The sequence below is a fragment of the Thamnophis elegans genome, chromosome 2 (assembly GCF_009769535.1).
Source record: "Thamnophis elegans isolate rThaEle1 chromosome 2, rThaEle1.pri, whole genome shotgun sequence".
NCBI classification, from domain to species: Eukaryota; Metazoa; Chordata; class Lepidosauria; order Squamata; family Colubridae; genus Thamnophis; species Thamnophis elegans.
Window position 1 is genome coordinate 83,390,834 of NC_045542.1, and position 119,009 is coordinate 83,509,842.

At 39.1% G+C, this 119,009-nt stretch overlaps 1 protein-coding gene across 7 annotated transcripts; it reads left to right on the top strand.

Moving 5' to 3' along the window:
* The first annotated feature begins 16,684 nt into the window (after positions 1-16,684).
* Positions 16,685-113,530, top strand: ACSL6 (acyl-CoA synthetase long chain family member 6). Of its 7 annotated transcripts, XM_032210020.1 has the most exons (22): positions 16,685-16,870; positions 75,519-75,739; positions 79,183-79,297; positions 80,229-80,293; positions 86,781-86,882; positions 86,969-87,068; positions 88,326-88,504; positions 89,083-89,115; positions 91,002-91,053; positions 93,223-93,296; positions 95,408-95,485; positions 95,547-95,624; positions 96,945-97,079; positions 99,877-100,011; positions 101,184-101,279; positions 102,183-102,255; positions 102,793-102,881; positions 105,177-105,293; positions 106,020-106,163; positions 106,661-106,762; positions 110,147-110,218; positions 111,905-113,530. In XM_032210020.1, exons 1-22 carry the CDS (start codon positions 16,798-16,800, stop codon positions 112,043-112,045), a joined length of 2,274 nt encoding a protein of 757 aa, XP_032065911.1. In that variant the 5' UTR covers positions 16,685-16,797; the 3' UTR covers positions 112,046-113,530. The 7 variants fall into 7 exon arrangements, with proteins under 7 accessions (XP_032065911.1, XP_032065905.1, XP_032065904.1 ...); XM_032210014.1 differs by lacking the exon at positions 95,408-95,485 and having other exon boundaries at positions 16,686-16,870; XM_032210013.1 differs by lacking the exon at positions 95,547-95,624 and having other exon boundaries at positions 16,688-16,870.
* The last annotated feature ends 5,479 nt before the right edge of the window (positions 113,531-119,009 follow it).

A 119,009-nucleotide genomic window follows, 5' to 3' on the forward strand; every position in this document is an offset into this window, starting at 1 on the left:
TCTGCCTCACCTTGTTTGCAGAATCTTATGCACGGTCTGGATGGCAGCCTCCATTTGTATCGTTCCCACCTTTTCCTAGCACTTCCACCACTTTTCTTATCGTTTCCCATCCATTAGGGAGGAAAAGATGTATTTCCGGTGCAGTGGGGTTTTTTTTGCCTCTTGTCTGAAAGTTCAGTGTCCCAGAAGTAGACGATCCCTCTTCTGCTCAAAGGGGAAAGTTCACCTGAATTGCCCTCACATAAGCAGGTTAATCTCACCTTCTCATAAAGGAAAATATACAGGAAAGCTCTACACTCAAAGCTCAGCAAGGACAACTTCTCTGAGGCATCTGAACACATGCCCACTACAGGACATGATCTTGACAGGTTTCTCTGAAATTATACTCTCAATGGGCAACCAGGGCCATGCCCTTATTTGCTCTGGATCATCTATGACTTATATCCCTTGGAGGTTTTCAATGACTTCATGCCCAGTGTGGCTTTTCTCAAAACTGAAGCTGTATTAAACCTAACTAAACCTAGTTTACAGCATTGCATTCACTGCAACTTCCTATCCCTTTCTATCCTTGCAAACACATCCTCCGGTTCTTCGCTTTTTGTACTTTAAACTAAGGTGACCAGATTTTCAGATTGGAAAAGAGGGACGCCCTTGACCGGGGGGGGGGGGGGGGGGGGGCTTGATTAAAAAAAATTTTTTTTGTCAAAAGGTCACCCCAGGACACTGAAACCAGCATAAATACGAATCTGTTGCCAAACAAAATTTTGATCACGTGACCATGAGGATGTTGCAACGGTTGCTAAGTGTGAAAAATGGTCATCAGTCACTTTTTTCAATGCCATTGTAACTTTGGTCACTAAATGTTTTCCCCCTCCTCGAGACTCTTCACTTCTTCCTTCATTCATCTTGCTTATCTACCTTCACCTTATCTGTCTTCTGCTCTTTCCCTCTCTTCCTTCCTTTCTCCTTCCATCCTCTCTTCTTTCCTCACTCACTCCCTTCCTCCTTTTTTCTCTTCCTTCCTCCTTCCATTCTTTCAGCTTCATTTCTTTTGCCTATCTACCTTCTCTGTCTTTCTGCTCTTTCCATTTCTTCGCTTCTGTTCCTTCCTCCTTCCCTCCTTTCCTATTTCTTCCTTCTTCCTTCCTTCTGCCTATCTACCTTCACCTTCTCTGTCTTTCTGCTCTTTCCCTGTCTTCCCCTTTCCTCCCTCCCTCCCTTCTTTCCTTTCTAGTTCCATCTTTTCTTCTTTCCTCTCTCCCTCTTTTTCTTTTTTCCTTCCTTCCTCCTTCCTCTTGCCTATCAACTTTTTTTATTTATTTTTGTTACATAGACGACACATACCCACAACAATAAAAACAAAACAAAACAAAAAGAAAAAAACCCATCATCACATATAGCATGTCATTTGGTTACAAGTGTTTTAACATTTATCATTCTTATACATTTATTATTTCATTTAATAGGTTATAATATACAGTTTGGGTTGCTTTGTTTACCATCCCTTCCTCCTGTTATAACACCACCTTATTTTCCCTTTCTTTTCTCCCTTCCTCCCTTCTCTACTTTCTTCCTTCCTGCTCTCCTTTCCCTTCCTTCTTCCCTTACCTTTCTCCTACTCCTGCTCTTCCTCTTCCCCTTTCTACCCTCTCTCCCCCTCTTTCTCTCCTTTCCATCCTCCTCTCCTTACCTCTTTCTTCTTTCCATCTTCCTTTCATTCTCTCCTCCTTTCTCCCTTTCTCCCAACTCCCTTTCTGGGAGTTGAAGTCCACACACTTTCAAGTCTCCAAGGTGGAGAAAGACTGATCTATCTAATTAATATAATTATTTCTCCCTCTCTTTTTCACTCTCTCTCCAGCGCACACACGCAAATGCATAGGGCAGCCCACCTCACACACAGGTAACTCCGGGCGGCTTACGGGAAGAGGACAGCCAACCACTCAACCACGCGGGGGGGGGGCAGGATTTCGCCAAGAAAAGTTAACTTTCCTGCGAAAGGGGCCGGCAGCCTCTCAGCTGTTCCCGGCCGGGGAGACCTCCCCCCACTTCCACTCCTGCGACCCTCCTCCCGCCTCCTCGGAGCTTCAAGCAAGCTAACTGGGAAGGCCGGGGAAGAAGAAAAAGTGGCGGCGCGGGGGCGTGGCGGAAGCCCGGCTACCGTTTCTCTTGCTGAGGGCGGAAGGGGAGGAGGAGGAGAAGAAAGTTAAAGTGGTGACCCGATCCCTTCAGCAGCCGAGGCGGTAAACGTGCATTTTGACAGGGCTTCCACAGCGCTGTGCAAGCCCTGCCAAAGTGTCCGTTTCCCGGGCGGGCTGCCGTTTCTCTTGCTGAGGGCGGGAGGAGGAGGAGAAGAAAGTTAAAGTGGCGGCCCGATCCCTTCAGCAGCCGAGGCTAATTCTCTGCACGAACGAAAGCGTGGGGGCAGCGGCAGCCGCCCGCACAGAACTTCCACGCGCTTCAGGGGCTTCTGCTGGGCGGCGGGAGCCCCGGAAGCGAGAGGAAGTTCTCTGCAGGCGGCTGCCGCTGCCCCCACGCTCTCAGAGGCGGCGATCCCATTCACGAAGAGGCAGGAGGAGAGGTGGGGCCAGCGGCAGCCGCCCGCACAGAACTTCCACGCGCTTCAGGGGCTTCTGCCGGGTGGCGGGACCCCCGGAAGTGAGAGGAAGTTCTCTGCGGGCGGCTGCCGCTGCCCCCACCCTCTCCTCCTGTCGCGGCGAGCGGAAAATTCTCTGATTAGAATTAGATTAGATTACTCACCAACAAGCGCAGCTGCAACCCCAAAAGACGAAAGGAAAATGGAGACTCGCGCAGGCGTCCTCAGGCTAAGGAGTCCAGCCAATCAGTGAGCTGGTTGGGATGGAAAATTTTCCATCCCAGCCAGCTCACTGATTGGCTGGAGTCCTGGCCAATTAAATCAGTGAGCGGCAGGCTGGGCTGGCTTAAATTTGTAGGTAGCAGATAGAACAGAATGATGAGCCAGCCCAGCAAGCTAGCAGCTGATGGGCGGGAGCTGCGAGCGCCAAAAAAAGCGTGCTTTTTAAAAAAGCGTGCGGGATGCGGGAAAATGCATTAAAAAGCGGGGGTGTCCCGCCAAAAGCGGGACGTCTGGTCACCTTACTTTAAACCTTCCTCTCCTTTCTCTTTTTTCTTCCCATCATTATCATGCTGCCATTGAAGTTTATGTACTCATTTATATAATTTAAAACTTACCTTTTCTCTTCTTTTTAATCAGTTGTTGGAGCTGCCTAAGGTCATTATATGTGATAGGTAGCCATGTAAGTTTTTAAATAAGTAAATTATTTATTCTTTGTTGATTGTTGTTCAATTAATATGCTATTAATGTGTATTAATATGACTTTTTTCATCAAAAAGAACAATTACACTTATGTCAGCTGATAGAAAATAAAATGTGGGAGAAATTAATTAAATTCATAAGTAATAAAACAAACATTACAAACATTAAAGGCATATTATTACTCATTTTAACCATATTTGCCATTAACTTTCACCTGACATGGAATAAAGTAGGGTGGAAATCTAAACAGGCATTTATTTAATTTATATGCCACCCATCTCACCAAGTGGAGTTCTTCAACAATTCAATAATATTTTGTATTTAATCTTGTTTTGCTTGATTGTAAGCCACCTAGAGTTTCCATTTGGAGTGTAGAATAGGGGACAAATAGCAAGTTAACAGTGATGGAATGTGTTTTTCATTTATGAAATAAAGAATGAATATTGTCCCACATGTCCCACTTTGACCAACAGAATCAAAACGTTATTTTTTAAAGTAAAATGACAATTAAATACTAAATATACCCCCCCCAATGCTCAGAGAAAACAACAGCATTTAATTAATAAGGGCTTAGTAGCTAACGTCCCCTAAGGCAGCAGTCCTCAACCAGCAGGCGGGAAGAGGGGAACTGTTCATGCAAGCAGTGGACCATTGTGTGTGTGTGTATGGCAGACCGCCACTTGTGCAAGTCGAGCTTGTGTGCCGGCCCACTGCTCATGTGAGTCAAGTTATGTGTGCATGCAGTCTGTTGCTCACGTGGCCCCTTCCCAACTGGCCATGGCCCAGTAGTGTGCCATGGTCCAGGGGTTGGGAACCCTTGCCCTAAGGACCTTGAAAGGTTCAGCCTATATTCTACTTTATGGCAACTGTTACAAGGTTATTCATTTAGAATATGTCATTCATTTCTAACAAAATATCAAGGGGAGCTTGATGTCCTTTATGTTACTTTTATTTGATCAACAACCATATTTGAAATATGCAAAATATCCATGGATATCACGCTCAATAGAGTGAGATTCAACAGAAGAATCACTAATTTCAGTTCACAGGTTATATTGTTATTTTTCATTTATTAATTTATATTGACAGTATCCAAAATAAAAATTGATTTTGATAATTCAGGACCATTATAATCAAAGCACTTATTAGTAGTAGCTTATTCCCACTCATTGTGGATGACATCATAGCCTAAGGATATGGAAAATGACCAAATAATTCTTTCAATTAGATGACCTCTTTCCTGGGTCTCATACTTGCGTTGTGGGGGAAAAAAGGCCTTTAAATTGGATTGGGATTGCAGTACTGACTATTGGGAGAAATGTCACTATTTCTCCCTCCCATACTTTTTTTTTTTACCGTAATTCATATGCCGCCTGCTCAGAGATTCTCTGATTGGGTCATATTCAATCCAGATAAATTATGTGGCGCACAGTGTTTGAAGAGAAACATGATCTTAATAATATTTTCTTCTTAAGTTATTCTTCAATTTAAGAAAAACAAAGGTCACTTTCTGTATTTTTTTTTATTGGAAAAAAGACAGATTCCCATACTTTTTTGTTTGTTTTTAATAATCATTGGTGTCAATTACTTTTAATATGAAAAATATCATATGGAAGGGAAGTATTAAAATCATCTGGGTTGCATTCTCAGCAGCGGCATCATTTTTTGTTCATTTTTTAAATCCCAGAAATCTATGCAAAAACATATTTCGTTATTTTATCAAACAATGAAACCAAATAAAGATTGAACAAGAACTTAACCAAATAAATGAAATATGCTGGGAACTGAAACAGTTTGGGCCCAAGACAGAAAACATCATCAAGTTGGGACAGGATGGGCCAAGTTTAAGCAAGAAAAAAATGACTCATGTAAGACACAATGTAGAAACAAGAGTGGAAAGAAAGGTGACTTGCCTTGCATTTATTATCTACCATCAGATTCTCTACTTCAAATTCATTTCTCAGCCAGAACAAAAAATTCCCCAATGAAAATTAGGGGAATACAAATTAGAGTCACAGACTTTAGAAGTGGGGGACGGGAAGATCAACAATAGTTCCATGATGTAATGCTACGTGAGAATGACCTTGGCAGAGAGGGTAAAGATACAAGGCCAGGGGAATGGCCTGATAAAAGGCAACAGTCTGAAGATAGAATGTGGAAGGGGCACAAGATTCAAAAGAGACCCTCACTGGACTGTAAAGGGACCTGAGAAGGATTTTGTTAAATATAACCTTATAAGCAGTAGTGGGTTGCCATTTTTTTTCTAATGGTTTGGGCGCGCTCCTATTCATGCAACACTTCTGCGCAGGCACAGAAGCATCCAGGCAGGTGGGCGAGTCTCCCATCGCAGCTACTACTGGTTTGCCCAATCCAGGCCAAACCGGGAGCAACCCACCTCTGCTTATAAGCAAAAAGAATTAGCTTATCTGGCCATGTTTCTTGTCTGGTCTACCTCATGAGGATAATACATGATGACTAAGCAACTCCTGGAAAGGTACCCCACAGGAATGGAAAAACATTGGAAATAAAGTGGTAGATGTAAGTAAAATCCTAGTGCTCCATGGAATGCAGTTTGGAAAACTCTATTGGTAGAGCATACCTGGGCTTTCCCATTTTATGCTGTGAACTTTTTACCAATTTTGTGTCTCCCACAGCAGAATACCGTAGAAGAGGAAAAAAACCTTGATCCTATTATGTTGACAGTTGGCTCTTCCTCCTGTGGAATTTCTTAACACCTGCTCCACATCTTCTCTTCACATATTCTGGAAGCTATTAAAATTGTCCCCCCCCCCCAAAGCTTAGGGAAACTGAGCAGAAATGGATATTATCTGAAATCAATGGTAGCATTACCATGATTGTTATCATTAACATTAATATGAACACTTTTGTTCCATTGTTAACTTGTATTTGAAGCCGGAGAAAAGTCCTTGTAATAAATAAACACATAACTGAATGAATACACTCTATCTGGGCCACCTGGATGTTCAGCCTTTGGGACTGCTGAGTGGCCACTAAAGATGGGAGAGGAATGGCAACAAATTGTTAGAGGAAAGAATTCCATATCTGTTACCAAAGGTGAAGCTATCAACCTTTGAATCAGGAACAAGTTCTCCACCTTGAGCATTTAAAAAAAAATGGAACAAATAGCCAGTCATTTAATTGAATATCATTTTCAAATTCTCAGACAATAAGCACATGCATCTTACCTGTGGCAGAACATTATTATTTGTTCTTAAAATCCCATTCTAATTTTCACTAAAGGGCTGATGTTGCTATAAAACCATACTTACTCTAACTTGTCCCATGTCATTCGGACAATTCTATTCTTACCCCCCAGATCATTTTACAGCATTAATTCAGGTCTCATTCTGATTACCACAATTGCAGTGCTGATTTTAAACAGCAAGTGTCACTCTCCACAAATGGAACAGACCCAGGCATGATAACAGCTAAACATAATTCTTTTGTGAAATGTCACTATAATCGTGGAATTACAGCTATGTATGCATGTTTTCATTTATTCATCATATTTATGTACCATCAGAATACAAAGATGTCAATGGAAATTGATAGCCATACACTTGCCGGAATTTTATAACTTAGGTTTCTATCTCATCAATCAGATCAAGATTATAACTAGTCCACCAAGCTTGGACATCTTTGGATACCACTGGATGGCAGTAGAGCATTAATGCCTTCTATATCTGGTTGCCTGCTTAGTTTTTCTGTTTTTGCAGTCCCGGTAGGGAAGCTCTGATACTAGTCTCACATCCATTGCTTTCTTCTGAGAAGCAGAATGGAATCCTCTAGTAAAAAAACTATGCTTTTTAGTTTTCCACTTCAGTGAAATACCAGTACAAACAGAAGTGTTAGCCACCAAGCACTACTAGAAAAGGAACTAAAGAAACTTTCAAGCCAAATACTCAATTAGCTCAGAAATTATGCAAATTGATGGAGACTTAATCCAAGCCATGCACATTTGCATACTTTATAAGAAGCTGGCCGCCTTGGAGTAAAACTTAGGCTAAGTGGATTTGACATCTTTTGAGCAGGAGCCATTGGACAAAGTTTATAGCAAACGCAATCCTGTTTTATATTTGTTCTTTCAAATTCACTTAAAATTACTGTTCCGGTTGCTAAAAGAAGCAGCAGAAGGTAGGTGCTTTTTGGGAATGGAAATAACTAGTCTATATTAAAATATGGAAAATATGTCAAAATATGATTATTTCTAAAGAAATTTTAACTAACTTAACTAAACTTAATGAACAAAATTTTTAGTTCATTAGGGTATATTAAGGACTAAAAAATATCAAGAAATAAAAAGATTGAAAAAAATGTGAATTCATACATTCCATACAGAAAAAAAGAACCCTCCCCACACACATGAACACTTAGAATAGGCACAATGATATAATGTCCTTAATACATTTGCAATAGAAAGAAAATAGGGATAATAAGTCCAATATCATCAATATTTTAAAGCTATTACATTTATAGCATCTTTGCATCTCGGAGATGAGCAGATAAAAATATGAGCTATAAATAAATAAATTTATTAGGATTATTCTTTTGGACTGTCATAATGTGCAGCGATTAAAGTACAGGGGAAGACTTTAAAACAAAAACTTCAAATTGAATTCATAGATACAATTATTGGACATGATTCTGTGAAAACATTTAAGATATTTATGCTCATGTTAGCCATTTTGTTTATGTCCCACTGTAAAATTACCTTTACAAGATCTCCCTGGAGATTTGTAAGGCTTCCATTTTGCCTTCAAGCTAGTCTCAAAACCTTGGTTTTTTCCTCAGAGGTTTGGAGTTTGGTCAGCCTCCTTTAGCTTGTGAACGATAAGAGAATGATTTTTCAATATTCCCTTGAAGTGAGTGTGTTTTTTTCTTATATAATGGTGGCTTTTTCTTGTTGTTTTTTTAATCTTGTGAACCTGCCCAGAGTCATTTTGGAGTTGGGTGGCCTAGAAACTTGACAAATAACTGGTTATTTATTTTTAGGCCTTGAAAAAGAATGTACACTTGCAGACTGCCACATTTATTTAAATAATTTATATGACCACCCATATCTCAACAGTGGCTGCCAACTTTTGAACAAAGTCAAAAGCTTTGCAATGCATGCCTTTTAAAATATCTGATTGATTGCTTTGGTGGTTTTTAATGAAGCTTCTTTTCATCCATTATTTATTTTAAGAATGGTTGGTTTTAATGCAATAGTTTTATTTAAAGTTGTTTTTTGAAAACATCATAAGATGATGATAATGATGTTGATTAGTCTTATACAATTACTGTATATAGAGACTGGGTTAATTCTTCTGGGCCTGTTTGCTATTGATAAACCAGCTCTGAATAAGTGATTTGGACCTTAAAATATAGTAAGAAAGAATCGGGTTGACAGATGACTCCTACATCCCTCATTAAACATATTTCTTCCTACACCTATGTGTTATACTGTTATTTTGTTATTGTTTGCAGATTTGGGGAGTATTCCTCCACAAAGTCTAATTGCTGAGGGAAAAAACAGGAGAAACGAAGTGAGAACACTGAACATCAGAGAAAAGAAAAAAAAGCAGGAGAAAGGCTGTAACTGAGGGCAAACAGGCTCATCTACTCATCATTGACCCATCTCTTTCCCTTCTGGATTTTGGTTAGGATCCTGCCCTCAGCCTTGGTCTATGGACTCCAAAGGATAATCCACAAGAGAATAAAGCATTATAATGGTAATCCATCTTTTTTTTCGAAACCAGTTTTCATTTTTATAAAGGAATCACCATTCATTCTTCTGGCAACCACAAACCCCCTTTTCTTCATTGAATAATTCCCAAAGGTGTGAATCCATTTGGAGAGATAATTTGCGAAGTGACCGAAGACCCCATGAGCCTACTTTTGAAGAATCAAGGCCCTGTGTCCTCACAAGTCTTGATGCTGTTGCTTATAAGGCCACCTCAGTTCAGAAAAATTCCAGAAGCAATTCCAGGAAAAGTGACATGAGAAAGGCCCTCATAGGGACATTGAGATGTTGGTGGCAGGAGAGCTGAAATTGTTTTGTGAGCTGCTCTCTGAATGGTTCACACAGCCATAACAGTGGTAAGAGGAAAGTAATGGTGATGACGTATGTTTTTCTAACAGTTCAATGTCTTCCTGATTTTCCCCCAATAATGTCTATTTTCATTTATGAAATTGATAATATACAAGCACACAAACAGGAGGTTCAGGCATTCAAAACCTGGAATACTTGCTATATAAGCATTGCAATGCTGTGCCCTATCAATAATAAAGCTGGCTTTTACATGAGTCATAACCCTGCAAGATTTTTGCTTTTTACCATGCTGGGTGGGAAGAATGTGGGAAGTATCCTTGAATGCTCCTGTGTTTAGCATCCAAATACTGAATGGGGATTGATTCATGTTATTCATTGGCATATAATACTTAAATCATTTAACCCACTAAAACAATGTATAAACCCTACATCTTTCTATAGTTTAGCATTCACAAATATAATTAAGATCATCAATTCTCTTCCAGCACCAAGGACAGAGTTTCAAGAGCAGTTGAATTTTCAATTCTTCAATATAATATGCATTTGCTGAGTGTTGAACATGAAATAACAAATTGTAGAAGTTAGATATGTTCCTTCTGCTTTGATTCTAGTTTTCTTTAACATTATCTATATGTCTGTCTGTCTGTCTGTCCGTCCATCTGTCCATCCGTCCGTCCATCCATCCATCCATCACAGAATCAAGTGATGTTTTCAAGTAAAATATAATATAATTTCCCCCAAACAGTGTTGTCATTTTATTTTCTGAATATTTTATTAAAATAATTTATAAGATGACTCACTCTCTATTTGTGATTTTGGACAGAATACGCTAATTAAAAACAAATAAAAAATAAGTACAATTCAAAACCAATGTAACAAAACACGACCAACACATAGCAGAGGCTGAATGCTACAAGTATTGTCACAGCAGCATAATTTTATCTACCATCTTGATCCATGAGCTTGATGTATTGAACTGGCAAATACACAAAAGAAAATCCAGATTTGAAGGAAAGAAACAAGGCTCAATGAAGGAAAACAACAAAGCCCAAAAATAGTAGTTAAGGAGAATTAACACACACAAACACACACACACGTATGTATGTATTTATGTATGTATGTATGTATGTATCCAAGTGATTTAAACTTACTAGAGATAATCAGCCAATATAGCAGACAGAGGAGTAAGATAAGAGGGTTAAGAATGGTGAAATACAAATGAAATATAATAGAAGGGGAAACAATATAAGGTGAGCGATATCGATTGGCAATTGCTATTAGAAAAAACAGGAAGCTCCTGTTCATATTGTATTGTGCAAATGTGGTGTACGTCTAAGTTTTGTGTGTGTGTATTTTACACATTTATAAATAAAATTAAAAATTAAAAAAAATATCCAGATTTTCACTGTTCTATAAAAGGGCAACTGATTCTTGCAGGTGTCCTCATTCCAAACGACAAGCACAGCAACAGAGAACACACATCTCCTAGAACCCATTACAGCATTCCATTATAGGATGAGCAGAATAATAGGAAATATGCAGTTATACAAATACTGTAATCTGGAATGTGTCATGTTGGTGATAATAAATCCTTGAATTGAATACAGAGGCTTATTGGGGGCCAGTGCAACTCACAGAGTAGTGGTATGTCATGGAAATATTAAGGTGCACCTATTACTTATCCACGTTGTTGCATTCTGAACCAATATAGCTTCTGGTTGGTCTTCATGGGCAATCCCAGATGAATAAACATGAACAGGGTTTCCTGATCCAGAAATATGTTTCATGCTATCTGTCTAAAACTATTTTTTCTCTAGATAAGAGATACAGTATGGGTTGGAATTATTTCATCATAACATACAAATATCACATCATCTTCCTTCTCCTTTTCCCTTTGTAAAGCAGAGGAACAAACAGAATCGTATCTCGTTTTTAACAGTATATTATATATCCTACTTTTCCTCACACTACCACGAAAAGGGTGATCAAATCATAAGTAAAATGGATTTAGCTCCCTTGGAAGAAATAGTGTGACTATGATTAGAATTCATAGTAAAATTTGACATGAATTTTGTGCAATATGTTAACAGTTTACATTTTACCACTTCACAGTACAGGACAGAATCTTCTCAAACAAGATTTTCTAAAAGTACTTACTCCCCACTCCCAGTATTGAGAAGCATTAAGCATGATATTTCTTACTTGTTCTGTGTGTAAGATCTACTTAACCTCAAGAGCAACAAAATTGTTTGCTTCCGTGGTTCAAATAATAATGCTGCTTCCCATCCCTGGAGGCTGTGAGCATTTTTCTTTTCCATTCACAACACTAACAACACCTTTGAACCTTTCTTGTGGATGAACCTTCCTTGCTATTTGTGGATGTATAGTTTTTCACTAAACAGGACTGGGAAACAGAAAAAATCAACATGGGGTCAATATAGACTATATTTTCAAAGATGAGAAAATATGCTTTTACCATAAGTTTTTATTATGTTTTTACTGTAATCATTGTCTTTATATATTTTCATTTCATATAACGTTTAATAAACTCAATAAAGTTTAATAAACTCAAGGAGTTATACCCGATTTAGCTTGTATTTTCCAATTTTATCCCTATAGCAATCTTGGAAGAGAGGTGAATGGGATGGAATCACTCACTGTGTTTCATGGATGAATGAGGATTTTCAATCTGGATTTTATATACCTTAATAGTTAATTTGATCAGTTGCTTAATTTATATCCTGCCTTTCCTCTCAGATGTTCTAGGTAGCCGACATACAGCACTCTTCTCCTTTCTCCACAAAAAACAAACAAACAAACAATCCACTGTGAGGTAAATTAAGCAAAGAGATTCTGACTTATCAAAATCAATCTAGGAATTGGCTGACGCTAGATTTGAAAAACAGATTTCCCCTGTCTTAGTCCAATACTAAATAACTGATTCTTATCATATTATCCAATCACTATTCCATAATTTAAAATTGACATTCAATTAAAGCTGAATTTAATCAAGAAAGAAAGAACTTACAAGAATAACAGGGGGGGGGAGGTATCCCAACATGAAAAAGGTGGATTTTAATAAAACAATAACGCTGTGGTTGTTGATTCTGTCTTCAAGCTCAGTGTTGGTACATAAAGCATAATCAGAAATAAATGCTTCATGAGAAAGAGGCAACGAAGCAGGAATTGACATCGTCCATCGCTGTTGCTCTGATTATTTGAGTAGGGGTACTCTGTTCTCTTCTCGTTTCCTTTTTTTTCTACGTATTTTTTGATAGACTGTAGGCCTGAGGACAGGGACTTTCTGTATTTATTCCTAGGCAAGCAGTTCTGAAAGTAGGTTAAGAATGGAGCGTTAACAATATTAACTACAACAACCATTCTACTTTTTTTTTAATGCAAACATTCTAAACTGCCCACTGCCATCATGGTGGCAGCCTAAGGTTTTCTACTTAGAGGCTAGAACATTCTGGCTATCATAAAGATTCTCTTCTTCTTTCAGTAAATGGAGTAATGTGAAGACTGGTACACACACCCCATTTTGAGACTGAACTTTTAATGACTCCATGGTCTAGGTATATAGTAAGAATCAAAAGTGAGCAGCCACATTGTTTGAATGGTGGCTGTACAGTGGGTGAGAAAATACCTTGGAGGAATTGGCATGTCTATTGTCCCATAACTGATAGAACAGCTCAAGAAGTAATAAAAGCCTAACAAACATTAGAAATACAGCAGGAGTAGGAGTGAAGAACAGGAGAACCTTTGACCAATCTCTTCTCCTCTCCCACCTCATCTCAGAAGCCTGGTAGGGGGGCTATGAGTAACTTGGGATCTGCTTTGTGCTGTTAAGTGGCAGATCTGCCTATAATATCATTATCTATGGTTTGATCTTGGATATCGGAGCCGGTTTGGTCTAGAAGCTAAGGCGCCAAGCTAAAAACCAGGAGACTGGTAAGTTCTAGTTCTACCTTAGGCATGAAAGCCAGCTGGGTGACTTTGGGCCAGTCATTCTTTCTCAGCCGAACCCATCTCACAAGGTTGCTGTGTGGAGAAAACTGAAAAGGGAAAAAGTATTACCCGTATATACTCGAGTATAGGCCGATCCGAATATAAGCCTAGGCACCTAATTTTACCACAAAAACCTGGAAAAGTTATTGACTCGAGTATAAGCCTAGGGTGGGAAATGCAGCAGCTACCGGTAAATTTCAAAAATAAAAATAGATACCAATAATGTTTTTGAATATTTATTTCAAAGAAAAACAGTAAACTAGCGGTGTATTCAATGAAATACTTCACTCACCTCATGATGCTGATGTCCCGCTGTGATGATGATGTCCCGGGCAGCCGCGGGAGCGATGTCCTATGACACACGGCACAGTGATTCCTATCATTGGATCACTGTACCAGAGGAGGTGGGACATCGCTATGTGGCTGCTTGCCATAACAAGGAGGAGGTGGGACATCGTTGCAGAGCGGCAGGAGGGGGAGGAAGGGGAATCGTAAGACAGCCCTGCATTACATTAGAACGTGAGGAGGGGGGATGGTGCGGTGCGCGCTGCGCGGCAAACTGACACAGAGGGAGGGGAAACTCACAGGGGCGCCGGGCCATTCACGAGCGTCACCCAGCGGCATGGCCCCACCCCTTTTTCTCCATTTCGGGCAAATTTTTCACTGACTCGAGTATAAGCCGAGGCGGCTTTTTTCAGCCCAAAAAGTGGGCTGAAAAACTCAGCTTATACTTGAGTATATACGGTATGTATGTTCATTGACTTGGAATTGTTTGTAAAAATAATACAAATTGAAGAAAGCTAAATAAAAGATGTTGCAGCAGTCAAAATACCAAGGGGTATGGAAGTTGCAGTGACAACTGTTTATGGAATCACTCTGTGGGAGATACATAAATGGATGTGAGATGCTCTTTGTGCGGTTAGGAACAAGTTAGGGATACTGTTGCTGGTTACCCTGCTGCACAGCTTTATCCCTATCCAAGTTACCTATCCTATCACAACATATCTGAATACCTATATTAGGGAAACTGAGCCAGAGGTTTGTCAGTTGGGCCATTGCAATGAATTCACTAAATATTTGGAGGATGTAATCAGTCACATTCCCTCAGAGTTGGATGCTGCCTGGGCAAACCCAGCAGAGCTGATAGAGGCTTCATCTTTATCTGGAATCAGTTTGAGACTGTGAAACTTGAGGCAGTTCACATGCCTTAAACTTTCTGACACTGAGCATCTCTGGTATAGAACATGCTTGGTAAAAAATGACAGTAGGTAGTCCTCAACTTACGATCACAATGGAGTCCAAAATTTATGTTACTAAGTGAGACAGTTGTTAATTGAATTTTGTCTCATTTTATGACCTTTCTTGCCAATTTTGTTAAGTGAATCACTGCAATTAGTAAAACAGTTGTTAAGTGAATCTGGCTTCCCCATTGACTTTGCTTGTCAAGTCACAAAGGGTGATCACATGATCCCAGAACACTGCAACCATCATAAGTAAGCGTCAGTTGCCAAACGTCTGAATTTTGTTCATGTACCAACAGGGATGGTGCCATAAGTGTGAAAATCGGTTATAAGTCAGTGTTTTCATTGTCACTGTAACTGTTTTAAGTTGTAAGTTCAGGACTACCTGTGTTGGCTACCTCGCTAGGGGATAATGGAAGTGAAGGCTTTGTAATATGCATATCCCTGTTTTGATAATAATCTCACAATTTCTCTATTATACGTAAGGAATTTTTGATTTCTGCAGAGTTTTTAAAAGTACAAATATCTGGACCGGAAACCTATTTTACACTTATCTGTGTCCTCCACCCTCTTTTAGGAATGATAGCCAATGGTGTACAGATAGAGGAACCAGGTTAGAAATTGTGTGACTGTGAGTTGCGGTCTTGCCTTAGGTATAAAGACATCTGGGTAACCTTGGGCCAGTTAGTCTGTCTCAGCCCTAAGAATCAGTCAATTGCAAACTAGTTTCAAAAATATTGCCAAAAAAACCCAGCAGGGACTTGTCCAAGCGTCACCAGAAGTCAAAACTGACTTGAAGGTAGAAAAAAATAATATAGAAACTGAGTGTAATCAGATGAAAAGAGGTAGGTGGTCTGCTCCTGTTCAATTCATATTATAAAAAAGATGTAGAGACTCTAGAACATGGTTGTCAAACTCCTGGCCCGTGTTATGCATTGGCCATGCCCATGTCCAGTTTAGCGAAGTGGGACAAAGTCCTGATATGTTACGTGCCGCATCTGTGGTGAAATGAGTTTGACACCTGGTCTAGAAAGAGTTCAGAAAACAACAACAACAAAGATGATTAAGGGGCTGGAGACTAAAACATATGAACAATTGCAGGAAGGACAATTGCAGGGTGACATGATAGTAGTGTTTTAATATTTGAGGGTCTGCCACAAAGAAGATAGTTGGTGTTTTTTTCCCCAAAGAACCAGAACAGAAGACAAGAAACAATGGATGGAAGCTAATCAAGGGGAGAAGCAACCTAGTAACAAAAGAGAAATTTCCTAATAATGAGAATAATTAACCTTTCAGAAATTGTGGGTGTTCCATCACCAGAGGCTTTTAAGAATAGGCTGGACAGCCCCCTTGTCTGGAATGTTACAGGGTCTCCTGCTTGAGCAGGGGGTTGGACTAGAAGACCTCTAGGGTCCCTACCATCTCTGTTACTCAATCCAATTACTTCACCAAGGAGATGCCATCAATGATCTAAGAATTTCACGATACTTTTTTATTTTTTATAAAAGCCCTGGCTCTTTGGGGTGAAACTGTCAATTTACACCATGTCTCCCCTTCCCCCAACTATTTCAAAAATCGCCCAGTGGCTTCAGTATAGACAAGAGGTAGAGCGGGATTGTGACTATAGCAATACACGAACCTCACTTGTCAAATCAACCGCGGAGCCGGATTGGCTGAATAACGGGGCTGAACAAAGGTTTTTCAGGCGAGAGGCTGCAATCCGATGCATACCGGAGGACACCTCCGATCTTCGCTGCGCGGCGGACGAAGTCTTTCTGCTCGACAACGGGCTTTTTTTCCCCAGCCGGTACCGGTACCGGTTTTCAGCTGGGCCACGCCTTCTCCGCCCGCTAGGGTCGAGGCGGGCTCGCGAGGAGGGGGTTGCTGCGCCGCGCCGGGAGATCGGCAGGTAGGTGGGCTGCGTGGGTTGGCCAGGCACGCGCCGCCGCCGCCACCACCTTTGTGGCGTCGCCTTCTCTCCTGAGGCCGGGCGCGAGAGCCGGGGACGAGGGGCGGGGCTAAAAAAATAATAACCTTCGCCACCGCGGGAACGCAGCGGCAGGCGAGCTTGCGCCTGGCAGCCGGGCGAGCGCCGCCGCTGTCACTGCAGCGAGTTTGCTGCAGTTTCTCTCTCTCTCTCTCTCTCCCCCCGCCTCCCTCTCCTCCTCCTCCTCGAGCTGCCTTCGCGCCTCAAGCCGCCCATGCTGCAGCCCGCTCCAGTAGGCATGCTCACCCTTTTGCTTATCTCTGGAGGCTCCATCTGGCTTTTCTTGGGTAAGTCTCAGCCCCTTCGCCTGAGGCGCCTATGCCGCAGTCCGAGGGCTTATATAAAGGGGCTTTCCCCCCTCCCCCAAATTATAAGAAAATGAGGTGAGGTATCTCTGCCGGTTGGTCACGGCACAAATCCACCCCCACCCCCATCCATCCCGGCTGCAGCTGCTGTACGTTTCGCTGCTTTTAGGGGTCACCTCTTCGTCCTCTTCTCGTGGGGACGAGCTTAGCAGCGGTGGCGGCTTAGCTGCGGTTCCCGAAGAAGCAGGACAAAAGGCGGCGGGGGGTGTTGGTTGGGTAGCTGGGGGGTGGTGTTGGACTATGACGGATGCGCTGTTGGGATGGACACTTTTTACAATCTTGGGGTCTCTGGATAAAATGCTGAGCCGGGGAATTGGCCGAAGCGTGTCAATAAATCACACCGTTTTTCACACGGTATACGATTCAGGAGACCGGCCAACACGCCTGAGTTATTGTGCAGTCCGGCTTCGGTCTCCCTTCTGTGGTGTTAAAAAGTAGGGCGAGATGCGGATGGATGGGCGCATGCGCTCCGGGAATCCGCTTTTTACGGCGGTATTGCACGTAGGGATGACGCTCGGCGATTTAGGATGGGATCAAAGGGAAAGGATTAGGCGGGGATCCGGAGGAACGGCGGTCCTCTTCGCGGCTTGCCGAATTCGCTTCTAAGTAGCGTGGTCGCAAACTATTCGAAAGGCGACTTTTAGGAGGTTAGGACAGTGAAAGGGAGGCCGGCCTCAATGAGTTAACTACGGGTCGGTTGTAATTTGCAAGCGACCCGCACGTTTTTTTACATCAGTGACATTCTATGCGCGCGTTTTATATTCCTGGACATTTGTAAGACACCCACTTGTTTACGACTAAAATTGTTTTGAGAAGCATTATTCATAATAATGAATAACTACTAATTATTATAATAATTCATAATAATAGTTCCTATGGCTGGGAACGATTCTTGGTCTAAAGTATATAAGTAGCTTCTGAGGGGTACGAGACCGTTTTGTAATTCTGGGGACGCCTGTTCTCACCCAGTTTTACCATTTCCTAGTTGTGATCATAAATTCTTGTCTTGCAGTTTTATTTGGAGTGGGATGCACTGTACAATTGGGCATCAAATCAATATGTATTCTAGGACTGAAGCAAAATAAAAAAATGGGGGGATAAGCCATGATTTATTTCTACAGTCTTGGATGTCATGTCCGTCGTTTTGGCAGATAGCTATGATTCTCCTAGTATTTGAAAGTGTAGGCATAAATAGTCTGGGAGGGGGGAGTGTTGGGGGTTTTTTATGCATTTCGGCAGCATGCTGGTGGGAAGAGCTTTTACAACTGGTCCTGACAACTCAAACCCTCTATTTTAGCAACTATATCTCCAGCAACAGAAAAATTATGTCGCACTTTCTGCAGAAGTCTTTCACTTAACTTCCCATTTCTGGTCACATCAGCTGTAACTGAAGGACCCAAGTGGAACCTCAAGCCAATAATGCAAGGCAGGTCACTTTAGGAAAGGTAATTTTACTGCGAATAGTGATACTGAGTAAAAAGTGAGTGCTTCTGGAAAGAAAAATACTTCCAAGGAATATTGGTGTTTCAGAATAAAAATTCTTTGATATTAACTTCTTTAATTGGGAACTCGCGGTGGGACTATGACTTAAGGCAAGATAATTCAGATCAAATTCTTATATTTGAGGTGGGGAAAATGTGTGGTATATTGGTTGAATATTTATACAGTTGGCTTTGTGCTAAGCTGATGTCAGTGCCCTAATATCTTATGGTTTTAGGCATGCGCAGGTGCTCATCCAGAAGACTATCCAATTCTCCTAAAACAACCTCAGTTTGCTCAGTCATCCTATGACACAGTAACTTCTGGAGCAGCCTAGTCCAGTTTCTGAATTTTGCAGGGATGGAAACAAATTGTTATATCTTATAATGAACCATAAAGGATGTCATGGGTGAGCTTTGTTTAACATACCTATTTACCCATTGTAGTGGCGTTAATTGTTTAACGGAGCCTCAGATTTTGGAAGGATTTTATCAATTGCTGCTGATGTTTATGCATTATTTAAATGGTTGTTAAATGCAGATTTGTCTTGTTTGTCTGAGGTTTTTAAACAGTGTTAGGGTTATTATTTAAGAAAATACAAAATAAATATACTAATGCATGAATTGAATGAGTACCAGAACATTTGTTGTTGTGACTGTGGAATCATCAGAAGGCAGAAGTTGGTTTTTTTCTGTTTTTGCGCACTGTGTTACTGCTTGGATTCCCCTCTGCCCCACCCAACCTGGTTCTGCAGCCAGAGGCAGCAGTCTGTCAGCAAGCTGCTTTCATCCACCCTATTTTAAAAAATCTCAGAAATGTCCTTAAGGAAGCATAGGCAAGCCACTCAGTGCGTCTGGTAGCTCATGCAAGTTGTGGCTGACAAATTGCGGAAGCCTTGAATAGTTTGCCCCAGGTCACTGTGTGTAGATCCCTATAATAAGAATATACTATAAACTGTACTTGTTTTGGAAATTCAAAATACTTTTCTCACATAGATATATGCTTCAGGATATGTGCTACAATGTGAAGCTATTAAACTCTTGTATGTATAAGCTCCATCCATAAAAGTAGGGGAAATAAAAGAGCTCCTCAATTCATTAGATCAAAATTGATTAAGTCAAATTAAATCATGCTCACTTGCTACATAAAATAAACACAAAACAATAAAATTCAGTAGAAAATTAGGAATAAGATAATTGTGCCAGAGTAATATTTTCTCAGAAAAATGCTCAGGAAAGGTAACTTTTCTCCCTTATTTCTTTCCAGGGACTATATTTGATTCACCAAAGTGGTTAACCACATCCAGTGAAAATTAGCTTCATATTTTAAAAAAAGTGGACCGACTCTTTCAATGCCCTAATGTTGTGTCAATGTTTTAACAGTCACTTGGAGGTTCAGCAAGTTGGAAAGGGACAGGGAAACACCTGAAATGGTGGTGCCAAATTGTGCTATTGCAACTCAGGACACTACAGGATTGCAAACAATCAGCTTGAGCTAGTTCATAGTTTTGGTCTAGGGCTGTTGTGAAAAAAATTGTGGAGACACTTAGGATGGCATGATAAGTTTGGGGACCTCTGACCTAAAACAATATCATCAAAACATCTAGCGTGCTGTACCACCCCATGTTTCTCATTATTTTTAATTTTGCCTATAACTGTAACAAAGCTGATAAAAATTATTTTATGGTAAAGAATGCTGATAATCATGATTTTTCTTTCTCCTTATGTTTATTTTATTTATAAGATTCTTATTCACCTTTAAAAAAATAAGTAACTCAAGGTAGAAAACATATTTCCTTTCCCCTCCTATTTTCCCCACAACAAAATCCCTGTGAGTTGTGTTAAGTTGAAAGAGAGTGACTGACCCAAAGTCACCCATCTAGCTTTCATGTCTAAGGTGAGACTAGAACTCCCTGTCTCCAGGTTTCTATACTAGCACTTCTCCACTAGACCAAACGGGCTGTCTTAATCATTTATCTGGCCCTGGATAACAAGTGGTTTGTTGGATTCTGATTTAAATTGGATCATGGGATTTAGTCAGAGGACTAAAAACTTTAATCACTTAAAAATAATTAGACTCATCCTCTGAGGGTAGGAACACCTAGTGTTATAGCCCACATTTATGTATTCAATTTAAGTAATCTTGATTTACTTTGCTTGATTTCTCATCCTTTGTAGTGAAAAAGAATTTTAAACATGGTTTTATGGTATTTTTTTATCATATATTAGACAAAATTAGACAGAGTTTGGCTCTGACAGCAATCCCATGGTAAATTCCATTAAGCTCAATGGGCTATATTTTTAATAAACATATAGGACTTCTTATATTATTTGTCCTGTACTCTTATATGTTATTACATTTCAACTTTACTGCCACTTTTGTTATATTTAATACGTTTGATACTTAGTTTTTAATAGACATAATAGGAGTAGACTGAGTTTATGGATTACCAGGATAGCACTATGCCATCCATCTGCACTAATCTCATGTGGAAACTATAAATATATTGAAATATATTCAATCACACTTACATAAATTATGACAGGCTACATCACACTCTAGGAATTCTACCAGACTCATATCCCCAAGTTTCAAAGGACACATTAATGCAAAAATACCATTCTCATAGCCTCACCCTTCTGTGTCTTTATTTGCTCTTTATCTGCATCTAGACTAATGGTTCTTAAACTGTTTATCCCAGTTTACCTGATGTTAAATAATATTGTGCTCACTCTCTCAAAACCTAAGATTTTGTTGCTTTATATTAGCATCTCAGCAGTAGTGGTTCCAAACTAGATTCTTAACTCACAAACAAACAGTTACAAATTGCTCCATTAATGCCAGGATATGTCCAAATTACCCCCTTTGTAAGAACCACCAATCTAGACCCTCCTAAATTTTTGACATCTAAGCAAGTTCACGCATTATCTCCCTAATATTGAGACCAAATCCCATATTATATACTGTATATACTCGAGTATAAGCCTAGTTTTTCAGCCCACTTTTTGGGCTGAAAAAAGCCGCCTCGGCTTATACTCGAGTCAGTGAAAAATTTGCCCGAAATGGAGGAGAAAAAGGGGCGGGGCCATGCCGCTGGGTGACACTCGTGAATGGCCCAGTGCCCCTGTGAGTTTCCCCTCCCTCTGTGTCAGTTTGCCGCGCAGCGCGCACCGCACCATCCCCCCTCCTCACGTTCTAATGTAATGCAGGGCTGTCTTACGATTCCCCTTCCTCCCCCTCCTACCGCTCTGCAACGATGTCCCACCTCCTCCTTGTTATGGCAAGCAGCCACATAGCGATGTCCCACCTCCTCTGGTACAGTGATCCAATGATAGGAATCACTGTGCCGTGTGTCATAGGAGGCGGGACATCGCTCCCGCGGCTGCCCGGGACATCATCATCACAGCGGGACATCAGCATCATGAGGTGAGTGAAGTATTTCATTGAATACACCGCTAGTTTACTGTTTTTCTTTGAAATAAATATTCAAAAACATTATTGGTATCTATTTTTATTTTTGAAATTTACCGGTAGCTGCTGCATTTCCCACCCTAGGCTTATACTCGAGTCAATAACTTTTCCAGTTTTTTGTGGTAAAATTAGGTGCCTCGGCTTATATTCGGGTCGGCCTATACTCGAGTATATACGGTAAGATCTTTCCTTATGGTTCTGGGCAGATGTTTTGAAAGATGAGACAAAAGTCAAACATTAAAAAAACACATAGAAGAGTTCATACAAGATTTTTCTCTCGCTCCCATTCCTGCATATTTCAAAAGATTGAGAGGCAACCTCAAAAAGAATGCCATGGTCAATAGCAAGAAAACTTCTTGAGATATTTAGGAGAATTATAGAATTATTTCTGTAGATTGTTTCCTAAGCAACTTGCAGATGATCAAGACCACAGAGCAGACTGATAAAGTACAAATTGGAATTCTCTACTTCAAAGTCTTAAAGTTATGTTGATTCTTTCAAAATGGAAACAGATACAGTATATTTCACTTTCCATCAAATTAAAAATACAGCCTTTATTTTCTATCAGATGTCTTAAGTATTTACAGCCCAAGTCTTGTCTCTTACTGTTATCATACTATCTTTGAGATGAAGGTATTCTGTTTGCAGAATAAATATAAAAATGTACAGGTAAAACTATTCTTGTTTTATAATAAGTGATAGAAGAAAGATAGCAAAATAATGCCACGTGGCATCACCTAGCTGACCTTGGCTGACCTTGATAAAAGCTAAGCAGGATCAGCTCTGCTTAATGCTTGTATATGGGATCATTTAGGAATATTAGAGCTGTTGGATAGACTGGAAGATAGCGAGCTGGAGACAGTAGCAAATCACTTCAACTACATGTGAGGAAGCCTCCATGGTGCAATAACCAGAAGTCAAGCTTGACTAAAAATGACTTTATCTTTTCATTTTGGACAATTGAAGATTTAATTTCCTGTTCTAAAAACAATTTTATTAAAGGTAATAATTGCAATAGTAAAAACTAATGCCAACTAAGGAAAGAGTAGAAAAAAGTATTAAGTACAGTACAAAGAAAAAGAAAAAAATAAGGCAAGGAAGGAATGAAAGAAGGATATAGTAAAGAAAAAAATGTAGAAAGGAGTTACTTTCAACCTTCATCACAACAAGTATAAACAGTTTTAGCAACATTTTATCTCCTCTTAATTTATAATTAATGATTTTTTTTTTACATGTTCCATCTTTTGTCTGTAAACAAATCCATAAAGCATTGTCATTTCAGTCATGGATTCTGCAAATTCTTAATGGACTTCAATAAAAGTCCATTAAGGATTGACTGAAATAACAACATATGCATTTTAGCCTTGATCAAATAAATACACTTTATATTCCTTCCCATTACTTTTACAATCTTAATCTATAGCCATTAAAGCAATGTCATAGAACTTAATTTCATTTCTTTTTACCCCTTCTCGCAGGATTTATCCAAATTTTTAACTAACTTTTTTTGTAAATCCAATAGAAGAGAATTATCCCCTCTCTTGGTTTATTATTTGTAATTCCTTTTTGATTTTTAAAGCAACAATCAATTTCTATGTCCAACGAAACATCTTTTTCCATGTCATTCTTGTAGCATATCATTTATAGATCCACTTTCAGTGTCAACTCTGTCTTTTCAGATAAAACTTGTAGCTCTTTTGCTATTCTTCCCTAATATTTTTTATTATTAACGTTGTTGATATTAACTTCTGATTCCATTTTCCAAAATATCTTTCAGTATTTCCAATGTCATAATTATTTTCTGCATGCAACATATATGAATAATTTTTACCCCAATGTTACTCCTTGTGATATGGATTCCCCACCCCCTGAAAATAAGTTGCTGCTAACTATTTTAGGTGGATCTAAGGATGTATCTGTATCTATTTGCATGCAGAAATGGCTTTATACTTAGTTATAGCTAAGGAAATTGTTAGGTTCTCATTACCTGACTCCTTATTTACCAAGCTGTAGCTTTTTGAAGTATGGTATGTAGAATCTACTGTCTCACCTCGCATTAGTTTGTTTACATTTTAAACTACTCATCTGACACCATGGGATGACATCAGTATGCAAATGTTACATAACTTTCATACCATCTATCCCTGTGATCCGAGAGATGCTGTGACTACCCTTTCCCAATACCTGGAGTCTGGATGGGAGGTTTCAGATGAATCCTGGCAAGACAGAGTGACTGGATACAGGGACCCCAGGATCCAGTTGTTTTATCATTTTAGATCTGAATGGGGTTGCATTACCCCAGACAGACGTGGTTCACAACCCGGGGTTCTCCTGGACTTGCGATTTCTGCTGGAAGAGCAGGTGGCAGTTGTGACTACTACTACATTTGTGTCAGAAGCACCTACCCTCCATCACATTCTCTAAATGGTAGTTTACAGGAAAAGAAACAAATAATAGGGAACAATTAAAAAATAGGTGCCCTCATTGATGGATAGTTTTAGATAAGATTGCATTTCAATGTTCATTGACAAAGAAAGTACCATATTAATCTATTACCATAAAACTCTTGGTTCACTTTACTATAGCTAGAATGGCATAATTTTTGGTAATTTTTTCCCAATAAATGTACTCCATGATAAATGGAGCTATTTAATTTCTCAGTATCTATTCTAGATCAGTGCTGAGTTTCCTGAGCAGGGAATATATTAACAATAACAATAGTTGAGGAAGGAAAATGTTGTAATTTTAATTTCAGTTTTATCTTTGCCATAAGTAAGATAACACCTTTCTTCATGCATATATTTATATTCTTTATCTCTCTCACCTACAAATTCATACGTAACCAAACACATTTCCCCTTTCAATTAGATCAACACAATTTAGAAGTCTATGTAAAAATAATGTTATCTGGAAGCTATGGATTTGGGTTGTTTTTTTTTAAAAAAAGGCCAATATTTATAGTATTGAAGGAGAAATTGCTCTATAGTAGTGAAAAATGAAGCATTAGGAAAAAGTTGTGTGGGAATGGGGGTTATCAGGATGACAATCATTTCATAGGCAGAGATTACAAGTTGCCTTATTATTTCGCCATTGTAACATGTTAAAAATCATTGTGCCTGTGAAGACCCTCTGATCTGATGCCCAAAACATTTTTTGCCTAAAGCTTCTTAGCTTTACTGACTTCTACAAGTTGATCTGAACTATCGTAATTTCAGGGAAAAGAGGAATGAACAGTTACTTAGTTTAGACAGGCAATCATTTAATTGTTCAGGTGAATTTTAGAAATCTGAATTATGAAAGCACCCTGAGATTAATCTGAACTTTTTTCAGAGTGATTTCTTCGCACTGGTAAGAAAATTTTAATAGTCTCTGCTTTTGTAGCTAGCATTTCTGGTCTCTGGTTCCCATTATTGGAGTATGTTCTGTTTCGTTTCAGAACTACAGCATTCAAAATGAGGCACAGGGGAAAAATTTGCAAGCAACTGCGTGTTTAAGCAATACATAGGTGTGCCTTGGAAATAAATGCTATTCTAGCTGCACTAGAATTCTAGCAGGAAATAAAAATACCCCAGAAATATTTTATTCAGATTAACCAAAATGGCACTAAACAGAGTACAAACTTAAGAGTTTTACAGAATATTTAATTTAGAATAATGTTGCAGAAAGCAGGGAGTGAAGAATAGTAACATAGTCCTTGACATAAAACCACAACTGAGCCAAAAAATTCCATTGCTAAGCAAGGCAGTTGTTAAGTGAGTTTTGCCCCATTTTATTACCATTTTTGCCACAGTTGTTAAGTGAATCATAAAGTCATTAATATGACTTCCCTCATTGACTTTGCTTGTCAGAAGCCATCTGGAATGGTTACAAATGGTGATCACATGACTCCAGGACACTGCAACCATCATAAATGTATGCCAGTTGCCAAGTTTCCAATTTTGATCATGCAGCTATGGAGATGCTGCAATGGTCATAAGTGTGAAAAACAGTCATAAATCACTTTTTAGTGCTATTGTAACTTTAACAGAATAATAGAGATGGAAGGGACTTTGGAGGTCTTCTATCCAACCTCCTGCTCAAGCAGGAGACCCTATACTATTCCAGACAAGTAACAAGTCTATTCTTAAAAGCTTCCAGTGATGAAGCACTCACAACTTCTGAAAGCAAGCGGTTCCACTAGTTTATTGATCTCACTGTCAGGAAATTTCTCCTTAGATCTAGCTGCTTCTTTCTTTTGATTTGTTTCCATCCATCATTTCTTTGTTGCCTTTTGGTGCTTTGGAAAATAGAATTTAGAATAGAATAGAGCTGGAGGGAAACTGGGAGGTCTTCAAGCCTCCTGCTCAAGCAAGAGAACTTACATTATTTCAGATAAGTGATTGTCTAGTCTCTTCTTAAAAACTTCTAGTGATGAGTCCATGATTTCTGAAGGCAAGTTGTTCCACTGGTTAATTGTCCTCACTGTTAGGAGGCTTCTCCTTAATTGCAGGTTGCTTCTATCTTTGATTAGTTTCCAATTGTTTCTTGTCCTGCCTTCTGGTGCTTTGGAGAATAATTTGACTGCCTCTTCTTTGTGTAATGGGTGCGCATCTGTTTCATGGGGTAAGGATTCTAATTGTTTTTATGATTAAAAATTAGGGGGAACCACCAAAAACAGTTGTTTTTTTAGGGAATAAAGCTCAGCTGTAGAATCTGTTTTCATCTCCAAAAAGCTGGAATTTGTAGCATAAGAAAACAATAGTTATAGATGTAGCATGCAGCTATAGATCCTGCATATACCGATAGGAAGTATGTTAGTTTGTAGTAGGAATGAATTTAAGGGATTTTATGTGAATTGGGGAAAAGGTTGGGTAAGATTATAATTGAGTTTATATTCCTTGAACTGAAATAAAATATTCTTTATAATAACAAGGGTTCCCTTGAGACCATTCTGCATCTTGACTTGGTGAAGGGATCCAACTGTATTTTGCTCTCCAGCAAAGTTGCAGGAGATTGACTTGAAAGACAAACAGCTTTCAGAGATGTTTGAAAATTGCTACTGATTTTCTCTTTGCATTCCTGTTTAGTTTCTGAGCAACTCTAAACTTTTCTCCAGAATATAGCTGTGAATGTCACTTTTAGACAAACTGCAAGTTCTCGAATCTGCTTTTCTTCTGACCCTCAAGACATTTGCTTTGTTTGCTGGGTTTTAGGAAATAGCAATAGCAATAGCAATAGCAGTGGACTTATATACCGCTTCATAGGCCTTTCAGGCCTCTCTAAGCGGTTTACAGAGAGTCAGCATATTGCCCCCAACAATCTGGGTCCTCATTTTACCCACCTCGGAAGGATGGAAGGCTGAGTCAACCCTGAGCCGGTGAGATTTGAACCGCTGACCTGCTGATCTAGCAGTAGCCTGCAGGAAAGGGATTCATTTATTTGGATATGCTTGCTGAATTGTATGTTTGTCCTTTCTTCCTTGACATTTGCTGCAGCAGGACTTGAATAATAAAAATAGAGACTTGGAGACGGATGATAGAAGTGAATTAAGTGACTATCCACTTAATAGTGCTGCTTGAACTGATGCCAAAAACAGAGGAATTCAGTTACACAGCAAGAGGAATAATAATATTGGAGCTATTATTAGTTCACGATGAAAAAAGTTGATAGAGTGGAGACTTTCCTAATCTACTGCAGTATTATTGAATGTTTGTAGGCAAGCTGTGGTGAAGTGCTGAAGGAATGGCATTAACAGCCAAATAAACAAAACTGTGGCTTTTACAGCAGGTGGGACTATCTTCCTGACCTTAACTGAACTTTGAAAGCTGAGTAGGGTGAGATGTAGAGAGGACTTGGATAGGAGACCATCAGGAATTATCAGGCATGCAGGCTAGATTTAGAAGTTAAAAGAAAAATAAATTAATGAAGAAGGCAATGGCCAACTACTTCCATATTGATGACAGAAAAATTAGTCTAGTTCCATGTGGAATTACCTGTTGTATATGTTTGACTTGGAATAGATATTAATTTTAGCTGGAGAAAATTATACTGAGTGTTTTGAATGTTAACTGCACATTTTAAACCCTCAAGGTGACTTCTTCAGGGACAGTTAAGAGCTTTGCTCAAGTACAGTACTTCTGATTCTCTGAGAAACACTTCAGATTCTGGAAAACTAAAAATAAATAGATCCCTTTTAGCATTCTGATTAACCTTATCATGATATCATTACATTATGGACTTTAATGGGCTGGGAGAATAACCTTGAGAGACATGAGGAAGAGCCGCAGCCTAGACATGTCCTTGTATGCCAACATGATTATGGTTGCTTGTATGACTCTTCTCCAAGAATACCATGTGTCACATCTGCCCTTGACTGGGATCCTTGGGAAAGAAAAAGCCTCGACTCCATTTGTGTGAAAGGTATGCTTTTACTAAAGACCAAGTAGAGCAAAGCCAAAACTTATAGAGTGGTAGTGTAATGAGAAATCAGTAAATTTGTCACAAGGTTGAGAGAAGATAACTCACCATCCTGCCCAATACACAGGTTTCTATCATACCTCCAGCATTGTGTGATCTCAGGGAAAAATATATATTCAGTTTAGAATAGGATTCCATTTTTAGGAGTTGGGTTTTGAAATAATAGAAAATATTTGTAGCTCCAGCAGCAAGATTTTCTTGTCTTATTCTTCTTAGTTTATAAATGTCTTGTGTGCCAGTGTGGTCAATTGGTCGCTTGATTGGCTGTTCATTTGGAACTATATTTAAATCATGAGCAGCTGATTTGTTCTCTTGTTGATTGGATGTTTGAATGGACTGGTTTTATGTGTGTGTGTGTGTGTTGCATTTGTGCTGATAAATAAATAAAGGGAGACTAGTATAGATCTATTTCAAGCTGTTTAGCTCTCATCAGCACAAATGCAGCACAAAAATGGTTTTCTGCCTGGAAGACTCCTAGGGTGGAGCTGAAAGGCAAAAGGGAAGCAGTATGCTCCCTCCCATATTTGGGCACACTGGGTTCTTTGACATAACACTTAATCATTTCCCTGGCTCAGCTGATAAAGGAAGAAGAGAGCTTGTGGCTTAGAGGCTAATACAACTGCCCAACATGTAAAATAGCCCATGTAAAACATACCCAGTAAGGGTATGGCTAGTTGATGAGAGTTAAATAGCTTGAAATAGATCTATACTAATCTCCCTTTATTTATTTAGCAGCACAAATGCAACAACAACAACAACAACAACAACACACACACACACACACACACACACATATAATTAGATGCAGTATGGTAGAAAGAATCTGCCTTAACCTAACAGGCAGTAAAAAGAGATGGTGGGAAAACCTCTTGCAAGGGTGTGCACAATAATTTGTTTAGCATTTATTGAATAAAATCACTGGAATTTGTTGACAGTTGGACACTGGCCTTGTGGAAGGTCTTGAAAAGATACCTGGAGAGGAGTTTTGCACAGTTATCTGAGAATAGTTTGAACTTTTTGAACCTGAGAAAGTGAACTTGGCACTTAGACTATGAACTCAGCCACCTGTTAGATCCATGCTCCTGCTGGCTTGTTAACTTAGACCAAGGGGTTGTTAATGGGTTTTGATAGTTATGAATTCTTCTTTTAATTAGTTTCAGGGCGTTGCCCCTTCACCTATTAAAGATGCCATGACTCACCTCTTCTTTAAGAAGTCGACATTGGACCCCACTATTTGGGGTATTTTTGTGTAGTAACTAACCTCAGACTAACCTTTTGTGGGAAGGTGCTTGAAAAGATGGTTGTACATCAGTTTAAGAGGACCTTGGATGAAGCAGATTGTCTGGATTTGTTTTAGTCAGGATTCAGACCCAGCATTGGCTGTGCTTTCAAATGATCCCTGGCAAGGGTGAGATGGGGGTTGTGCATCCATCCTTGCCCTATTTGATCTCTCTACAGCTTTCAACTACATCAATCATGGTATCCCAGATCAGCCTAAAGGATTGCAGGTGGGCAGCACTGTGTTGTGCTGGTTCGCCTGCTTTCTCTGGGATTGATTGCAGTTGATTGTAATTGGGGAGAGATCTAATCCTCATTCCCTATTATGTGGGATGCAGGATTTGGTGCTCTCTCTCTACTCCTATTCAACATCTACACAATGCTGCTAGCTAGGTGAGCTCATCGGTCTCAGGGATGATGACCCAATTTTTTATATGTACTCCAGCAAATTAAGTAATGCCATGAACATCTTAACCTGATGCATGGCGTTTGTAAGAGGCTGGACGGACAACAAGACATTTCGGCTGTACCCTGGCAAGACTGAATGGCTTTGGGTTTTGAGCCCTGCTGAATCTAGGACTATGCCAACTTTGGTTGCATTGCTCCATACAGATCCAATGCTAAATATGAGGATCCTCCTGAACTCATAAGTCCTGTTGGAAGAGCAGGTAGCAGTGATGGTTAGGAAGGCCTTTGAACAATTTTGCTCATTCCTGGATTTGGGGGCTATGCTGACAGTCACCCATGCCCTATCTCCTCCCAATGGGATGGGATTACTGTAATGGGCTCTACATAGGACTGCCCCTAAAGAGTATCCAAAGGCTTGAGCTGCTGCAGAATGCAACTGGCAGTTATGTGCCCTTAGACCAGCATATGCTACATATTTTGCTCTGTGAACCACATTGATTGCCAGTGTGTTTCTTGGTCCAATTCAAGGTTAGGGTTTTCATCTTTAAAGGCCCTCATGACATGAGGCTGGGTTGTTTGAGGGACCACCTCTTCCCATTACATCTGCTAGTCCCATCAGATCTAACAGAACAGGCATGCTGCTAATCAAAGACTTTTTAGGGAACTACATTTGGTGGGTCCCAGGAGGCATCCTTCTTCCATGGTACCCACCTTATGGAACATTCTCTCTCATGAAGTCAGGTTATCTCGATCTTCTGGCAGTCCGTCAGGACCTCGGTTTGCCATCAGGCCTGGGGATCCCAGAGGACCACTGAGAGCCTGAAATGGCTCTATTATTGCTGTTAATAAATATTTTCTCCTATGCCTTTTTTCTTTGTTTTATATCTTCATTGTTCACTGTTTACACTTTATAGTTTGTATGTGTGTCACTTTTGGTAATATTGGCCCTATATACATTATGATAAATAAATAAAATGAGAAACCTATTAAACTAATTTTATAGGATGGGATGAATAAAGCTGATTATATTTAAGTGCTTGGTAGACATATGGTTCAATGATGAATGCAACGTCCATAAACACCTGAAAAAAAATTAACAATGAAATTTGCCATTACAGGAACTGAATTATGAAAGAAATGTAAATCTTTCCTTTATAGTCTGCACCTGGTTCTGCTATACCTCTTTTCAATTTGTGCTGATTGCTTCTCCCAATAAATACATGAGATAGCTCATACATCTTTTCTTCTTGCTTTCCATCTTTTTTTTTAATTTCATGACAGGAAACTTTATGCCCATCTTCTAACATGCAGGACCAAAAGCTTTTCTATTTATATAAATTAGAAATGATATAACTCAGGTTTCTAATAACAAAATATGTTCATATTCCCTTTGCTAGAACATGCATAATTTTACTTGTCCCTTGAAAAAATAGTGATGATTTGGGGAGAGTATAAAAATGATGAGAAATACTTCTTCCCCTGTTGTTGTTGTTGTTGTTCAGGAGCAAGGCATTTGGTTACACAGCCTTGTCTGGTTGAAGAAGTGGCACCTTCTATAACTGAATCTCCAGTTTGAGAATAGAGTTGCAAGCTGAACAGTCACGTACAGAGAATCAACTATTCTAGTCAAACAATTCGTATTCAAGTATAGAATAATTCCATGTTGATTTTCACATGGGTTGGAAGCAGGGGTGGGATTCACTTATCTTCCCTACCGGTTTGCAAATGTGAGCACACGTGCCTCATCTGCGCATGTGCACTACCTTCTATGCATGCGCAGTGCTTGGGCATTACATCGGGATGGGTGGGCGGAGCCTCCTACAGCTGCTGCTACTGGTTCGCCTCAACCAGAGAGAACCAGCTGAATACCACTTTTGGTTGGAAAGTATGATTAATCTAGCTCAGTATTCATAGTCTATAACTTTTTCTTGGGGAAAGGGCTATAGATTCTTTTCTTAGTGGCTCTCAGTAAGAGTATAAATAGACCTTCTATGAAAATAGGTAGAGCCAGGTTAAAGATGGGGGCAAAACTTAGTCAAACATGACATTTTAGTTTGATATAAATTCAGTTCATTAGCATTGACATGATTTATCCCCCCCCCCCATTTGCTTAATAATTTCTTCCTCCTATGAAATTTAAAATTTACAGTCGGCTGAACGTTTTTGGAGAGACGATGGTGGGGGGAGGCTTCCCAGATTTGGTGGGGAGAGTCACACACAGTACTTCTTGGCAGTGGCTTTCCCGGTTTTTGTATGCCAGTTTATAGCAGTTTATAGCAGTTACACATTCGGGGATAAGCATAAAATCTCTTTTGCATCTTTATAAGTACTGGAGTGTATAAAACAATTGACCTTTTCTCTGCTTGTTGAGAAAAGGAGCATATGCTGAAGATTTTTGAACAAGTTGAGTTCACACATACACAACACGCATACACACAGAGGCACCACTCAAAACCAGAGGCCTCCAGATTGAATGAACTAAAATAACCTCTTCACTGTACTTGGGTGTAAGGCTTAAGTCCTAATTTTATTTTGTTCTGAATGGATTTTTTGTGCATTGGCCACAGCTTTATTCTGGCAGGATTTTTCAGCCAACTATCTGAATATTTTTTTAAAATCCTTTCAGTTCACTGGCTGCTGAGGATGGTATGATTCTCTAATCTGCCACCACCAATTCAGGCTTGTGTTTCTTTCAAAGAAGTCATTTGCATATTCTCTGTTCTCCCTATTTGCTCAAATTTATATGAGAAGGCAAAGTTCTAAGCCAGTGAGGCTGAAGAATTAGGTGTCTGGAAACTTAGCTGAGTTTTAATAATTGTTAGAGTGCTGAGGTACCAATAAAATTCCTACTCTCTCTCTCAATAAAATAGTTTGGGGGAAAATGTTCATGGGAGGATGGGAAGTAGATTTTTGTTTTGTTAATTAACTGGCCATTAGATTTGCATGAACTAAAATGCTCTAAACACCTAAGATTTTGGTCTGGTTATTGCTTGTCCAAAATGTTCCATAGCAATCAGAGGAGTCACAACTGCTTTATTAGAGCAAAATGATTGTAAATCAACTTTCTTTAAACTTATTGAAAGAGGCAATGTAGGAAATGAAAGCCAGCATTATGTTGCTGAAAATAGGAGAAGGAGGAAGTATTATATATGTTCACTGCCTTGAATTACTTGTAAGTAATTAGAAGAGTGGTAAAAAAAAAGAAAATCTGGAAGATGTTAATTTGAAGATAGCTGATTTATATAATTAATTCAGGGTTAATAATGGTCACTACCCCTTATTAAATATTTGTACAGATAGTCCTGAATTTACAACCACATTTGGGATAAGAAAATTTATGGTGTGGTGATTAAGTGAGGCATCACATCACTGCACTCAGTTTTATGATCTATTTTGCTGTAGTTGTTAAATCAATCACTATGTCATTAAGTGACACATCCTGATCATGGTTTATAACATTCCCTGTTGGAATCCCACATGATTCCAGGACTCTACAACCATTGCAAATCAAGCTGGTTACCATCACTTGACCATGAGGATGTTGCGACAGTCATATGTGCAAGGACCAGACATAAGTGACTTTCAATAGTTTTTCAACAAATGGTCATGTCGAGGATACATGTACAGTAAGTGATAGCACCCGATGACTTTGAGTGATTTTGAGAAAACTAAGTAGTTCTCCATAGTGGTGGAGGTAGCATCTAGGATGGGTTGACCTTCATCCACTCATTGCAAGGACTGAGTCTGGAAGAGTTGTTAAGCCACACCCTTGTCACTAGGCAGACCCAGCTTCCGACTCAGCTCCTCAATGAGGATGGATGCGTCTTAGTTCTCTCCCGGTCTACAGAAAAAATTGTCTTTGAATTTGAATTGTGATTAAATCGATTTCATCTTAATTGGATTGGATTGGACTTCTGCTTAACTGTGGCCCTGGCTGGCTAACGTCCCTCGCAGGGACAGCGTATCCAGCGGGTGTACACCTGTAAGCCCTTTCAGGGCACAAAGCTACTTGTCTTGCCACCTTGGAGCCTGTTGCCGCCACACCTTCTTTCATCTCCTGCCTTGCCGGTCTCTGCTATTCGCTTCTACAGGCTTCCGCACGATCTCCCTTCGGGCTAACACTCCGCCACTCCTGTAAGCAGTCGAGCGGCGAACTGTGGTAGTGCAGGCAGCTAACTTTCAATTCTAAGCCTTTTTAGCTGCTGCAGAGCGACCCGAATTGCCAAACACCATCGGAGACCCTGTTGCAGTTACAGCGAGAGGATCCTTTCAAGAATGAGCCGCCTGTCATCGCACGGGCTCCAGGACTGTTTAAAAAGGCGTGAATCGCCATTTTAAAGCCGCACCTGTCACCTTTCAAAAATGGCGGCCGCCATAGCTCCCGAGGCACCTCAAGCCGCAGTAGAGCCTTCCAGGGAGGCACATAGCGCCCAGCTATGTGAAAGGGCTTCTGCACCACAATCCCCACCTCAGACTTCCACATCTGCCAGCTCCGGAACTGGCAAGGCTCACAAGAAGTCATTAAAAGCCTCTGTCAAATCCATCAAAGCTAAGAGGTCTTCTAAGACTGCTTCACATTATAAAAAACAAAAAGGCAAAGCTTTAGAACGTATTTACAAAAAGGCTGCTAGTAAGAAGGTGGCTTCCTCCCATTCCTTGGACCAGCCACAGCAGTCTCAGGCCCAATTGTCCTTGCTGCTTTCTCCTGGGAATAGGCAGGATAGGGAATCCTCCCTTAACCCCTTGTTTCCCATAGATGTCTCAGGGATCTGGGGACCGGTTCAAGAATCTCAAGCCTTATTGCCACCCAGGGATGATATGCTCCCACCCACTGTGCAGCACAAGGAGGCAATTCCATCAAATTCAACAACAATCCACTCTGATCAACCAGCCCTGTGCATGGCAAATTTCCAAGACATCATTGCCAGTGCTGTATCACGGGATTGTAGCAACGGGATGCCCAGCCCCCGAAGCAATTGGCTGGCATGTCCTCTGTGCCTCTGAAGCCCATCTCAACTGCAGACCCTTCTGTCCCTGAGGAGGAAGACCAGGACCATTCCTCTGAATCGGAGGAGGGTGAAATCAAGGAGGCCGAGCTATCTGAGGATGAGGGCAGGGAGCCTGACCAAAAGGCTTCTTCCGGACTCTTTCCTCTAGCTCTGTTCCAGTCATTGCTCTATAAGGCTAAAACAGCCTCAAAGATTGGAACTCAGCTGGTGGCTACCACATCTCGACCAGTGGCAGTTTCTGCAGAAACCTTGTTTTCAGAACAGGCCCAACCATCCAAAACTATGCCGATGCCCAAAATATTTGTTGATCTAGTTCAGTGCCAGTGGGCATCTCCTACCTCTGGCCCAAGCCCCTTGGCTTCTGATAAGAAGTACTTCAATGTGGGCAATGAGCTGGCACAGTTTCTGTCTGTTCCAGCCATAGATGCCCCGGTGATCGCCCTTTATACATCAGCCAATATGCCAGGGGCTCCAGAGGATGTCCTGAAGCCAGAAGAAAAGAAGGCAAATCTCACGTTGCAGCGGAGTCACCAGGCAGCGGCTTGGGTGGTCCACACCTTGATTACAGCTTTGTTCTTCACCGTTCCTGTCTCCTCTGGCTTCAAGACCTGCAACAGCACATTCCCATTGCTGATGTATGGGCGCACCAGGACATTGCCAAATTGGTGGTGGCTGTCCAATTCACATCGGACGCCACAGTTTCATCGGCCAGGTTCGCCTCCAGAGCCATGGCATCATTGGTGGCATCCCGTAGGCTGTTGTGGCTCTGGCAGTGGCAGGCTGATGCGTGCCACAAATGGTGTTTGGCCTCTGCCACCTTCAAGGGCAGTTCTCTCTTTGGAGATGCCTTGGAGCCCTTTCTGGTGGAGAACAAGGAGAAGAGAAAGGTCCTCCCAACAGCGCCCAAGAAAGGTTTTAACCGCCTGGCTCCTTACCCCAGATGTCCTTGCTTTTGTGGGCAGGACTTTGGGTTGTCCTTTCAAAACCAGGATTATGGTTCATCCTTTCGGGGGGTGGACTATGGGGCACATGGGTATAGGCAGCAGGGTGGTTATACCCCCAGACAGAGAGGCCAATCAGACTGTTACCAAAGACCGTGTCCCTTAGATCAGCAGGAAGTGCCCTTCTCAATCACCATCTCTGTGGGACGGTTTAGGTTCAAATGGACCATCCAGCGATAGAAATGTCGACTGTGATCTCGGAGCACCAAGATTGCACGTCGTGCCATCACGACGTCAGCTCTCTTCCCTTTGCAGACCATTTTGGGTGGCATTAGATATGCCTATTTCTTAATTTCAAATGATTTAATGGAGGCCTCCATATTCCCATTTTACCCCAACACAGGCAGTTTCTTTGTTTTTCCTATCTAGGCCATCACTTCCAATACACATCTTTACCCTTTGGGCTCTCCTCGGCACATAGGTTATTTACTAAGGTGTTAGCAGCCTTGATCGCTGACCTGCGAGAGGTGCAAGTTAGATTACAGGCCTATTTAGATCACATACTCATCCAATCCTCGTCACTGAGTCAGGCACAAAGGGAGCTTGCCACCACCATGGAAGCCCTTCAGAATCATGGTTTTTCGATCAACATTCCTAAGAATCAACTTCACCCAACCACCAGGTTGGTACACCTTGGGACGTTGATCGACACCCTTGATTGCAAGGTTTTCTTTTCACAGGAATGACAGGAGTCCCTCAGGACATTAGTGGGCCAGGTAGCCAGGGAATGCAGGGGTTCTTTGGCATCTCTATCAAAACTGCTAGGTACCATGGTGCCAACCATTGGGATTGTACCTTGGGTTCGGTTGCATTCCAGAAAACTCCAATGGTTTCTCTTGCCATTTCAGAGGAGACTCTTAAGCTGTTCCTTAGCCAAGGTCCGCATTCCGGCGGAGGTATCTTGTTCCCTCCTATAGTGGATATTCTGGGCAATCACCAGGGGTCAACAATTCAAGGAGCAGAACACGCTAACTGTCACCACGGACGCCAGCCTGTTCGGTTGGGAGGCCCACCTCCAGGCGCAAATAAGAACATGCGGGCAAGCATGTTCTTGTTCTAACAATGTGTCAGCCAAGATGCACATAAACCGACGGGGGGGACCAGATTGGACAAAGCCAGGAAGCTAGGAATCTGGGCCGAGAGGCAACTACGCTCTCTAACTGCGGAACACATCTCGGGGGTGGCGAATGTACAGGCGGATTGGCTCAGCCGTGAGGTTGTGGACAAAGCCGAATAGCGCCTGCACCCATTGATCTTCCAGGACATTGTGGACCAATTCGACATGCTGGTGATCGATCTCTTCGCCACCCTCCACAACACCCAGCTCCCACAGTTCTACTCTTGGTTCCCAGCACAGCGGTCAGAAGGGGTGGATGCCCTATGATGCAAATGGCCGTCCGGCCTCCTCTATGCCTTACCCCCACTTCCTCTTCTGGCACGAGTCATCCAGAAGATGAACTATAAGTTGGATTCCTTTGCATCCGCGAACGCAGCCTTCGGCCGCAGAGTGCTCCAATCTATCGTTAGAGCTGAGGCATCATCAAACCAGTCATAATTCCCTCCCAGGGGACACCTCCAGCTTTGGTACGTCCCATCCTGGATACTACCTCCATCACTATGGAGAAAGGGCGTTGGTTCTTACCTGAGACGCCTGTTCTCATAGGGTGGAGGAAGCATCCAGCCCCTCTCAGAATAGACTGGTTCTCTCTCTTTTTTCCTGGTAATTTTTTTCTTTGATGCCTGTTTGAATTATGTGACTGACTTCTCCATTAGAAACCACTACAGGAATATTTTTTTTCTGACACAATTGACTGGACTTTTACTATTCATTATCCTTGAGGAAGATGACGCATCGAGTCTGGATTTCCTTCGTCAAAAGCTGGGTCTGCCTAGCGACAAGGGCGTGGCTTAACAACTCTTCCAGACTCAGTCCTTGTAATGAGTGGATGAAGGTCAACCCATCCTGGATGCTACCTCCACCCTATGAGAACAGGCGTCTCAGGTAAGAACCAACGCCCTATTTGAATTTGGTTAGTGTTTGAATATGTTAGAATATCACCAGAATATGTTTCTAGGAACACAACCTAGAATGGGAAAAGAAACAGGTAATGGGAAATCACTTCCATTTTGTTGATAAGAGAACAACATGTATGTTAATCTCACCTGGAGAGGGATTTTGCTTTTATTATTAAATAGCTTATTAAATAGCTAGATTAGAAGCTTCTAAAATCATAAACAAGTAGAAGTCATTGCATTTAGAGTGTGATACATCTCTGTTTTGATATTGCTTCTGATAAGTTATCCTCCTGTTGAGAGGCTTCAATAAATAAAATTTATTTTTCCAATTCTCTGTAATTTCAAATACACAGTGGCACAGCTGATCAAACACGGGTTGCAACTTTATGATCCCACCAGAACACTTGGGAAGGTTGGTTTAAATTCTGATTTGCTAGAGCATTGGGCTTGCTTGGGCAAAGCCATACCATCTCTTCTAAAGAAATGACTTTCTCTAGCTTCCACATTCTATAAAATAAGGTAGTGGTCAGAAGTGAAAGTGATCAGTCACTAACCATCCTCTCAAAAAGAAAAAGGACGATTTAATCCATCATGGGTTAAATTTTTAAATGTCTACTAAATTATCAGGGTACAGGTTAAAAAACTAACTGAAGTACCTTAGGTCTTGTGTGTAAACGTAATACCTTCCTTCTACTTATTAAAATAGCTTTCCTCTAAACCCCTCCCCACCGATTTTTATATAAACTTGAAAAGGTTCAACTGTTTTAACAGCTAAATTAACTGTGACTAGTAGACTCTTTTAAAACCTCTATTTCTAAAAAAAAGATGTCTGAAGCATTTGTTCCAAATAATTTTTTGAAACATAGAGAGCCCTACTAAGGAATTCAAGGGTGATTGCATTAACCATATTTGGAATTTTCTTTGTGATAATGATTTTTCCTTGGCTTTCTGTCTTTTTTCTCGTCTTCCTTTACTTTGTCTTTTTCTAGTAAATTCCATTTTATATTCAGTGATTTGGCTTCATTGTTTTAATTTTTTTTAAAATTAAAATCTCCACCATGCAAGATTGCATGATTATACATCTGCCTCTTGTGCTTCAAGACTGACACAAGGCTTATTGCCGTATTTTTCAGAGTATAAGACACACCTTTCCTCAAAAAAGAGGGTAGAAATCTGGCTTCCATCTTATCGACTGAATACAGCATATTTGGCCTACCATTTGCAAAAATGGACATGCAGAGGGTTTGGAGGGGTTGTAGAGTGCTCCTGACGGCTGGTGAGGGCAAAAACGAGCCCAAAATGGGCCGTTTTTGCTCGTTTTTGTCCCCCCCCCAGCTCCCAGGAGCACTCTACAACCCCTCCAAACCCTCTGCATATCTTTTTTTTGCAAAAAAACACGCTCATTTTTGCACCCCCAACCCCCAGCAGTACTCTTAAGAGCCTCCCAAAGCTCTGCATGTCTTTTTTTTTTGCAAAAAATGCGGCGTGCAGAGGGTTTGGGAGGCCTGTAAAGTGCAATTTTAAATTTACCTCTTCAAAATCATGGTGTGTCTTATGCTCTAGTGCATCTTATAGTCTGAAAAATATGGTATATTCTGTTCTCTGGCTTCGGGAAGTAAGAGCCAAAGGGCTTATGACCACCATAGACCCAAATTTCTGTTGGTAAGTGAAATAGCTGTTAAGTGTGTTTGGCCCTTCGTACAACTTTTCTTGCCACTGTTGTTAAGTAAATCACTGCAGTTGTTAAGTTAGTAAAATGACTTGTTAAATGAATCTGGTTTCTCCATTGATTTTGCTTGTCAGAAGGTCACAAAAGGTGATCATATGACCCAGGGACGCTGCATCCATCATAAATGTATGAACCAGTTGCCTACCATCTGAATTCTGATCATGTGACCACAGGGATGCTGTAACAATTGCAAGTGGGAAAATGGTCATAAGTCACTTTTTTCAGTGTCTCTGTAACTTTGAACAGTCATTAAGCAAATGGTTATAAGTCAAGGACTACCCATATCAGCTTTATTTTGGTAGAGTTAGTCTGAAGGATGAGATCTCAGGTAGAAAGATTTAAAGATGCCATAGCTGGACAGGTAAAGATGTTCTAGATTTCAACCTGACAGATGGAGCATTTTGTAACTATTTTTTTCCTCTCTTGGAAGAATAGATTGTCCAGTAACTTTTTAAATTAGCTACTCTTCAGATTTATAACACAGAGTTGCCATGTCTGATTCAGGGAAGAACACTATATTCTTTCGTGCTTCTTTTAATTCCAAAAGTTGGCTCTATAGAGTTCCTTCAGACATTTTCCAAAAAAATACCCTATTTTACATTTCTCAATTTTTAAAATACCCCATTGTCTTTCAATATTTATTTAATATAAATATTGTGATGGTTCCTTGTGCTCTTTGAGCTCGGTTGTTGTTTTCTTGCAGACATTTGATTATCCAAACTAGGTAACAACATCAGTGCTAGCTCTTTTAACCCTGAGCTATAAATATTCTCCATTATCAGTATTGAATATTTGTCTGTGGGATGACCTCAGTACAGGTAAACAAAGCTAGTTCCAGATGAAGGGAATACTTTTCAAATTGTTTTTTTCATTGAAAATTATGAATGGAAAATGCTTATAAAAGATTGAATGTCCCGATCTCTTTAAAAATAAATTCTGCTGGAAAGATAAGAGGCTTTTACACAAAGGCAAAATTAGATATGTGGGCTGCAAGGAGGAAAATACCTGAAATTCATACTGGAACAATGCCTTTATTAGACCAAATTACAAAATTTAGGGAAATATTCAAGTTTCCAAGACCTTTTGTGAAGTAACAACTATTTATCGTTGTTTTAATTGTAAAGATAAACATAGAATTAATTACAAAGTAAAACAATTACCAAAAAGAGGAGATACATAAAGAAGCATAGAAATGCTGTTAGAGCTATGATGGAAATCTTAAAAAGTCCATATGCTATCATCATGTACTAGCATCAAATCAAGTTATACACAAAACTAAGTGCACTTTATTATCTAAATTTCTTCCTCAGGCTCAGGACATACATTCATAGTAAACTTGTAAAAAGGTGATTAATAATATGGACAGTATCTGTCAATTATAGATTTAAAATGAGCATGGGAATACAGATTAAGTCTTATGCCCAAGTGAAATTATGGAGCATTAAGAATTTTTCTGAGGCTTATTGTGAACCAACAACAAAAAGTTGGCTCACATTTATAAAAAAAACAAATCCAGATGTTAATTTATTTCCATTTTAGATAACTTTCCCAGATCCTTTCCCCAGTTTATATATTTGGTACCTTGTATATGTTTTTTGTTATTTGTTATTTATTATTTATTTGTTATTATTTATCATTTATTATTTAAAACATTTTTATTCCGGTCCATTTGTATCCAACTCTGGGGAGTTCCCAATTAAAAGTTAAAACAGCATATAAAAGCTATAAAACTAAAAAAGTGGAAAATATTGAAAGCAATGAAGACCTGGTGCTTAGTCAACTGTCTAATGTGCAAATATCCAAATTGCCATGGAAGAGGCAAGTTTCCTAGCTCCCATCAGATGGCAATGTTTAGGGGAATGTGTCCATCCCATCTGACCTGATAGAATGGGCAAATGTCTTTAGGGAAAGGTAGATCTCTCCCCTGTGCCATATAGGACTTTAAAGTTCATAACCAGCATCTTGAATTGTACCTGAAAAGAAACTGGAAGCCAGTGTAGTTTGAACAAAGATGTTACATAGGCAAACGGGCCCAGTTTGACTGGACTGGACTCTACTCTACTCTACTCTACTCTACCATGCTATTTAGAATGCTTTGAAGGGAAAAGATGTGTTGTATGGTTAGGATTGCATCTCTCTGCTGACACTTTGCAGCCATCTGGAGTTTTGCAGACAGATATGGTAGCTCTAAGTTTGTATTGTTGAAAGAAATGTCCTTCTGGGTTCGGCTCCAAGTAGGGAAAAAGACACTGGAGACATGGAGGCTGCTTGGAAAGATGGTTTATTGGTGGACAGGACCACATGGCTTAAGTCCTGAACAGAAAAGGTGATCACATGCTTCAATGTTGGTGGAAAAGAAGAGAAGGAAAGAAGAGAAGCTGAGTCCCTAGTTTTATGCCCTCTCTGGCCTTTGATCTTGATCTTGTATTCTGATTGGTTGTCAGATTCCCATGGGCCCATGCAGGGGCAACTCTCTAAGCTGCGTTTTGAATCCAGGTTTGGTTGAGTTCTCAGATGCCATGTAGGTAAAGGGCCAATATTATCATGCCTTAATCCCATCACTCTGGAGCTGAACGAGAGAACTCTTTATTATTTAAAGTAGACTAGCTTAGGCTTTAATGGCTCATTGACAAAGGGGGTGGGCAGGAAGCTGCAGGCAGCTATTCTGTCTTTTGAAACATGTTTCTTTCTTTTCACATCCAGAGAAATATTCTGCTTTTTCAATATTTCCTAGGATATTTCATTTTTCTGGGAGAGGGCTGGGTGATAACTTCCTACAGTATCAAGCAAAGATGGTTGCTTATCGGCTAGATGGTACTGATTTGTGGAGATGGGCTTTGCTTATATTCTACTGGAGCAGTAGGTTTTAAACCCATACCCAGAAATCCATGAATCTGGGCTTAATAGGGCACACTCTCACACCAGTCTTTTAAAGTGAAGATGGTGAATTATCCAATGTCACATGGTCCAATGTCCAATGGTTATACAGAGCTATTCACTTTCCTTCTAAAGCTTCTCTGATATCAAATGTGTCACAGATAGAAGTACATCAGGTTTAGGTTTCTTATTTGAAAGGATATACAGATGAACCTTCTGTTAAATGTACAGAAATGGGGCATAGTTCTCTAAATTATGTGTGTGACAGTGCATAATACAGCTTCTTTGATTTTAGGGTACAATATATAGGTAAACCCGCCATTATTATTTTTAAGATCTATAGCATTGTGGAAAATGTGAAGTTAGCTAGCCATGTTGCATTCAGTTAAATAAACTACTGTAGTGCATGGGTGTCAAACTCATACCGTCACGGTGATGTCAGGTGATGTATTGGGACTCCCCCCCCCCCTTGCTAAACTGGGTGTGAGCGTGGCCAGCGTGTAAAGCATCCGGCCAGCATGTGAGTGATCCAGGTCAACATATTTATTCCAAGCTATTTCTTTTGGGAAACAAGGATGGAGAGTGGAAGTTTGTTTATTTGTTTGTACCATTTATATAGCTGCCCATGTTTCTGTCAATCCTTGGCAGCTTCCAAGATAAGCTTATAAAAGGAGAGCCAGTTGTTGTTGTTGTTAACACATTAAGAACTAGAAACTAGGAAGTTGTGAGTTCTAGTCCTGCCTTAAGCACAAGCCAGTCAATTTCTTTTAACCCTAGGAAGAAGTGAATGTCAAACAACTTTTAAAATTGTGCTAAGAAAACTGGAGAGATTTGTCCAGGCAGTTGCCAGCAGTGAAAACTGACTCAAAGGCAACAGAAAAAAAAAAGGGGGGGGGACTGTGAAAAACCATTGCAGTAGACACTTCAGGAGGCCTAAGAATATCTCTTTTCTAAAGGTTAAAGCAGCCATGTGCTAGCTTTCTGGAATTGTTTCAGGAGCAGTTCCCAATTGTTTTCATTTATCTGTTCATGTGCAATTGTTTCGTCCCCGTCCCCCCAGTAAACCAAAGCAGAGATGCCCAAATATGCACCTTCTGAAGCAGTCTGTTGTGGGGGGAAAAACCAATGAAAACCAAGGAAGATAGCATGTGGTGCACATTAAATAGAGACAGCTGAATATTGTATTCAAGATAACTGTGCAAATGAAAGATGTAGGCATTTCAGCCGCAAGACACTTTTGTAAGTAGATATACTAGGCTATATCTCTAAAATATATACTACATCCTAGTTCTAGGACCGAAGATATATTAAAATATTTTAGTTAACTATTTTTTCTTAAATGCTTTCCCACCTGAAATACAAATTATCCCCCGATTTTTCCTTACTACTATGTGGTCATTTGTGATCCAGGGAAGAAGAAATGGTATTGAAAGTGGCAGCAAGTATTTTGCAAATAGGAAGAACATCTCAGCCTGCATGATGCAATTTCACAAGCGGCTGGATTCCTCATCCAGTTTGTAAAAGTCAGACATGACTTTAATCTTAATCACTGGAATAAATAAATAAGACAGATCTAAGCCACTGGCCTGCCTGCGGGTATTTTTTTAAAAAAATAATAGAGAAACTTTAGATATTTTTTCTGTTTTGTGCCTTAAGTAAGTGCATGACATAATTTAAGTAGAGCTCAATTGGAGAACGTGTTCAAGATGCTAGGATTCAACTCTAAAATCTGCACAGGAGAGTACATTTCCCTTTGTGCAGAGAACTTTCCATTTGTAATTAAGTATGCAAATTTGGGCATAGGTCAGGTAGTTTAAAATTCATTAGATGTTCAACTTTAGTTGGAAATCAGCTACTCTAAAGGGTATCCATTTGTGTGCGTGCATGCTGCCTTTGTTTTGCATGTAAACTTCAAACCTTTAAAGCAGCACTTCTTTCACATCTGCTGTTATTGAAGGATTGAATTTCTCGAGATGGTAACTCAGCAGGTGGCTGCTTTCTGTGTGAATAGATGAGCACAAAGGGCTCAGCCTTCATTTCCAGGAATAATGAGCATTTTACCAACTGAAAGGTTTTGCTTCTTAAGCAAAGCAATTTCATCTGACTAAATGTGACTGTAATATCTTGCTGTGTTGAATACATGATGGACCAGTTTACATAGTTAAGGCAACCTTGCTTTGTAAAAGAGTTGAATAATAGAAAAGCGAGCTATGCACAATTTTGTAGGGAAAAAGTTATGCCCTTTTGGCAAAACCCTGCATCCCTATATTTTATTTTAAGAGCAGGTTCTGCGACAATCAGGTGAGGTGGGAATTATGACTATATAGATATTAGCCAATCCTCTTTGCAGACTGTTCTGGATATCCAGAAACATTCACCCTATTGTCACAATTTGTTCCAGATGTTTCCAGGATGATTCAATTATTAGATCTAGGGAACTAACTTGCTCCTTCTCAGGATCCCTTTTTTGGCTTTTATCCCTCCCTCCCAAAGAAAGAAATGTCCATTACTCTTGTCTGATAACAGAAGCATCATTTGATTTAGGAAAGTGTCTTAGCCTCAGTTGATCAGTTGGTCCATCCAGTAGATCCAACAGAAAGAATAAAATATATATTTGTCCAGAAATTCAGGAAATACATAATGGAAAGGAGAGAAACAAAAGTGATACTGACATGGGAATGTATTATGGACAGAGGTGGTATTCAGCTGGTTTGGGCGAACTGGTAGCGGAAATTTTAACTGATTTGCTGAACCGGTAAATATAATCTCTGGCTGGCCCCGCTCATCAAAGGTAAGCATGCCACCCGCTCACCCTTCACCTTGGGTCGGACTTGGCCAATGCCCAGGGATGCGCCATTCCCTGAGGTCCCGGAGCCTCCACCCGCTCACCGTTCGCCTTGGCTGAGTCAGGGAATGCACCATTCCCTGGCTCTGGCCTTCCCTGGGGCCTCTGCCGGCATGCTGCCCGTTTCCCCTCTGCCTCACTCAGCTTTGTCCACGCCTTGGTGGGCGGCCTTTTGCGAAAAACCTCCAGCTGCTGGTAGTTTTCGGCTGCCTTCTGAGCAACTCTGCTGCGATGCTGTCCCTCCAGCGCAGCAGGCCATTCTCCTGTCCGGGTCTGGCAATGTGGTGTGGCCATCAACCAGCAGGCAATGGTGTGTATGTGCGTGGCCGGCACGAAGAATAGGGCGGCGACAGGACTTCAAGCCTCTTTTTCGGCCTATAGTTTTTAATGCAAGAAGCCTATAGCCACAGCCTCTTTTTTGGTGCAAAAAGCCTCTAGCCACCAATGCCGGCTCAATTCCAGCTGGCAAAGAGGCGGCAGCTGCAGACTTCGTGTGCCGAAAGCAAAAACTACAGGCCAAAAAAGATTTGTACAGTATCCTTACCCTGAAGTGGGGAGGGAATGGAAATTTTACAGTATCCTTCCCCTGCCACACCCAACAAGTCACACCCAACAAGCCATGCTACGCCCACCAAGCCACGCCCACAGAACAATAGTAAAATTTTTCGAATCCCACCACTGGTAGCAAACATATCCATCACATCTTCCTCTTCCTATTTTCCCCACAACAACCCTCTGAGGTGAGTTGGGCTGAAAGAGAGTGACTGGCCCAAGGTCATATCACCGGGGAAGAATAGAACTGCATTTTAAGATAGACAAGAATAGGGTAATTTAAACGAATTCCAATCTTCCTGGCCAAATGTATTACATTTCATGGCTGTAAAGGAACTAGCAAAGACGAAGGTGAGAAGCAGAACCATTTTCAGTAATCTCTGAAGACTAATGAGGTCTTAGCAGACTGAATAGAAGTGACTGTGTTCCCCATCCTCAAAAAAGGGGAAAGAAGAGGACATGGAAATCAAAAGACCTTTTAGAGCTTAACATCTGTACTGGAAAAAATTCTAAAACAAGATTATCAATAGAAGCGGATATATGTAGCATAGGGTTGAAGTGCTCTCTCAGCTTGGATGCTTGCTTGCAGTTGTTTCATTACCAGATTCAGTAACATCATCAGTGTGAGTATGGGGTTTGCTCCCTGTTTATCATACAGAAACTTGCCCTGCCATGTTAGTGGGGGAGTGGTTTTCTCCTTAACTCCCTAATCAAAGAACTACTAAGAAGGTAAACTTGTATTAACAGAAGCAAGAGTTTCCAGGATATTGTGCTAACTTTACCATTGTAATGAATGATACTGCGTTAAGTGAGTGATCTCCATTGTGGGCTCTTTAGAATAGTAGCATGGAAGAAATGTAAACTTTTCAAACTTGGTTCTAAGAGTATTTATCTCTGCCAGTAGATATTGTAATACTCTTTACACACACACACACACAAACACACATCTATGTAATAAATGAATATCTCTTAAAGTTTTGTTCAGTTTAAGTTCCAGCAGAACAGCATTTGTGCTGCAGAGAATAATCAGATTTTATGAAGTATAAACAATTGATGTTTATATGTTGATTTGAAAAAGTGGCACACAAATTAACAAGAATGAATCTGCACCTCCATATCAACATCAAAGCATAAAATTTATTTTTGCTTTGCATGCAAGAGTCTTGCAGCAAACAGCATTTTGGTCTCTTAACAGATGTTTCTTTTTATCTTTGAAATACATTGCAGATGTTTCGGTTTAAAATATTATTTTTTGCTAAGACTGTCTTATTGAGCTGATTCATAATTTTCTTTTTCCAGTTCTTCCCAATCACATAAGTTGCTTCTTTTCATTAAACCCTCAGCCATTTTTCAGGACTGTGCAAAAAGACTGATATTGTTTTGGTCACAGATATTACCATGTGATGATTTTTTTCCATATTTAATGTTGTTAATCTATTTTTTGACCAAGGTCAATAGTGTCATTTTAGAGTTTACATAAGACAGACTAATCCTACATAAAAGAATAAATGGACATCAGAAATGATAGTAGCCAAAAAATAATAGGGATGTAAGTGAATTCTGCTTGCTATATGCCGCCTAGAGTCACTTTTCATGAGATATAAATTTGATTACTAAATAGATGTGTTAAAATACCTGGGAAAAGAAACATTGTCATTAACGTCTAGATGGCCATCTTTCAGGAAAGAAATTATGGAAAAGTTGGGCTTGAATTCACTAAAATAAAGTTTTTAAAATGTGGATCAGTGTGCACAGGTAGTCCTTGACTTATGACCACAATGGAGCCCACCATTTCTGTTGTTAAGTGAGACATTTGTAAAGTGAGCTTTGCCCCATTTTACGACCTTTCTTGCCACAGTTATTAAGTGAATCTAGTTTCCCCATTGACTTTGCTTGTCAAAAAGTTGAAAAGGTGATCACGTGACCTTGGAACACTGCATAAGTATGAACCAGTTGCCAAGATTCTGAATTTTGATGTTGTCATGGGAATACTACAAAGGTTGTAACTGTGAAAAATGGTCATAAGTAACTTATTTCAGTGCCTTCCTTTGTAACTTTGAATGGTCACTAAAGAACTGTTGTAAATCATGGACTACAATGTACTTTAGACAGGAACCCCTTATGAGAATCCCTATGTTGATGTAATTATTAAAACTGCTGTATATAGGAACCTATTCTCATAGAGTTCAAAGCAAACAGCCTGTTAGTGTACTAGAGCTGATAGTTACCAAATGAAGAAATGAATGGGAAAGATCCCTCCTGTTACAAAAAGAATGACTTCTAGCCTTTTATACAGAGGAACAGAATGGGAATTTGAACAACTCATATTTTATAAGCTTGCAGAATAAATAACTCAGATTCGATATATAGCACTAAAATGCTTTTGTAATGGTATCCCACAATAAACCAGAATTTCTTGTATTGTTAGGTATATCCATGATAAAGCCACACAAATTGATTTAGCGATCACGTGACTCTGGGATGCTGCAGTACTCATAGATACATGCCAGTTGCCCAATGCTCAAATTTTGATCTTGTGACTGTGGGGATACTCTGACTATTCTAAGTGCAAGAATCCATCGTAAGTCACTTTTTTCTATGCCTTTGTATCTTTGAAAAGTTGCTAAATGAATGATTGTAAGTTGAAGGCTAACTGTGCTTTTATATAGCATTATAAAGGATCTCCTGCTCCTCTCTCTCTCACACTCACACATGCACACACATTATGTATGTTGTGTACTTCTGTTGGTCTGTGATCTAAGAGAACATATGTTACTGATCATTTTTCTAGTATATAAAATTCTGGAAGATACTGTATTCTTTATCACAACAAAGCTAACTCTTGTGGCTTTCTCTTTGGAAATGAATATTGTTGCCTTACAAATGTAATGTCCTCTTCCCTTTTTCTTTGGTTCTCATGAAAACCCAATAGCCCTGTGGAGTAGTAAGGGAGTGATTTTTCTCTTGGAGATTAGTTGATCTTTATGTAATTTCATGTTGTCTGTGATACCTAGATAAGTAGCTAAATATCAGATTGGCTTAGAGCAGGGGTCGGCAACCTTAAACACTCAAAGAGCCATTTGGATCTGTTTCCCACAAAAAAGAAAACACCAGGAGCCATGAAACCTACTGGGGGTTGAAAAGCTCAGTAAATTGCGTGCCAGTGGGTGTCGCACATTGGCAGTTGTGACACATATTTTGAGCGGCAGGGAACTGCAGCAGAGGGATGAAAGAGCCACATGTGGCTCCAGACCCATGGGTTGCTGACCCCTGGCTTAGAGAAATCATAATTTAGTGATGGAGCACTTACGTATATGCCGAAGACCCCAATTTCAGCCCTGCATTTACAGTTAAAAGGCTCAGCCAGCAGGTGATGGAAGAAACTCTTGTGAAGGAAAATACTTTTTTTTTTTTTTTTATTAAATGTTTTTTAGTTTTAGTTTAAAACGGGTACAGCATCTTTCTTAATATATCAATCAATTACAGATAAGTTTTGGTACATCTCCTCCACAGTCAACCAACATAACTCATATTAACTCAAGCATTATTATATATCCATTTTCATTTAACTGTAATTATTATTTAGAAATATTGGTAGGAGTAATAATCTTAAACAGTACCTACCCACACCGATGAGAAGGGAGAAAAATCAAAAAAAAAAAAAAAGAAAAAAGAAAAAAGGACAAATAGAAATTAAAAATTAAAATAAAGGATAGTAGATAATACAAAAAAAGACAAAAACGACAATCAGGAAAACAAAACAAAACACAGGTGTCTATTATGAAAAAAAAAGAAGTATATCAACTGGTTACAACATGTTTTGGTGCTTCTCTTCCGTTAGTTCATATTAATTCAGATATCTTAACTCGAATATTTACCATATCAACATCATTATACCTCCAGTTTTAATTATTATGGTTATTTAAACATCCTTCATCCTTAGCTGCTGGCAGTTCATTTACTTATTTGTAAAATCCTCTATTATCATCAAATCCTCATATCCTATTTTAGCTAAACATCCATAATATTCAATTATATCATATATCATAACATTTTCCCAGTATTGATTAACATTTGATTGTATGAATTTTATTTAGTTTTTTAATAGTGCTAATTATTATAGTTAATACTCTTTATGTATAATCTAAAGGTGTTTTCTCATATCCAATTGTTAGTTATCATATCAACTCCACATTATATACATTACTATCAATATCAATTATTATTCAGCAATATCTGTTACAAGAAAAAGCAATTAGGTTTAACTAGTTTTCAATTGTATTCATCAATCTATCAGCCAGTTCCAAATTATATATATTGCTATCCATATCAGTCATTATTCAGCTATATCCATTACAAATTGAAGTAATCCGATCTAGCTAATTTTAGGTTGTATTGTCCCATCTGTCAGCCTGTGTCCCTCCAAAAACGAGATTTCCTCCGTCCAATAGCCATTCGTTGGATAAATTTACCAAATGTTTCCATAAGCAAATCCAAACAAAAATATTTCGGCACCTTTGGATTCTGAATGTTGGTGATGAAATAATAATGTTGTCCTAGGCTTATAAAATTTCCCAAATTAACTTTAATTCTCAAGGGTGGATTCTCCATTCCTCCTGCACACTGTCTCTTTAAATGAGTCGTCTTTATAGCTTCCCCCCTCCTTTCTTCCTCTGATATAGACCAGACACCATTTCTCACATTTTCCATTTGTGTTTCAGGAACATTTAAGCATTCAACGATCTCAGTTTTAACTTCGTATTTTAGAATCAGTTGATCCAGTTTTCTTTCCAGTTTTTGGTAAGAATCAAAGAGTCCTCTACACGCAGAGAAAAGAGTCTGAAATGAAATCTTAGAGGTATTTTGGGACGCCATGATGTGTCGTAGTTAAAAATTAGAAGCTCTCTTTTTTTTTTTCCCCACAAGCTTCAAAGCATTTTTTTTTTTTTAGTTTCTTACAGGCTGTCAATCTTATCTAGTTGTAAACAGAACTAGGTAGTAAAGTAATAAAAATGTCGAATCGTGACGGGCTGATTAATAGGAGATAAGTTTTACGATCCACTTAGGGAGATTCAGAGGGGGGAGGATGTCGCGGAGTTTCTTGAAGCATTTAAGAAGTAAAGTAACCACCAGTCATAAATCCATTAGAAAGAGCCAATTCGCCGCTAAATCTTCCTGTTCTTTGGATTCAGTTAGCTTAATTTTTTAACACAAACAGTCTCTCTTGGATAATAAAATCAGCTTACCAGATGACATCACTTCTTCCATTCTTAGGGGCAACCTGCAGTTTCAGTTAGCACGCAGCTAATCCAAAAAGGAATTGGCACGAGGAGTTAATACCCCCCCCCCCCGAGATTTGCGGATATCTCTGGGGTCCTGGGTCCCTCCCCACCTTCACTGTCGTCTCCGGGGCAGCTAGAGTTCAAAGAACCCGTCCAAAAATCCTTTGGTATAGAGGAATTTCAGGAGTAGCCTGAAACTCCATCTTCTCACTGCTAAGCCCCGCCTTCTTCCCAGGAAAATACTTCTTCAATCTCTGTACAAATGTTGTCAATACGAAGAGAGAATGTATGGTATAGAAAGATACCAATAGAACTGGCTCATAATGGCCAGTTCCTGTGTTTCTAGAGTTTGGAGGGAAAAAAATACATTATAATGTAAAAAGAATGTCCTAGAAAGCTGGCCATTAAATTTTTATCCTCAAATCTCCAATATCTCATGAATTGTCCAAGTAAATTAATATTAAAGAAGCTTGCAGGTTGAAGTATATTCTATAAAAATAGACAAAATAAGCCTACTGTGAGGACACCTATCTGTTTTCCTCATTCTGGGAGAGTCCTTCCCTCTAGGAGTCTGCTTTCAACTGGAAGAAAAGTCTCTGACTGCTGAGAGCTTTCTAATGATGATCCGCTCACTTTGTCCCTTTTTAATTAAGCTGTTGATATGCTTTGAAATTTTGTTTGACAAATGTATTTTCCTGAATAGAAAAATAGGGTATAAATCAAATATTAATCATAATATTTGACTCCTGGAGGATTGAAAGGAAAAGAGAAACCCATGGTCACTTCAACATTAAAGGGCATCTTGCCCCCAGATAATAAGAAATTAAAAATAATTACAATTTGTCATCCCTTGTAGGGGTTAGGAGAACAAGTGAGCAGGGCTAATGGGATCATTTAGAAAAATACTATTTCTAAGGCCTTGTATTTGTTCACTGATATGAAGCTGTTGTCATATTGTTTCTAATATAACCTTTGTCCTTCACAAGCCCACTTGGAAGATGTTTTAGAGAACCACTCCTCAGCTGTTCTGTGGTAAAATGCTGACAGGAAAATAGCGGAATTTACGCAGGAAGGAAAGGAGGTAACAAAAGCTGTGGGATTCACTAGGAATGAATCCCAAGAGGTAATTGTGTAGTTCCTCCTAAAAAATCCTTCTTTACGTTCGAAGGGTTATTATTGTACTATCTAACTATCTGGATGTATTTCAGCCCGGGGTCAAGCCTACTCTGGACACTTGTGAGAAAGAGGAATATTCTAGAAAGGACAAGTGTAGAGCCTCAGAAGTTACCTTCTCTGCTCTGACATAATTGGGCATTATGACCATGGGTGGGTTCTGGCAGGCACTATGCCGGTTTGCTCATGGGTGTGCTGTACATGTGCACTTGAAGCACATGTATAACAAAAATTGTTCTGTGCATGCGCAGAAACAAAAAACAAGATGGTGATGTAGTAGGCACTGCCCAGAGAACCAGCTCGGGGGTGTAGCAGGCCTGGGTCGCTGCTGGTTCCAGCGACCCAGGCCACCAAACCACTAATGGTTTGGCCAAACTGGTCTGAACTGGTAGGAACCCACCACTGATTATGACTGAAATTAATTTGGTTTATTTGATTTTGACTTAGCATGCTATGCAAACCCTGAGCTGTAATCGGTCAACGATGCTTTAGACTTTAATACAGTATGGGAACGCTGATAACCACATCCTAGGTTAATGCTCACAAAAGAAAGATGAGGGCATTTCAAATGGGGCAGAGTAGAAAGAAATGTTCAGATGTTTCCCTCATTATATTTCCCTCATTGTATTATATAGTGCTAGACCCATGAGAGAGAAAGGCTTTTCCTTCTCTCTCAGAGAGCCTTGTTTGAATAACTAGTTCATAAAAATTGCCAAAAGTATCTCTAAAATATTTAAAGAATGTTTTCCCTTTTTGTTTTGCTAATTGCCTTCTGCAATTCAAACCACCCTGTTTAGTCATTTTTCTATTAATAAGTTGTTAATATGATTAGACTGAATTAACATTTTATCAGAATAAGTTTTCCTGTTTTAATCAACTTGGTCTTTCCTTCTTTTTTGACAAGCATTTTTATAGAAAGGGAATCATCATCATTCACCGGTGGGGATTTGGGGCAAGGATTGGAAACAAAAGCTACACATTCTAAAAGATTTAACTTCCTGAACTCCAAACATTCAGTTCCAGATTTATTCAAGAAAGAATTGGTTCAGCAGGGAATTAGGCTTCCACTGTGTTTGTATTTCTTCTGCAAAGAGATCTTTAACAGGCACCCAGTTTAACAAATTAGACATTTTGGATTTCTGAGGGAGAAAGTCCTCAGTTTGGAGTACAAAGCATTCATATATTGTTGTCTAACCTTGCAAACTTTTGAGGAAGGAGCATGGATGTTGGCTGTAAGAGATCTATTCCAACTTAAATCTGCCTATAGAAGAGGCAAGCTAAGAGGATAGAACCTTACCCTAAGTTAAATATTTAAGTGGAATGGGGAGGACAACACTGAGACTTTTCTGTTGTGACTCCCTTCCTGGACCAGTTTGCTTCCAAAATCAGGATGGCGCCTTCCCTTTAGATATTCAGGAAGTTGGTTCAGATTTGCTGTTCAGCAGAGCCAAAGTGCAGCTGAAGAAAAGCCTGTCAGATAGATATTGTGGACCTTATTGTAATGAAGCATTTATAAATATTTTTTTCCATTTCAAAATAAACAGCCCTAACCCTTCTCCCATTCTGTCCGTGAGGCAAAATGTTGGCTCCTTATCCCATCTCTGAAAACACAAAAGGCACTTGTTGCAGATTGGCAGATTCTTTTAAGAGTTCTGCAGGGGGGGAAAGTACTTTGATTGGCTTTCATCATTCAGGTCAGACCTTCACCTCTTAAGACATCCAGTTGGCTGGCTGGAGCTTTCTTAGCTCTGTTCGTAAGAATTTCTTTCAGCCCTGTTCTAGAAAAAGGGAAAAGGAATGTGCTCTGAATATCAAACTGAACAAAATTCACCGAATATCCTGAAAATAAAAAGAGTAGCTACATAACTATAACTCTGCATGTGAGGATGGTTTTAATGAAAGACTCTTGTTTTAAAATTGCTTTACAGTGCTTTAATCATATGCCTCTATTACTGAGTTCAGCAACCAAGCTTCAACTCCATATTTATATAAAACATTTCATAATTTAAATCTATTTTTCTCTAATTTATACAGCAGCCCACCTTACAAAACAAAGTGATTCTGGGTGGAGTAGCTACTTATATATGCTACCATGTGCTTTTTTTTTGATCAGCTAGCATACAATTATTTCCATTCAGACTTTTTTTCATTTTTCAATCACTTAATGAAGAGCAAAAATCTGATTTGCATTCCTCATAAAGGTGCATTGTAGTTTCTATGCAGGTAATACTCGACTTATGACAACAATTGAGCCCAAAATTTCTATTGTTAAGTGAAACAGATGTTAAGTGAATTTTGCTCCATTTTACAGCCTTTTGTGCCACAATTGTTAAGTGAATCACTACAGTCATTAAGTTAGTAACATGGGTGTTAAGTGAATCTGGCTTCCCCATTGATTTTGCTTGTCAGAAAGTCACAAAAGTTGATCACATGATCCTGGAACACTCAATATCATAAATATGAAAAACTTCCAGTGTTGGATCATTCACAACTTCTGGAGGCAAGATGTTCCACTGATTAATTGTTCTAACTGTCAGGAAATTTCTCCTCAGTTCTAAGTTGCTTCTCTCCTTGATTAGTTTCCACCCATTGTTTCTTGTTCTACCCTCAGGTGCTTTGGAGAATAGTTTGACTCCCTCTTCTTTGTGGCAACCCCTGAGATATTGGAACATTGCTATCATGTCTCGCCTGGTCCTTCTTTTCATTAAACTAGACATACCCTATTCCTATTTTTTTCAATTGTTTTGTAACATTGAACAGTCACTAAATGAGCTATTGTAAGTGAAGTACTACTTGTATTTTGTTCATAAAGCAGCACTGCTTTAATCAGAATTTGATAGTCCTCAACTTACAACAATAAACTTGGTGACCATTTGAAATTACAACGGCACTGAAAAAGTGAATTATGACCATTTTTCACACTTTTGACTATTGCAGCATCCCAATGGTCATGTGATTTACATTTGGATGCTTGACAATTGACTCGCATTTATGACGGTTGCAGTGTTCCGGAGTGATGTGATCCCCTTTTGTAACCTTCTGACTAAGCAAAGTCAATGGGGAAATCAAATTCACATAACGTGTTACTAATTTAACAACTGCAATGATTCAATTAACAAATGTGGCAACAAAGAACATAAAATGGGGCAAAACTCACTTAACAAATTTCTCATTTTGCAACATAAATTTTGAGCTCAATTGTGGTCATAATTTGAGGACTATCTGTCTTACATTTCTTAGGGAGGCTAAAATTCAACATATGGTCGCCTGGAACCAACAAGAAGAGGGCTATTTTATTTCTGTGTGCTGCAGACTTAGCTCTTGGTAGGATTTGCGCATGGGAGCAAATTGAAAAAAGGTCTCCCAGTAAGGCTCAGTGTCAGGGTTTCAAGTAACACCCCAACTAAAGAAGACTTCGGAGTCTTCTTGGGGTTCCTCAAAGTTCCCTTTTATTAGAGATATCCTATTGGCACATCTGGGAAAATCTGAATCTGAAAGTTTCCAGGTTTTCCCCACCCAAATGAAAGTTCAAGTCCCTGCCCAAGACCTATATGTCCATCACATGGTCCAATCAGGCACCGTCCAAATCTGGAGATGTCTCCCAGTCACACCATCGCAGCTGCAGGGCAATATGTCCTTGACTCTCTGAGAAAGGAATGTTATTTAGACTATATATCTCCCAAACTCCTTACTTTCCCACAGCAGAAAATGTGGCAGGCCAGGCTCAGTGGAATCAGCAAGCGATTTCAGGCTATCAGTTGTGAGAGTGAACTGGCTGTAAGGGATGATCTTGTCTGCCTTTAGGGGTGGAGTTTCTGTCATTCCTCTGAACACAGCTAGAGTGGAATCATGTTGCAATGCCGGAGAAACTCTCAGAACAGTTTCTTCTCTGCTGCTGCTGTTTTTCAGCTGTGAGAATGGGGAAAAAGAGGTGGCTCAGAGTCAAATGATGAGTTTCAGTGGGAAAACCTTACAAATTATCTTTGGACCAAGTGAGTGAATGTGTTTTAGTTTCTTCAGATAGATGGACAGACAGAGCAAGGTAATCTTGAGCATTACTGTTACAATTGCTGTTTTGCATGGTTGAAAATCTTCATTTCAGCTTTTCCATAGCATTTCCCCTCTTTTTCTCTTGGAGCATAAACGTTTGCTCACAGAAACAGTGCTAAATCCCAGACTAGTAGCTGGTACAAAAAGAAAGAAAACAACTGAAAAGGCTGCTTGGGGAGAAAATTTAGCTAGTGTATCTGGTACACATATTGAAATAAACAAGTGGGTCAGCAGGAATCCTTCTGTTGGGTCTTATTTAGGTAGGTCAGGCTGAAAACTATTGTATTGGATAGTGACTTCTACCTGCTTTTTATTGTTTTTTTTGTAAGCAAGAAAGTGGACTTGATACATGATCCTAAGATCAGCAAGCATAGCAATAAATACCTTCAAATAAATGACCTGAACTAATTAATTGGATTGAAGTGAATTCTTGATACATTTCACCTATTTCTGACAAAGAAAATGCATGGAAAAGAACTCAGAATTTCACACTAATTTACATCTCCATTTGCCAGCCTCATGCTGGGAGAACTGCATGCATGTAATAAATTAAAGGAGTAATGCTGACTGAAATTATTGAAATTGTTACAATAGTACAGAAGAAATTAGTATTAGTGTTATTAGTGGTACACTAGAATAAACAGCAACAGTGCATTTTTTTCTATAACATTTGCTGCTGTTGGTTGTGTGTCCGTCCATCCCCCCAGCTGAACAGCATGGCTTTCTTGACCTATTTCCTTCTGTGTTTTATGTCTATGCACAAGATTAAATATTTTCAGCAGCGTTGAAGGCATCAGTGTAACTAGAATGGTGTCACTGGTGATACTGGTAACCAAATACCTTGATAATTGGACTTTTTTTTCTTTTAACTCAGCAGATCAGTATCAGGCTGCAGCTTTTAAAGATCCTATTGTAGTAGAACATTTAAGCAAACTGAAGCCTTCTGGCCCTGACCCCTTATACTTAGATATTTGGAGAGCAATAAACACAGTGTTTCCTAAACTGCAATCTAATCAAAGACAGATTAACCAACAGACTTAGTAGAGTGGGATAGTCTTTTTTACATTTTTGCAATCAAGTGAAGTTTGACTTGATGTTATATGCAACAGTGGCCTAAACCATCAAGTCAAAAATGGGAAATTGAGACAGGTTCTTTCTTCCTGCTTGCATGCTGCTTACAAATTCAGATTCTTTACTTTCATAAAGTCTGTGAGGTAACAGTAAAATGATGCAAGTTTGAGACAGGTTCTTTCTTCCTGCTTGCATGCTGCTTACAAATTCAGATTCTTTATTTTCATAAAGTCTGTGAGGTGACAGTAAAATGATGCAAATTTGAGGACATATATGATAATGGATTCAGTCTGAAGAAGGAGCACAACACTGAGACCAAGCATTATTGCAACAATCGTTTGGTGCCTGTTTTACAAGAAACAGGGACCTTGAACAATGGAAAAAGCAATTTTTTTATAGATGTTGAAAGCTACAAGGTGGGAAATCCTAGGGATCTGATGTACTAGCCAGTTTTGGGGAAGGTAGGCCAATAATTGTCTGTGTACCTGGGTTATTGCTATTCTTAGGCAAAGCTGCTGTTTTTGGAGGAGCAGCAGAGCTGGAGAAGTCCATTGGTAAAGGGGGGAAAACATTGAGGTCATGAAGCTGATTAAGGATGGACCTTGGAATTTTTCTAGTATGCAATTTCCCTGTGAGGAAAATTCCTCTGGCCTGGACTAAGAGCTGGTGAGGGGGGCTTCTATTATTTGGTTTAGATGGTATCATGGAGGCTTTGTCTGGGGGCAGGGAGGGTCAGTTTGGGTCAGGGATGAGCATAGGAGGGAATGGAGTAGGCAGAGAGATGAACTGGAGGAGAAGGGTGCATCCTCCATTTATTAGATTTATTTTTTCCACCATACTTGGATATTTAATCTTGAAATCATTTGAAGATCTTGGCATCAATATTTAACAGAGAGTACCTTAAGGATCATATGTGTTTAATAACACTGTTGGTAAGAAGATGTATAACCTTACATAAATGTTTGACTCAGAGTCCCGAACCACTCAAGGCTAGTAGACCAACCCTGTGTCCCATTTTTCCCATTCTAAAGTGACTTCATGGGGAAATCCATCATTAAAAATTGAGGGGGGAAAGTGGTGATATGGAAAAAGTGGATGAAAATTACACTATTGACTTTGGACCAATTGATAGATGATGAAAATGATTTTTTTAACATAGGCTGTGCCAGAAGAGAAATGCCATATATAAGATGTAACTCAGTGGCAGTGTTTATAGCTACAACTTTTGTTACATTGAGCAGCATTTTCAACTTCTGAAATACCAAGATACAAACGTAACTGGTTAAATCTTTTAAATAAAAAATATTACTAATTTTTATAGATATATGTTAGCAATAAATTAATTTGGTATGTGAAGAGATGTTAACAGATGGGTGGAATAAAGAATTAGAGGTTCCTGTATTGCCTAGACAATGAATATCTTAACATCTATAGAAAGAGTATCAATGGAGTTTAAATTATGACTTATACAACAAAAATAATACTTAGAATTTATCGGACTCCATTATGTCTGAATGGAAAAGATTTACCTAGGACAGCATTTTGATGGAAATGTAATAAGGATAATGCTTCTTTTGGGAAAGTTCTGAACTTTCTACATTTTTGAAGAAAGTAGTGAACTATATAAATGTGACTGCAACAAAAGCTACATTTTAAAGGAAAATGTATTCTTAAATTACATACCTATTTCATGGAATTGGACAATTGGACAATGTAAATGTATTCTGTGTGTCCTTACTATACTGTAGCTAAAGGACTCATATTGCAGCTTTGGAAAGGTAAATGTATAGTCCTATTTACTTAATGAATTGAATAACTTGCTTTTTATGAGCAGATTACCATTCACCATCTATTATAGACATAGACTTTGTATGGGTTATTATGAAATATGGAACTCATTTATACAAAATATATTAAATTTAAAAAATGATAATTATATAACTATTAGAAATATGTATGTATTTCAAACATGTTTGCATTAGATAATTGCAGATAGAATTGTAACTATTTATTATTGCAACAGCATATTCTACACTTATTTTTAAAAATCTTTTTCTGTTGTGTTTTTCACTTATTTTTAAACACTTGTTACAATAATTGTTCCTTTTTGTTTTTTCCTGTTATTATTTTTAAGTAATAAAAAAGTGGATACAAAAAAGCAATGTCCCATTCATTGTCCAATTTGTGATAGCTTTTGGAAAGAACAGAGAATGTCTTCCAAGTATCAGCCTTCTGTAGTAATCTGATTGGGCATGACAGTGCTGGGAGGCTGTTTCACATTTCATTTCTCAAAGCAATTTTGTGGAACATGCAACAGAACTCAAAATATATTAGTAAACATAGGTCTTTTTCTGTGCTTGTGTGTGTGTGTGTGTGTTTTTAATTTTATAGTCATTGGTTGTCTTCCAAAGCAGCAATTTAAAATGCTTTCAATAAAGTGGGTAGAACTATTGTGAACAGAGTATGCAAATATTTGCTGACATATTGACTGAATTACATAGCATGCTAAGCCATTTGTTTAAAGAACACCTGGTTCTACAGAACGTTGTGGTCTACCCAGGTCAAATACCCATTTGGTAATAACTTGCATCATCAAGTAAGATGATGTAATGGACATTGATGTATGACACTCTGATGAGGAGTCTGGAGAGCTTCAGTAAACTGTTTACTATTTCCAGAGTCTCAGACAGTTTATTTTATCTTCCAGCAATAGTGAAAGAGAATTATCCCCCTTCAGTCCACATTGGTGGCATTTGTACAGCATCCATGCGATCCCTATGAGAATCAGAATATTGTTGTTATATTGAATATGCTTGATTTCAGGTGGGTTAAATTTGCTTAGAATGGCAACCCTCATTTCCTACTAAACATTTTAAAGGTATTGTTTGAGGCAGAACTATAGAAAGAAGTTGGAAGAAGCTGTTATGTGGCAATATGCGGTTCAAAATAATCAGCGTAGTTATTTAATGTGGGCATTTCAGGAACATAAATCCCGCAAATTGTACATTTCAGCTGTATTTTGAATTTCCGTATGTTAATACAGGCTGACTGATCCTATGATGTATTACAATTGTCCTATTTATCAGAGCTGCATAGAAATTATAAAAAAGATTCTATGGGTTGTGAAGGAATAAGAACAGCACCTGGACTGCATCCTTCTTTGGATTATAGGGTACCCTCTCTGCTGCTGTTGTGTGCTATCAGAAAACAATGCAGCTGCATTTAAGTCTTGCAAAAAGGTGCTACGTTTGCATCCTTGTTGTCCCAAAATTCCTTTTGCCATAGAATCTGGAGCATCGAACAGTCCCATGGTACACTTACTAACAATAGGTAGAATGTCTCAAGAACAGCTCTATGAACTCTGTTTTTTTGTTGATCTGTTGAAAGTAAGAATTTATACTTGTAGAAAGCAAAGGTACAACACACATCCAAATTGCCCAAGTAACTCTTAGATCACACAGTAATATCTAAATATTAAGGTAGATGCCTATTTAATATTTTAATATTACTCCCATCTCTGAAACTCCCATCTCTGAAACCACTCAATCACTTGGGGGTAATTAGCACACTTTATTATACATAGATTTATTTCCAACTGTTACAAATGTTTCCTTGGGCATAGTGGAAGAGAATTCCCGCTAAGCATAGTGTGAAGGTTGTAAAAAAATGTTCTTGAATGTGTCACATATAGGCTTGCCTGTAAGGTTTGAGATGAGTACACTATTTATTTTTGAACATTAATATTGAAGACTTGTTTTAGCTTTACTGGGAATATTAGAAGGTTCAATAAATATGCTCCATGTGATGAGACTTTAAAATGGAAGAAGGCTGAAAGTTACCCTGCTAATCTCCTGATTTGTGAAGGATAGCTTCCTGCCCTTTATTTGCCCATACTTTGCTGTGGTCCTCTGCTCTTTAATGCTGAAAAATAATTTGTTTCTTTGGTCTCGGTAAGTGTTAGACCTCTGCTTAACCTAGGCAAAAAAGACATAGTCACTTTCCATCCATTCAGCAATATAAACCAAAGTTACTTTTGCAAGTATCTAGTCAAATAATATCTGGGTCAGTGGAATGAAGAGATAAAAATAATGATGGGATTTCTTAAAAACACATGCTTTTAAAGTTTGCGTTGATAGGTGTTTTGTGTGTGTGAGAGAGAGGGGGGGAGGGAGGGACTTAACAATACCGTAATAATATGCAATGTATTTGTTATTAGACTAATTTAGTTTTTACAATGATTTATGTGTATATGTATGCAAGTTCATATGTGCTCTGATTTAAATTTATCCTACAAATTATTAGCCGAGCCAGAGCTTGAAAAGATCTTCTAGGATTACCTAATGATAAACCCAATTTAGTTTGGTATTATTCTGGATTCTTTGTTACAATATGGATTAATATGTCTCCAGTGAAAAATATATTAGTTTGCTCAGTTATTCACATAGACATCATTTGTTCAGGTATTTTCATTTCCTTTTTGTTGTATAATGACACAGGGGGAAGGAAGCCATACAAACTGAAGTAGTTTAAGCCTCTTTTGAAAAAAAATCTGAATTATTTAATCCAGTTGCATTTTTATCTAGGACAAATGGAAGCTAATTTGTTTTCTCAGTGTTTAGGAGCATTACATGTCAATGGGTTTTTTCCTCTTCCATGAAAGCATTTAGAAATACGGTGGCAATGAACTAATCTTGCAATTAAAAGTAGGTTTCCTACTTTTTTAGGTGAGCAATACATCAATCTTTTTCCCCCCTTTTTGTAAATCTCAGTGCAAAATCCTTCCAGGCTGACTTCTCTTCTAAAAGTAACAGTCAAAGCCTCTAAACTAGGAGACCTTGAGAGACATTAGAAAAACCTAACATCAACAAACAATCCCATATCCTGTTCCTCAGGCACTAGCAAAGTGGTTTGCAGAAGATATTCTAGAAAGACCCTCAGGATATGGAGCTCTCTTGTTAATGTATTTTGTAGTTTTATTGAATGAGGGCATCTAAAGCCATGTAGGATTCAGAAATTGAAGTCATATGGCTTGTTCAAGAAAATATCGTTCCGTTTTTTATTTACCTGACCATGCCTCTATCATTGTGTTATCTCTCGAATCTTGATATTGAGTTATTGCTTCAGGTATCTTAGGTTTTTTTTTCTGTTGTTGCCTTCAACCCACTTTATTAATTGGTTATACTCTAGAATAAAACAGGATGCTCCAGGCAAGTGTAAACAATCTTTTTTAAAGTGATGTATGAGGATGAACAAAAAGAATCTTTAATTCAGACAAATGGAGGTATTGAGGGCTGGGATGAATGGACTGATTCCATAGCTTGATTATGAGTATATTCCTTCTGAAAGACTTTGAACTCAACCCATTTGGTAGACTGCATGGTACATGGAGATAACATATCTACCATGTACATTAATTCTTGCACATGTAATAATCATCTTTAATTTAGGCTATAGTAATTTACAAGTAGTTATCCAATTACTATCACAGTTGAGCCCAAAATTTATGTAGCTAAGTGATAAGTTGTTAAGGGAATGTTGCCCTATTTTACAACCTTTCTTGCCAAAGTTGTTAAGTGAATCACTGCAGTTATTAAGTTAGTAACATGGTTGTTAAGTGAATCTGTCTTCTCCCTTGACTTTGCTTATCAGAAGGTCACAAAAGGAGATCCTGGGACACTGCAACCATCATAAATATCAACCTGTTGCCAAGCATCCAAATTTTTATCATGTGACCATGGGGATGCTCCAATGGCTGCAATTGTGAAAAATGGTTACTTTTTTCAGTGCCATTGTAACTTTGAATGGTGACTAAATGAATTGTTGTAAGTCAAGGACTACCTGTATTTGGGCTGCCTTTAAAAACACTGTTATCTTCCGCTGGTGCCTGGTGGATGCTGCAGGACATGACACCAGTTCTTTAATAGCAGCACTAATTAGTATTTTTCTGGACAGTTTAACTGCTGCATCTGTTCCCTAAACCAGCTGCTTTATCTAGCAAGTTACTTAAAATATTGTCCATGAATAGAGAAACTTGTTTCAGGCACTCTTTTTGTAGGTCTGTTTTTACTGTCAAGATTGCCTACTACGGTATAAGTTTGTTTTATCAGCTCTATGAATTTGTCTAGTGATATCAATCCATGAAAAATATTGATGCTTCGTGACCTCTATCAAGGAACTGAATTATAAATACTCCTTTGAATAAAATTTGACACTGATGGTGACATGAATGTGTAGTTTTCCTAGCAATGTACAGAAGTGGATTGTCTTTACCTCCTCCTGGTACATTTCCCCCTCTCCCTAATTTTCTAGACTTTCTAATATCCCTGGTGCTTTCCCACCCAAGTACTATTATGTAAGGTCATGCAAGTGCTGCCATTTGCTATAACATACGAGATTTTAAAAAGTTCATATCAATCTTTTTTGAAATTGTAACTTTTATTCTGAATTCGCCACACAATACTTAATACTCACTCTTAAGTATCAATAGACATTTTCAAGAGCCCGTTTTAGTGCCTTTCCATCAGCAGTACTGGATTGTATAGATAATAAACTTCCAATGCCTATGTATGATAAAGGAACATAATTCTTTTGCACTGTGGATTTTGGTCTAATCAAACAGTCTACTTTTGCCTTTCATTAATTTTTTTCCAAACCATTAGTAGTAGATAGAAATTCTAGGATTAACTATGCAGTCACAACATTTTGGATCCTCACAGTAAAGAACTTGCTCTGGCAAAAAAATCAAGTGCTTAAATATATATATGGTAAATTCTAGATTGTTTGGGTATAAAATAATAGTTGCTTTACCCAAACAAAGGATTATTGCAAAGTGTTGCTCTTGTTATTCAGATAACAAAGTTTAGTTATTTGTTTGGGTGAGTCGTAAACTTACTATGAAGCGTGCTATATTTTTCTTGCTTAATTTTAAAACAAAATTATTGATTGTAGTTTTGAACTGATTTCCATAATTGTACTTGCTTATTTTGTAAATAAAAATAGACTTCAGAATGTGTTTATTTAAGAGATGTCCTGATTTATGTGTTTTATTAATTTGACAATAGAGTAACTATTTTTATATATGTTGTTCAGTAATTACGTGACACATAACTGCATTGTTTTATTATCATTTAGTTACTATTAAAAGTATGTTTACTATTAATTTGGCATTTATTGAGTGCTATTTACAGACATAAATGATGATTTTTATCTACTTGCTAGTTACTTTGTTTGTTTGCAGTCCTAAATATGTAAAACACGAATAATTGTAAGAAATTGCTCTTTTTGAATACACTATCTTAAATTATGTTTAATCTATCTTATGTTTAATATTTCTTATTAGAGATAATATTTTAGTAGTAACATTTTAAAACATTAAGTACTTTCAGAAGGTAGTATTAAATATTTCAACCTGTAATGCTGTAGTGCAGTTCTTTTGAAAAAAAAAATCCAAGTTATGAATTGACAATATATGTGATTGATTACCAAGTTTATTGATAAATCTAGAGCAGTCTTTTTAGCTAGGAATCTTCTAAACATATTGGACCATACCTCTCACATGTTAAGAAGCAGAGACTATATTTGAACATATCTGGAAAGTTGGGTGGACTAACTGCAGCTTACTAGTATTAGCAATTGAAAAACAGAAAGATTGACAATCAAGTCACACAATAAGACTAGAGGACTACATTTGCATTTGGTAAATTGCAAGTTGTATAGGCTTCATATAAAATGAAGTCACTTTCCAAATTGCCAAGTGACAAATAAATGGAGTAAATAGAGATTGGATCCAACAACAGCTACATTAGATTTGTATTTTCCCCTACTCAAACAGCAGGTGTAAACTATAAAAAAATCAATTTACAGATGCAGAGGGTTTGATCACATCACATTTCTGAAAAGCTTCTCAAGCAAGCATCTTACTATTGTTGTATGAGATATCTTGCAAGTGTGATTACAGGATGTATCCTACACAGTCTTTCTCAAAACAACTCTGTGGGTGCTTCTAAACACAAAGGGTTGCTGCCATAGTAACAGGGTGTTACTTAGCAAGCTTCCACTTTGTTGGCCAAAGGGGAGTTTTGAATATAGAAGGGAGGCACAGTCAATGCTGCCAGAATATGAATGGCTGCTTGTAGCAGTAGAAGACTGATAGGCTGCAAAAGAAATCTGAATCTTGAAGTAATTGAAAAAGTCCTTGTGTTAGCCAGCCAAACCTGTTACAGCTACGACAGGGGAACAGAAAACTAAGAAAAAGAGAAATTCTGGATATCCAAGTTGTACGAAGATCGGAAAAACTGAAGTGGCTGTGTGAAACCAGGTCCACAAAAGAATCAGTAGAGCTTGAAGGGCAGTTAAGAGGACAGTGTGGAAAGATACAACATGTCCTTGGTCCGATAGTGATGTTGACTTCTGGATTAAAGTCCACAATGACACTGTAAAAAAGATGCAGCTCCACCAGGACCTTTCTTATTGTAGGCTTCTTAGGTAGGTTAAGCATATTAGCAAAGAGATAGTGAGGATTGTTGACCTTTGCTGCCAAAAGTGATATATTATAAAGTGTTATATTATAAAGCTGCCAGGACTGGATTTGTCTTCCTTTCAAGCAATTGTACATGACTGCTGTTTCACAGTTAAGCAAGGTAAGTGCATATTAATGCTGTACAACTTCTTTATTTTTCTATAGTGGAAAAGTCTTTTAGATTTTCTGCAAACAGTTGTGATGGCTTTTTTTTTTGTTTATAAAGAAGCAGAAAAGTTGCTTCCTCACTCACCACTGCTTGATTGCTTATACTTAGCAAGAAGCAATGCTATTCTCAGTGTATGAAAACCCTCAGTTTTGTTGTACTGACTACTGAAGCAAGATTGGAGCTGAAATATTAAGAAATAAAATTACTACTTTGAACAATCTTCTATTCACCCCTTGCTGAAGAATTTGAATATTGTTGGCCTTAATGATGGGGTGAAAAAATGAAAACTGGGAATTTCAGAAAGGTGCACTCTGGGAACCACAAACATTATACATGTATTTTATTCTTTGTAAATCCAAGCAAGATTTATTTTCTTCCTTGAAATAGGTTTTGGTGCTGACTGTGCATTTTTACTCTTGTGATCACCAGCGCATAATTTGTTAGAGAAAAACTTTGTTCTTTTGTTGGTGGTTTGTAATTTGGCTGAAAGAAACAAAATAGTTTTGTGTGATCCCAAAGAAACAGAGAGAAACATTGTTATGTACAAGCTAAGTGATTGAATTTCATTGGGGAAAAAGGTTAAACCTTTGCTTTCATCTGCTTTTCCGTAATTCTCAAGGTTCACTGTTTTTGTCGAAGAAAAATGGGACACCATCAAATCATTAGTCATTCATATAAGATTTAATTTAGTCTTACTCCCAAAAGGCATTTGTTCATCTATATCTTTTCTGCTACTCAGGAAAGTGATAGCCAGCTATGTCTCCGTAGGTAAAGGATCTAGTCTGCTGGTTGCACAACAGAATAGAGAGTTTTAGATCTATTATCTGCCAAACTCTGCAGAATGACAGGCAAAATCCTTGGATGCTTGCTTTTAAAGTTCAGCATGGTGAAAGACACTGGAGATTGCATTTATTTCTTTGCTAAGGAGATCTTTCATGACAGCTAATTCATTATTAATATTTGCAGTTTGACACCTTTGAATTGTATGAAGTAAAAATGCCCTGGAGTAGTGTCCCTTGTTAATATTCTTTAAATGAGTCTAGGACAACTCATCGTGACCAGTTCACTGCTGTCAGCTTGCCACTACCAAATTGCCTCTGCTAATTCTCTGCTGCCAAGTTGCCGCAGGACAACTCAACACGGCCAATTCACCTTGGGAACAATTTGTTGTGGGTGGCCAGAGAGAGAACCAGGCCAGCAGGTAAGCCGGGGAGGGCAGAATGCAGAGCGGTGATGGTAACCGCAGAGGCCAAGGCTTTCCATGTTCACAACCCCCACTGCTGCTACTGCTGCTGGCCTGCAGAGGTCTATGCTGTTCAGAGTTCAGGCGATTCCGCAGTGGGCGGGATGGATGGCAAGGAGGCGGATGACGGATCTCATTTTCATATCCCCTGCCTCTGCCACCGGGTGTGAAAATGGGAGGCGCCCAGCTGCCACCACCTCCCCACTGTCCCAACCTGCCCACTGACACTGCCACTAAACGGCGCAAACACTGCCACACCAAACTGCCTGAACTCTGAATGGTCCACAGCTTGGTGTGACAGTGGCGGTGGTGGTGGCAGCAGCGGGGGATGTGAAAATGGGAAGCTCCCAGTCGCTGCTGCTGCTCTGCATTCTGCCCACGTACTCGCTTGCTCGCTCACCCAGCTCTCCCTCCAGCCACCCACAGTGTGTTGTCCCCATGGCGAATTGGCTGTATTGAGTTGTCCTACAACCGCTTGACAGTGGTCAGTTGACAGAGGTGACTTGGTGCTGGTGAGCTGGTGGCAGTGAACCGGCTACGCCGAGTTGTCCCATTCCATTCTCAGATATGGGAATACCTGTTCCTTATCAAAGGTCTTTATTCATATCATGTTTTGGGATTTGGTTGGGGAGAGATCTATCTTGTTGTTCCACTATTAGATGAAGAGCTTTTGGTTGTGTCACAAGGCAGGGTCTTCCTTCTCTGGACTAGTCCCCGAAATTGCCCTCCAGCAAGAAAGTTTAATGATATTTTACTACCTCATTCATCAGGCATATTTATATATGCTTAGTGGCCACTTTTAGAAATGTAATGAGATCTGTCCTTTATATTGTAGTTCCTCTGCTTTTGTATTATTATATGAATAATAACAATTATTTCTTAGACCATTTTAACAAAAAAGGTACCATATGACATTTGATCACCCTCTATAAATACAATTCATTCTTAACAAAGTGACCCACATTCCTTAAGGTGAATTAAATCAAAAAGGTTTAGAATTATAGTAAGTTACTAGCCTCAGTTAATAAAAGAAATGAAGAATAACCAAGAAATTTTATTTAGAATCATTAGTTCAGTAGTAGGGAAAGAAAGAGGGTGCAAGGAAGTGATACGCTGCAATTAAAATATAAGCAAAGAAAAAGTATTTCCTTCCCCCAAAACATTTGGTGGAACTTAACTTGTATAGAAATAAAACCGAGAAACTGGATTAGAAAGTCATTTATTGATGTGATGGTCATAAGTAAAACTTCTGAGACATGACAACTACTGACATTGGAACTCCTTTCTGCTTCTTAATTTCTCTATGATAACCATCAAAGGTTAGATTTGCCAAATTTACCATTCATTTCTGAAATATTTTTAAATTGTATCATAATTTAAACCCTGGGACTATGGTTCAGCCCAGAGAAATGATTTCATTTGTACTTTGGTTGTTAAATATCCAGGGGTGTCAAACTCAAGGTCCATGGCCGGATCTGGCCTGCAGGGTGCTTAGATCTGGCTCACGGGGCTGCCCTAGAAACAGCAAAGGACCAGCCCGCAGTGCCTCTGCCAGCGAAAATGGAGCTTGGGAGGGTTGTGCGCAGCCCTCCCAGGATCTGTTTTCAGCTGTGACAGTCTCCTGTCTCCCTCTGTCATTGAAAACGGAGCTCGGAAGGGCTGTGCACAGCCCCCAGAGCACAGCACGGTTTTCAATGGCAGAGGGTGGCAGGAGGCCATCACGGCTGAAAATGGGAGCTCAGGAGCCCATTTTCACTGGCAGAGCACTTGGGCCACTACAGACACCCCTGACACGAGTGACGTCAAGGTGGCCATGCCTACCCTAGCCCACTAGTCAAACACAAACCTGATGCGGCCCTCAATGAAATCGAGTTTGACACTCCTGTTATATATCTTTTTAATTTTCACTTACCGTATATACTCGAGTATAAGCCGAGTTTTTCAGCCCACTTTTTGGGCTGAAAAAATCCGGCTCGGCTTATACTCGAGTCTACAACTGGATCCGGCAGTGCTGTTGCCTGTTGGAGGAGGAGGGGATTCCTTCCTGCGAGACCCCGTCCAGAAAAATGCGGGGAGCGGCAGCGGAGCCCCGGGGCTGCTTCTGCTCCATCCGCTGGACTGTTTCCTCGCCTGCCCGCCCGCCCGCTCATTCATTCCGTTTCCTAGCCTGCCTGGCCACTTATTCGTTTCGTTTCCCTCCCCTGCCTGCCCCCTCGTTCATTCCATTTCCTAGCCTGCCAGGGGAAGAATACTATGAAATCCCCCAAATCCTCCCCACTCCAGGGATAGGATACTATGAAAGCCCCAGGATCTCTTGTCTTGCTGGGCAGTCTGCGCCAGCCATTCCCTCTCCTCTGTTAACTCCCTTCCATTCCACGTCCGAGTCAAAGGACGGCCGGTGGCTGCTGGACCTCCTGATGGGCCAGAGGTCTGTCTGTCTGTCTGGATGTTTGTCTGGATGTGTCTGTGTATGCGCGTGTAGTCCGCTGACTTCCACGCAGGTGAGCCGCTGCAAGCCTCCCAAACGTGACAGGCTCCCAGCTTGGGTGGAAGAGTTTGACGCCCTTCCCGGCTTTGCTCTCCTTCGGGGTTAGAATCGGAACCCGAGGATGCCGGGTTCCAGTCGCCCCTGGCGTCCGAACCGAGAGTTGCCCGGCGAAGTTCCTCGGTGGGAACTCCGGCCGCTGCCCACCCGTGGGGAGAGAGGGAAGAGCCCCGAGCGAGCCGCCTCGGTTTGGCAACCAAACCCATCCAGCCTTTTACCTCCCGTCCCCCCGCCCGCCCGCTCGCAGCCCCCTCCCCGGGCTGGCGCCAACTCCTCCCCGTGCCCGGCCTCCAGCCGAGGCAAGTCGGTGTCTCTTTAAGCTAGAGAGAGGAGGGGAGGGAAGGCAGGGACCAGCCGGCTGACAATGGGCCGGAGCGGCTGAGTTGGAGCAAATTCCGCGGCGGAGGTGGCGTCCCAGCTCCAGCGGCTCCGAGGCGAGCGGCTTGGCCCTTCCGCTGGGCGCTCGGAGATGAAGGCGCGCTGGCGCTGAGTTGAGCGGCGAGCTTGCCGAGCGCGCGGCTCCGGGAAGCCCCCCTTCTCCTCCCTGCTGGAAGCCGAGCGAGCCCCGCCGCCCACGGACTCCCGCGGCTGCCCCAGGGCTCCGGGAAGCAGGACCCGGAGGCAGCCCAGCCCTGCCGCCGCCCCGCGCCCTCCACCCGCTGCGCGAGAGGGGACCCCGCTTTCCCCTTGCCGGATGCGTCCCTGGCGGAGCTGAGCCATGCGGCGGAGGCTCCCGCTCTGGTTCCGGAGCTTGCTGTGCCTCTGGCCGGTCCTGGTGGGACCCGCGGCAGGTAAGAGGCGCCGTCGAGCGCCTCGTACAATGATTTATGTATGAGGTTTAAGTGACTGAGACACACTCCTGGCTACGCAGCAATGTTATTTCTGACTTAGTATACTATGAAATCCCCCAAATCCTCCCCACTCCAGGGGAAGGATACTATGAAATCCCCCAAATCCTCCCCACTCCAGGGGAAGGATACTATGAAATCTACATTTCCTCCCCACTCCAGGGGAAGGATACTATGAAATCCCCCAAATCCTCCCCACTCCAGGGGAAGGATACTATGAAATCTACATTTCCTCCCCACTCCAGGGGAAGGATACTATGAAATCCCCCAAATCCTCCCCACTCCAGGGGAAGGATACTATGAAATCCACATTCCCTCCCCACTACAGGGGAAGGATACTATGAAATCCCCCAAATCCTCCCCACTCCAGGGGTAGGATACTATGAAATCCACATTTCCTCCCCACTACAGGGGTAGGATACTATGAAATCCCCCAAATCCTCCCCACTCCAGGGGTAGGATACTATGAAATCCCCCAAATCCTCCCCACTCCAGGGGAAGGATACTATGAAATCTACATTTCCTCCCCACTACAGGGGTAGGATACTATGAAATCCCCCAAATCCTCCCCACTCCAGGGGTAGGATACTATGAAATCCACATTTCCTCCCCACTCCAGGGGTAGGATACTATGAAATCCCCCAAATCCTCCCCACTCCAGGGGAAGGATACTATGAAATCCACATTCCCTCCCCACTACAGGGGTAGGATACTATGAAATCCCCCAAATCCTCCCCACTCCAGGGGAAGGATACTATGAAATCCACATTTCCTCCCCACTCCAGGGGAAGGATACTATGAAATCCCCAATTCCTCCCCACTCCAGGGGAGGAAATAAATATTCAAAAACATTATTGGTATCTATTTTTATTTTTGAAATTTACCGGTAGCTGCTGCATTTCCCATCCTAGGCTTATACTCGAGTCAATAACTTTTCCAGGTTTTTGTGGTAAAATTAGGTGCCTCGGCTTATATTCGGGTCGGCCTATACTCGAGTATATACGGTACGTCTAGAGGAATAGTAAGTTTGTTGTAGTATGTTTCGAGAGAAGCCATGCTTGTCTTACGCTTGTTACAGTATTAGCATAAATAACATTTATTTCTCTGCTGTTACCTTATTAATTTATTTACAGGTATATATCATTAAAATTCACTGCTTCCAGTATGTCAGTCATTAATTATTATAAGTAAAAATTCTCCTGTGCGCTGCTTGGAGAGTCCAAGCATGGGTTAAATTCAGTCTATTCATCCAAGGACTGTGTTGATTTTCTTAGCCACGCCTCCCCTCTTCATTGAGGGCCAGTTCAAAAACTCAGTCCAGCCCAGTTTGGATGTGTTTTGGGGAGCTCCTCAGTTCTTGGATAAATAGACTGGGATTCTCCTTTAGTTAGTATAGAGATTTTCTTATTTTTGTCTTAGTTGTTAGTTGGTGGAAAAATCCTTTAAAATAGCCTAACTGAAATTGCTGGTGAGGGCTTTTTGGCTCCTTGTCACTGACGGGCCTGCGATCGTTGCCGTGCTTGTTCAGAGGCTGTTGGCGAGCGCCAGCAAAGTACAAATGAGAGCTGTTCCCCTGTATATTGCATTATATGATTTCTCAGTTGAAAATAAACTATTAGGAAAGAAAGGCTTGAATATAGAAATGAAAGGGAAGACTCCAAATGTCTGGTGCATCCTGCAGAAAGCTCTTGCCCTACTCAGTTCTAACAAGTTGTCTTCCCAGGTAGCACCTGTAATAAACCTTTGGAGGTCCGGGCTTGTAACTTATGGCGAAAGCTGCTCCTTTAAACAGAGGCTAATATCTCCAAGCTATTTAAGTATTCATGTTGGGCTTCAACAAGTGGAGAAGACTGCACCCCAAAGGGCACGTTTAACAGAAGCCATGAACTGCTGATAAATAGTATTGATGTTCGCTAATTGCAAGAAAACTATGCAAATGCAGTAATAGTAAAGTGGAGCCTAGCATATAGGAAGGTGGAGCTTCACATGATGGAAAGAATGCAATGGTGACATTGACACACATCTGAGAGGTTCAATCTGCTCCATCAGCAGATTAGGACCTACGTTGGATAAGTTCTTCTTGGCAGCCATAAAGACAGACAGGATCCGTTATACCCATTACAATATGTTCATGGTTTGTTATGCCTTGTTAATTTTTGTCTCTTTCTCTATTCAACTCAAAAGAAGCACAGCAGGACAAAGGTCAATTCATTTTAGATTCAAAGGGATGTATACACTGTGTTTCCTAATCTAAAGATTTAAAAAATTGGAATATCACAGAAGTATATAATAAAAAATTTGACCAAATTACTTGGCAACCTTTGTTGTTTCCTTTTTTCAAGGAATCATTTCAAAAACTGAAAATGCACATTTATCAACTATGCTCTATACAAAGTTCTGTAGTTATACTCACATTGAAGCTCTACATTCTTAGTATGCAATCTAGGAAAACTGTCATATCTTGTCATCGTTTTGCAGTATTTTTTACCAGGATTTAATATTCAAAATGAAAAACATCACATTACATAGACCATGGCATCAAAGAAATGAATTTGTTTTGACAGCATCTTCTCTTAATAAGAGTTTGTTGGTCACAGGAGAGGTGTTACTGCACATACACAATAATCTAGAGCGAGTATGTACATTACTTTAGTCAGAAAGATTGGCAATTGTACACTAGGAAAGAAAAAGAGATGGCGATTATTGAAGAATGAACTTTAAAGTTTATTGAATTGGCAGAGATGGTGAAATTAACAGCATTGATTAGGGATGGATTAGAAAATTTATAAGAGGTTGGAAGCAATTTGTGGACTTTCTACGCATTAAATACAATAATTGATCCTAAACAGAGGGCTTCAAAGATTAGTTTTATTCTTGGGGTTACTTGGGGTTAAATAGATTTCCACATAGGTGATTTTTTTAATGAAAAGGACATTTGCCACTTAATTGCCAGTATTTTTTTTATTTATGTCCAATACTATACAAAATTGAGAAAAAGAAAAAGGGGAAAAAACAAACATCAAACACCGACAATAAATATAAAAACCATGTGTACAAAATATAACAAATGACAAATATATTATTAGCACTAAGGTTAAATATAAATTGTACACCCTGGTTGAATGCCAAAAAATATGTCTAATATATCTGGTACATTCTCCCCCCTTATATAACAGGCCTACAAGTAATTAGAAACTTTCCCATTTATGTTTAATAAAAAATACTATGATTTCTTTCTTTTCCTGGAAATACTGTGCAGCAGAATATATTCTGGGAATCAGAAGTTCATTGACTAGACAGCTGCAGTGTGCTTTATAGAATACAAAAAAAATACAATTCTTTCAAATGGCAGAGGCCTCTATGCTAGTGTGTAAGGACCATTCAATCTTGTGATCCTTATTGTGGTCATTGTACTGTGTTTCCCCGAAAATAAGACAGTGTCTTATTTTCTTTTGACCCCCCCCCCAAAATAAGCACTTGGCCTTATTTTTGGGGAGGGCCTATCTTTTTTTTAGGTGCAGGAGGCGGTGAGTGTGGTCACCTCATGGCTGCTGCTGTGTTGCAATATTTTCAGGGAGGGCTTATTTTAGCTTATACGCTCAAAAGCTCAATTGGGCTTATTATCCAGAGAGGTCTTATTTTTGGGGAAACAGGGTATTAACTTCCAGGGGTTTCTTAGTCCCCTGGTTTGTTCAGGACACTTTCTTAGAATTAACCAATCCTGTCTGCACATTTTTGTTAGGGATCCTTGGTTTTCCCCACATATGGGAATTGAGAACTTGTGGGAATCTTCAGACAATATTTTCCCATTCTTTTAGAACTGTCAAGATAGGACTGTTCCACGGGCCATTTGAAGTACAGTGCTGTATTGCCATGATTAATTATACTGGTGCATGTGATTATTACTTCATTGCTTTTATTGATTGGCAGTTGTGATTATATGTCTGTTTTATATTTATGTATATCAACACAGCTTTCTCCATATTTCATAGTGTAAATGTGCAATAAATAAATAAATTAACAAACAAACAAACAAACAGACTCTCACTTCACAGTGACTTCAAACCTCATAGGAAATGTTTGAAAGAACCAATCATAGAACACAGAACACTCGCAACTTTTGGAGGCAAGCTATTCCACTAGTAGTTGATTGTTCTCTCTGTCAGGAAATTTCTCCTTAGTTCTAGGTTTCTTCTCTTCTTGGTTAGTTTCCATCAATTGCTTCTTGTCTTGTAATAGATGTCAGAATAGAATGTTGTATCCCTATTTTGAAAGTTTCTATAGAAAATCTATGTAATCACTAAAAGTCGACACCCACTTGATGGCACATAATCAATCCATTTTAAAAGTAATGTTTAAGTCAGCCCCTTGTCTTCTGTTTACGGTAACTAATTTAAATCTGGGAAAATGTTAACAATTGCACTGTGATTTATTGTGCTGAGATTGTAAGTTGAATTTTGGCCTTCAACCTTATGGAGCATTCTTTCTCTCCTCTGCAATTGTTAGATTTTGTCAACTTAATTTCTTAATTTCTTCTTTGGATTCTGCAGAGGTGGCCATTTCAGTCTTTGAAAAAATGCAAGTACAAGAGATTCTAAGGAATTTACGCCTTCCAGAATTTGAAGACTTCAGCCAGTTTTTCCGAAGCCTGCCAGCTTCTACTTTGGTGGGCATTGGTGCCTTTGCAGCTATTATTGCATATTGGCTTGTCAATCGTCCCAAAGCGGTAAAACCACCATGTGATCTCCTAAAGCAATCAGAAGAAATTGAGGTGAGGATTATCTTGATAGAATTACATTTTATAACATGCCTTTTTCTTAGCAGTGTTTTTATTAGCAGATGCTGTTCCGTTTATTGCATTGATCTTTTGACAATATCCAAAAGTATATTTGTAAATATTCTGGCCTGTCCATCTAATTAGTACAATGGCTGACCCCGAGAGGCTTTTCTGAACCTTAGTTGCGAGAGACATGCTGTTCTACAAAATGTGAAGTTCATGTTTAGGTACATGAAAAGAGTCTGTAAGTGATTCATAGTATGCATTTTATAGGGTGTATTCTTGTGCGATGATGTATTTGTCTGTTTAATAGATGACTTGATTCTTTACTCAAATATTGTCTTAGCAAGATTTTCAGGAGAAAAACTTGTCAGGAGAAGAGTGAGGTTAGCTCTGTGAAACTGTATGAATTAAGGTTATGTCCCTTATTCTCTGCTTATTAGAAGAAATCATATTAGTGAATATGGTAATCCAAATAATACATCAACATTTAAATTAGTTTGGTGTTGGTTAATAATCCAGTTAATTATAGCAAAATATGGTGAATTGAAATTTTATTCAGGGAAAAAAAACCTTTGAAGAAGATATTCTTTGAAAAAGATGGCACATATTAATGACGTTTTTACTGGGTAGATTTCCTGAATAAAATGGATGATGCAATCAATTCTCTTAAGATTTTTTTGTTATTTATTTGTTTGAAATATGCTATATAATCCTTGGAGACATATTTGTAAAAGCACAGACAAAACAAATTAATTAAGCTATTGAGATTCCTTTTACAGTAGCTGAGAATCTTCGTTATTGCCTCACTTAAAATGTATTTCATTTCCTATGGAAATGGTACACATACATTATTTGATTGTGCTTGGGAGGGTTAACTTGGTTATTCAGAAATGTTATTTTGAGATATTCCTTGCCCATGAAGTAATGAAGTAATTGTAGTTTGTATATTGTATGTTGTTGAGCTTTTGCTGTATTAATTGGGTTGTTTAATCCAGGATATATCTGGCATTTTCCTTGAGGAAAATGAGAGGCTGAGAGATTGGTTGGGCTGAGAGTAACTGGCTGCATTCACCTAGAGAATTTTGAGTTTGAGTGGAAGTTAGAACCCAGGTTTTTTTGTCCTCAGTTCTTAACTATGGCATTGCAATATATCCTCATATGTTTTAATTATAAATCATAAAGGCATCTTCTTTATTTTAGTGCAACTATTAGTGAAGTGCAAAATATTTCAAACTTGAATGATTTAAATTTGAAATGACCCGAATTCAGCAATTTTGAAGGAATTGTTTTTTCGTTTTAAACCTTCATTTGTATTCAAAATGGCCTTCTGGAAGTGTTTTAAGCCTGGCATTGTTTTCAATACAAATCAACTGATTCAAATTCAAAAAAGGCATTTCCAGTTTGAAAAGCTTCACATTTTGTACACCTTTTAACAATTACCTAAGCTGATTGGCCTTTTTGAAAACAAAATGCTATATCACAGAGTTTTGTCTATAATGACAACTTTTCTGGACATTTTCTCCTTCTGTAGTCATATTTGAATTTGTTTTAAGTTTTAAGTTTCAAATTATTTGATACTGTATTTCTTCATTTCCCGGTATATTTCATATATGCAACTGATTCTTGCAGGAATATTGTACAATTTTTAAATGAAAAGTATCTGAAGGGATAAAATTCATTTTTAGAAACACTATTCAAATTCGGGATAGCAATAGCAATAGCAGTAGACTTATATACCGCTTCATAGGCCTTTCAGGCCTCTCTAAGCGGTTTACAGAGTCAGCATATTGCCCCCAACAATCTGGGTCCTCATTTTACCCACCTCGGAAGGATGGAAGGCTGAGTCAACCCTGAGCCGGTGAGATTTGAACCGCTGACCTGCTGACCTGCTGATCTAGCAGTAGCCTGCAGTGCTGCATTTAACCACTGCGCCACCTTGGCTACCTTGGGATACTCTATTGAAATTCTTTTGCATTCCTTACTAATTTTTTGCAAATATTTGCAACCATATTTATTTAACCAGTTTATTAAATCATATTTGAATTTAAGTTTCTTAATAGTATTACAATTCCACCTTTTGAAAATTTGAGTTTATCTGGAGATACCCCTCAGTTACTGATAGATTGAGGAATTCCTTGACTGAACAATTCCTGTGACTCTCCATGCCACAATGCTTATTCTTTAAAGCCCAGGCTGTAGGCATGGAGTGTCCAAGGAGGGAATCTTTTAGGCATCAAAATGGAGATTGGTCTATGCTTCAGCCTGGTTACATTTTCCTCTCCTGAGCTACACAATCTCTCTATGTAAAATTAAATAATCAAACAGAATGATTTTTTTAAAAAAAATATTTATTCTATTATCATGGATAAATTTAACAGTCCTCATATTTTATAAATTAAAGATAAGCCTACAGTGCCAACCAACATTTGAGGGTCCCCCCCCCCCTGGTGAGGATGTGAGTGTGGATAAAATCAGATATATTCCAATTCATATATACGTGCCCATGTACAGATGGAAAGATAAATTCACTTTATCTTTGTACTTTGGGGGTTTGCCTGAGGCATAGTAAGGAAAAATATTTACAGATCTACTTGTCATAAGTATTTTAGCAGTGCATTCCCATCATTTAAAACAAAGGAATTGTGGACATATTCTAACACCGAACTTAGTAATTAATAAAATATTATTGATGTGTTACATAGTCTCCTCACTCAAATTTTACAGAATAATATTGTAAAATACAAATGTAAAGCTACTGTCTTACATTGAGTTGCTTGCAGCCTATATTTTGACACCAGGAGGGACATTTAAGGGGCAAGGAAGCTCAGAATTACTAATGGTGAATCTTTCCAAGTTTGGATGTAGATTTCAGTTTGTCCGAGGACTAAAAAATATTAAGCAAGGTTCTGTTATTTCAAAGTGCAATTTTAATGGCTTCTGTAACTTCCAGAAACTGGAATCAGGATCTTGATACAGATATAATACACCTGTATTGTATACAGATTGTCCTTGACTTACTACCACAATTTAGCCCAACATTTATGTTGCTAAGTGTGAAATTTGTTAATTTGTTTGCCCCATTTTACGACTTTTCTTGCCACATTTCTTAAGTGAATCACTGTAGTTGTTAAATTAGTAACATGGTTGTTAAGTGAATCTGGCTTCCTCATTGACTTTGCTTGTCATTAGGTTACAAAAGGAGATCATGTGACCTCAGGACACTGCAACTGTCATAAATATGAACCAGTTGTCAAGTATTTGAATGCAAGTCATGTGCTGCAATGGTCATAAGTGTGACAAATGATCATAAGTCACCTTTTTCAGTGCTATTGTAACTTTGAACAGCTACTAAATGAACTGTTGAAGTTGATGACTACCTGTATTATTTCACATTTATAGATTCTTGATATGAACTTACCTATATTTCATTGTAGGGCAGGAATAGTGCACGGAGATCTGTAATTGGTGACAACGCCCATTTGCTAACTCATTACTATGATGATGCAAGGACTATGTATGAAGTTTTTAGAAGGGGTTTTAATATATCTGGTAAGTTTTTGAAAGAAAATATTTAATCATACTGAATTTTTTTTAAGCAATAATATTGTTACTGTTTTCTATGAAACTCCAGCTACTACAGAGGACAGATGTAGATGCTTGGATAAAGTAACCGTATTTAGATGATACTTTGAACTTTGGGGCAGTTAAACTTTGTTGTTGAGTGTACCTGAACTTATGATGGGGACAGTTACAGGGACTAGTAACCTTAGTTTAGAAGGACTAATAGGACCTTTAATACACGTGGAAATTTTACTGCAGTAATAGCATAAATATTGAATACACAATCAAATTAATATTTAGCACTTATACCTTAACACTTATAGGAGGAGAGCTGTGTGATTCCATGGGGTCTGATAGCACCTTTTCCAACTAATTTCATACATCTGATGAATTAGATGTATGAATTAAATAAAATTGTAATAAAATTTAATAAAATTTATAATTAAATAAAATTTTAATAATTTTATAACTAGTAAAAGTCATGACTGCTCCTTCTGACATAAATCAGCTCTTCCATGGCTTTTATGAATATTGATTATTTTATAGGACATACCAAAGCAATGGGATATTATTTAGAATGAAGCCAATTTTGATTAACACATTGTAATATTATAGAAAAAAAGCTAAATGTTAAGCGAGTAGGTGTGCTTCATGTCATGTCAGGGTCTTACATCAAAAATAAAATTGGCATTGCTGGAATTGTAAAAAAAAATCAAATCTCATTTGTCAAGATAACTGTCCTTTGTGTTTGATGATCCTTGATACAAATTCTTGGATGGCTGACACAGCACTGGTTTATTTTTAAATATGCTGTCCTGCTGAGATATACATAGGCCAACAGGAAATGCATTATTAAGCAGCTTTGAAAATGGCTTATCACACTTAACTACTCCTGATGTCGTTTTTTTTTCCCCTCCAGAAAATGGTCCCTGCTTAGGATTTAGGAAATCTAATCAGCCTTATCAATGGTTATCCTATAAAGAGGTAAGATTGATAGTATTACTTTTTCTCCAAAGTTGGTGGAGACAGCGGTCATGCATGGGTTAACTCAGCCAGTAATCAATAGAACTGAGTCTACCAAAGTGATGTCATCGCCTCTGAGGAGTGTCCTCCCGCTTTTTTAGACTCAGTTCAATCAGAACTGGCTGTGCTAATTGCTCTCTCCTCAACTTATCTATTTAAAAATACTGAATTGGCTACTCTAATGGGTTTTAATTGGCTTTCCTCAAAAAATTTGGCTTCTAAATTACTGTTGGAGGACTCGTGGCTGATAGCTCCTCTCGGAGCCAGGGCTCTCACTTAGCCCCAGGGCTACTGAGAGGGACTGCCAGGGTTTCTTCGAGGCTTCACCCTCCTGACCTTGTCTGCGGCTTACAAAGGCTTCCCTGGATGCAGCGCTGCCTAGCACTGGCCATTGGAGGCTCCGCTCAGTGATGCCGCCTCTGCTGGCTCTCCCTTGCCGCCAAACACCACCAAACGCCGCCACTGGGAAACCACCGCTGCACACGGCCACCACTACTCAGCACTCCTGCTGCCGCTAGACCTCCGGTGCTGCTGCCATCACCTCTGCAGCCTCTCCGCAGGGCCATCAATGCCCTCATCTCTTCTGCAGCTTCTGCTACTTCATGGCGCCCGGCCCATAGGCTCTGTAGCCTCAGCGGACATTTTGTTTTGTGTCGAAAAAGCTCCGGTGGCCATTTTGACTCCCTCCTTTGGACAAGAAGTCGTGAGTACAAGCAATGGCTTCCTCTCCTGCCCATGAGCCACAAGTGTCTCCACCTGCCTTGGCCCCTGCTCCCACCACTGAACCCCCTCCATCCAGAACCCATAGGCGCAGGCCTGCCCCAGAGGCTCCCCTCACTGAGCCCCCTTCCAAGACTTCCAGGTCTAATCACAGGAATACAGCCAATCCACCTTCTCGGAAGGATGGCAATGCCACTCAAGCTCCTCCTAAAAAGGCCAGAGGCAAGACCAAAAACACAGAATCCCATCTGTTTCAGCCTCAGAGGTCTGTTCATCCTAGTCCTCCTCCTGACCTGTCTTCTGATTCAGAGGATGATCTTTCCCCGGCTGCATCCATTATCCAACCTGAAGAAGCCAGGGGCACAGGTGATCTGGCCTGCAGTGGGAATGAATCAGAGGGTGGCAGGAGTGTCACTCCTGATGAGGAGCCTCTCTACCAGGAGGACATCTCTCCTGCATCCCGCCACCATTCTTACTCACCTGGCATGGCTGATATCATATCTGAGGCCATTGAACGAGGCATAGCAGCAGGATTTAAACACAGGTCATCTAACCATTCCACTCCACACAGGTCTGCTTCTTCTTCTGGTTCCAGACGCAGGGATAGTGATAGCTCGGCTTCTTCATCGCATGAGTTGCCTGGCATGTCCAGTCAACCATCGGTTTTCGGAGAGGAGGAATACCCTGCAAGAGATTCAGCTCTCTTGGAAGACGGGGGCCTTCCCCCCCGAATCTCCTACCTTTGTTGGTCTCTTTAAACCTGCTGTCTTTCAGTCTCTTCTCTTTAAGGCCAAGAAGATCACTAGCATCCCTTCACCCAAGACTCCTCAGGGAATGGTGGAAAAGGAGGTGATTCCATCGCCCAGACTCTTCATAGATGTGGTCCAGAACGAATGGGCATCACCAGGTACAGGCCCCCTTCCCAATACCTTGGACGAATGGCTGTGTAAAGTGGTACCAGAACTCACCAAGGCTCTAGAGGTATCTTCTATTGATTTACCTATAGTTAGCCTCTCCTCTCCTAATGCAGCCTTGGCAGCTCATGAGGAAGCTCTTCGCCCTGAAGACAAGTGAATAGAATAAACTCTGGTCAAGGGACATCAGGTTTCGGCCTGGGCCGTCAGGGCAGCTACCTCTGCTTCTTTCTTTAGTCGCTGTGCTCTCTTATGGCTAAGACAACTTCAAGGGACACTTCTGGCCAGGGATTCTAGGGCTCGCAGGGACATTAATAAATTGAAGGCGTCCCTAGAATATATCACAGATACCTCCTTAGATGCAGCTCGTTTCGTGTCCAAAACCATAGCATCCTCTATCACCACCCGCCATATTCTTTGGCTGATGCAGTGGCAGGCGGAAGACTGAGCCAAGTGGAGGCTTGCCTCCTTCCCTATTCTTCCTCCCTTCTCTTTGGTCCTACTTTAGAACCTCTACTAGTAGAGTCCAAGGATAAGCGGAAAGTCCTGCAACCGGCCACTAAGAAGCAGGAGGATCGGAATCAGTCCTTTTATCGTAGGCAGCCCTTTCATGGTCAGGACGGGGGTTCATCCAACTCCCATCTGCAACATCAGGCTCCTCTCAGACAGAGCCCCTCCTTCTCCAACAGATCAGGCAGAAACAACCAGAGATTCCACCCCAGAAAGTCATTCAGGGACAATACCAACCGCCCCTATAAGAGACAGAAGTGACTGCCTGGAGGATCTTCCGATCGGGGGACGTCTGGCAACCTTCAGGGATTGTTGGGACGACATCACCAATGACGCGTGGGTCAGGTCCACTATCAGATTTAGCCTTTCCTTGGACTTGCTCTTCAACCCTCCAAACCACTTTGTCACATGCCCTACCTCCAGGGATCCTCACAAGAGGCTCCTAGGAGAGCAGGCCATCCATCATCTGCTCCACATTCGGGCTATTCAACCTGTCCCTCCAGGTCAGGTGGGGTGCGGGTTTTACTCTAGTCTCTTTATCGTGCCAAAGTCTTCAGGGGACTGGAGAGCAATCCTCAATCTCACATTTCTAAATCGATTCATCAGGTACAGGAGATTCAAAATGCACTCTCTCCTGTCAATCCTAGAGAGTGTATGCAAACCCGATCTCCTCACATCAGTGGACCTCACGGAGGCTTACCTCCACCTGCCCATTCACAGGCAATACAGACGGTTCCTACACTTTGTCTATGCAGGCCGTCACTTTCAGTATCGGGCCCTCCCCTTCGGGCTGTCATCAGCCCCAAGGGTTTTCACCAAACTCCTGTCAGTCGTAGCAACCCACTTGCTAGCCAGACCCATTCGGATCATGTGCTACCTGGACGACATCCTCTTGTTGTCCAGGTCACACAACCAGGCTCTTCGGGATCTCCAGGACACCTTACAGGTGTTTCAGGGGGTGGGATTCTCCATCAATCAGGAGAAGAGTCACCTTGTCCCCACCTCACGTCTAGTACACTTAGGAGTCCTTATCGATTCCTTTCAGGGGAAGGTCTTCCTGTCTCGGGAATGCCAGATCAGATTCAGAGACTTGGCCAACGAGGTGCAGAGGAGACAGCTGGTCCCTCTTCTCCAGCTGTCTCAATTGCTGGGGAAGATGGTCTCATGCTTCTCCATTGTTCCTTGGGCACAGCTTCACAGCCGCTGCCTTCAGTGGTTTCTTCTGCCATTCCAGAAAACCAACAGCAGCTGTTCGCTAGTGAAAGTCAGGTTGATAATCCAATCTCTGGACTGGTGGTTTTCCCCAGCCATTTCTCGTGGATCCCTCTTCAAGGAACCTCCATGTCTCCAACGTCTCCAACAGACGCGAGCTTAACGGGATGGGGCCCTCACCTGGAGGATCAAGTGGGTCAGGGTCTCTGGTCCAATTCTGACCTTTCCCTAAGTATGAATTGGCTAGAGTTGAGGGCCATTCATCTGGCTCTCCTTCATTTCAAATCCTCACTTCGCAACACACACGTGCTGATTCGGACACACAACACAACGGCCAAGGGGCACGTCAACCGCCAAGGGGGGACAAGGCCAGTATCTCTCGTGGAGTCTGCCTTTCACCTAGGGATCTGGGCAGAGGCCAATCTTCTCTCTCTCCACGTCGAATACATCTCGGGCACCCACAACACCCGGGCAGACTGTTTGAGCCGCACAACAATTGATCCTGCAGAGTGGAGCCTGAACCGGCACATCTTCAAACAGCTGTCATCCAGGTACGGGACTCCGGTGCTAGATCTATTCGCAAAGCATCCAACATGCGGCTGCCCAGGTATCTGTCTCGTTACAAGACACCAGGCGCGGAAGGGATGGACACCTTAGGGTGCAGGTGGCCTCACTGTCTCCTGTACGCCTTCCTTCCTTTCCCCCTGATACAGAAAGTGATTTGGAAAATGATAGAGGAAGAGGCCTAGCTCATCCTAATCTCCCCTCATTGGCCGTGCCGACCCTGGTACGAGGACCTGATCAATCTCTCAGTAGGCCCAGCATGGCATCTTCGAATGATAACGTGCCTTCTTCATCAGGGATCCATTCACTATCCCGACCTGTCCTGGCTCCGCATAACCGCATGGAGGCTGAGCGGGCGGTCTTGAGGGTGGCTAACCTTTCTGAGACTGTAATTTGAACTATTCAGGCTTCTTGCCACCACTAACAGAATCTAAGAATCAACATAGCAGACTTTCATTATTTGGTGCCTTTCTTGAGATGCCATCTCCCTGGAGGCTTTAGTTGCCCAGGTTTTGGAGTTCTTGAAACAGGGCTTGATAAAGGGCTCTCGCCAAACACTCTTCAGTTACAGGTGTCGGTTCTCTCTTCGGTTCTCTCTCTTCACCGAGATGAATCCCTCTCCTTGCACTCTTATGCCTGCCGCTTCATTAAGAGTGCGTCTACACCGTTTCCCCTCGTGGGATCTAGCCAAAGTACTTGAGTTTCTCACTCAACCGTTCTTCAAGCTTCTCATGTCAGTCTCATTGCATCACCTTACACTGAAGACAGCCTTTTTGGTGGCCATCACGTCAGCACGACGGATCTCGGAACTGGCGGTCTTTTCAATCCGATCGGACCTGTGTGTATTTCACCCGGACCATGTGGTCCTTCGCCTTGATCCCACCTTTGTTCCAAAGGTAAATTCGGCTTTTCATCGATCTCTAGACCTCACTCTTCCAAATTTCTGCCCTAATCCTTCTCACAGACTTGAACGCAAATGGTACAGGTTAGACGTAAGACGTGCTCTTAAGATCTATATCGCCAAGACGGTCGTCTTCAGGCGCACCAAAGCTCTCTTCGTGTCTTTCCATCCCACAAATAAGGGGCTAAAAGCTTCATCTATGGTTGGGCGCTGGATTCGATCTGCCATTTCAAGAGCTTACCTGGCACATCACCTCACAGGCCTCAGTGGAGAAGATCTGCAAGGCGGCCACCTGGACTACTCCTACTCCCTTTATCCATTATAAGGTGGATAGACACGCTTCGGCGGATGCGGCATTCGGTTGGTGGGTTCTTCAACAAGTTCTTCCCTCTACAAGCTCCTAGTCCAGTCTCATTCCCACCCGGGGACAGGCCTAGCTTTGGTACGTCCCATGCATGACTGCTGTCTCCACCAACTTTGGAGAATGGGACATTGGTACTTACCTGATACGCCCCTTCTCTGGGCAGTTGGAGACAGCGTCATCCCCACCCTTTAAGGATCTGGCCTAGTTCGCAGAGGGAGTTCTGGAAGAAATGCTGGAGCATCAAGGCATTGAGAGCAATCGAATAGCACACAGCAGTCTACTTATCTCCTTTGACAAGAAAGTGGGAGGCAATGACATCACTTTGGTAGACTCAGTCCTATTGGTTACTGGCTGAGTTAACCCATGCATGACCGCTGTCTCCACCTCCCCAGAGAAGGGGCGTATCAGGTAAGAACCAACTGAACAACAGTAAAAATGGAACTGTAATGTGAAATATTTTTTCTACTGCACCCTGATCTGGATAACTAAGGAAGATAAGTATCTGGTTAGAGATGATTACATTAACAGAACAGAATATTATATTATAGGGACTGCTGATGTATTTTCCCCACACCCAAGATACTACTGTATAGGGTAAATAGTAATCCTCATCTATTATTTAGTTTGTAAGAAGCACTTTTTTGAGCGGACTGTGCCTACAGTAGTGACATTTAATCACCTTTTGAAGTTACAATGGCACTGAAACAAGAGATTTATGACCATTTTTCACACTTACAACTATTGCAGCATCCCCATGGTCACATGATCAAAATTCAGACGCTTAGCAACTGACTCATATTTATGATGGTTGCAAATGTCCTGGGATCATGTGATCATCTTTTGCAACCTTCTAACAAGCAAAGTCAATGAGGAAGCCAGAATCACTTAACAACCATGTTACTACCGTAATTTAACAGCTGCAGTGATTCACTTAACAACTGTGGCAAAAAAGGTTGTAAAATGGGGCAAAATTCACTTATCAACAGAAATGTTGGGCTCCATTGAGACTGTAAGTTGAGGACTACCTATACCGTTATACAGTCCATCTCTAAATCACCTAGAAATGAAGTAATTGGAAACCAGAGGGGTAGGTGCTTTCTTAAAAAAGAAGTAAAGCTGCTTTGAGTTTAGAAAACAACTAAATTAATTGATAATACAATTCTCAATTTTGTGTTAAGTCGAAAGGGAGTGGAAAAAATAGCTTGTGGAAATGTCTCAATGAATTCCACCAGGCAATTTAATGTGCTTTATTTCCACTTTCAGGTTGCTGAAAGAGCAGAAGCATTGGGATCAGGCTTACTCCAAAAGGGATGCAAATCATCACCAAACCAATTTATTGGAGTCTTTGCCCAAAACCGTCCAGAGGTGAGACTGCAAGAAGCGTAACCTTATTTCCAGACTCGTTGTATTCACATTTCTTCCTGTTTATATCTTTTATCATCTTCTTCCAGTGGATCATTTCTGAGCTGGCTTGCTATACCTATTCCATGGTTGTGGTTCCCCTGTATGATACATTAGGCCCTGGATCCATTCGTTATATTATTAATACAGGTAAAGAGAATAGATTTGTTTGAAAAATTCTTCAAATACTTTTTGGTTTCTTAAGCAGGAGTCTGATTGTTCAAAATATGTATTTCAGTAGCAAATGTTCCTTTAAATTTGTTCCTCAATGAAATATTAGAAGAAGGATCAAGATCATCCTGTTTATATCTTTTATCATCTTCTTCCAGTGGATCATTTCTGAGCTGGCTTGCTATACCTATTCCATGGTTGTGGTTTCCCTGTATGGATTTTTACTATTTGCCATTTTATTACATCTCTGCATTTAATATCTGCAGAATTACATAGACCACATGAATCCTAGAAAACCATGTAGCTTTCTTTCTCTGTTTCTTCACTGAAAAGGTCCTTATTCTAAAATCTAAAGAAATATCATTTTACTCAAAATATTTTTTTTACATTTTAAAAAAAGCCTATGTAATTAGAATTATAGCAGAGAATTAAGGTTCAGGTATCAAATTTAGATCTTAAAATCCAGGTGAGATTTCCAGTATGGGAATTAACTGTTTAAAAATTCTACGTTTTAAGCCTTTTCTGCAGCTTTTGAAGTTTATGCATCATTATGACCTTTGGAGAGACCAGGTTGAGAAAGTCTGATTGATAATCTAGGGATAAATATCTTATGTTTTACATAGTTAAATTAAAATGTAATTTCTGTAACCATTCACACAACTAATATGATACCATAAATACTTGCCATTTCTTTTCTGACTTTAAAATATAGCACTACCACTTAGACTTATATACTGCTTTACAGTGCTTTACAACCCTCTCTAAGCAGTTTACAGCATCAGCATATTGCCCCCAACAATTTGGGTAAGAATTATTTAAGCTATGAACTAGTATTTTAGAACATAACAGTTATGAACTGGTTTTAATTTATTATGAGTTCTGAAGCTCATTTTGATTACAGCTTATAGATTCAGGAATTCGTCAATTCCTCAGTATAAGTCCCTTCTAAATTTTACTATTTTAAAGCTAGAATAATCCAGACAAGAGGGAGAAAGAACTAGGGCTGGGAAATTGGGAATGTATTGATTCAGAATTTAAAAAGTATGTACCTCTTATACACAATTGAAATAAGAATACATTTGCAGTGATTGGCGATTAGAGGATTGTAATTTTCAGTACTTGATATATATTCTTCTTTGAATAAATGTCACACAATTTAGATGGCTTGTGATTTGTAAATAAAAATGTGTTTGTATTTTAATATAGTTACCCGTATCATTTGATTTATCTTATTAGCTGATATTTCTATAGTAGTTTGTGATAAACTTGAAAAAGCCACAGTCCTGCTAGAACATGTAGAAAGAAAACAAACACCAGGCTTGAAATTAATTATTTTGATGGACCCCTTTGAAAAGGACCTTAAAGAAAGAGGACAAAGATGTGGAGTTCAAATCCAGGCTATGCTGGAAGTAGAGGTGCGTTTCTTTTCCAGTGTTTTATTTGATCTTATTTTATACTTTTGTCAAATGAAAAACTATTTTAAGCGGTGAGAATAAATGTATTTTTAATATGCTAAAAAAAGACTATTAAAAAAAAAACAAAGACAAGACAAAGTTAATAAGTACCAATTTGATTTGTTTTAATGCCTTTGAATCAGTGTTAACTCTTGGTAGCTGTATGGAGAAGTCCCTGCCATTTTCTTGGCAAAGTTTTTTAGAAAGAGGTTTGCCTTTGAGTGATTCCTAGAGCTGAGTGAGAGGGAGAAGCCCAAGGTCACTTAGCTGGCTTTGTGCCTAAGGCAAGACTAGAATGCTCAGTCTCCTGGTTCTAGCCTGATGTCTTAACCATTACACCAAAGTAGTACTCAATTAATAATGTTTTAAAAAACCTAAATTTGACAACATAAAACTGCTATATTAGTCCAGTTTTGTCAGTATATCACAGCATGATGTAAGTTTGAAGAGGTAAACAGCAATAGGAAACAAGTCAGGCCAGAGAACTGCTCACATATTATCCCAAATACAAATTATGATTATTTTCTTGTATTCTTCAGAACTGTGGTCGGGAATTCTGGCATGCTCCTGTAGTGAGTATAATCCATCCTGTTCTATCTTTAGTATTTTCTCATAAACAAACGGCTAAATGCACCATAAGCATTCAAGGAAATAATGAAAATAATACAAGATTATCTGGGTTATTTGTTCACATTCCAAATTTAGTGGTACAGATGTTTTGTAAATTTTTCAATAAGCTGCTTATAAATAATACTTCAGGGATACAGGGAAACAGCATTTTAAAAAATGTTGACTGTTCATTCAGAAAAGAGACACCAGAATTGCCCAGCACATGAATGTTTTTATATGGAGAATTCCTGTATCTTCATGTGAGATATTTGCCATGTTCAGGACTAAAATAGAAAATAATTATGTGATGCTGTTTTCTACTGCCATGGGAGAATCTTACTGAGCAGAAGCTGGGTGTCTTGCTAGTATGAACGTCATGTGACAAAATTTTCTGTGCAGAAAAGGTCTGCTTTTGTGTGACTCTAACAGTTTATGATTTACAACCAATATGAGGATTCTGAGAAAAATGCTCCAAAAATTAATTATTGGATACTTTTTACATAACTGGATATTTGGCAGTACATGTTTTTGAAGTCAATCCATCAATCAGTGATTAGGAACAGAAAACACCAATGAGGTGAATTTATCTTATTCCCATACTTAATATTCCCTACTCTTCTCCCCACTCCCCAAAAAACTGATATTACATCATTAGAATTTGGCATGTAAGTGGCTGAATTTTGGTTTCTGTAATCTTCAGGTAAAGGATTAACATAAGTGCAGAAATAAGAGTGGGAGATGTCTGCAAGATGAATGACTTCCATTCTTGTGAATAGAAGTTATTCAATTTGGTGATTCCAAGAACTTCCCCTCTGAATATTTTCATGAACAAAATTTAAGCTGAGAATTAAAAGCAACAAAAACACAAAAAAATCCAAACTGGATTCTGAAGGTATTGGGTCTCTGATATCTTATTAGCTTTATTCAGAAGTTTCCCTCACCTTCAAATCCAATGCTGAGATGGCAGTTTCACCCTCCAGAGTACATACAGAGGTACTCTAGTCTAGCCTCCCTCCCCCCCACCTCTGTGTGTTTGTGTGTGTGTGTGTGTGTGTGTGTGTGTGTGTGTGATTTGTGTACAATGCAGATGAAGACAGGATGACAGCCTCAGCATAGTTATCAGTCTCTGGATAAAGGATGACTCCCTGTCTATGCTGTCTTACAAAAAGGGATGCCAAGGTGTTCTTTAGGTTCCGTCCAGCTCAACCCCAAATAAAGGTGCATACCATAAAGTCTTCAACCCCAGTTGGGATTGGTAACTCCATTGCTAAATGATGTGGTTGAAGCAAGACATCACATGACCATGATGCACTTACAATCTCATTGTGAAGTGCTTAAATCTCAATCACATGACTGTGGAAACCCTGCAACAGTTGTAAGTGTAAAATTTTGCTTTCTCTGTGCCATCATTTATAGTGATATCTTGGTACTCAGTTGCTTTCAAACTCATCAGATTTGGCACTCAATGCATTTTGATGCAAAAAGTTTGTCCCAATACTCATTGTTTGTTTGGTACTCAACACACAAGCTAGAACTTGTTGTTGTTGACTGCCTTGTGACTCATTACATTATTCCTTATGGGAAAAATGGTTTGGTGCTCATCAATTTTGGAAGTCGTCCCGGAAACAATTAATGATGCATTCTGAGGTACAACTGTAGTTTGAATGTTCACTAAATAGGACAGTTGTTAAGTAAGGTCTATCTTTATTTTGAAACAGATTTTTTGGGGGGTGGGGATGAGCAACATCCTATGGAAATCATTGCATTAAAATGATAATATTATTTCTGTTTTTGAAACTGATAAATCTGATGCAAGAAATTGTATTTCTTATTCTTATGATTTTTTTAGCCTCCTCGCCCAGAAGATCTATCAATTGTCTGCTTTACTAGTGGTACCACAGGTAAAATGTATCACTTTAATGCTGATAAAATTTTGCATAAATGTAGTTTATAGTTTAAGTATTTTTGATCCATTTAAAATATTTGTAAATAGAAATGTATACATTTTAATTTTGATTATTTTTACATATTTTATAATATTTGGGGGGATGGTGATACAAAAACATAATGGTATATATAAATGCAAAATGCTTATCACCCTGACTGATGACATATATTTTGAAAAGTTAAAACATTTATACTGGTAAATAGCTGGTTAAATTCACGGATTGAATGACTACTTGGCCCATTGTGAATTTAACTTCAGGTCCAGTGGATATTAGAATTAAAATCTTGTATTCTGTTTTTGTATTCAAAGTTCTTTGAACTCTGCCTAGAGTGACTTTACTAAATATCTCCCATGTTGATCTTTTATTTTACTTTTATTTTACTTTTATTTTACTTCATTATTTTTTACTTGGAACAATATGTATAGCAATTGCAATTTCCAACCAGTTTGAAAGTAGCAAGGTATCTAAATATCCCATGGACAGTCAAATACATGAGGAATGAAGGGTTATTTCCTTCACAGTAAAAATGTATTTCCCGAAATATTGGAATGTTAGCTACTTGGATCTTGATAATGCTAGTTCTGATCACTGCGATTTGATTTATTTAATTTGACAAATGAAAAATCATATACGTGGCTTTTTCTCACACTATGGTAGAATGTACTTAATTCAGATATTTTCATTAGTTCTTTTCTAAATCTATCTGCTTTATTATTGAGGTATAGATTTGGAAAATTATTCTTTTACCTATTTGCAGCAAAAAAAGATCTTTAGAAAATAAAATCGGAAAAAGCCAAAGACAAATGTCATATATTTGGATTTTTAAAGCACATTTCATTACCTCTCCTTTTGAAGAAATGTCCTTGGTTGGGAGCAATAATCTTGCCATCCCTACTGACCCTGAAATACTACATTTATTTAATGCATTTCTTCATACTTTCAAGCCTATAAATATTTGAAGGAAAATATCTTGGTTGCTGTCCATCAGATAGCACTAGGAGAATTGGCTGTGGTTGTACTGACAGTGGTGTGGAAAGATTGCATTAAGTTCCAGGTTGTTTACAAAGTTCTTACACAAATCAACATTTGAACCCTGGTAGAAGCTGATTGTTTTCAAAGATAGCTCTGAAACAAACAACGTGATTTCAAATATGTTATGCTTAAAATGTGACTGGTTATAATAAAGCATCCTCAGTTTCATCTTAAAAGTTTGTGCTAGTCTCATACTGAAGGAAAAGGGAATTGGCAAAAAAGAAGAAAAGAAAACAAGCATCAGAGAAATGATGGGTGGATCTGCCTTGGGATCCTTGTTTAGCATCTTCTACCAAATTGGGTGTGTTTTCCAAAGAATTATCATGGTAGAAATGTTGTCCTTAAATGAGGGGCAGAGATGGCAGCTGTTCTTTCCTAAGGTAGATGATGAGATTTCACTGTTAGTTCAGTGAAGGGAAAGCTTATGGGAACCAAGTTTCGACATCTGAACAATAATTGTTCCTAGGAAATATCGGACAGGGTCCCTGAAAGTGCCTTTTGTGTGTATATGAAGTGACTTATTTGATTGACCCATCTTTCCTTCACTGATACTACAGCAGTGAAAACGGTTCCACCACAAATGCGCGGACAACAAAAGCGCGCCTGACTAAACCGCGGTGTCTAAAGCGTGGTGACAAAACCGCACAACGAATTAGCGACTAATTAGCCCTAAAGCGCGCCAACAAAAGCGTGCCGACAGAAGCGCGCTGTAACGTAACCCTCAACCTTACCCTCAACCTAACCCTAAACCTAAACCTAACTGTAAATCTTACCTTAAATGAAATCACGCTTCGGTCGGCGTGCTGTTGTCGGCGCGCTTTTGAAATCGCGGTTTTAGCGCTGCGGTGTTGTCGGCGTGCTTATGACGTTCGCGCTTTTGACGGGTCACGGTGAAAACTTCTTAAACTGTAAGTGCTAAGTTGGCATTTAAAGACTGACAATGCACATCCTGTCAAAGACCAGTTCATATTAGCAAATAAGAAATTTTTTTTGAAAGAATTATCTGTGGTACTGGCTTTTTTGCCCACGTTCCTTAGCTGGTAAATGTGAACATTTATTTGATAAGATTCTTCTTCCTCCATTTTCCAGGTAACCCAAAAGGTGCTATGCTGACTCATGGAAATGTGGTGGCTGATTTTTCAGGTTTTTTGAAAGTGACAGAGGTGAATACTCTATTTACTTTAAAACCTGACAACAAAATGAGCTATATAATTTTGGAAATAGAAACACCTACAAAATAGGAAACTGTCTTAGGAGACTGCTTGGGAGTCATGAGTGTAATTTCCAATGCCATTGGTTTAAGTGCTGAATTAATGCTAGTAGCAAAAAATCCAATGATGATTTTTGAATTTAAAATATTTTTTTCCTAGCAAGAAGGGTGGGTAAACAAACAAACAAAGGATCATTCCGACTTGAGGCTTGGGCATGGTTCAGGCAGATACACCGAAATCAGTGTAACTATAGTTAACATTGCCTTAAAACTTGAGTTACTTTGAGTGGTCTTTTTGAAACATGATTAAATTTTGATCTAGTGTAGAAAGCAGTTTGGGGAAAAGAAAATGGATTTAGAACCATAACCATGAAATGTTGCTGGCCACTTCAAGAATAGGTATACTGTAAGTCTTCATTTTTTTAAAATGGGTCAGAGAAATTTAGATGTTACTTTTTCTCATGCCAGCTCTTTCAGCTCCCAACTGATAATGGTCTTTCTACAGTGATCACTATGAGCACCTTAATGCGCAGTGTACATAAACTGATTTTCTGCAATAGAAAAATACATTTTAAAAAATATTAGACATTTTAAAGAAAAAATAAAAATGGAAAGGGAGTCAAAAAGGGTTAATAAAGGATCTGTGTAATTTAAAGCATGGAAGCATGAACAGGCACCCAAAAAGCAAGATAGCAAGGTTAATTTTATAACATGATATTAAAAAAAAAACTTGGAAGGATTCCCATGCCTTTAATGGCTGACTGATAAATAGAATTTATTTGGCTATGAATTTTGTGTTATATCCCATCCTCATAAAAGCATCACATGCTATATTCTGTTTATGACTCAGAGATTGCCTTATGCTAATTGGGTTCAATCAGATTAACTGTGTTTTATTAAACAGGCTGCAGTGGCCTTGTTGAGACATACTACTTAACTATTATGGATGGATTCACATAGTGCACTAAGCCAGAATGAAACCCAATGTAAACCACTACTTAACTCCAATTATCCAGGATTTCATAGGAACCCTTTTCAGCCCTATCTTGATATGTGACTGATCTGTCACTTGTACATTACAGCTGATCCTGGGGATCAAACAGTTATTATAGGCCACAGATTTCCTTCTACTAGAGGATAAGTCTTGCAGTTTGATATTGTAATTGTCCAAATGCTAGCTGTTTTATTTCATTTTATTATTTTATTTCATTTTATTTATTTATTTATTTATTTTATTATTTATATGCCACCTACTCCCTATTAGAGTGACTCTGGGTGGCTTGTGCTAAAAAGGGATCTTATTATCTTAATAATAATGTTTCAGTAAATAAATAGATGGAAGTTTCTATAAATAAATGAATATCCTGTCCTTCCATTACAAATAGCGTGTCTGCTAGGTAAATGGTTTGACTTGGTCTAGAATATGTTCCTAACCCATGTGGATGTCGACATTTGAACATGTGGCTTAGTAATTGGTCAATTTTATTGAAAATTGTTTAAAAAAGGTACTTCTTTGGGGAAAACTCCAAGCAGTAAAAGTATCTGAAGTGTTCTTGGGAACGGGCATTTTGAGTTGGCATCAGAGATGCTTGAATAGTCTCAGAACATACCTGCCCAGGTGTCTGGAGAAGATCAGGGGGAGGGGGGCTGAAGGATAAAACATGTGCCATGATGCAAACTCAGTTCCTTCCATAATTACACAATTGCGTAATTGTCATGATGCAAATATGAAAGGGCAGGATTTGTGTCAGTGATAGATAATATGATGCACACATCGTTATTTTGGTTGCTGTGATTAGGAACGGACACCTTTGGTGCCCTGTACAGTGGAGAGAGCTCTCTGCATTACATCCTTGTGTTACTTACCACTCCTGCTAACATAGCTCCATTGGTGTCGTGGCCTAACGCATTATTTCAAACACTGTTCTCTTTTCTCACATAATAATCTCTACCCCCTTTTGCTCCTCTTGGTGCCATTTTTCTTTTTATTGTTTTATGACTTTCTTGTTGTGTCTTCCTGTCAGTGTTTCTTTCCTTTCTGTCTCCCATGCCCTTCATCTGCAGAAAGTGATCTTTCCGAGACAGGACGATGTACTCATCTCGTTCCTACCTTTGGCTCACATGTTTGAGAGAGTGATACAGGTAAGAATCTGCCTAGACTGACCAGGCCTTGTGGGGCTCCCTGTTGTGTTTTTTTTTCCAGAGTCAGTGGTCTCCTACATATGAGGATGTACACATTTCCTATTTGCCTTTAGCACACATGTTTGAGCGAATGGTACAGGTAAGGCCTCAGTGTCAGTGGAAGCCAACATTTTCTCCTCCTGAACAATAAAAAAGGGATGACTAGACAATGGGATGGCCCAGATGTGCTACTTGATCAGTGTTTTTCAAACCTAGCAACTTTAAGATGTTTGGATACCAACAAGCATGCTGGCTGAGGAATTCTGGGAGTTGAAATCCACACATTTCAAAGTTGCCAATATTGAAAAACACTGTATTGAATCATAGTATAGCATTATAAGAATGACTCACCTATGCCTGGCTTCACCCATGCCCTATCCAGAGGTGGGTTCCGGCTGCTGCTACTGCTGGTTCGCTCAGGGATGTGCTTCGCATGCACACACGCTTTGCGTGCATGCACAGTACTAAGAAAAAGCTGTGCATGCACAGAAGCAAAAAACAAGATGGCACCGCCTATGGCACCGCCGAGAGAACTGGTTCATGGGCGTGGCAGGCCGAGTTACTACCTACTCGGCCGAACCAGTAGGAACCCCTACCTCTGGCCCTATTCTATTCAACTCATGAAAACAAACCATCTTCACAAACTGTGGCTTAAAGCTCTTTCCATAATTATAGTGACAATTATCCTTAATTTAAGATTCAGAAACATGCTTAATTGGACTTAATTTCCCAACTGCCTCAAGGTTGCCTGAGCCTTTCATCTTTCCGAGGTGGGCAATGAGGTGCCAGATTGTTGAGGGCAATATGCTGACTCTGTAAACTGCTGTAAAGGGGGCTGTAAAGTACTGTGAAGCAGCATATAAGTCTAAGTGCTATTGCTATTAATCTAAAACAGAAGGTGATTTTGTCCCCCTTGAATCTAAGAAGAATATTAAAGAGAAACTAGGTTCTTTCTGCATAGTTTAACCATGGTTAAAAATTACTTACAACATGGAATGAACTACTACCTCTCTTCCAAAGACTGTCTTTCCTGAACTTCACAGCTAGTTGTTTGCCCTACAACTAGTGCTGAATTTTTTTAATGGAATGTCTTTGCCAAGAGAACTTAAAATATAGAGTGGATAGCCATCACCCATCATGGCTGGCTTTCTGAGTATTGTAAGGTAGCAAATCTTGGATTCTTTAATAGAATATCTGCCCCCTAATGGTAGAACAGAAAACACTTGTTCTGTTATGCACATGACATGGCCAAGACTATTGTATAGTCTTATGAGAAGTTATTTAATAGTGACTTTCTGGTATCATCAATAAGAAAGATGCCTAAGGAGTAGTATATGGGTTTGATGTGGGGCCTATTGGCACATTTGGGGCCTATTGAGTAAAAACAGGAACTAATTTGTTTCCTTTTCCTTCGTTACAGTCTGTAGTGTATTGTCATGGGGGTCGAATTGGCTTCTTCCAAGGGGATATTCGCTTGCTGTCCGATGACATGAAAGCTCTGCGTCCCACCATCTTTCCTGTTGTACCAAGACTACTCAACAGGATGTACGATAAGGTACCATTTGTGTTGGCAAATTAAAGGGAAAAAATGATCTTATCTAATAGTTAGGACTTCTTTCTTTTCTTAAATTCATTGGCTGCTGCATATTTAACATTTATGTAAGGCAGTGTACTTACTCAGAATGTTCTACCAGAAATTTGCAGTGGAATAGTATGTTCCATTTAAATGTATTTAGCTACCCGAATGCTTGTTAAGTTGAATGGTATTTTTATGAACAAAAGAAATGCAAAATATTCTATCTGCTGTTTGAACATTGATTTTGTTGAAGTATGAGTTTGGCCTCAGGAAAAATCTGTCATGTAAGCAGCAGAACCATCAGGATAATTATAACAAAAAGAATTTTAAACAGAGCAATTACTAGAATGAAATTAATTAATATAAGAATTTGTCCACTTGAATCACTCCATTAATTGAGAAGGCTAAACTAATGGATCTGCATACTATAGTCTAAAAGACTGCTACATTTTTGTTCCAAAACAATTCCTGTGTCTTTTTAAAATACATAAGAAACAGTCTAATTATTATAATATTGCAATAGGTCTATAGTATGAGGTGCTTTTCTATTAGATAGCAAATGAAATTTTATTTTTTACTTATTTATTTTATTTATTTTATTGTACACCACCCAGAATCCCTTTTTGAGGAGATGGGAAGTTCAGAAATGTGATAGATAAATGGATGGATGGATGGATGGATGGATGGATGGACGGACGGACGGACAGACTTAAATGATATGAGGGTTATAATCTGGATGACCCTGTTTCTTCTTACCTGAGTTTTAGTGTTGCTCGCAGGACTTCCCAGAAGTCTGGTTTGATTTCTGTGGCCACTATTGCTCAGGGTTTGATCTAAGCTGGGGGGGGGGGGGCAGAGGCTCCAGGTTTTCTATTTTACAAAAAGTGAATTCCTCTCTTCCACATAGACTTGTCTAAAGGTTATTAGAGATAGGTTTTATATGTCTGTAGAGCACAATTAGTAGCTCGGGAAGACTTTGGCTTCACAGTGTTGGCCTCTAGCTCTGTGCTTGTGTCTCAGTAGGAGCATGCAGGCAGTCTTCTGGTTACCACCATAGGCTGACTGGAGTGCATCCTTACTAGGGGATGGGGAATGATACTGAAGTCGGTGGAGGCACCAGCAATGCTTGGGTATGTTTATTAGGGATGCCGTACTGTTTTTCTTGTCACATGGTGACAAAAGCAGGATCGTGTGACTAGCTCACTCCATACAAGCATCTATGGGACATCATGGCAAAGGACCAAAAGGGGTGGGGCTTGTATTGGGACAGCAGAATACCGTTTGGTGGTACCGCTAAAGATTTTAAGCAGCAACGTACTTAGGATAATTAGGAAAATATTTTTTATCTACACATGCCGAGCTCTTGCAAGTATCATTAGATAGTAATAGCATCATCACCATCATTATCAAATGCTACTATCTGATGGATGTTTCTTTGATAACACCCAGGAAGAGAGTTGGCCCTCTAATGGCAATCTTTGGCTATCTTCTCTTTAAAATAAAACATATACTCCATTGCACCTTAGGCTATTGTTCAATATTATTTTAGCCTGCATTTTAATGTACTTGTTATTGCAGTATGTTCGTATACAGGTAGTCCTCAACTTACAACAGTTCATTTAGTGACCGTTCAAAGTTACAACGGCACTGAAAAAAGTGACTTATGACCATTGCAGTATCTCCATGGCCACATGATTTACATTTGGATGCTTGACAACTGACTCACATTTATGATAGTTGCAGTGTCCCAGAGCCATGTGATCCCCTTTTGCAACCTTCTGACAAGCAAAGTCAATGGGGAAGCCAGATTCACTTAACAATTGTGTTACTAATTTAAGAATTGCACTAATTCACTTAACAACAGTGGCAAGAAAGATAATAAAATGGGGCAAAACTCACTTAACAAATGTTTCACTTAGTAACATGAATTTTGGGCTCAATTGTGGTCATACGTTGAGGGCTACCTGTATACAAATACATAAGCACTTGACAGGCAATATATAGTTTTGTAGAATGATTAATGCAACATAAATGAAGTTGACTTCAGTTCTTTACTCTTTTTGTATGTGAAACTGTATAAAATAGGATTCTAGTGATTTATCCTGAAGAGTTGGCATAATTGCTGCCTTAGATGACAGTAATAAAAATAAAGATCAGCCACAATTGGCTTTTAAGAGGTGAGAATTTCTCTGCAGTTACCAGATGCCTCTTTATTCTGTTGCTATAATTTCCCAAATAATTATATAAAACCATGCCAAACTAAACATCTAGAAATTCTCAAAATATCTTAACCTCCATTTAAATTTCAGTTACTTAATTTCCTTGTAGAATGAAGATAAATAGAGCATAATTCAAAGAATAATAGATTAGCCTTTTCCTAACAGCTTTATAGCATAGCTACCATTGATTCCAGAAATTGTATACAACTAATGACAATTGTGAGAGTCAGTTTGGTCTAGTGATTAAGGCAGGAAATTCCATGAGTTCTAGTCCTGCCTTAGACACAAAGCCGGCTGAGACACTTTGGGCCAGTCACTTTCTCTCAGCCCTAGAAAGGGAGCAATGACAACCACATCTAAATAAATTTGCCAAGAAAATTGCAGGGATTTTTCCGCAAAGTTCAAGAGAATTGGATACGATTGAATCAACATGGAAAAGAAGACATTTGTAGAGTCATGTCTGCTTATACAAGTAATACATTTGCTTCTTGTCAATTTTTTTCTGTGAAAGTAACATTCCCTTGCCTTTCTCCTTGTTCTTTTGTATCTCTTCGTAGATTTTTAGTCAAGCAGACACTCCTGTGAAACGCTGGCTTCTTGAATTTGCTGCTAATCGTAAAAAAGCAGAAGTTCAAAGTGGAATCGTTAGAAATGACAGCATATGGGATTTATTATTCTTTAACAAAATACAGGTAAGGCTTTATTAAAAACTTGGTCTCGTGAGAGTCACTCACAATAGGGATGCAATTTACCCTGAATGTTTCTCAAGGCATTTAAAAAGGCTAGCTTAAATGTAGGGATGGGTGAAGCCCTGAGCATATACTGAATTCGGGTGATAAAAATGGGAAAATAGCTTGGTTATAATCAAGTCATTTTTTTCCTTTGGTGCAAACTTGTTGAACAACGTTGCCTGTGGGGGAGAGGGGCATCCATACTCTGTGGAAACACCTTGTAATGAGGGTATTGGAGAGTTAGCCAACCTAACTAATTTCACAGAAGTAACCCTTCAAGTTAAATACATCTACTTGCAAGCAAGGCCTAAATATTTCAAACCAAATATTTAAAAAAATAATTTTAAGACAAGAGAAACAAAAAGGGAATATTTGTTTGTATTTTTAAACCTGTTCAATTATTAAGATCTGTAGTAGAGGTGCTTTAGAAGATGCCTCAGGCTGCCCCAAAACAGCTGTGAGTGCAGAAAAAAGGGCTTTCTTCTATATGGACCTCACGCTCAGGAATGTTCCCCTCAGGAAAGTGGATTTAGTCCTTATTTCCTGAGTATTTAGGAAAGTGGCAAGACTCATACCCTGTATTAAGATTCACATTGAGTATGTTGATTTTAATTCTATTGGTTTTATTGTCAATGAGATTTATAGAGACAGCTATGTAAATCTGAGGCCACATAAGCACAAGTTATCTTGCAAGCAGCAACTAGCAGTCCCTCTTATGTATTAGACATTAGTTAATCAACATGAACAGACCTTTGCCTTTGTACATTGTGGACAGTCACACCATCCCTGCAGACATCTTTCTTTTAATTATTTTATTAGCAGGGCTTATATACCACTCCAGTTAAATGTGGCTCTGAGCGGTGTATACACCGCGATCCAGCATTAAGATTCAGAGAAGCCTAACAAAACAGAAAACCTAAAACCAACTCCCCCACCATTCTTGGTGCCAGAGCTTCTGTAGTCACATATTTATCAATGCTCCCTGCAAAAGCCTTTTGGAAGGTCTGAAAGAATAGCAAAGATGGGATTACCTTTGTGGGGAGTAGGGTTGTTTATATGGAGAATGTCATTTTTTTAGTAATAAATGATAAGATGATACTATGTTGTACTTCAAAATTGTGTTCGTCTAACAGGCAAGCCTGGGTGGTTGTGTTAGGATGATTGTTACTGGAGCTGCTCCTGCTTCACCTACAGTTCTGGGTTTCCTTCGAGCGGCATTAGGATGTCAGGTAGGAATTACTAAAGGAATATTCAGATGTGCCTTTTCTGTAATTCTACCTAAGAGTGAGGTGGGGATCAGATACATTCATAATAGAAATTGTCACTAACCTAACAAGATCAGTCTCTTATAAGAATATGTTTTATAAGAACCCTAGGAAAGGCCAGATTTGATTTTTTTCCCCTCTGTCTTAACTTTAGCCAAACTAATGGCTTGGATCATTACAGCATGGAGCTAATTATTATGGCAGTTGCCATTTTTCTAGCTTCCAGTTTTGCCGACTAGCTACCATCTTGAAATTATCTTTAATTTAAATTCAAGACCCTTGTTGTTTTAATGTTTTATACTGCATTTTATTCAGTGTTTGTAAGCCACTTTGAGCAAGATGGGTGGCATACAAGTTTGATAAATAAATCTGTGTTTCCCAGATGGATTGTCTACAAGCCAAGCTTTTTCCACAGGATTTTAATATGATCACTTTCCTTTATTTAAGTAGACACATATTCAAACCCAGAGGTTCAAGGACATCTTGGACCCAGACTGACAATGCTCTCTTCCTTTCTTTGCAGTAATAAATATTTCTTCCTTAGCCCAAGCAGAGCTTACAGCATTAGCCCTCAGAAATGTTGCAATTGGTGGCTATTAATAATTCAGCTCTCAGCCACTTAATTTTTTTCCTGGCCTAGCAACAAAATCCAAAAACCTTTCCCACTCCACTTTCTTAGTTTATAATAAGAAAGAACATTAGCCACCATTTATAATTTCTTTATTTCAAGAACCAAAAGTTTGGCTCATATAGGATTCTGAATGATAGAATTTCCCCTTCTGAGCACAGCAGAGAATTTCTACTTCTTCCAGTTTTTAAATTAAACGCTAACATTAGTGTCTTGTTTAAACAATGTTTCTTTGACAGGTTTATGAAGGCTATGGTCAAACAGAGTGTACAGCTGGGTGTACCTTCACCACTCCGGGAGATTGGACATCAGGTAACAACGAGGCAGGAGCTTCATAAAAGACAGGTGAATGTGGTCATGTAAGGTTGAAAGCACCAAGACCAGAATCCTAAAACATGCTGGCCTGCAGGACAATTATCTATTTAGGCTGCTTCTGATTCTTTTAATATCCTCTGCCAAACAGGCAAGTTCTTTTTAAAACCAATCAATAATTTACCTCCGGTGGAAAGTATAAGTAATGTTAAGCAAAATGCTGTTATGTAAATTTCTGTAATCATATAGCTTACTGGGATTCTAGCTTCAATATTTGTGATAAATTGCAGGTCTATTTCTGTACTGTTTCCCCCCTTTTTGGGGAGAGACAAACCATGGGTGTATAGGCTGCTCCCTCTACCAATCTCACTGTGAGATACTGTGATTTTGTAATTAATTTTTTTCACTCAATTACACATACCTGACTTCACTAATATGCATATTCATTAATATGCAGATAGCTATGTGATAACAATCTGCTGTGGCTTTTACTTTTTTAAGAGAAGAAAACCACATATTTCTTAATTTGATTTTCAGGCCACGTCGGAGCACCTCTGCCTTGTAATTTAATTAAACTGGTGGATGTTGAAGAATTGAATTACTTTTCTTCCAAAGGAGAGGGAGAGGTAATATGTTTGTACACTATTGGTACTTCTTCATTTCTGTTTCTTAGCTACAGATTTAAACGCACCATTTTATAAATAAGAGCTATAGAATAGGAACCAAAATAGAGCATTTCAAAATATGTTCCATTAAACTAGGAAAAGGAAAAGGAATTTGCTAGAAGTAAATCAAATGGTCAAGCCATGTACTTAACATTCTTTTTTAAAGGTTTTCACGATCCTCTTGATAGTAACAAGAATGTTCCTAACCGATACAGGAGGGAACATGGATTGCTCACTGCAATATTAAAGCACTCTAAGTTTTAGGGTGGCCTATTATATCTTCCTGCATTAATGAAAATCAGTCCTTGCAAGTTTTCTTATTGTAGTGCAGTGTTTCTTAATTTCTTTTCTCACTGCACTCTTTCCACTTTTAAAAATTATGGAGGATCCTCAAAAGAGCTTGTGTTTGTATGAGTTATATTTATTAATATTTACCATATTAAAATGTTTAATTGATGGATTTGTAGAATGTTTGTTGAATTGTGTAAAAAAACAGTTTTAAATCCATTAGATATTAACATACTGTACTGTTCTGACCCCCAGTAATGAAAACCGAGACAAGCGTAAAAATGGAATGTCCTTTAATAACAAGACCAGAATCTCAGTGGCTGAAAGCCAAATAAACAAACAGATAAGGACCTTGGCAGCAACGCCAACAAACCTTGGCAGCACTTCAGACAAACTCTGGCAGCAATCCAGCCTGCCAAGTTTGCATCTCTTTAGTCAAAGTGTTGACTTCTGCAAGAAGGGCGTGGCACAAGCAGTCTCTTTTATAGTCTGGAGAGAAGCTTAATGACCATCAGCTGAGCGTAATTACCTCCTATAATTGTTGTTCTTGACACCGAGTAGCCCTTCAACGGCATGCATCCCGGAACAACTCACTGTTGATTTCTGGATCACCCTCTCTTGTCTCCTCCCCACTGATTCCAAGAGTCGGAACCCTGTCCAGGGTCCTCCACATCCTCCAGGGCCGATTCATAGGGCCCCTTGCTGTCGGCAGGGCCCCTCGCTGGTGGCAGCTCCAACGGCTCCTGCTGGGCCACAACACTGTACTATATTTTATTCACAAATAAACTCCCTTAACAAATTAAAAATATGATAATAATAAGAGTGAAGTTGTTTTACAGTTTTGCAAAATATCTTCAGTACCTGGCAAATATTTTTGATTTTGCAGTCTTCTGAGAGGGTTTTGGAGGACCCCCAGAGTTTCTCGGGTCAGATTAAGAAATAGCTTTTGCTGCTCCAGAACGGGTTCTCTGAAAGTAATGTCAAAAGAGGACTTTCCAGGAGTGAATATGGAATGTGGAACCCCCAAACCTTGCCTGGTTGCACTCACACTGGGCTATGGTGGCCAGTTACCGGCCCGCCTGCCTGCTTGCAAGCTCCCTGGGACTTGCAATTTCCTGCCAGCTTCCCCATTGAAATTGCTTTTTGGAAGTAAGCAGGAAGTTGCCAGGAGATCCTTGCTTAATGATGGCAATGGGAACTTCTGGGATTGCCATTGCTAAGCGATGCAGTCACATGACATTGCACGTTGTGACCTCATTGTTTAGTGATGGAAATTCCAGTCCCATTTACAATTGTTAACCAAGTCCATCTGCATTATAGTGATAGTAGAGCAGAGAACAGTTGTTCACCTGTTATCAAGGTTAGATCATTATTTATAATGGTTTGTTGCACAGTCAGCCAGATGTTTAGTCTGGATTTGGCATTTTTATTCACTTATTGAGTCCTTCTTAAGGACCTGGGAGAGACAGATGTGGAAGTTGATGATGTTAAAGACATCATCACAGGATGTAAGCTGTTCCAAGTAAAGCTGCCTTTTGTAATTGACCGGTGGTGATTTTGTCAATGCCAGCAGTGTTCAAATGGTAATCCAGCTATTTTGGGATTATTATTATTTATTAAACTCGTATACCATATTGGTTAGTACTTGTTGGATTTCTATCAAAACTTTATTTATAATATTTCTACTCTGCAAAATTCAAACAACTTTTGCCAGCTTATAGGCAATGGTGAATAAGGTTGGCAGCACTGGTATGCTGCAAGCAGTTGGGGATATCAGCCCAAATGAATGCTTGAAGTCCCTTTACAGTCTGTAAATGCTTCTTTATGGGAGATTGCCATATTAGTCTCTTGCCCTAAGAGCACATAACCTAATTAGTTCTCATTACAAAAATGTTTGCTTCATATCTAGCAGCTGTTTTGTGAACAGTAAACTGTTACTGTTAAGCAGCATGTTGATCTCTCTTTCAGATCTGTGTCAAAGGTCCCAATGTTTTCAAGGGCTACTTAAAAGATAAAGAGAGAACAGCTGAAGCCTTGGACAAGGATGGCTGGCTTCATACAGGGGATGTTGGAAAATGGCTGTCTGTATGTACTGAACTGCTAACTTTTCATTACTGCATTAAGAATAAAGTTGAAAAGTGACATCTTTGTTGATTTGGGGCATTTCTGGAAATAATAAAGGGATAAATAAGTTGGGCACCAATGTTTATGTATATATAGATGGCGAGATACTGTAATGTAGTAGGGAAGTTATAAAGGTTTTTCCAGGGAGATTTGAGTTTAATTTGTTCACCCTTTTGGTGGTCCAGGTTGTTGTTATTTGTTAGCTTTATGGTCATTTCTCCATGAGTTCAGTCAGAGGGTTGGGAAGCACCCTTCATTATCTCTCCAATTCCAATCTTATGAATTAGGTTGAGTGACAGAATTGACCACAAATGACCAAATCTTTATGGCTGAGGATGAATTAGAACCTAAATCTCTCCAGTCCTCCTACAAACTTAGCCACTATAACACATTGGCTCTCTTATTGAGGGATCTTCAGAGAAAAGAGAGACTATTGATGTGATTGAATACAGTGTAAGATTGTGATCCCAAAACCATGTACTAGATGGAAAGCCTCATTCATAATAGCAGATTTTCTTTCTATTAAGTAAGTAAAGGGTTGTACCGTATGCTGCCAGTTTTCCTAAACCACAGAGATAATTTTGGCTCCTCTTACCATTCCCAAAATGTAAAATAAGTTGAAAATTATTGCCTAATTTTTTTCCTTAGATCAATATAATTGGTTTTTTTTTTTTTGTTTACTCACAGAATGGGACACTCAAAATCATCGATCGAAAAAAACATATATTTAAATTGGCTCAGGGAGAATACATTGCACCAGAAAAAATTGAAAATATCTACATTCGTAGTGAACCTGTCTCCCAAATATATGTGCACGGAGATAGCTTACAGGTAACTTGGCATTTCTGTATTTCAGTCAAGTTTCTCTTGTTTTATAATTTGAAAACTCTGTTTGACTTCCTGTAAAATTAAGCGAAGAAGATAGCTATTTTTTTTCTGTGGTACACTACTTCCCTATTATGAGTGTGGCATAGTTGTCTCAAGATAATTATTTGTTTTCTTTTTTACATATATGAAATATAGGTATGTCTAGTATAATGTGGAGAATGGATATTGCCTGATGGTGCCACAAGTCTTCTGGAATAAGTTCAGTTATTAGAAACTGCTATTTTGCTGATGCAAGAGGCATTTCAGAATAAGTAGCAAGTGGAGGTGTGCAAACATTTTCAAATTTGAAATGACCCATTTCAGTTGTTTTGAGCATGAAGCATCTGTTTTCATTCAACACTTCTGTTTTCATTCAGTAATGGCTGGTGTAACCATTTGGGGACCATGAGACTAAGCTGAAAAGCTGGGTCACAAATATGGCTTCCAATTTTACTTTGCAGGCCTTTCTGGTGGGGATTGTTGTACCAGATGCTGAAGTCATGCCAGGCTGGGCCAAGAAAAGGGGCTTTGATGGAAGCTTTACAAATCTTTGCAACAATAAGGTACATGCTCTTCTCTTTCTAGTCCAAATACACAAGTACAATGCTCCTTTAGCAAGATTATGCAAGAGGCACAGATGAAAATTTTAGTTGGATCAGAAATTCCAAGGGTACTATAAAGAATTATGTGGGAGGCAGCTTTTGTTAAAATGAAGGGGTGCAACATGATAGCTTGTAACAACTTCCTAAGAATGGGAAAGAGATTACTCTGAATGGGTACATTATGGAGAACATAATGTAAGAAGGGCCATATGTATGCAGTTGTACATGTTAAATGTTTGGAATACCATTCATGCTCTATGAGTTAATGTCTGATGTCATAATAGTGGTACAAGTTAAATTATTTCACATAAACCATTCATTTATTTAGGAGGCCACCTAACTTCAAAATGACAATAGATAACTATCAAAACCAAAAATCAGTAGAGGTACCCTGTTTCCCCAAAAATAAGACCTCCCTGGATAATAAGCCCAATTGGACTTTTGAGCGCATGCGCTAAAATAAGCCCTCCCCTGAAAATAAACTCTTTCTGAAATATTGCAACACAGCTGCAGGCATGAGGTGACCATGCTTGCCACCTCCTGCACCTCAAAAATAATAAGACCTCCCTGAAAATAAGGCAAAGCGCTTATTTTGGCGGTCAAAAGAAAATAAGACCCTGTCTTATTTTTGGGGAAACACGGTAGAATCTGACACTTTCAGTCAATATTCCATATTAAAAGCAAACAACAGAGTTCCATTCCCAAAGCCTGGGAGAACAATTATATTAGGAAAGAGCATGAAACTTCATTAGGGTGGGAGCTACTGGATTAATGAATAGATACCATTCTAGAGGGCAGGTGCTGTAATAAGAGAAGGTATGTTTCCTGGACCTGGTTAGATGTCATGGCTTAATTCAAGGGACCTGAAGTGTAACCAAGTCTGCTCTGGATTTTAGAATTAGAATTTGGTGGTAAAATGTAGGTGGTTTCATCGAATTCCATCTGAAGAAAGATTATGTATCTATGGTACACCTGCTGTTGAAGACATTGCACATATCCACTTTGATTGCAAACTATATTATGCAGAAAGGATAATTTATTTAGATTCTAATTTAAAAACTAAAAAAATAATTGGGACATTCAGGAGAAACTGTCTTACTCTTTGCAGGAAATGAACCTGCATCACTAGTAAGATTGCACTCTTGATGATGATAATGATGATGATGTTATCATTCAATTGTGTTTGACTCTTGGCAATTCTGTGGGTTAGGTCTCTCCACATCTTCCGATTTTGCACTGCTTCTTGAGTTTCTCTATGCCCTGGCAGGTGTCAGCTTTGATGGTTCCAGCCATTGTGTTTGTTGGCCTGGTTTCCTTTTACTGCTAATTCTTCCCCAACATAATTGCTTTCTCCAGTGAATTCCCTCGCCTAGTCAAAATAACTGAGACACGGTTTCATAATTTTTTTCTTTCCAGTGACATGTCTGGTGTTCTGTTCTCTAGTACTTGGTTGTTGGTCACCTTTGCTGTCCAAAGACTCTATATCAATGGCTATTTTAGAGAGGACAGACCAGAGGGGGGTTGCTGCGGGTGCAGCTCAGTACCGCCTTACCAGTAGTGGCCAGGAGCAACTGAGCACGTACCGGTATGGTGGCTCGTTTGGCTGACCCGCGCTCTATAGCTGTTTTTATGGCAAACAGTAAAGTGCGCACATGCACACAGTGTGCGGTGTCTGTGTGAGCCCCAACCAGCAGATGACTGTCGCAGGGGCGGTATGTGCGCAGCGCACGTCCAGCGCGTGCACAAACAGACTGTGATCAGCGTACCGGTAGCAACAGTAAGAGCAACCCACCACTGGGACTGACTATTTAGGACAGATTGGGGTTAAATGTAGGCGTGACAAATTATTGTAAATAGGTTATGTTGTTATCTTTGTACCTGTATTTGTATTGGTTTTATACTTTTCATATGATCAGATGACTAAATCAATAAAGATTACACTCTATTCCACCCCATCCCACTCTACCCCATCTGTTAGTGTAGACACAGCTGCTCTCAACAGATCAGAGGTGAAATTCAATATCAGGCAATTTCTTCCATTCTTAAATGCCAGGCACAAAAATGGAAAAAAGCCAGATGAGGCCAGTATCATATAGTGTCAGGGATTTTTTTTTTAAAAAAGCACTCTGTGAAAGTTAGAAAAATTCAAACATTTCTGAATGATCATTTGAATTTGGGATGGGGTAATGAGAAAGCAATTCATAGTTAAGAATGTTCAGGAAGTATGCATTACAGGCAGCTTTTTAAAAATTGTTTTTAATTAAAGTTATTAATTTGTAATAATGAAAGCAATGCAACTTTTAGAGGAGGAACAAAAGAAATTAAAAATGAATACATAAGAAATTAAAAGAGATAAAGAAGCAGTTTCCAATTTAATAGCAGTTATAAATGCCTTTACTGTATATTTTACTTTCTTAAGATTACATCATAATTTCCTTCTTTCCATAATCTAACCTTTCTAATAGTCAAACCCAGAAATCGCAAGTTCTTTTTTAATTATTATATCTGCAGCAGAAATTCCATAAGGGGTTTCCAGTCAGTAATAAATGAGGTCATTGTCCTTTCCCTAATCAGACAAATCATTCTTGCCATCCCTGCTAGTTCCATCATCTTTACCAACTATCCCTCCATTGTGGGTATTTCAGAATATTTCCATTTATGTGCATATAATAGTCTTCCAGCAGTATCATATAACAAATCGCGTTCCATAGCTCTTTTTAAAAAGAAAACAGTACTTAAAACTGAGGTTGGTTAGGGATCTTGCCTTTACTAAATGCCTAGTGGAAGAATTGCATTATATATTTAAACTGGCATAAACTTGGCAAATTATAGCATCTGAATTACTGTTTTCCTTGCAGTGGAAGGTAACCCATCATGTGTGCGTTGGCCCATGAATTCTTTCAGGACTTAATGCTAAATCCAGCATAAAAGCTTGAGAAATTCAGTTGTTGTCCAAATAACAGTTTGTGTGATATGCAGGCATGTACATGCATACATGCATGCTTGAAAAATAAAGATAAGTGGTCTTTTTAGACATTGTATACAGGGCTTTCTACTGGGTTTTAGGACATTTCTTTTTATTGGGCAAGGAGGTACAACATTCAATTAAATCAATTAAAGGCCTCAGCAAGTGATGGGTGAATGAAGCCAGAATTAAGAATTGGGAAGATAGGTGGGATTTAAAGTGGTACATATCTTTTTCATTATGCCATTCCATGCCTCATTCACTGCTATCTATCCAACAAACAAGCACATAAAAAGGAGGAAATTATTTGAATATTAATATTCTCTTGCTGCTAAATTGGGCTTCATGGCTATAAATAGGTGTCTTATGTTCTTATTTAGGAACTGAAAGACGCTATAATGGAAGATATGGTGCAATTAGGAAAAGAAAGCGGACTTCATTCATTTGAACAGGTAAATACTGAAAAAAACATTGATGACTAAAATGAGATGAACTCCTTTTTGAGATGAATAGGAGGGGATTTTAGTATGCATTATATAAACCCTCACATGCGTCACTGTGCTTTGTGGTTCAGCCATATATTCACTGACATTTCTGTTTTTATTAAAATATCTTTATTTAAATTTGTGTAAGAGTCACTTTCAAAAAGTCTCTTGTAATAGATAGTACATATCAAAATAAACTGAAAGCAATTCTGGGAAGTGAGGTCAAGCCCTCAATTCTTATAGCTGACCTAGAAAATAAAGCAGTTCTTTTTGTTTTCTGCATAGGCTATTTTCTCATATGTGCATAGATATTTTTGTAAAACACTTACAGAACTCAAATAGGAGATGTTTGCTAATAGGGACTGTACACCCATAGGGCAGAGAAAGAGAACTTATTCAGAAAAAAACCAAAACCCTAGGGATCTAATCCCATACAGACAAACTTGACAGAATGTCTTGGGTGCTTTCTGTGGGATTTATTCCTAAATATACATATTCAGAATTGCCCAGAGGGTTGTCAGAAATCTATCATATGCTTCTATCATTTCATCACTGTCACGATTTGTGTTTTATTTATTTATTAAATTTACAAGTTGCCCGAGTGCACAAAATATATTACATGGTATGCAGAGCCAGATTAAGCCAACTGATGCCCTATCTACAGCCCCACAATGGTGCCCATCAATGGAAGTAATAAATATGATATATGATAAGACCTTTAAACCAGGGAAAGACACTGGACACTAATTTCAATGCTAAAAATTGAAAGTATTTGTAAATATTCAACAAGCATGTTTTCCTGTGCAGCTGAAAGGAAAATAAAAAGTATCTTCAAATGTTATAAGGCCACAGAACATTTTTATTATGATGTTTAAATGTATTTTTAAAAGTCTATTCAAAAGGTATGTGAAATACCAAGTGAGAGCATGAGCAAAATTTATTTATTATTTATAAAATAGATTTAAAATGGCTAATGAACTCAAACAATCACACTCTAACTAGTATACAGCACAAAACACAAACAATAAATCAAACCATATAACATTAAACATGTACAATAAATAAACATTATCTGTAGTTCAGGTCTTTGTGTAACTATACCAAGGGTTCTGGACTTTGAGGGAATATGAAGCAGACTTCCATGGATAATAGCTTTTTACCCACAGGGAAGAATGCAGTTTCCTAAATGAAAAGATACAAATTGGTAGCAAAATAAAGTTATTTATTTAGGAAAATCAGGGAAACTGGAGTGAAGCAAATGAACTCAGGTTTAAACCGTCTAAAATGAATGTATACCTCGCCCAAAATAAAAGTAACAGTTGGACTCACCTTTCTATTAACAAAATAATAGTCAGCCACAAACATCTGCCAGTGATTATACAATAAAGAATGAACTGCAGGTCAAAAGCACTTGCTTCATACAAAACCAGAATAAAACAAAGCATATTTACAGTATATTTCATCAATTGGACAGTGCATGTAATTTTTGTTAGAAAAGTGGTAAGTTATGTTTGTTTTGCCTGATAAAATCCACAATTCATCAGCAAATTTTAGGAAGCAACCAAGTGGAGTTTTTAGATAAGACTTCAGTTTTGTTTTTCCTTTTGATCCTTTAATGCCTATATAATTTTATTTCATTTTTTAAAATTTCAGGTTAAAGCAGTTTCCATCCATTCTGAAATGTTCTCAGTACAAAATGGTTTGTTGACACCTACATTAAAAGCCAGGCGACCAGAGCTGAGAGAATACTTCAAGAAACAAATAGAAGAACTTTATTCAAGTATCTCCATCTGACAGCACAGGAAGGTTCTTCAGAATAATGTACTCTGTAGCAATATTAGGATAATTTTGAAAATGTGAAGGATGCAGTTGACATGAATAAGCATCTGACTTTCCACATGAGCCTTCTGCTGTCTGAAGACACGGTCACTGAGTAATTCTTTGCCATCTAGTTCTAGGTCCTAGAAGATTGCATAGCCCATACTGGACAACCATTAAACTTTTTAAAAGTTCCACTCCTTGAAAGTATTTGACAGGACTTTCTTTATTAATGCGTACAAAACTCCCTTAGCAAACAGGAAAGAAATCTGCTTTTTGTGTGACGCTCCTCTAAATCTGGATTCAGCCGTGTGATCTGTAGGATTTCCAGATGTCTCTCTGGATGGGTACTGCTAAGAACTCTTTAGAAGCAGGAGATTCTTGCCCTGATTCACAGGTATACATCATGCACGCATCTTCTTTTTAAGAGTTTGTCCTTCCAAGTACCACTGAGTGCATATGTAACCAAGAATTCCTCATTGCAACTGAGCTCTTAAAATTCCAGGGAGATATCTGACAAAGGCTAGTAGTCTACCTCAAATACTCTTTGACGCTCAAAGCCACAATAAATCTATTAACCTGATACAGAACTGAAAGCTGGAATTGTGTAATTGTTCTTTAAATGGCAGCTGTTATGCTCTGCATACAAAAGTTGAATTTGTTGGGGATAGTCAATTCACACACAGGAATAACTTGTACTTCATATGTATTAAATATGCTGAACCTAGTGCCACATGCTAGATGAATAGTAACTTGTGATTGTCACTATAGGGCCTCACACTTTCCAAAATGGGCAAGACTTGTTTACTGGACACACTTTTGAAAGATGTTGATTGCTTTCTATTTTGGCAGCTACCCAATTGAAATTTATAAAAGGAAATCTAGTTTTTGTGAACACGCTGTATAACTTTCATTTATGCCTTCTACTCTAAATATTTTTCCCCACATATTTAACAGAAGAATGGGGGAACTGAGTGCCTGTTTTCCCTTTGCATTGCTTTAGATTACACAACAGCATCTTGAGCAGTTTCATTTACGTAAAGATTGCTGAGATTATTGGGGACCTAATATTTAGCAAATATGGAAGGCCTCAGGATTCTAGCCATTGACAAGCTTTTTCAAGAGTTCTGCAGAAACTATTTTAAAAGATATAGAGAGGATGTGGGGTTTCTAAGTCAATTGGTGGGTCTCAAGTAACAGATTTAAGGTACTTTAAAGTAGATTGTTCTCTTCCATCTTTGGCTGAATGTACAGTACATAAACTAGAAAAAGTTTAGTCCTATATTTGAGACTTCCTTTCTGTGTTCAGCATGTGAACAATTCACTTAAATCAATATCAGAACTTCAGTAAAGAAATTAACTGTTCTGGAGAAACTAACAAGAAAAGGTTGCTTGACCCATATACATCAGACATTAGTTCTTCTGTGGAAATTGAAAACTTAATACTATTGGGTTTGATTCTACAGACTTGAAAGCAAAATAATTTACAAATCTACTAAATAAGATGTGGGGCTGTAGAACTGTTAGTATAATCAGTTTTTAAGGCAAGTCTCATTTTTCTTTTTTATGGTTTATTCTAAATTCAAAGTGCTAAAGTAATGGTTGAAATTGAGTTAAATTTTGCTGGAATATTCATACCTAAAATTCAGTTGATTTTTTTTAATGGGACACAATGAATAAGTGGAAAATGTAGGCAGGACATTTATTCATATCTGTTTTATAATAAGATACTCTTAAAAAGAAATCTGCCCATTCGTTGCAGTAGTCTTCTTGCAAAAAGTACCCTTTGCGTTTTCCAATCCCTTCCCTTTCTCTTATCTCCTAATGAAAGAGTTTACTTTGTACTTCAGAATTTGTTGTTCAGCTGTGTCCTCTAAACTGATCAATACAGACTGTGAAGATTAATATGGCTTCTACAAATTCTCCAAGTATGTGTCATAGCCATACCAGTTGGAGATTATGAGAGCTGGAGTTTAGCATGCAGTATCTTTAAGACAGGCTGGTATAGTTTCTTCAATCTACACTGCAAAATGGCTAGTAGTTCCATTAATTTAGATCCAAACCTAAATTGTAATTTTATAATAGATAAAGGAGACTCATAATTTAGGTATATTCATTGCAGGAAGACATATAAATATATATGTACTCTTTTTAACTAGATTGCTATGATGCCTGGAGATTTTATTTTGATGTTAAATTCCCCAAAACTAATATTTTGAGAAAACTGGCATACGGATTAAGCTCTATATTATTTTGATTACATAAATTCAGCATTGCCAGAAATGTCTGACATGACATGTTTTACTTAGAATTATAAGTACAATCTTATATATTTATTAAAGATTTTCCGTTATTTAAAACAGTAGTTAAGAATATGTTGGGTATAATCTATCTGAATAAAATTTTGATTTAAATAATAAATTAAGCAACATCTTAAAATGTTCTTATCAAGAGGAAATTGTTTGCTTGATTATGCTTTTTTATGCAAAGTAATATATTTATTTCAGTTGTATATCCTCTCCTCCCCCCAACAGTTATTGGAACCATTTTAAAGACAATCTTAGAACATCCTAACAATCTAGTGATTAAACTGTATTCTGTTGCACTCAGGATCACCTTTAAGGAACATATGTTTTTTAAAAAGGGCTGAGGTGTCTGAAACTAATCAAGAAAAAGAACTTGGGCCTAATGGATAGCTTCATAAAGATGTCAAATCACAATTCCTCCGCTGAGAAAAAAGTGCATTCATGCTTGGGATCATTAACAGAGGCACTGAAAATAAATCTGGCAATAATGCATACTGTAATACCTTTTAACAAATGCTATGGTTATATCTACATCTGAAATACTAGATTATGGCTATCCAACCTTTTGGTCTGCTTGGACCTCACTGAGTGAAAAGGAATTGTTTTGGGCCACATAAAGTATATAATATGGTTTATGTATATAAATCATATAATAAAGTTAAAAAGCCGCATTACTAGCTATCTAGGGCCACATGTGGCCCATGGGCTGTAGATTGGACAGGTCTGCTATGGGTGGTTCTGCTCACATTTGACTTTTTTCAAAATGTGATCAAGATCTGCTGGAAAAAAGTGCAGAAGATAACCAAAATTATCGGAGGTTCAAACACTTTCCTTACAAGCAAATATTAGAACATTGGAAAATTTTAACTTAGGAAGAAGGAATGATTGCGGTGTACAAAATCATTCATGGCAGGGAGAATTGTTTTCTCTTTTTGTGTCAAGTCACTAAAACCAAGTCATCCTTTGAAGTTGATTGGAAGAAGATTTCGAACAGATAAAAGAAACCAATTATTCATCTAAGCAAATAATTCACCTAAGGCATTTATTACTGCAAGAAACAGACTAAATTGGATTAATGATTTTAAAGAAGGGTTGGATATATCCATGGAGGACAAATCTATCAAGTGCTATCAATTCTGAAAGCTCAAATGTTCCCTCTGGTCTCAGGGCAGCATGTCTTCAAGGGGGAAAAGCAGGAGATAGATATTTATCTTCTGCTCAAGTACCTTAAGAAGTATCACATGCTGGACTAAGATGGGCCTTGGCTGAATCAGCAAGATATTCTTATAGTTCTATGTTAAGTGAATGATCAAAAGATAAAAATCCACTTTGAGTCAAAGCCTATTCCTAATCACTTCATAAATTAGAACACTGCAGTTTAGGGAGTTATCACTACAGACTACTATTAGTACAGCATGAAGACTTTTTGCAACGGGGGGCTAAATTTTCAATATTGTTTTTTGGTCAGGATCTGCTGGAAATGACAGTAACATGAAAGTAATTGAGAAGCAAGGATATTTTGAGGTATGGGCTAGTGTGCAAAATAGGTGCATTAAACACAAGCTCTAAAGCACGATCTGGAAGTGCTAAGGGTATGGAATCCACAAGTTGTCCATTCTTACAGTAAGCAACAATGCTAGCTTATTTAGAAAATATTGAATGTAGATGCAGTGTACACCTGTGACTGGCACAAGCGCTGATTGTTTTATTAAAACCCCTGAAGTGGAGCTCAATCCTTGGTGACTAAGGGCCATCTTGGCAACAACAAAATGGTTTGCTATTATACTGAAGGATTGGATTTTTAAAAAAACTTTCCAGGCTAGCCTAGAGCCCTGAAGCCTGTTGGTGTTTGCCCACTCATATATTAACTAGGTTCAATTCTGACTTGCTTGAGACCAGCTAAGGTTGACTAGATGTTGCCCCCTGTAGAGGCTGAATGCTGCTTATCAATGTCTTTATTCACCACTGTTACATTTGGCTGCACATAGCTGATCTCATATAAAACCTTTCTACATGCTGTTGAACTTATCTCAGGTGGACAGCAGGTGCATTGGAGATTCCTAAGTGATTTTGTCTGCTCACCTGGTCCAATTTTTAAAAATGGAAATGTAGAAAAAATATCTAAGGGCCCTAATCAAAATATCTAATTAAATAGCCATATGTTGCTTGAGCCATTTGTGTTCAGGAATACATTTGCATTCTGTTAAATACCAGATTTATTTGAATTGTACTATTTGTTATCAACCAGTTTTATTAAGCATGTATGACTAGTATAACATTACAACTGCTGTTGAATCTCTTAGAAAAGTTATAGTTATTCCAGATCAAAATGCTGGTGCCAACATTAATAATTTGAATTTAAAATGCTATCAATATGCTGTACAATATAGCACTAGAAGCAATACTAAGGACAAAGGGACTAGTTCATCAGTCTGAATTTAAATACCAGTAAACTAAAATTGGGTTCATAGTGATTATGAAATCCTGTTCACCATAAAAGCAGCCATTCTCCCTTCAATGAATCATACGTGGATGTTCATTGCTTAATAACTTATGCAGTTGCATAAGTAAATTATGTCTAGTAGATATTTGACTGACACACTAGAACAGGGGTATCAAACTGGCGGCCCGTGGGCTGGATACGTTATGCACAGGACACACCCACCCCAGCTCCACAAAGGAAAAAAACGTTGCAAAACATCAAGGGATGGCAACGTGACGCCGCAGGTTTGACACCTTTGTACTAGAAACTATTAGTGTATTTGTTTGTGATGTCATCAGTTTGCAATCCTGTTGAGGGAAGAACATGCAGGAATGAATAAAAGATGAGACTGATCTCTCACAAGAAAAATGGGCCATTCCAGTTAAAAAAATGTTGCACAGTTTCTCATTATAAATATGCACTATACTGCTAAAACAGCCTTTCCTCCAAAATATCAATGAAGTTATATAAGTAAAATTTAATATTTTGGAGGAAATAAAAAAACCTGAACTGAAACATGAATTTATTTTATATGAAAGAGAAGCAGAAAATCCTTTACAAAGGTTTTTATGACACATTGCTGGTAAGAATAATAAAATCCCTTTTTAAAAACAATTAAATTATTAGTGCATATATCAGAAAATAACCAGTTTTCTTGGAATGAATGAAATCAACTTGAAAAAATAATCTTTGGTTTTCAATGTGTGGAAAGCACAAACTAAGTGATCTATATGTAAATAAACTTATATGAAATGAATGTAAATTTTAGAAGAATATAACTATTTTTGCATGAAATCGAGGAATTTAACAGATGTGCTGATGTCTCATGGAAAATATTATACAGATAGCTCATACTGTAGTTGCACATTAGTTTGCTTCACATTCCTCTCACACAGTTTTAATTGAACTTGCACTAAAGGTAGAACTGTTGTTGCTTGGTAGAATTTGCCTTAAGGCTACATACCTCTAAATGACAGTACACCAGCGTGCTGCATGTTCTAACTTCAATTAATGTGTCATCCTTTAATTTGGAACAGCTAACTAGTAGAAACATCATACTTTGCTTGATGCCCTTTTACAAACCAAAATATCCTTTCATTCGGAAGTAAACTTTTTGTCATTTTGGTTGTGTTCAGTACTCAAGCAAGCAAACTTGTTGTAAAGCCTAAAGTTTAAAAAGTTAATCTAAATATTTACTCCAACCTGCTAAGTACTTCATGTACCACAGGAAATCAAATGAAACAATACTGTCATTCCCCAAACTTAAACTTTTGTAGATGTGGTGGCGCTATGGTTCCCAGAAATCTTCAGCTGTAAGCTGGAGAATTCTAGGTGTTGAATTCCTGACACATCTAAAGGGGATGAGGCTGCACTAGAGTTATATCAGTCCACACTGGAAAAAGTTGAAAAGTATAACTCCTAGATAGTTATAACAATTCCTATTAAAAACAAACAGGTAAGCAAATGCACCAAATATCAAAAAAAAAATTTAAAAAAAAATCAATGAATAATACTCAAGTCAATACTGAAGGAAAAGAATTCCTTCCTAATGATTATTTCTGCAAGAGTGAGAGCATTGAGCATATTCATTCTATTTTTCCTAATTTGCTAGTCAGGTTAAGCAAAATCGTAAAGCCGAATAATTAAAAGTAGTTTCTACCAAGAGGAAAGAAGACTTCATTCCTTAAGTAAGCATACTTAATACTTAATATAGTTAACACCGCATGAGCATATATCTTGATTTATGCTCATTTGCACATTAAGGATGCTGAAAAAAGTTCTGTTCACCTTTCTAACGTAAACCAAGGTATTCATTCATTCCGGCTCTTACTCTTGAAGAATTTTGCTTAACTATTTTTTCCCCAAATAAATTGCTGCATTTTGCTGTTCTATTGAAGGCAAACATAAAGTGCAATTTTAAAATAGGCAACTTCAAAACAGTTGCAAAAGTATTTCTGATTTTGTAGAAGCAGTTAATAAAGAAAAAATCTCTGAATAAATCAGTTAGGAAACGAATCGAAGGGATTTGGGATCTTGTGGCTTCCACATTACTTCCAGAATTCTCCATTTCAATCTCTACTAACAGAATTTCCACCTGTAAACATGTCATGTTCTTGAACAGTTCCACCGTTAGGGACTTCAGGGCTAATCA

Coding starts and splice junctions, on each gene's coding strand:
- ACSL6 (XM_032210020.1), top strand. CDS start 16,798: ATGCTGCAGCCCGCTCCAGTAGGCATGCTCACCCTTTTGCTTATCTCT. Junction 87,069..88,325: donor TCGTTATATTATTAATACAG/GTAAAGAGAATA, acceptor TTATCTTATTAG/CTGATATTTCTATAGTAGTT. Junction 102,882..105,176: donor CTTCCAAAGGAGAGGGAGAG/GTAATATGTTTG, acceptor TCTCTCTTTCAG/ATCTGTGTCAAAGGTCCCAA.